At 43.6% G+C, this 144,179-nt stretch overlaps 5 protein-coding genes across 5 annotated transcripts; 1 reads left to right on the top strand and 4 right to left on the bottom strand.

Moving 5' to 3' along the window:
* Positions 1 to 24,317: 24,317 nt before the first annotated feature.
* GABPA (GA binding protein transcription factor subunit alpha) lies at positions 24,318 to 36,911 on the bottom strand. The gene is made up of 10 exons (XM_072138594.1): positions 36,693 to 36,911; positions 33,760 to 33,861; positions 33,490 to 33,634; positions 33,035 to 33,119; positions 32,445 to 32,687; positions 31,716 to 31,910; positions 29,575 to 29,628; positions 28,855 to 28,998; positions 26,159 to 26,351; positions 24,318 to 24,692 (listed from the first exon to the last, which is right to left on the bottom strand). The coding sequence occupies exons 2-10, from the start codon at positions 33,834 to 33,836 to the stop codon at positions 24,467 to 24,469; spliced, it is 1,362 nt and encodes a 453-aa protein (XP_071994695.1). The 5' UTR covers positions 33,837 to 33,861; positions 36,693 to 36,911; the 3' UTR covers positions 24,318 to 24,466.
* Positions 36,912 to 39,209: 2,298 nt separating this feature from the next.
* Positions 39,210 to 45,009, bottom strand: RDH14 (retinol dehydrogenase 14). The gene is made up of 2 exons (XM_072138595.1): positions 44,569 to 45,009; positions 39,210 to 42,800 (listed from the first exon to the last, which is right to left on the bottom strand). The coding sequence occupies exons 1-2, from the start codon at positions 44,992 to 44,994 to the stop codon at positions 42,183 to 42,185; spliced, it is 1,044 nt and encodes a 347-aa protein (XP_071994696.1). The 5' UTR covers positions 44,995 to 45,009; the 3' UTR covers positions 39,210 to 42,182.
* A 4,250-nt stretch (positions 45,010 to 49,259) lies between these two features.
* On the top strand, positions 49,260 to 53,830 carry ATP5PF (ATP synthase peripheral stalk subunit F6). Its single transcript, XM_072138593.1, has 4 exons — positions 49,260 to 49,388; positions 50,230 to 50,412; positions 51,620 to 51,744; positions 53,739 to 53,830. The coding sequence occupies exons 2-4, from the start codon at positions 50,243 to 50,245 to the stop codon at positions 53,765 to 53,767; spliced, it is 324 nt and encodes a 107-aa protein (XP_071994694.1). The 5' UTR covers positions 49,260 to 49,388; positions 50,230 to 50,242; the 3' UTR covers positions 53,768 to 53,830.
* A 6,937-nt stretch (positions 53,831 to 60,767) lies between these two features.
* JAM2 (junctional adhesion molecule 2) lies at positions 60,768 to 131,992 on the bottom strand. Its single transcript, XM_072138591.1, has 10 exons — positions 131,792 to 131,992; positions 91,978 to 92,043; positions 89,933 to 90,049; positions 88,798 to 88,947; positions 80,342 to 80,532; positions 77,631 to 77,733; positions 76,505 to 76,612; positions 65,839 to 65,851; positions 64,994 to 65,027; positions 60,768 to 64,347 (listed from the first exon to the last, which is right to left on the bottom strand). The coding sequence occupies exons 1-10, from the start codon at positions 131,841 to 131,843 to the stop codon at positions 64,315 to 64,317; spliced, it is 867 nt and encodes a 288-aa protein (XP_071994692.1). The 5' UTR covers positions 131,844 to 131,992; the 3' UTR covers positions 60,768 to 64,314.
* Positions 70,493 to 73,544, bottom strand: LOC140119498 (uncharacterized). Its single transcript, XM_072138590.1, has 2 exons — positions 72,584 to 73,544; positions 70,493 to 71,764 (listed from the first exon to the last, which is right to left on the bottom strand). The coding sequence occupies exons 1-2, from the start codon at positions 73,542 to 73,544 to the stop codon at positions 70,677 to 70,679; spliced, it is 2,049 nt and encodes a 682-aa protein (XP_071994691.1). The 3' UTR covers positions 70,493 to 70,676.
* Positions 131,993 to 144,179: the final 12,187 nt, after the last annotated feature.

Below are 144,179 nucleotides of genomic sequence, written 5' to 3'. Positions count from 1 at the left end.
CTACAAAGCTGGACCTAATACTTAAAATTAGTGTCTCTTCGCACCTCATGTCAGCATCGAGAACCCACCTACTAAGAAAACTTACCTGACATATTTTTTATTAGATGCGGCAAAGTATGCTGCCATCTATAGTTTCCCGCAGGAAACAGAAAATGTAGCTACACCTCTCCATAAAAGATAAAGCTCTGGTTCATCAAGTACAGTATAACCTATAATCCTTTCATGGGTTTTCCAGAATTCTAGGCAGGGGCAGGGGCAAAAAAAGACAGCATAATTACCCTGCTGCAACTCTTAGTTCCTGCATTGCTTGGGTACTACCACTTTTTGGCACTTCCACTGTGCCAGTCTGGAAATTCACAGGGGTCATGGGACCAACTTCATCTAATGAGTAGCTTCCTCGAACCTAATTTCGACAAAGAAAGTGACCGACCATGACCCAAACCATGCCCGGCCCCGTAGCTGTGGGACTACAGATCCCAGTAAACCCTTCAAGGTGTTGGTCCAGAGGAAGTAAAAAAAAATATAAGGCCGTGTGTGTTTCAGCAGCCATGTACTACTATTCCAGCACCGGAGTATTTTGGGGGCATTAGAGTGATTGCGCCTCCAAGTGATGGATTTTGATGATTGTATTTGCCTCTTGTGTCTCCTACGTTGTGTTTTTTTCCGTAATATTTATATGACCTTTCTATATCACAAAATACAGTTGGATACGTCAGTGCCGAGAGACTGAATCACCCGAAACCTTGTGCAAACCTCCCGAAGAGTGATAAAAATCGGAAAATATTCATATTCAATATTCTTACCCCACAAAGTATAATGCCTCCCCCCTTTGCTGGCCCCCAAACTATATAATGGCATTGTATAATACCCACTTCCTGTGTCCCTTATACTGTATAATGTCCCATTTTTTGTAATCCCCTCCTTAATTATGCCCGTTTCCTGTTGGATTCCATTTAAAATACCCTCTTCCCTAGCCTCCAAACTTATAATTACCCCCTTTGTGTATCCCCTTGATTTATGACCCTATCCTGCAGCACCATCATCTGTAATGGCTCCATTTTTGGAGCCCTCATGTTCATGATATGCTGCTTTTCTGTTAAACCACCCAACCCTAACCGACAAGACACTCACCTATCCACACTCCCTCAAAGCCGCTCTCCTTTGTTGCCTTCTCTTCCATGGCTGTCCTCATCTCCGAAGCCAGCTGTAGCGGTGGTGGCTTCATGCCATGTCTGCCACACACAGCAGCGACTCAATGGTGATGCAGGGAGCTGATGGCTTCCTACTTTACCATTGCATTCAACTTTCTATCTGCACCTGGAGGACGCCGGTAGATTTGTAGGCAGAACTGTGGGGCAGACCTGAATATGTGCAATGGTCCAACTCAATCCAGAGCAGATGGGAGCCATGCTGGTGTACCCAGTGGTGCATTGCCTGACTACCACCTCTTGACTGCTGGACCATGCATAAGCCTCCACTGGCAGGAATAACCCACTAGTCACAGAGTGACTAGTACCCACAGTACCAGAGCCTGACAGATGACCACCACTGAAGGACCTATTTTTCCTGGTCCTCTGTTTTTCATATACTGTATACAGCTACATATTAGTGTTCCCATTGTAAGAGAGGCTTTCTCCTTAAACGACATCTACCACCAGATTGTGATATATATATAGGATCCCTCTATTGACTTGTTCACAACCTGCCCCATAGGGGAAATTTCTGGCAAGCAGGTTTCAGTAAAATGACATCTACCACCAGGATGAAGGATTGTAAACTAAGTACACTGACATACAGGTGTGTGGCCCCTCTGGCAGGATCCGCTCTTCTTTTAGCTTCTTATGCCCTGGTGTTTACAAAAAAAATGCTTTTAAAATTATGCAAATGAGCCTGAGGGGCCCAAGGCTCCATAGGTGTTAATAGAACCTCAGGCTCATTTGCATATTTTTTTTACTTTTTTCCCTTTAAAACAAGGGCTTAATAAGTTTAAATAAGAGCAAATCTTGCCAGAGGGGACACACACCAGTATGTCAGTGTGCTTGGTTTACAATCCGTCATCCTGGTGGTAGAAGTCCTTTAAAATGTTGACGCTATGCAGGGAATAAGTTGGTAAATAAAACGGTAATGTCCAGTTATCAATTTCCTTAGAGATATTCTAGGAAGTGATTCTGGCAATTCGCTTTTCATTGGGAATACAAGTATTTGTTAAAAGACACACCGCAGGAGGGATGAGGATGCCCCATTTAATTGGAAAACCGAAGATGCCCTATAATTATAATGGGCGGCCCACCTACAGATCCCCCTCCTGAGGAAGATCCACTAAGACCTAGCAGCACGTTAATAAGCAATGCAGTTCCTTCTCTCCGCCTCGCAGATGGTATATTAAAAGTCAACTTTTTATGACATATTTTAGTTAATGAGAAGCGCATCTGATGCAAAGTACATGGCGAGGTGCCAGGGAGATTGGTGAAACGTTCGGATGTGCGGGGAAGGTAAATGTGCTCAGCAATTATGTCCTGAGTTATGTTACCTACATCCCGCAGCGGCCGGGCGCTGATTGTACGGAAATGTTTACGGCTGTGAATATTTACAGTAGGAGCCGCTGGTCTTCAGACATCATGGTGTAATTGTATTCATACATGCACTCCCATCCTATTGTTCTGCAGACGCAGGAATATTTGTGCCATCCAGAAATAAAAGGGGAATCTGGGAACTCAAAGATCCGACGGAAGACTCTTCATTTCTTCTTTCCTGTCAAAGTGAGGAAAATCGCTGACATCTTGTAGGGATTGCGGGCGCCGTGTGATCGGTGAGTCAGTGTCTGCTACGTGATTAGTTCTGAACATAGAGGACGCTCCACTGGAGATGAAATTTTAAAATCCTTTGGAAAAAAAATCCTTTCGTTGTCTTGATTGCTAAAAATGGGTTCTTGTGTGGGTGCGGGGATTCTGAGATCCCAATTACTGTGACATGTGGTGCTGTTCCACAAGTCTTCAGGCTTGATGGTTTCTATTGTGCCTAAAGTTGGCATCTTATATTTCTTACATTTCAACAACCTTACAATTTGGAAATAATGCACAGTGCAGCTCAATTTTTCTTGTTGCCTGTTTAAAGGGAATTTATCACCAGGGACCTCATTTTCACTAAAGACTGGTTACAGAAGCCCATCACAACTGCAGTGCAAAAATGCCTCTCTGCCTTTTCTAAGTATTTGCATTACAGTATAATTGTGTGTTATAACTTACCTTGCACCCTGACATAACCTGTGTAGTCCCAGGGGTTGGGCTTTGGTTTGGATGCATTTAAAAAAAAACATGTGACTTGTCTGTGTTACTCACTCCTTAGCTCTCAGCCCCCACATTTGTGCTCCTATACAGCTCCACCTCCTGCTCCTTCAAAGAGTTCACAGCCGGGTCATCTGACATCAGTGGGGGAAAGAGGAGCTGTACAAGAGCACAAAGTTGGGGGCTGAGAGCTGAGGATTGAGTAACACAGACAAGTCACATGTTGTTTTTTGAAATGCATTCAAAATAAAGCCCAACCCCTGTGACTACCCCAAGATTTTGTCAGGGTGCAAGAGTAAGTTATAACACACAATTATATTGTAATGCAAATACTTAGAAAAGGCAGAGAGGCATTTTTGCACTGCAGGTGTGTTGGGATACTGTAACCTGTCTTTAGTGAAAATGAGGTTCCCTTTACCCACAAAGATGTTTGTACTACAGGTAACAGGAGAAAGTATAATGTATCCCGTCCCCCGGGTTGTGAAGGGAGTGAATGGTCTTTGTTAAGGAAAAAGACACAGTCACCACTGTATATGATGAAGAGTTGGTCTTTGCAATGAAGAAGATTTAAGGGGGGTCGCCCCCTATATACCCACTTGATACCCCGTTTCCCTGATGCAGTATGCACCAAATTTCTGATGAGCCGGGACTGTGATGATTTTAGTGAGCAATTTTTGGGAAAAGTGGCGAGAATGGAAATAAAATCTTCAAAATCTTTTGCACAAATGCAGGTGATAAAGACACTAAATTGTACTTTACCCCCTTTTCTACTTTATAAATCTAATAACACTTGCCCCCCATTCTCCTAACAAGGGATTAGAGGACATTTTCAGGTTCTGTTCGGGTTAAGGTACCAGTACAGTAACATCCAGCACCAATGGTGGTGGTGCATTTAAGCCGCCATTTTCCCTAGGATCGTCAACAGGGAACAATGACCCGAGAATAAATTGTGCTGGGTATGTATAGTTAGCAAGAGTTAAAGGGGTTTTCCCAGGAAACAAGTAGGGCCTAAATGGCTGATCAGTGGGGAGAACCCACAGATCACATGAACGGGGGGTCTGATGTAGTCCAAGGTACATCTGTCGAACTACTCGTCACTTCCATGGATGAGCGGAGCAGATGGCCGCACATGTCCGTGCTCCTCCATTCATCTCTATGGAGCTGATGGAGATTGCCGAGCGTCTAACTTGTTTGGTGGGAATGGTCGGGTTCGGGGGCACGGACCTGCAATGTTACACTGCAGTTTGGGTCTACTCATCATCACTACTCCTAACCAATGAATGGCAAATATACGACCCCCCCTTCCTATTAGGAAATAAAGGTCTTTCCCAACTCTTTGAAAAAACGTTTATGCAGACAATCGGATATTTTAACCAAATGAGAAGATATTCCTGGTCAGTTCCATCCACACAGACAGTCGCCTCTTATCTCCTCTCATAGTGCAATAACATTTTAACAAAATACCATTCAGCCTTAACTGCATCCTCAGCGCCATTAAACCTGCGGATTATAATGTCAGACTGATTGTTAAAAGTAGAGTCTGGATTGAGAATAAGCCGTGACTGATGGAAAGGTTACAAATTGTATGCGGCGGCCCCGGAGATTCTGTATCCACATGATCCATGAGCAGATACATCGTGTCCTTCCTCAGTTTTATTGATCAGCTTTTGCTGTTTGTTAACATTTCTTCCATAAGGTATTGATTCATCAGCTGCTACACAGAAGCCTTCTCTTCTGTGACCTTTGACCTGTAGATCTCCCCAGGTCACGTATCGAGCTATCTCCTTCTAAGTTAATGCATCATCTTTCCTGATCAACTTGTCAATTAGCCGTTATTTGTTATAATCAGAATATGTCATGTGCTGCTGCAGGTCTGTAAGAATTTATGGAGATTTCAGATGCTATTTGTATCACTAGAAGGTGCATTATCTTAATGTATAAAAACATGCTAAATGTGCTCAGCTCCTCCTGCTCTACAACATGCTGCCTGCAGATAGGATACTGTGTACAATCTGCTAAGCTCCTCCTGCTCTATAACATTCTGCCTGCAGATAGGATACTGTGTACAATCTGCTCAGCTCCTCCTGCTCTATAACATGCTGCCTGCAGATAGGATACTGTGTACAATCTGCTAAGCTCCCCCTGCTCTATAACATTCTGCCTGCAGATAGGACACTATGTACAGTCTGCTCAGCTCCTCCTGCTCTATAACATGCTGCCTGCAGATAGGAAACTATGTACAATCTGCTCAGCTCCTCCTGTTCTATAACAAGCTGCCTGCAGATAGGAAACTATATACAATCTGCTTAGCTCCTCCTGCTCTATAACATGCTGCCTGCAGATAGGACACTATGTACAATCTGCTCTGCTCCTCCTGCTCTATAACATGCTGCCTGCAGATAGGACACTATGTACAATCTGCTCAGCACCTCCTGTTCTATAACATGCTGCCTGCAGATAGGAAACTATATACAATCTGCTCAGCTCCTCCTGCTCTATATCATGCTGCCTGCAGATAGGACACTATGTACAATGTGATCAGCTCCTCCTGCTCTATAACATGCTGCCTGCAGATAGGACACTATGTACAATCTGCTATGCTCCTCCTGCTCTATAACATGCTGCCTGCAGATAGGACACTATGTACAAACTGCTCAGCTCCTCCTGCTCTATAACAAGCTGCCTGCAGATAGTACACTATGTAAGATCTGTAAAGATCCTCTTGCTCTATAACAAGTGGGGAGTTAGTTCCATATTATAGGACAATTGATCCTCTTTATTCTGTCCTCCACAAATCAACTGCAAATCTTGTAGCTGTTGTGGCCGGATCAGCCAGTCACTGGTTCTTACTGAACAGCAGAGCCCCCTGTGCGCGGCAAATCTCAGCAATGATCCACATTTGGGCGCTGCGCCCTATATAAGCCTCGCACCACCGTACGAAGGTAAAACAGTGAGAAGCGTTTTTATTGATTGGGGCAATTATCATATCCATATAAAATTGTATCTGCTGAAATAAAGACGCGTCGCCCCTCTGCTGGGTGCACTCCGCTGTCTCCACAACCACACGCCAATTCCTAAGATATGATACAATGTTCGTTTCTGAGCCATTATAACAGCAAAATAGGCAATAAATTCAGATTTTACGGATTTACGGGAGCTGCACTATAGCTGTTCATTTGATTGAGGCAAAGGTAAAAAAAAAATAAGAATAAAAACTCTGCCTTTATTAACCCACCGCTGCCAGGGGGGGTGGTAATAACACTGGCGCCACCTGCTGTTCATGTACCTACCTCTCCTATTGCTTTTCATTGAAATTGATAAATTATAAAATAATATAGGTGCATCCTGCACCCACGGTTTGGGGTTTTTTCCCATTTCAATGAAAATGAAAAACTTTATTGTAAAAACAACAGTGAACAAGATGAGTGTAGAGTGACTATTGTATTAATAGCGATAGGTGTGTTCAGCTTTTTTAACAATGGGCCAGTCTGAGCCTGACTACGACTACGTAAAGCTAGTGACACCTTTGTCATAGCTTCAATCTTAATTCCTTTATTCATTTTTGTTTAGAACCTCTCCCAATCACATAATATGTAACCTGCTCCTAGATTATTAATTTTTTCCCACTTTCAATAAAAGAAGCTGGATGTAAGATTTAGGACAGATTTATCAGAAGTGTCTGAGGTAAAAATGTTCTTGTTTCCCATGGTAACCAATCAGAGCTCAGCTTTCATTTTCTAAACAGCTGTGGGAAAATGAAAGCTGAGCTCTGATTGGTTGCCATGGACAACTAGAACAGTTCTGTACTTAGACTCTTCTGATAAATCTCCCCGTGTGTCCATGATGCTGCAGCCCCCACTAGTTCTAGGGATCGTAGTCTAGTGAAGTGCTACGTCAGATTTTGACTTTCAAGCACATTCCTGCAGATGTTTGATAAAAAAACAGTAGACCTCCACTTTCTATCAAATCAGTCACAGATGCCCCCATAACTATAAACAGCAATATAAGCAACGGGACTAAGAAAACAGGAGGGGTGTTACTTGTGTCAGGAAGGGTGCATCGTGACAATGTAAAATTAGGGGAGTTCTAATTTTTTTTGCCAAGTCCCTTTACATGTCATAGTCAAAATTGACCAGAGCATCTTAGGGGTTGTTAGTAGTTCCCCCCTTTATTGTTTCCACCGGTGCTGCAATATTTGTTGCACTTTTGAAGGCAGGACCTTATATACATAGAGTTACGTACCCTAGTGATATTGGAAAAAAAAAAGTTCCTTTTTTTTTTTTTTTTAAAAGGAAGATGTCTAATTAAAAACACAAACAGAAATTCTTTCCTGTGTCCATTTGAACCGTTTCCTGACCAGACAGATTTTCCTATTCATTAGTCCATGTGGTTTATAAAAAAAAAAGGTTCAATCCAAAAAAAAATGTTAAAAAAAGTACATCTGTCGTCCTGTGGTTACTTATCCCCCCTAGGATCTGATGGATCAGCTGTCAGGTGCCGATGACAGGGGCGGATAAGACTGTCACGGGCCCTGGTCTGTATGAATATTACAGCCCCTATAAGTCTGGAATCACCTCCTACATCTACCGTAATACTAGTATTAGCTTCTTGGGGAATGGAGGACCTGTCCTTTCTGCCTACTTTTAAACTGCGGTTTCAGGACCTTTAGGAACTTCTAAGGTCCTGAAATGGCTCTTGTGTAATAATTATTATTATTTTAATTATATAGCACATACAGATTACACAGCGATGCACAGAACTTGCCAAGCTGGTCCCTGTCCCTAATGGGGCTCACAATCTAATCAACCTACCAGTATGTTTTGGAGTGTGGGAGGAAACCGAAGGACCTGTGTACATGTGTATTGGGAGGAGGAACAGATGTACAATGATTTCTGTCCTCAGTATAAAATTTGCTGGGTGGTCTGGGTGGCCATGGGCCCTTAAAAGGTTTGGGCCCCAGGCTACCACCCAAACTGCATATATTATAATGCGCTACTGTGTGACAAGGGCAGGGATTCTATTATTGGTTGGCAAGTGCTTGGTTTTCATTTACCCATCACCCTAAGGCCCCCCTCCTCCGGACACAGTCAGCACCCCCATGTCCCCTCCTCATCACACAACACCATGCACTCCTCTCCTAAGATAGCCAGCACCCCATGACATCACTCCTTATCCTCCTCCCCCCACTAGCACCTCATATCCTTCTACCTCCTGTACCCCAATGTCCTCCTTATCCCACAGCAAGAACTTGCAAGTCCTCCTCCTCTTTACAGGTCCCTATCTTAAGCTTGCAGGTCACTGAATTATTTCCCAGGACCTGTTATGACATCATTGCTGGTCCTACAACCTGGGCGGAGGAAGCAAATGGATATCAATATAGAAATAAATTAGCAATTTCCTTTGAGATGGCAGGACCTGCTACAATGTCATTACAGATACCTGATGATAATTTTCTGGGCTGGCTGACCACATTTTATCATTTTTTGCTATGAATCACAAGAAAAAAACGTGCCCCCATTTATTTTAGTGCCCGAGGAGGGCTCTACCTTCTCCTGTCTACCTGACTACTCGAGATCCTTGAACTGTCACTGTCATTTCTTTGGTCCTGCAGCAAAAGGATTTCCAATGATTTTGTTTAGTATCACAAGGTATGTAACCACTCACAAAGTAATAGCCTCAAGACACAAAAAATTAGGAATTTAAAAGTGATGGGTAGACATCAAAATTACGGCTCATCCCACAAAAAACATCTTCAACATGACAACACAAACTCCTCCTGCTCTATAATATGCTCCCTGTAGAGAGGACACTATGTACAATCTGCTCAGTTCCTCCTGCTCTATAACATGCTGCCTGCAGATAGGACACTATGTACAATCTGCTCAGCTCCTCCTGCTCTATAATATGCTGCCTGCAGATAGGACACTATGTACAATCTGCTCAGCTCCTCCTGCTCTATAACATGCTGCCTGCAGATAGGACACTATGTACAATCTGCTTAGCTCCTCCTGCTCTATATCATGCTGCCTGCAGATAGAACACTATGTACAATCTTCTGAGCTCCTGCTCTATAACATGCCGCCTGCAGATAGGACACTATGTACAATCTGCTCAGCTCCTCCTGCTCTATATCATGCTGCCTGCAGATAGGACACTCTGTACAATCTGTTTAGCTCCTCCTGCTCTATAATATGCTGCCTGCAGATAGGACACTATGTACAATCTGCTCAGCTCCTCCTGGTCTATAACATGCTGCCTGCAGATAGGACACTATGTACAATCTGTATAGCTCCTCCTGCTCTATAATATGCTGCCTGCAGATAGGACACTATGTACAATCTGCTCAGCTCCTCCTGCTCTATATCATGCTGCCTGCAGATAGGACACTATGTAGAATCTGCTCAGCTCCTCCTGCTCCATAATATGCTGCCTGCAGATAGGACACTATGTACAATCTGCTCAGCTCCTCCTGGTCTATAACATGCTGCCTGCAGATAGGACACTATGTACAATCTGTATAGCTCCTCCTGCTCTATAATATGCTGCCTGCAGATAGGACACTATGTACAATCTGCTCAGCTCCTCCTGCTCTATATCATGCTGCCTGCAGATAGGACACTATGTACAATCTGCCCAGCTCCTCCTGCTCTATAACATGCTGCCTGCAGATAGGACACTATGTACAATAAAAGTGATGGGTAGACATCAAAATTACGGCTCATCCCACAAAAACGATCTTCAACATGACAACACAAACACAAATGTAACAAAAAGTGATCTTGAGCTAATAAAAAATGAAGACCATCCCGTAAAAGAGAAACCTTAACCAAAAACGAATAAAGTTTTGGCTCTCTGGGAATGTTAACATAAATACTCAGGGTGCGGGAGTAAATTTTAGTTTCTGGAGTAAAAGATAACTCTACCCTATACTGAACAGGATCTCTTTAAATATTACCATTGAATTTCATGTATCCGCTGTATCAAGAAATAATGTGAAACATGTTAATTCCTCAATGACTGAGATAATTAAAGAACATTTCGGAGGTGAAGGTGTCTTTAATAAAGTCAAAGAAAAATATAATAGAAGTTAATGTAAAAATGTTATTCACAATTAAAGCTAATTGAACCATTTATCAGAGACGTGATCTTAGTTCTGATTAGAGGAAGGAATTCTCTTCCAGCTGTCAAGTGTGTCTTTAAGGTTAGTCATTGTTATTAAAGGGGAACCCTACCAGGAGAATCTTAGAGCAGAACTGTGATGAAAGCAGACAAAGGTTGTTATAGAGCACTAGTAGTGGTGATGTTGGGTATAAACCATGGTAGGAGGTCTGGCCAATACCCTGTAGAGTGCTATGCTCTCCATTCAGATGGTTGGCCCAACCCTCGTTCTGATCAGCGGTGGTCCAAACAGTTGGTGTCATGTGGACAACCTAGCATCTGGGGCCTTTACCTGCTAATATCAAATTTTTGTAGTAGATTGGACGGGTGCAACAGCTCCATCCATAGCGTCCTATGACTGGGTCATTGGAAACTTCCTTTACTATACTTTTAAATTGACCCTACATTCTATTCTCTAATTCTGTAACGCTACAACACTGAGGGGCTCTGGTAATGCCCCCATGAGCCCTTCTGACTCATTAGCATAATATTATTATGGAAGCCATGGGTAACAAATATAAGAAGATTACCACAGTCACGGTGCGTGGATCTATGAGTATATGAGTAAGTGTGCCTGATTTATCATGTGGATTTTGATGGTAGATTTCCTTTAAATTACAGTAACACCACACAACAGATTCCACAATGTTATTTAGACGTAAAATCCATATCTGAAACATTAAGCACCCCCTTAGGAACTAAGTGGTTGGTGTTAATCAAATGCCCTGAATGTATTGATCATCAGTAAGTGTGACCACGTCTATAAAAGCAGAAGTTTTGTCCGATTGCTGATTTGAAGCATTCAGGAGATTCTCAAAAGTAAAAAAAAAAACTAAAAAGTAACATAAGTTGGCTAAATGTGTTCATTAATGTATGCTACACATTATATTCACTGACTATCAGGCCAACATTCATTAATGGAGACGTGGCACTATATTTTGTAAGTAATGTATCACAGGTAATGGTTGTCTATGGAATCAATGTATCTTTGTATCACTTCTCAGTGGGTTCCACTGCTGTTGCCTCATCTAATCTGCCCTAATTGCATGTAAGTGCATGGAATATGAGACTCCTATAAAATCCTATTTCTTTCTCTGTGCTCAGATGGGACGTCGCTCACTGCTGATTCAGCGCTTTCCCTCACTGCTGCGTCAAGATCCGTGACAATATTCAGGTCACAGCCGGGGTGTTATTTCAGGAAAATGCCAGATTCGCTGGATTTTCTGTTGAGATAAAGTAGGTTAACAGGAACCTTAGATATGTACGCAGAACAGAGGAGGAGGAGGCAGGGCTGGATATGTTTTACGTATTCCCAGTGATCGTCTCTGACTCTCTTCTATGCATTTGGGTCATGAGAAGGGTCTGCAGCAGGGGGTGACATTTTTATGTTAGCTCAGTAGCCGTATAGTTGTGGTTAGGATAAGGTATTATGCACACAGCTGTATATACCACATATAGTCTCATATGGTGCCATGCGTTTTGTATGACATTTTAAATACTGAGGTTTCTAAAAGATCCAAATGTATATGTAACAATGGCACATTCTTGGTATTTATTTAAAATTTTATTGGGTTACAAATGTTATTAATTGTCCACATCTAAATTGAAACATTTAAAATATAAATTTTGTGTATGTGCAGTCACCACTAGAGGGAGCAGGTGAGCTTGCTGTGTACGTTGAACTCAATAATAAAACAATATGCATCCAGCTCCTGAGCTCCCTCTAGTGGCAGCTAAAGGCAGTAAGTGTTTCGTTAATTACCTATGACTAAGTTACAGGAAGCAGCGTATTCAGAGAGTGAGGCCATTATAAAAATAAATGAATGAGCACAGAACATTGGATATTAAAATAATATGGTACAAAAGGGAATCTGTCAGAAGCTGGGGCTATGGAAGACTGCAGCCAATGTTAAGTATTTACTGTTAAAATTGCATTTATTCTTCAGGACTGTAATTTTTCCAACTGGACTCGGGATGTCTTCTTACACTGATGTGTTCTTAGCTCTCTGCAATGAGCTGCTCCTCCCCTATGCTCTGAGTAAAAGCTATAACAAGCTTCTAATACAAAAGTCAGAGGTAATGACCTGTGGAGCAGCTTAAAGGGGTTTTCTCATGAACAAAAGTTAGGTCCTATCCACGGGATAGGGGCCTAACTTGGTGATCATTGGGGGTCTCATTGATGAGACCCCCAAAGATCGCGAAAACAAGGGGTCAGTTGGACCCTCGTCGCTCCGTCAGACTAATGGACTGTTCTGCTCCATTAATCTCTATGGAGCTGACGGAGATCGTCAAACACGGTCCGACGGAGGTACGAGGGACCCAATCAGACCCCTCGTTTTCGTGATCTGTGGGGGTCTCAGCACTGACAACCCCACTGATCAGCGAGTTAGGCCATATCCCGATGATAGGGTCTGACTTTTGTTTGTGGAAAAACCCCTTTAATGCAGAGAGCTAATAGCACAGCAGTGTGAAGGCATGTGCCCCGTGCATTTGGAGAATTCTGGAATACAAATCTATTCCTACAGTTCTGCTTCTACTAACACACACAAAGGTTTGATCACACAGGTCTCCGGGGTCAAAACCTAACAACTAGCTGAAAACTTTTAAACACTGAACATATTTCCAAAATGTGATATTCTTTCTGCAGCAGCCAACACTAGGGGGAGCCTCAGAGCTTGTTGCATACTATGTGTGATTATTGATCTATATATAGCATGGAGCTTCCATGACCCCCTAATGGTGAACACTGGAGATTTGGACCTTGGTTTCAGAAAGAAAAGACAAAGATGTTAAGAAATAACTTGGCACAGAGATGTAAACCCCAAAAACACAATGATATTCGGGAGTTAATCTGTCCTACAAGGCTGATGGCATAATATACTGATAGAGTCATATTCAGTAACATCACGACGGCTCAGAGATGGCACAAGAAATCCATAGCGTGGAAGAGACATAAAATTCAGATTTTTTTTTGTGTTTTTATTATTTTGACCAGCAGCCATTGCAGCAATATGGTCCCTGTTATTTCTGGAGGCTGAGTCATGTTTCTACAGCTGCAGTCTGATCCTGAAACGCTGAACCCCATTTATATATTTAGACTTTGTTCTGTTTCTCGAAACACATCAGTCGCTGTGTAATTAATGACGTGGACCGTCCCTTTAACAGGGACTTATTATGGGCTTTATCATCTCTTTTGATACTTGGCATCAGATTCTCATGAGTCCATTCACATGAGAGGAAAGTCACCTGCTCACAGGACCGTAGGGGCAGGATAATGTATATCCTCCGCTTCTGGGGGAGAGAGGTGCTGCCCCCTACAGGAGAGACACAGTAAGGAGGAAATAGGGGAGCAGCTAAAGACTTATGGACCTTGATGTAAATGTTTAGCTTGGGTCCCTCACAAATTTCTCAAATGCGCAGAAGCCATAGCTCATCCATCAGGAACATCACCTCTAGATACCTCTATAATAACAGCTTAGATACAGCATATCTCTTCTATGTAAGGTAGACACCTCTATAATAACAGCTTAGATACAGCATCTCTCCGCTGTGTAAGGTAGACACCTCTATAATAGCAGCTTAGATACAGCAGCTCTCCTCTATGTAAGGTAGGTACCTCTATAATAACAGCTTAGATACAGCATCTCTCCGCTGTGTAAGGTAGACACCTCTATAATAGCAGCTTAGATACAGCAGCTCTCCTCTATGTAAGGTAGGTACCTCTATAATAACAGCTTAGATACAGCATCTCTCTTCTATGTAAGGTAGGTACCTCTATAATAACTGCTTAGATACACAAGCTCGGCCCATGTATGGTAGATACCTCTATAATATAACTGCAGCTTAGATACAGTATATCGGTTCAGCGTATGGTAGATTTCTCCATAATATGGATTAGATACCAGTGGTACACATTGTAAGGTGAGTGCGCCCCAATGACATCTATGGCTGCTACCCCCATAATTTTAAAAGCCTTTTTTTTATGAAACCAAGGAATAAGAAGCTACGAGAAGAGCAGATCCTGCCAGAGGGAGCACACACCAGTATGTCAGTGCTGGGTTTACAATCCCTCATCCTGGTGGTAGATGTCCTATAAGCTAAGAAAGAGGGGAACCGGCACGATGTACAGCGGGTCACTAGTAGTGATTCAACAAGAGTATTTTTCTATATCTAACAGAGGAGAACAGTTCACTGTAAAAGCCCCTCGATGTAAAGATATGTACATGTCAATGTATTTTTAACTGTCTTTATTGCAGACAATGGGGCAGATTTACTTACCCGGTCCAGTCGCGATCCAGCGGCGCGTTCTCTGCTCTGCATTCGGGTCCGGCCGGGATTTATGAATGTAGTTCTTCCGCCGTCCACCAGGTGGCGCTGCTGCGCTGAAAGTCATCTCATCGCGCCGGAATTCACCACCTCGGACCAAGTGAAGGTAAGCGCTCCCCAAGCGACACTTTTTCGGTTTTTAAATGCGGCGGTTTTTCCGAATACGTCGGGTTTTCGTTCGGCCACGCCCCCCGATTTCCGTCGCGCGCATGCCGGCGCCGATGCGCCACAATCCGATCGCGTGCGCCACAATCCCGGGGCAATTCAGGTACAATCGGCGCAAATCGGAAATATTCGCGTAACACGTCGGGAAAACGCGAATCGGGCCTTTAGTAAATGACCCCCAATAAGCGCAACCCTGATGTGATCTGAAAGACGAATTTCTTATCTTTGATATGACACCATATTTCTAAGTCCTATAGAACTGAAGATAGTGGGATCTGAAGCCACTGTCACTCAACAGCCTCAAAACCTGACTCAACTCATGCAAAATATGACTCTTCTCTGTTCATTTTCAAATGACTATTTGAGGTGATTTTTTTTTATAGGTAAACAGGTGAGATCTCACATACAAGAGGGAATTCTAGAAAGGACATTTCATCTCCTACTTGAGGGGGGTTGGTAGCATGATGGGGTAGTCTGCAGAGGTAAGTACAAACCTAAAAACTATCAAAAGTTCTACCAGCAGTGTACATGTACAATGTTTTGTAAGAGATGAGATATTCCCCATCATCTAGTAGTGATTCTGATATCTACGACTTGCTGACTCACTGTCATTTCGGCGCGGTGTCTGGCGCAGCAGGGAGCGAGGACATCGATCGGCCATGAGAGGCGGCGATGTCACAAAATGCCATAAAATGCAGCGACAGGACTGGAAGAGCAGATGATAATTGAGCTGCTGTAAAGTTTTAAAAGTTTGATGGACTCATAATCTCCATTGATTTCAGGGGCCGCTCTGTGGGAGATGCGGAGCTGTTACTTTCTCACTTAGTAACTCGCATTAAAGGGAACCTACCACCACAAATCTACCTATAAAGGTAGATTGGGTGGTAGGTGGATCATTGGGACGTGAGGATAGCCCTTTTAAGGGCTAATCCTCACGTCCCTGCACTTTTTTGAGAACTTTAATTTGATATTTATTCAAATGTACTTATGTGGCTACCGGGGCGTGGAGTAGCCGCTTATGAGATTACACGAGGCGGCTACTCCACGCCCCGGTAGCCACTTTACTCCTCCTACTCACCCATCTTCGGCGCGCAGCTCCGCGTAGCTGCGCGCCCTCGTCCGGCGAGCCTGCCGTCTGCGCATGCGCAGAAGAGCAGGCCCGCGCCTGCGCGGTCACAACTCCGAAACAGGCGCGGGCCTGCTCTTCTGCGCATGCGCAGACGGCAGGCTCGCCGGACGAGGGCGCGCAGCTACGCGGAGCTGCGCGCCGAAGATGGGTGAGTAGGAGGAGTAAAGTGGCTACCGGGGCGTGGAGTAGCCGCCTCGTGTAATCTCATAAGCGGCTACTCCACGCCCCGGTAGCCACATAAGTACATTTGAATAAATATCAAATTAAAGTTCTCAAAAAAGTGCAGGGACGTGAGGATTAGCCCTTAAAAGGGCTATCCTCACGTCCCAATGATCCACCTACCACCCAATCTACCTTTATAGGTAGATTTGTGGTGGTAGGTGCCCTTTAAAGGCGCAAGGAGTATATTCTACATGTCTCCTATATACTGGTCATCCAAGTATATATCAAGGGGAAGGACACTGTTTGTGCTTTCATTTGTATCTTCTGTGGTTTAACACAACACAAAGGGGCTTATTTACTAAGGGGCTGCGCTGCACTTTCGTCTGACTTTAAGACGTTTTTTGGATTTGTGCGGCTTTGACAGGTATTTAACAGGTGTCTGCACTGGGATTGTGCGCATGCAATCTGTAGCTACTTTCATGTAACAAAAATCAGGGGGAACGAACCGACTGATTCGGACTGAGCGCGGGATTTAACTTTCAAATTGTGTCGCAATTTACATGCACCAGGAAGAAGAGGGTGAACTCCGGTGGACCTGAGCGGGGAAGTGACACATGCAGGATATCGGGCGCACAATCTTAATGAATCGCGGCACAGTGCATTATACACGGACAATGCACTTTCGGGGAACTCGCTGGACTGGGTAAGTAAATGTGCCACAATGACCAGGGATGTTCCCTGTGATGCACAGCTATGTGACGCATTGGGGGTCATTTACTAAAGGCCCGATTCGCGTTTTCCCGACGTGTTACGCGAATATTTCCGATTTGCGCCGACTGTACCTGAATTGCCCCGGGATTGTGGCGCACGCGATCGGATTGTGGCGCATCGGCGCCGGCATGCGCGCGACGGAAATCGGGGGGCGTGGCCGAACGAAAACCCGACGTATTCGGAAAAACCGCCGCATTTAAAAACCGAAAAAGTGTCGCTTGGGGAGCGCTTACCTTCACTTGGTCCGAGGTGGTGAATTCCGACGCGATGAGATGACTTTCAGCGCAGCAGCGCCACCTGGTGGACGGCGGAAGAACTACATTCATAAATCCCGGCCGGACCCGAATGCAGAGCAGAGAACGCGCCGCTGGATCGCGACTGGACCGGGTAAGTAAATGTGCCCCATTGTCCGTGGTACTGAACACAGAGTGGAAGGTGCATGAGAATCTATGGAGAATCTTTGATAACTTTTGAACCACAAGAAGTATTGCAGATCCAAGACTTTTCTGGTGTTTGATCACTACTAGTGATCGGACCAGAACTGTAGTTTGGATCCATACTGAACTATGTCAGTTCAGATCCAGGTTCTGCTGTCGGTGCTGTCATCGTTAGCGTCTGTTAACTATTCCAATGCATTGAAATGGCTGCGGGCGGGTGTAAGCGCTGTCCTGCTGGCTCTGCCAATTGTCACTATTTTGGGGAGGATCAGTCCTCACCGTTGCTCCCAGAAGAGCTGTTGGCATGTTAGTACCAGTGTGCAGTGTCGGATTAAGTGCCCCATGGGCTGTTTACATGACTAGCCCCTTTCCCCCCAAGAATCCAAACCCACCTTGTGCCAAATCTCCTCCACCCAACAACACCACCGCAGCCCGTACTGGACCCTCCTTTAATGAAACGTCCACTGCAGAGCCCCCTTTATAAACATGTCCACAGCAGAGCCCCCTTTATAAATAAAAGGCCACAGCAGAGTCCCCCCCCCCCCTTTAATAATCATAATTCCTTCATTTATATATCACTGCACAGATCTTGCCAAATCAGTTCCTGTCCCCAATGGGGCATGCGTTTTTTGGACGGACTGCTTAAAAACGGACCAAAAACCGATTCAAAACGCCATGTGTGGCATCACCCTTATTGAGTTTACATTACGTTTCCCCTGATTTACGCTTTGCCTATAAAGTAAAGTAAATCAGAGGAAACATAATCAAGGTATAAAACTGCCATGTAGAAACCTTGGAAGCGCAGTAGTTGCCATGGTAACCTGGACGTATGTCATGCTATAATTTATCCTTAGTTATAACCATATAATGTAATAATCTCTTCCCATAAGGCATCTGCACATATGTAATAGCGCAGATCTCTAGCAATGGAGTCATGTGACATGTACATATAGATACAGGGACACTTCCTATAAGATGTGCCATGTCATTAGGAATTGATGACAAATCTGTAATGTAACTGCAAGTATGTAAAGAAATCCAACATGACTAATGATCGGTGGGATTATCCAAGTAGGGGAGATTTCCTTCAGTTCCTCTAGGGGGAGCTGGCTGCATATAATGTAATGCTATGTTATATGTATGCAGTGAGCTCCCCCTAGTGGCAGATGTGTGCAGTTTTTTTTTTTCATTGCAGGATTGAAGGAAGTTTTCTATCATTTAGGTCTGGATTACACATTGATTTGAGATTCCTTATATTTCATATACACATGGAACAGATAAGATTTAGTCCGAAACTGAGCTTTGCGGCTGATTTTACAACTCACCGCATGTCGATAAAAAAATGTCATAATAATAAAAAAATTTCATACTAAAACCATATGAATGTATTATTGGTAGAGTTTCATGCAGCTTTTGGCATGGATTTTAAGGAACCCTAAGATGCATCATTGGGTCTTGGTGGTGGGTGGACGGTAACATCAAATCTCCACCAAATTTTTTCCTACTTAAAGGAAATCCACCATCAAAATCCATCATGATAAACCAGGGACATTACTCATAGACCCAAACACCATGACTGTAGTATCTTCTTATATTTCCTTCCTTCTAAAATCAGCTTTTAAAATTATGCTAATTCGACAGAAAGGTTATGGGCGTGTTAATAGAGCCCCTCTGAAGGAGCACTTCCCCCCTTCCACTGTGCGCTCACTGATGCTGAGATCTCAGGAAGTGCAAGAGGAGGATGATACTGTGATGTTCTGCTGCTGCTGCTGCAGTGTAACAGCCAGTGAATCCAGGGCACTGAAGGCTTCAGTAACATTCCGACAACCTTTTTGCCTCATTACCATAATTATAAATATTGATATTACAAGGAAGGAGGCCATAGATAACATATATAAGAAGATCACAGTCCCGGTGCCTGGATCTATGAGTAATGTCCCTGGTTTATCAGGATGGATTTTGATTTCCTTTAAAATGATTGTATCATTAATAAAATGTATCGCCTATTACAGGATCTTGGCTGTCGGACCCCTCCCCTACCATCATGTGTTTACTTATGTTTTGTAAGACAGAATCCCTTTAATGATTGGGGAGATCACTAATAAACACTCTGCCTGATCATTGAGAGAACTGTGGAGCGGAGAGTCGATCTGTTCTAGAATAGTATCCTGCTCTCTGATGTTCTGAATAGGAAGTTTGTGTGCATAGAGTGTGGCACTGCATGGGGCGTAAGACGAGTGGGCGAGGGTGTAACATCCTCTATACCAATCTCCTGGCTCTGTGCAATAAGCCCGGGATATAATATACATATCCCATCATTACTCTGCAGCAGCCCTGGCTCAGCTCCTCCCTAGATCCATGCATTTCTCTATTTCCACACATTTTCTCCTGATCCGCTATGGGCTACAAGAGAGACACCTAGTGGAGAGAAGGGTAACAGCAGAATATTGATTGTGCATATACAGATGCTTAATCACCTGCTTATATAGGACCGACATATAATGTGCATAGATGTTATTTAATGTGCACAGGTTACTCCCCCTTTGCTGGCACTGTCCAAACCCAAACCCTGGGATCACCTTCTTTTTTGGTATCCTTGTAACAAAAATGCACAAACCGAGGTGGAAAAATCCCTTTAAAGAAAATCAATCAATCTATCTAATCAAAATACATCATGATAAACCAGGGACACTTACCTGTAGATCCAGGCACCGGGATTGTGGTAATATTTTTATATTTGTTATCCATGGCCTCCTTTCTTCTAAAATCAACTTTTACAATTATGTTAATGAGCAAGAAGGGCCTCTGTGTTGTAGATTCACCGGTTGTTACACTGCACAGCAGTGCTGAGGGAGCAGCAGGAAGAGACAATGTAACAGCCTATGAAGCTGCATCACATAGGGGCTTCTTACCCTTTTCATTTTATCACTGTTTGAATATGTATTGTATGTATATTGTTTAAAAAAAAAAATTTTAAATCATTTTCTGACAATTATTGTAATGTCTGCACTGCACATTTGTGTATTAAATCTTTAAAACTTAATAAGCCTCTACTAGTAGCTTTAAAGGAACTGAAGTTTCGGAGGAATAACACTATTAGTACTAATTTTAAGGAATCTTTTATATAATTGGTGAATCTCTATTATGTGTTATTCAATTGTTGAGGAATGTATGTAGATAGGCCCCTAATGCCTTCCTAGTAAGAAAAAGTATACGAAAAGCCTAGGTAGTGGCAGCTCAATTTTGCAAAGGTTCGATGAGGTGATCTAGGAAAGTAGAATTTAGCATAAATACACCATCTTGGATAGGTGGGCTTTTATGTAGTAAATTGTGTGTCTCCCTAGTGTAGGTACCCCAGTTACATGACCCGAGAGTCGGGGATTGTCACAGATGTCATCACTGTCTTATAAAGTGTTTTTTCGGGGAAGAGGAGTGACGTATAGTCAATAGCTTCCTACCAAGCACACTGCCATCTTTACTGCAGTGGCTACACACAGTATTGCAGCTCCGCCCTATTTTCTTACCTACGACTGATCTGCAAACGTAATGAATTTAAGTAACGTCAGTGGCTTGGGAAACAATTGTCACGAGTTCTAAGTGTCCGACCAATCTCAAGTAACGGTAGGTGAGCAATTCTTAAAACATAGACAACCCCTTTAAATACAGAAGTTAACTACAATCCTCAATGTAGTAGGCACAGGGGCTTATTCAGACGGCTGAATGAGTCACAACTGCAAATCAGCTCGATTGGACCATGTGAATAAGCCCTAAAATCACCGTCTGGTCTTATGTAAAGTAGAAGTGAATCAGCCAGCATTGTGTTCACCCAGTGACTAGATAACATCCCACGGTGTAGAGACGCCAGCAGCGACACAACCTCCCGCCTGTTCCCAATTATACTGTGATTTAATACCGCGTCAGATGAGCGATAGGGACATTTACCTATAATTAGGGACGCGGAGCCATCACACAAATGACTAATGACTGAATACAGCGGAAATATAGAACTGTAACTATTCAAATAATTATCTGAACGTCTCATCAGGGGGAACGCAACTGTAACGTACGGGAACACGTTGTGCCAGGACGGTGAATGACGAGGAATAATGGAGCGGGAAGTAGAGGAGACCCTGTCATAATACATAGTGTGATACCTTCTGGGATGATAAAGTTTAAGGGATTCCTCCACAAAGACATAACATCACTAGACAGGTGTAAAAGTATGATTGTAGTTTGTGGAATAACTAGTTCTATGTCATGTGACTTTGGGATGGGTGAAGCCTGCATCCCGCTGCAACAAACGGGAAACTACAAATTTTGTGATCAACAGAAACAATATTCCTCACTCAGTCACACCCCTCCTACATCACATTGGATAGCTCAGTGTAAGGGAAAACTGAGCTGAATGCTGTGAGAAAAAAGGGGGCAGGACTGAGTGAGGGATTAATATATCTTACACTGAGCTTGTTGGCTGTGAGATGGAAGCGGTGCAAATTAGGGAGTAATTTTTTTTTTTCTTATACTGAGCTATCTGCTGTAAAATGGTAATGGGTGTGGACTGAGGGATTATTATATACTGAGCTGTCTGCTGTGAGACTAAGGGGGCATGACCGTGTGAGGGATTGGTTATTCTTACACTGAGCTGTCTGCTGTAAGATGGTGAGGGGCGTGACTGTGTGAGGGATTGGTTATTATATACTGAGCTGTCTGCTGTGAGACTAAGGGGGCGTGACTGTGTGAGGGATTGGTTATTATATACTGAGCTGTCTGCTGTGAAGCTAAGGGGCCGTGACTGTGTGATGGATTGGTTATTATATACTGAGCCATCTGCTGTAAAATGGTAATGGGTGTGGACTGAGGGAGTATTATATACTGAGCTGTCTGCTGTAAGATGGTGAGGGGCGTGACTGTGTGAGGGATTGGTTATTATATACTGAGCTGTCTGCTGTGAGACTAAGGGGGCATGACTGTGTGAGGGATTGGTTATTGTTACACTGAGCTGTCTGCTGTAAGATGGTGAGGGGCGTGACTGTGTGAGGGATTGGTTATTATATAATGAGCTGTCTGCTGTGAGACTAAGGGGGCGTGACCGTGTGAGGGATTGGTTATTCTTACACTGAGCTGTCTGCTGTAAGATGGTAAGGGGCGTTACTGTGTGAGGGATTGGTTATTATATACTGAGCTATCTGCTGTGAGACTAAGGGGGCGTGGCCGTGTGAGGGATTGGTTATTCTTACACTGAGATGTCTGCTGTAAGGACTGTGTAATGAATTGGTTATTACATACGGAGCTGTATGCTGTGAGATGGTTAAGGGGAGTGACTGAGTTGCCTAGCTGCTGAATCCTGTAGCTCAGCCAAATTTTAGTGACAGATGAGCAGTAGAGCAGGACCTGTGCTCAGCCATCCATGCAAATTCCCTGGCGTATATATCCTCATTAGTAAAATGATTTTAGCATTGTTATAACTACAATAGACAGAAAAGAAAGGTATGCAAATGCATTAATCATCCCTTGCTGTGTGATGTAAATATTTTTATTTTCTACTGATTTCCAATGACAGTTACCACTGTAAGAACTAATTCTCTTCAGTGTTTAGTACATTATGCCAGGCCCTGTTACCAGGTGAAGGGGTAGTATAATGGGGCATCCAGCTTCAGCAACACTTTTTCTCTGGAGGTAAATTTATGCCTGGGCAGATCGCACCAGACTGCTAACGGCACACAGAAATGATCTATGTAAAAATACCCTAAAAAAATACATACCATTGGCTCTAGTACAAGAGGTGGACTCCATTTTTGTCGTATATAGATATTGACTAAATTTATATAAATCAATCACTCAGTCACACCCCTTACATCTCACAGCGGACAGCTCAGTGTAACAGAAATCAATCACCATCTCTTTATGAATATACCAAGCTGTGGTGGTTCACAGTACTTCCAGGTCTTGTACTCTGCCCTGCCACGTCTAGGCAGAGGGTGTGTAATACAAATAATGGATAAAAGGGGGATTTTTTTTTTCTAAGCATTTGCATTACAGTATAATTGTGTATTATAACTTACCTTGCACCCTGACAAAATCCTGGGGTAGTCACAGGGGTTGGGCTTTGGTTTGGATGCATTTCAAAAAAACAACATTGTCTGAGTTACTCACTCCTCAGATCTTAGCCCCCACCTTTAAGCTCCTGTACGGCTCCTCCCACCTGCTTCTTCTCAGAGGTCACAGCCTGGTGAGATGACATCAGTGGGGGAGGGACCAGCTGTACAGGAGCACAAAGATGGAAGCAGCCTGCAGCTCAGACAAGTCACATGTTTTTTTTTAAATGCATCCAAACCAAAGCCCAACCCTTGTGACTACCCCAGGATTTTGTCAGGATGCAAGAGTAAGTTATAACACACAATTATATTGTAATGCAAATGCTTAGAAAAGGCAGAGAGGCAGGTGTCCTGCAGGTGTCATGGGCTTTTACAATCTGTCTTTAGTGAAAATGAGGTCCCTGGTGACAGGTTCCCTTTAAGCAGCAGGAAAGGTTATACACATTTCTTCAGGAGCTTCATACATGGAGCTCGACAGAAAACTATACAGTACAGCGTCAACAAATCAGAAAACAAAACACAAAAGTCGAGATCGTCCACATAGCGAAGATCGGCAGATTAATTTATATATATATATAAAAAATATAGACAAAAATAATAATAATAAACCCGAGGACTGGTTCAGGTCCCATCTAACTGAAATGATGGATGAATAACAGAGCCTCCGGCGAGGGAACAGGAATCTTACTAAAAAGTGTAAATTATCGCTTCATATTCAAAATATATAAAATATATCGTCATGCTCCCCCTTCCGTGAGGGCTCTGGCAAAGAAACTTGTAATACCAAAAATAACAAGTTCCAAAATTTATTAAAGTCCTCTGTAGAAAATCATGCCAAACACTGTACAGTCCGAAAATAAAAGCGCCTGGGGCTCTAGGAGTCGGGGAACTTGTGTGGTGGTAGAAGGCCGTGTGTGCAGTCTCTGTGTGGCCCGGGGCCTAGTCTTTGTCTGACTGCAGCGAGGCTGTGGCCAGGGTGACGGCTGTGACCGGCTGTCCGATGCCGTGGAGCTGCAGCTTCGCCATCTTCTTCTGCTCACATTCGGACACGAGGCGGCTCAGCTCGGCCGCGCTGTATCCGATTAAAGTCTTCAGGTCGCAAACAAACTTGTAGACAAATCTTTTGCCTTGAACTTTGCAGATCATGTCTCCATCGTAATAGTATCTAGACGTAGAGAACAAAAGCTGTTAATACACAGCTGGACCCCTACCCCCTGCTGTGGGTTTTATAGGAACACTCCAGGCATAACTAATTTGTTGAATAATACAGGGTGCAGGGCCTGAGGGGAGGAGCAGGACTCATTATCATGGTAGAGTCCTGCTCCTCCCTTCAGGCCCTGCACAAGGCATAATTCAATGCATTCCTTTAAATACCATGTTTTACTTCCCCGCCCTTCAAGTCCTATAACCCCCTGCTTTTCTATTTAAAGGGGTTTCCAGACCTATCCTAAAGATGAATCAAGACCATTAGATCAATAGGGGTCCAGCTCCTCCTATCGACAGTATCAGAATGTTTTGACATAGTAACAATGTATAGTTTCAATTTTTTTTTTTTTACAATCTAAGGGCTCATTCAGACGAGACGTTTTTGAGCTCCGTATGCTATGTGCACACAGCGAGAAAAATAAATAAAAAAGTAATATATATATATATATATATATATATATAATCCACAGCAGCACAATGTCAGGAAGACCCCTCAGCAGTCCTGGTAGGAGACTCACATGCATATGGTTATAAGCATCGAAACGTCGCTGGTTTTGGAATAAACACTTCCTTTTTTTCCCATCTTTGATTTTGGAGTGCTGCCTCAATTTTTAACAAAAATTGATATATATTTATGCATGTGCCATTACATGCAGACCATGGACCTTCATAGAAATCAATGGATCCACAAAATTAAAAACAGACAGCACACGGATGACATCAGTATGCGGTCCGTTCTTCCCCAAATGTTGCTAGGCAACCAACTGGGCAGGGCAAAAAGTAGATTAGATAATCATCCATTATTATTTTTTTTTTGTGCATGTGAAAAAGTAACGCAAGGCAAGTATAAATGTCAGACCTGATGGGTTACAACATTAGTAATCCTTTATTGTTGCAGCAGGAGCTGGGATCGCACTCTGATACCAACTGGTGTAAAGGAAATCCACCATCAAAACCCATCATGATAAACCAGGGACATTACTCATAGATCCAGACACCATGATATTTATTTTCATGTTTTACATGTCTGCTAAGGAGTCAGAAGGGCTCTGGGGTAGGGGGGGGTTACCAGGGCCCCTCCATGCTGTAGCTTCACAGGCTGTTCACTATGCAGCCTGTGGAGTAGTACCTTTATTTTAGAAGGAAGGAGGACATGGATAACAAATAAGAAGGATGTTACCACAATCACGGAGTAAGTGTCCCTGGTTTATCATAATGGATTTTGATCCATTATGATTTCCTTTAAAACCTTTGGAATACTATCTGGAGTCCCCTTTCTACAGTCCCTGCACTCACACGATATACATTTATGGACCAACAAGGGAATAGACCAAAAATATATTGAACGGTCCCTCACCACAGAGCAATGATGGTAACATTGTATCCCCCCTCTTCCCCCGCACACTAGACTGTCGCCTCTCTTACCGAAGTGCCCGACTAAGTTTCTCGTAGTTCATGGTGGGTTTATTCTTACGCTGTCCCCATTTCTGAGCCACGAGCTCCGGCTGGTTTAACTTAAACTCTCCTTCATCTCCGACCCAAGATATGCAGTCCCGGGCGTCTTTGTCTGTGAGCAGCTCCAAGAGGAACTGCCAGAGCTGGATCTGTCCATTGTTACCTGCAACAGGAAGAGGGTAGAATTATTTGTGACATTGTTTTTAAAAAGAGAAGCTTCACCCGCAGCACAACCAAGAGACAGGACTGAACAATCTCCCAAAGCAGCAGAAATCTGGGGAAACAAAGATCAAGCTGTTGGATTTCTGTATTTCCCTTCATTCTTACAGTAAGATTCCACCAGGAGCTCCAGCCAGAAGTTTACACCCATCTCCCCCACTAATCCTCTAATAACTTGGCCCATTTTTGTGTTTCAATTTTTCACTCCCCACGCTACATTCCATTATGCGGTTCAACACCAGGAATTACTTATTTTTTTTGAAAGATCTGGACTTTTGGGATAAGGAGATACCTTACATGTTTAAGATTTTATATTACAGGCAGTCCCCGGGTTACATACAAGATAGGGTCTGTAGGTTTGTTCTTAAGTTGAATTTGTATGTAAGTCGGAACTGTATACTTTATCATTGTTATCCCAGCCAGAACTTTTTTGGTCTCTGTGACAATTGGATTTTAAAAATGTTGGGTTGTCATAAGAACCAGGAGTAACACTAAAGCTTCATTACAGACACCTGTGATAACTGTTACAGCTGATTATTGTAGCCTAATCCATCCAGAGGTCCGTTTGTAACTAGGGGTCGTATGTAAGTCGAGTGTTCTTAAGTAGGGGACTGCCTGTAGTTCTAGGGAAAGGGAAATATTTAAATATATTTTAGATTGTTAGATTAGAGTCTGTTTGTGCCTACCATATACTTTAACACCTTGCCGACCGAGGACGAACTATATCGTCCTCGCACGGCAAGGGGTGTATGGAGAGAGCTCTCGAGCTGAGCTCTCTCCATACACAGCGGGTAACGGCTGTATAAAACAGCCAACACCTGCCTGTCACTGCCGCGGTCGGTGCTGGCACCGATCGCAGCAGTTAACCTGTTAAGTGCTGCGGTCGAACCCGACCGCGGCACCTAACCTACCTTTACATGGGCGCCGCCATCTTGGATGCCCGATCGCCGCCCCCTGGAACGTCATCGGAGGGCGGCGATTGGTTGCTATGGCAGCCTAGAGTCCCATTGAGACTCATAGGCTTGCCAGGTGCAATGATTTTTAATAGCCACCAGAGGGCAGGCTATTAAAAATCATTGTAAAATAGCTATATACTGCAATACAGTAGTATTGCAGTATATAGTATTAGCAATCGGACCCTGCAGGGTTAAATTACCCTGGAGGATCTAAAATAATGGTAACATTTTTTAGAAAAAATAGTAAAAGTAAAAGTTTAAATCACCCCCCTTTCCCTAGAACTGATCTAAATATAAATAAACAGTAAAAATCATAAACACATTAGGTATCATCGTGTCCCAAAATGTCCGATCTATCAAAATATATTAGCGATTTTTCCCAGCCTTTAACCCTGTAGCGGAAATTGGCGCCCAAAGTCGAAAATGCCACTTTTTTGCCATTTTGAAAAATATAAAAAATTCTATAAAAAGTGATCAAAAGCCCATACAGTCCTAAAAATGAAAGCATTGAAAACGTCATCAAAAGGCGCAAAAAATGACACCACTCACAGCTCCGTGCACTGAAGTATGAAAAAGTTATTAGTGCCAGAACATGGAAAAATGAATTTTTTTTTTGTACAGGAGGTTTTCATTTTTTTAAATGTATGAAAATATTATAAAACCTGTACAAATTTGGTATCCTTGTGATCGTACCGAACCAAAGAATAAAATAGACGTGATTTGGGGCGCTCAGTGAAAGCTGTAAAATCCAAGCCCACAAGAAAACGGCGCAAATGCGTTTTTTCATCATTTTCACTGCATTCTGAATTTTTTTCCCACTTCCCAGTACACGGCATGGAATAATAAATACCATCACTATGAAGTGCAATTTGTTACGCACAAAACAAGCCCAAACAGAGTTCTTTACATGGAAAAATAAAAAAGTTACAGATTTTTGAAGGTGGGGAGTGAAAAATGAAAATGCAAAAACGAAAAAGGGCCACGTCCCTAAGGGGTTAATACTACTTTACGTCAGTATATGGAAAATTTGTTTGCCGGGGGCACACCGCTACAGATGTCCAGTGACAGGTCGTGTAGCCTGTATCATGTAGGGATAAAAACCCCAGGCACAGCAGAGGATCGTCTGTCCAAAACGACGTCAGGGGGTGCAACAATCAAAGCCAATATAGCAGCAGTGAAAAAATTAGTATCGGCACCGATCGCACGTGTTACTGGCGAGTGCTTTCTGCATATGTATAACGGAGCACAAGATGTTGACAGCAATCCAAAAGGGAGAAAATTCAGGCAACCCAGCTTATATCAACAGATCATCCAAAAAGACTGAATGCATCCGTCCATAATTTACTCCAATGGAAAGGTTTTGTCCTTATTACTTACTGCTTTGCTCCGGTAGTGGAACAATGGAAACCAAGGAGTGGTGTGAAGTGGGGAGACTCCTGGTTGTCTCCCCCAGAACACTGCATGCAGCGCTGGATATGCAGGGACACTTACCTGTTCTGTTTCCTGGAGAACTTCTGTCTTCTCCAGATATACGAGGCGCCCGCTGGACTTTTGCTACTTTGGTTTGAGTGTTTATAACTTTGATGGTTGTTGTGGGAGTTGTATTCGCCAGTGATGCAGGGATTATCTGCACAGCTGCAAGGAAGCAATAAGATTTTATCTTCAGACCTCACACAGAATCCATGATGCACGTGTTAAATTGTAAGCAGGTTTTTCTAGTTCAAAATAAGAGACTTCCATTTTTTGCATATATCCTATTAATAAAGGGTCAATAGTGTGTCATCGGAGTGTGAGGTTCGCTCATGGCAGGAATAGGACCTGCTCAGAGTTTTGAGGCTCACACACGGGGCGGTAGAAACCATGTCATGTCTATGAACCCGTAGAAATTCATTTGTCTGTGTGGTATCTATGGATCGACAGATTGGACATGGACAATGTGCATTACGGCTTACGCTTCTCAGGCCTGCAATGTCACATCCATTGGTCACATGGTCTGTTCAGTGCCATCAAGAAAATGGTGCAGAGATTCAATGCCAGCCCCATGTGTGATCGGATACATACGCGTGTGCCTGGTGAGCAGGGACTAGACTACTGAGACTTCTTCATACAGCAGGTAACTTGTGTGAAACCTTTTTTTTTTCCAGGTTTTTTAATTTACCTGTACGATGTGGTTATATTTCATATAAGAATTCAAATATATAAAAGACTTACGCTGATCAATGGTCACTGTTGCAATTTCTCCGTGTTCTTGGCTTGCCAGCACATCTGGAGGGTAAAAACCAGCAGGATTAGGGCAACAATGGCACAAGGCATGTCAGTCAGGTAATTCAAGGGCATCCAGATCTGCAGTAAGTAGTGCGCGACACATGTCCAGCCCTGACAGCTCCAAGTATATCCAGAGGTCACACTACATTTATTCTACCATTCCACCAAATGGATTACACAGAAACAAGCAGCGTTTCTGCATTCAAGTGCACAGCAGTCAATAGGAGCACAGTATTTTGGGGGGGGTGGGGGAGTTGCTGTGACAAAATGTGACAGCCTGATCCTGCCAACGGCAGTGTGTGAAGAAGGGCCAAGGGCCATCAAATAGACCATGTAATGGGCTGCAGGTACAGGCTGCATAATTTACATAGTGTGAGTGGTAAGGAGTTAAATGCTACAGCTTCTTCACACCTGCAGCTCACGTCCCAATCACTGTCCACCAATATAAGGGACCATGTGACCCGACCATTGAAGACCTTGCTGATGCCTATATCCTGCAATGATTGGGCAGAAAGCTGCAGTAATAAAGAAGCAGCAGCAGTTAAAGGAACACTCCAGTTACAGCTGATTTACCACATATATTCATGGATAGGCTGACCTGAGTATAAGCCGAGACAACAAAACTGAGAAACTCATTGACTTGAGTTTCACCCGTGAGTTAGGGTGGGAAATGTAGCCGCTTCTCTTTAATAAAACAGCGAGCAGAGAGCCGGAACAAATAAAAGCGGCCAGCAGAGAGCCGGAACAAATAAAAGCGGGCAGCAGCGCCCCCGGAACAAATAAAAGCGGCCAGCAGAGAGCCGGAACAAATAAAAGCGGCCAGCAGAGAGCCGGAACAAATAAAAGCGGGCAGCAGCGCCCCCGGAACAAATAAAAGCGGGCAGCAGAGAGCCGGAACAAATAAAAGCGGCCAGCAGAGAGCCGGAACAAATAAAAGCGGGCAGCAGAGAGCCGGAACAAATAAAAGCGGGCAGCAGAGAGCCGGAACAAATAAAAGCGGCCTGCAGAGAGCCGGAACAAATAAAAGCGGCCAGCAGAGAGCCGGAACAAATAAAAGCGGCCAGCAGAGAGCCGGAACAAATAAAAGCGGCCAGCAGAGAGCCGGAACAAATAAAAGCGGCCAGCAGAGAGCCGGAACAAATAAAAGCGGGCAGCAGCGCCCCCGGAACAAATAAAAGCGGGCAGCAGAGAGCCGGAACAAATAAAAGCGGGCAGCAGAGAGCCGGAACAAATAAAAGCGGCCAGCAGAGAGCCGGAACAAATAAAAGCGGCCAGCAGAGAGCCGGAACAAATAAAAGCGGGCAGCAGCGCCCCCGGAACAAATAAAAGCGGCCAGCAGCGCCCCCGGAACAAATAAAAGCGGCCAGCAGCGCCCCCGGAACAAATAAAAGCGGCCAGCAGCGCCCCCGGAACAAATAAAAGCGGCCAGCAGCGCCCCCGGAACAAATAAAAGCGGCCAGCAGCGCCCCCGGAACAAATAAAAGCGGCCAGCAGCGTCCCCGGAACAAATAAAAGCGGGCAGCAGCGCCCCCGGAACAAATAAAAGCGGCCCGCATCGCATCTTCTGGGCTTCAGGTTCCCAGCAGTGTGGTCAGAAGAACGTCTATGTGCTGTGCTCGTGCACACACTAAGATGTCACCAGGCAGGGACACCACCACATCATAGTGTGTGCATGCGGGCAGATGACAGACGTGCCTCTGCCACGCTGCCGGGAACCTGAAGACCAGAAGAGGAGATGCGGAGAAGAGGATGACGGATGTGAGCGCTGGAGGGGAAGTAATAAGTTTTATTTTTTTTATGTACTTGTGTATAAGTCGAACAACGTATAAACAAGTATGTAGAGAATACCTTGTGCAGGGCCAGGAGGAGCATGACTCTAGGTCCTAGCAAGGTTCTAGGAATACAATGAAAATGACTCCTGCTCCTTTCTTCAGGCCCTGCACAATGTCTTATTTAAAGAAATAACTGACTTTTTATGTGACCTACCAGGAAAAACAGATGAACAATTAAAAATTTTGGCATCATACATAAATCACGAAAATCATTGTCCAGTGCCGACAAATGTAAATCCATAAACTAGTTCTTACATTTCCTGAGCAGCTCTAGATGACTCCATAAAATCTCTCCTCTGGGGACTCTCTGGAAGAAATCTTCTTGACTGATCTGACAAAGCTCTCTGCCGGGGATACCGAGGGCGTTCACATTGATGTCCGTCATGCCAAACTCCTTCATTACCCATAACACCCAATGTAGCACTTGGTCTGTGGACCACTGGAGGGGATCTGGAGAAGAAGAGAGAGGGGTCTTATAACAAGAGGTGAAGATTGGGCGGCATCATTTACACAACCTGCTTTCATTATCAAATAAGCAGAACAAAGATCCTTGTTCAGACAAGACACCATCACACAATAACAGTGCGTTTTTCATAATTGGTGAATGCGGGTAATTTTTCAAGTCCCCACTTGCATCTGACTCACACCAGACCTTCACTATCTTACATATTGTTCTGGTGCTGTATCATTAACATTTTGTATCTGCCTTACTGGGGTATTTTATGCCTGTATATGGGTTTGACTTTTTTGTCTTTTGGTTTTGATGTCATTTTTCAATATGATCTTAGCTATTTTAAATACATTTTAGAATATTTGTTTCTATATTTTAGAATCATATTTCCCACATTTATCATAATTATATAAAAAAAAACAAACAAACACACTTCCATCATTCTGCAGAAAAATGACACAAAAGAGTATAAAAACGCACCTGCATCAATATGTGCAATATGTTTTGGGATTAAAACAAGTACAATGACTCACCATAGGGTATTCCCAAGCGCTCCTGCTCCTTCCTATAGCCTTCTAACGCTGCCGCCCACCGGGTGACTTGTTCTGAGGTTTCATCGGAGATGGTGACATGTTTGGTGTCGTCTAGAGTTATCACCTGGGCCTCCTCCACGAGCTGGGCTTCCACTGCTCCATGGTGAGCATCGGGATCAATCACCACTTCGACAGTCTCTACAGGTTTCACTATCTCAAGAATGTTTAGCTTCGGCTCCAGACCTGACATAGAAACCAGACTAAGTTTAGATCACATATCACAGCGTATACCCCGAATGTATCCATAGATTGCAGGTGGAGGCCTCCTTTCTGCATCTGTCTTCTCACTATATGTAAGTATATGTGGCAGGTTGCTCTATATCATCCCGCTTCCTGCTATAGAGAGATCTACATTCAGCAGGGGGTCATTAGTAGCTATTGAGGACAGCATCCATCCATGGCCTGAACAGCGTGTCATGTATAAACAAGAGGTAATATATCATATGATCAGTTATGGGAACAGACCACTATTATAAACAAAAACTGAACTGGTTACATAATTGTAAAATCACTTGGTGTGCACTACTAACCTTGCTGGGAAATAACCTGCACACTCAGCTGTACTGATCCATCTGTTTTAACTCCTTGGTCGAATAAACTTCTTTCTGGATCAAGCTGTGTGAGAAAAAGATGCAAAACGTGTAACATATTCTGTACACTACTGCACAAAGATGGACTGCCTGGGACAGCTAACTCTACTTTCACCAGAGGTATGTGAGAATCATTGTGATATGATGCAAGGAGTCGCTTCTTCCCAACAAAACAGCAGCACCTAACTGTGGTATCATATGTGCTTCTGATTTCGCTTGCACAAAGGTGTCCACAGCCTATACACATGGGAATTGGCGTCCCTGGCTATCGGACCTACACTGAACAGATATGTGTCTTCTAATAAGACTTGTTGGGTGCCCCTATTAAATGGGATTATAAAACGTCAAAAAGGACAGTTATAGGCTGTGGTCAAGTCACACAACCACACACATACCTGAATGTCCTGCAAACAGATCTCATGGGCTTCCAGTGAGCACTGAAGTCTGGGCTCTAGCAGCTTCTTAAGATTTCCAATCGGCTCATTTATATCAATAGACTGGCTGACAAACTCCGCTGTGGTATATGTCTGCTCTATGATGCTGCAATGTAAACACATGAGATAAAGACACATAAGGATTTGTTATACTGGAGGTTTAACACATCTGCGTATGGAAATCAGACTGTTTATTGCTCCACCTTTCAGATGTAACTTCACGATACAAACCTTTCTTCTGTACATTCTGGCTTTTCTGTTCCATCGATTTCTATCTCTATCAGTTCCTCTGCCTCCCTCTTTGTCATGACTGGACTTGTGTCAGACGCAAACCTATGAGACCAGAGGAAGAGAAAACTTTAAACATGTAATAATCGACGCTTCAAATAATAGGTTCTTAAAGGGGTTACCGAGTCTATGAAGATCACCCTGCATTTTCCACAACTTATTTAGAGAAAAACTAGAAGGAAAATCTACTATTAAAATCCATCATGATAAACCTGGGAAATTTACTCATAGATCCAATCACCGTGACTAATAAATGTTCTATAATTATCATAAAATAATAACGTAGAAGATTTCCATAATACATTTTTTTTTTTACTGATGTGGAACATGAACATCATCCTCTGATAAAAAGCAGACAGTGTGAATAAAGACTGAAGAAAGTACAAACACACAATAACCAATTGTAGCAAATACATAATGCCAAAGACGTATCAAATGTAATGTCTGTCAGAGTACAGTCTGCCTCAGGAGCGTGCAGGATGCAGCAGAATATTACTGGCACACGTTCTTCATTAAATTGACGCCCCCTGCGCGGTTTGGGAAGTGTGCACCAACTGTTTTTAGGTGCACCTTTAACATACACCACGCGACACAATTTTGTTGAATCGCTGTAATAAATGTGGCACAAACTACGACTAAGCAGTAACTCGCCCCTTTATGTGCATATTTTTCTGTCTTCTCGGACACAACGCAGCCACGACACAAACACATAATAAATACGCTTGCAAGCTCCAAAGACTTTCTTTTCAGCGAAAGTTAGACCGGTACAGCCAAAATAACAGATTGGGGCCATAATGTGCCAATTGTAAATTACGCTGGATGAAGCTAAAACAGGAAGAGGAAAGTAACGCTGCTCAGGAAACAGATAACGCAGAGGAAACCGTCTCTGGAGAACATGAGGCGACAGAACCTAGAATATTACAAGGGGCCTTCATTGCTGAAGCTTTTTCCGTACTTCAATCAGAGATTGACACAATGGTGATGGGTCCCTTCAGTGAGACGATAGTTCGGGTTTAAAGTGTAGTGACTCACTGGCCTATGATATATTTAATAGGTAGCCATTCAGGAGTCAGAAGAGCCGGCTCTCCTTAGTGAGCGAAGCCTGATGTTCCAGCTCACTAAGAGCCGGACTTCCCATCACTATGGCAATACTTTCATTGCATTGGCTACAATTGTGAAAATGTATACAGTGGGAAGTTGTCAGCATATAGGAGTCTAAAGTATTTTGAAGACACTATCAGGAGGATTTGGGAAACTAAACCACCAACAGGATCTTATGGATTGGTAATCACCTCTTCACTTGCCCATCCTGACATGAGTTTTACATGCAGGACCTTGAAGCGATGTCAGGAGCGCGTGACTGATCACATTATTCCTGCAAAGTCCTTTGGCAGCTCTATAGGACTACATAGGGATCAGAAACCGGGTCTCTGCACCGGACACCTGTCGGGTGACCCTACACTTGGATCTACCTATTTTTGTACTCCCCAAGGGACACTGTTATACTTAAGTGGTCCCTGAATTTGAGATTTTAGCATTTTTACCACTGTCCCTCTTATGAATCCGATGGAGCAGGTAATGTGTCTAGCATAGGGCATGCAATTTGGTACTGCCCCTGTAAGGGCGGTAGCTCTTGTTTTCAGGTGATGGGGTCAGTGTCAGGTGTTTTTCATACCCTTACCTGTTATAGGACAGGATGTATGTCCCCCATTACCTTCATACTGTGTGAGCTCCCACCCGAATACGTACTGAGCATCAAGAATATAAGTATAACCACAGGATTGTCATCATAACGGGTAGCTCACATCAGAACCGGTGAGACTGTTTGATTACCTGCCGGTTAGACGACTATACATATGACGACACTTGCCTCCGGCTGAGCTGCGTGGTACGTTTTTTATTCCCTTGTTGGTGTCATAGATATACCTAGATGTGGCACCTAATATAGATGTTTGTGTGTTCATATATATCCCGGGTTGGTTTTAAGTATCTCACTACCATGCTGGTAGATTCAAAGTCCTTCGCCACTTTCATGTTACCAGCAATAATGCAGGACGGTGACGGTGCCAGACAAGAATTTGCAGCTGTGACTGTGTATGAAGAGCTGTGTGTGTGGGGTGTGATGTAGCAGTGCTGAATGTGTTCATGCGAGTGAATTTAGAGAATGAAGGCAGCAGAGCTGTGCGAGAATGAATATCATCACATCACCCTACAGTTCCCCAGATGGGGTCAAAGGGATCCACTGCAGCAATACAACACTGATTAACAGCAGCGAGTCCGATAACACTTCCTCACCTTGGGAGGAGAGCCAAAGATGACTGATGCGCTGCCATCCAGACATTGCCAAATATTACAGGGACCCCAAGATTCCAGATCCATCCCACCTAATGTATCATTCATAGCAATAACATTCTGTGTTACTATGGATGATGAGCATCAGTTACATGACATGATGACATGACTATCCATGGGGGGTATGTAGGTAGCTGGCAGCAGGGTGAGGGGGGTAGCAGTAGATCTGCACCAAAACTAGTTATATTTATTCCATGTTTGTTTTAAGCTTGTGTTCACACATCACGACAGGAAACGCCATTCAAGCACATGATGCCATATTTAGTCCCAAGATGTACTGAGGACGCGGTGCGGAGAGAAGCGCCGGGATATAGACATAACAATGTAAGGTATATGTGTCTGCAGTGGAGGACTACAACTCCCAGCAATCCCTGGAGCAGGCGGTGCTGGGACATGTAGTGCACATAACACGCCCCCGTGTGGCCGGAGCAGCACACACTTCACACATTTAGGCTGGGTAGCTACTCCCGGCAGTGACAGGGTTACTAGCAGGCCGCGCCTCGTACAGCCCCGTTCTCACTCACCCGCTTCTTTCTCCTGCGCTTTATTTTTTTTTTCTTTTTCTGCTTTCCCGGCTTTTCCCACTTCCCGGTGACGGAAATGAACCGTGGCGTCAACACGCAGCGCGGCCAACGGAAACAAAACACAGCCCGGGCGGAAAAGGCGAGGGACTGGCTCCACACTGCCGGAAGTTTGATGACGCACTTCCGCTCGACCTCAGAGATGGGCGGGGACAGCCGAGAGCGGGAATGCCAAGGGTGGGCGGGGTTTCAACTTGCCATTAGAGGAGGCGGGTACTCAACTTGCCAGTGATGGAGGGGCGGGGTCTCAAATGACAGCGCTGCGTTATCTGTGTGCGCTACCGCACTGTGGTATCAGAAGAGGTAAAACTGTTCTAGTTGTCCATGGAAACCAATCAGAGCTCAGCTTTCATTTTATAAACAGCTATGGGAAAACGAAAGCTAAACTCTGATTGGTTAACATGGGCAATTAGAAAAGTTCTGCTCTCAGACACTTCTGATAAATCTCCCTGTACTGAGTGACTGTGTGAGATGTACAATCCTCATATATAAGGAGAAGGGCATCTCCACCCCATGTATGGACTCGCTTTAGTGCCCTCCAAGACAGTATAATGCCCCCTGGTGGCCACACTGACCACTACTGCTGAGACCCTGATGTATAATGTCCTCTGTGTCCTATTACAGGGGGAGTACAAGTCCCAGGACGCCTTGTATTTCAGGAACAAAGGAGAAAATGACAGCGAGTACTGGGTGAGGGGATCTATCTTTAATGTCCTAACGTGGCCGCCATCTTGGATGAGACTTTTTCTAATGGGAAAATCATTGCACTACACATCAAAGACCAGAGTTGTCTCAGATTGCTGCAATCAGATCTGGAATATCACACAAAGTTTCCCTGTGATGCACAGCGATGTGTCGTGTTGTCCCTGGTGCTGATCACAGAGGTGAAGCCGCTGGATTCTGGTAACTTCTAGCATCGGAGAACTACAGCGCGGGTCCAGGCGGAGTCTTTAGTCCATGGATAACATTTTATAACCAGCCGGCTGTGATATGGGGATATTAGCGCGCACTATGGGCCGCCGTCACCAGGAGGCAAGGAGAAAGCCCACGGGAGGTGTGAGTAATACAAAACACGGCGAGCTGATTTGCGTACTTTTTTTTTCCATAAAAACAAGGGCACCGGAAACTACAGTAAGAACGGAAGTTGAATGAAGAAAATTTTGGTAACGAGCCAGAAGGGCATTACCAGAGCCCCTCTGTGCTGCAGATTTAATGTGCGTTTTTGCATTGGTTTTGCATATTGGCTTTTTAAATGGGTTTTCGGATAAAGTGTCTTTAGTTTGCCTTTTCTCCCTTGCGGTTTTTGAAGACGCATGCGTTTGTAAACTGCTTTTTGAAACAGCAGGGAGAACAGGCTCACTGTGTTTTTCCGAATTCCAAGAGACACCGATGTATTTAATTAAAAACGCAAACGCACCTGAACAATAAGAAAAAGCAAGTTTTTGAAAACCCAACAAAAATACCACATGTCACCAGCCTTACAGATAGTTGTTAAATTTGGAAGGAGCACTTCCTCCTTTCCACTGCTACTGAGATTACAGGAAATGTGGGGGGAGAAGGAGACCGAGACTTGCTCCTGCACAGTGTAACAACCCATGAAGCTACAGTGCAGGGGGCTTCTGTAACACACCCAGAGCCTTTCTGAAACATTGGCATAATTATAAAAGTAGATTTTAGAAGGAAGGAGGCCATGGATAACACATATCAGAAGATACCACAGTCCCGGTGCCTGGATCTATGAGTAATGTCCCTGGTTTATCAGGATGGATTCTGATGGTAGATTTTTTCTAAGGGTGCGTTCACACGAGGCAGTAATCAGAACGGCCGGGGATATTTGCCCCATTACATTAACAAACACAATGTTATCAATGTAATCCGGCAAATCTCTTCCTCTCAGCCGTTCTGATGTTTGTCACATATGAACGCACCCTGAAAGGAGTTCTCCAAAAAGATCTTACCTACAGGAGCTCTGACACCATCACCCCCCCCATTAACTGAAGGGCCATAAGTGCTGCATCCCCTTCACTGTTGATCAGACATGGCTCCGTCTTCTCTGGCTGTTATACTGGGCCTCGCTGCTCAACCAAAACTGCAGAGCAGTTCCTGGTATATGTTAGAGGGTATGCTGCACTCACCGGACTGTCACATCCACTTTAATAAGCTAATTGAAAGAGGTACCAAGAATTAGACCCCCATACACATCAGATCCCCATGAACATCTTAAAGGGGTCGTCCGCAGGTAAAAAAAAAAAAACAGAGCCAAACCTGGCCATGGCCTGTGCTGGTATTGCAGCTCAGCCGTATAGAGAACAGAACGTAGTTGCAGTACCACACACTGCCCATGGTCAGGAGAAAGCAGCCTCAACCTCCAGACAACCCCTTTAAGAATATTATATGGGAAACCTACATACAGTCGATTGCAGACAGACATCCACTTTCCCACTGACCGGACACTTCTAGTAGATTGTGATTGTTTAATGACCCGTTTAATAAAAGTTGTACAGTGTTTTACATACAGCAGCCTGATGGAAGCACATGACAGTACAGTATCATTCACATTATGCAGATGTCACCAGGATATTCCAGTGTAAGAACCTCCTACAATCATCTCATCACCTTAATGTCCAGGGTGTGAACAGCGCCACTCCCGAGCATGGCAGTGTCTGGTATTACAGGATTACAATGCCAGACACAAGCAATAGGCAAGAAAGGCGCCATTTCTGACATCCTTGTGGGACAGGATAATGAAGAAACAATCCCCCCCCCCCCCCTTGATGTGTATCATAACTACATGAGTCGGGGCTTTGATTTTTCTACACCAATTATTTCCAAAATGATTGAGTGCTCCCACGCTTTTGGTACGGCTTACAAATTTTAAAGACTGGATACACAAATCACATCAATGAATGGGTCAAATGATCAGTAATCGCAGTCTCCACCTGTGTCTATGATATGTCACAGCATCATTTTCATTGCACTTCCCCTTTAATACTGAATATAATATAGAGCCGCCCCCACCAAAAAATTAAATCACCAGCGTCAAAAAAGATCACCTCTCTGTAAGGTTGTTAAAATTTCCTTCCATTCATTTCATCCATTGAACACGATTCATGTCCTTTACCGACATCTAAATGGAAAATTCCCATTATGCAGCATCCTGGTACATTTTCTGGTTCCTCTGTTATTCCTCCAGGAAAGGGCAGCGACAAATTACTGTGCTGGGCCTGCGGATCGCTGACTGCGGCATGGACGGATTTCACACTATACCAGGGATGTGACTCCACACTTTGCGTAATGTAATGCGGAAAATATGTGCGGTTTTTACGTGGACTACATGCGAATTTGTCTATTTAGTATTGTGGTTTTTGTGCAGTTTTTTAATGCAAATTTTTTTCATGTTTTAATTTTCTTAAGCTGAGTGAATTCTACATGAAGATCGTACATTGATGCAGATTGTAAAGAAAAAGCCCATGCAAAAATAAGTGAGGACGCACAAGTATAGTAACGATGATTACTGTTTGATTTTCAGCATCGAAAAAAAAAAAAAAAATCGCCTGTGTTATTTTTTCCAAATCACGTTCACTATAATGCTGCTGTATTACACTGCAGATTTTTCACGGCAAAATCTGCGTATAACGTCCGCACGAAATCCGCCACCTGTGCAGATCGCCCTAAAGATATATGTACCATGCAATGTCCCATCCTCCGCACTGTGCTCCTTGGTTCCTGGAAGGACCACGGGGGTGCGCTGCCTGCCCAACTGGTGATACCCTGTTGTACATTTTCTCGAAAATATCTGGGAGGAATAACAGAGCAAAAGTCTGAGTGATAAGAGAAGATAATCCTGGATATTATATGGGGTCCCTTTTTTTTTTATATAACCTATTCTGCCATATTAATTTACTGTATAAGGCTATATTCACACTAACGTGTGCCCACCGTACCGTAGCGCCTCTATGGGGGACGTATATACAGTATATGTCCCCCATACCACAGTGTGAATATAGGCTTAGGCTGTATTTACACGAACGTATGTCCTCCGGGCAGTAGCCTGGTGGACATACGTCCGGCGCCATGGAGAGGAGGAGGGTTGACCCCTCACCTCTCCATAGAGATACAGGGCGAGGTAACACGGGAACAAAATAGGACATGTCCTTTTATTTCCCCGTGTGCTGCACCGTACTACTCTGTGCGCCCATTGTCCATTCACACGCTGTGCACTGTTTTTGCGGATGTCACAATGAGACATGATGGGCCACAGTTATCAGAACTTGTACGCCTGATAATTGTATGATTGATGTGCCTTATAGACCTGGGACCAGTGGTGCAGCAGACCGCCGCGATTCTGGGCTATGCCCATTCAGGTGCAACTGTACGGCAAGTCAGACCAACCATAGATGTGCTGCTGCCAACAACGATTTGTCAGGACCCGCTGGTGCACAACAACTGTGCGCCATTATAATTCCACATGCATGGTCTTTGCAGATCGCTGTGGGCGCTGTATACAACTCCAACCAAGTCCTAGTCCTGCCCGTGTCTGCCGCCTGGACCTGCCCATATAAGTGTTTGTGAACATACAAAATACAACAATAATATGTTGTCCCTGTGCCGTCCATATTTGGAGATCATTTTATAGGTTATAGAGTCACAGGACCCTTCGAGGCTTTGGGACAAGCTAGTGACATCACTCACCAGCCTTCCATTTTTTTGTTCTCTTTGGATGCGCATAAACGGGTGACCCGCTGACTGTTTTTGCAGACATGGGTCAGGAACAGCTTACACCTGGACCACAAATCCCTTATTCGTAGCCCGAGAACTGCGCACGTTCACGTAAAAAAATTAAGGTTTTTTTGTATTTACATTAAAGCTTTTTAATTTCATAGTAGTTTTTTTATGTGTGATCCTCAGGTCATATAATACTCTGCAGTGCTACCGTACTGCTATGTATTATGTCACCTCCTGCCGTACCATGGAGAAATAAGGGAGCCCCTTCCCCCTATATAACCATGTAGCGGCAATGGGAACTCGGCCATCAGACACGTGTGCCCCATTACAAAGCAGAAGACAGGGGGTACATGGTTATAAGGGATGAACCTCTAAGTCCATATGTGGTTAGTATGCAGCACATCGGCAGGATATGAACAATCCCCATCCGATGTACAGGATCTGTAGGGATTGGAGACATCCCTAATGCTTGCGGGTTATGCGGCGGATCCTTGCAGGAAAATGGAACCACTTTCTGAAGATTGTTAATACGAGTTTCTGCTATTTGCAGCCCCAAGTGCTAAGGAATACCATAATCTTACCCAAATCACATAGCACTCATGGAATTGTTAACAACCTGACAGTAGGGGGCGACACAAAGGAATAACAAGAGGCAGAAACACCTTATCCCTGATTAGATGGAAGATGACGTCTTGGGAGACCCGAATCTTATCTAATAAGTCCCACCATAACTTCACTTATATCCCAGAGCTTCCTGCCAACCAAATCATCCATAGCTTTAGGTAAAAGTTCTTCCTCTTTGCAGTCCCCAAAATATTTCCCGGACACCCCTTCCACTTCCGGAGAGGAGGCCAAGTAGACGGACGTCTGCGCCCCTTCTGCGGGGGATTTGAAGAAGGCCCAGGACACCACATTGAAGAGCGGTTTCACCAGGACGGGAATATTAATGTGTCTCCCGAGATTGGTTCGGACTATTCCAGGATGAAGGACGTTGACGGTGACTCCGGTCCCCTCCAGGCGCCGCGCCAGCTCCCTTGTGAACAGGATATTGGCCAGCTTACTGCGGCTGTAGGCAGAACTCCGGCTGTAGCTTTTTTCGCTGTTTAAGTCGTCAAAATTGATCTCTCCGTATTTGTAAAGTTTGGAGGAGACGACCACGATCCTGCTGGGGGCAGAACTTTTCAGGAGGCCGAGGAGCAGGTGAGTGAGGAGGAAGTGGCCCAGGTGGTTCACCCCAAACTGCATCTCAAAGCCGTCCTCCGTCTTGGTGTAGGGGCACTGGAAGACCCCCGCGTTGTTGATGAGGACGTCAAGTTTGGGTTCCTCCTAGAAAAGCGAATTGTGAAGAGAAATATTAAAATGCGTTCTCTGAATCTGGAGTCATCGCTATAGAACCAGAGATCAGTCAGAATCCAGCACATCACTAATATGAAATTATAGATTAATGACTTTTGATGTAATAGTACAGTTAAATGGTAACACAAAGGAAATCTACCATGAAAATCCACCATGGGACAACTACTCATAGACCCAGGCACCGTGACTGTGGGAATCTTCTTATTTTTGTTATTCATGGACCCTCCGTGTGGTAGCTTCACAGGGTGTTACACTGTACAGGCGAACTCCAGCCTCCCTCTGAGTGAGATTACATCAGGCAGAAGGAGGGTGAAAGTTCAGTGTAACAGCCTGTGAAGCTACATCATGGAGGGGCTCTGGTAACACCCCCAGACTTATTAGCACAATTATAATAGTTGATTTTAGAAGGAGGGAGGCCATGCATAACATATATAAGAAGATTACCACAGTCACAGTCCCTGGTTTAGCATGATGAATTTTGGTGTTAGATTTCCTTTAAAAATACACATTTTGTTGCATTTCGGTGCCTTATGAAGGGCAAGAACCTCAACTTTCAGATGACATCAGGCTTGTGATTCCATGATCTACAGAAACAGAAATATACACTTTATATGACAATATACTACATAGAGCCCCGAACACTGTATATGACATAACAGCACAGTATATATAGAGCCCTGTACACTGTATATGACATAACAGCACAGTATATATAGAGCCCTGTACACTGTATATAACCTAACAGCACAGTATATATAGAGCCCTGTACACTGTATATAACCTAACAGCACAGTATATATAGAGCCCTGTACACTGTATATAACCTAACAGCACAGTATATATAGAGCCCTGTACACTGTATATAACCTAACAGCACAGTATATAGAGCCCTGTACACTGTATATAACCTAACAGCACAGTATATATAGAGCCCTGTACACTGTATATAACCTAACAGCACAGTATATATAGAGCCCTGTACACTGTATATAACCTAACAGCACAGTATATATAGAGCCCTGTACACTGTATATAACCTAACAGCACAGTATATAGAGCCCTGTACACTGTATATAACCTAACAGCACAGTATATAGAGCCCTGTACACTGTATATAACCTAACAGCACAGTATATAGATCCCTGTACACTGTATATAACCTAACAGCACAGTATATAGATCCCTGTACACTGTATATAACCTAACAGCACAGTATATAGAGCCCTGTACACTGTATATGACATTACAGCACAGTATATATAGAGCCCTGTACACTGTATATGACATTACAGCACAGTATATAGAGCCCTGTACACTGTATATAACATAACAGCACAGTATATATAGAGCCCTGTACACTGTATATAACCTAACAGCACAGTATATAGAGCCCTGTACACTGTATATAACCTAACAGCACAGTATATATAGAGCCCTGTACATTGTATATAACATTACAGCACAGTATATAGAGCCCTGTACACTGTATATAACATAACAGCACAGTATATAGAGCCCTGTACATTGTATATAACATTACAGCACAGTATATAGAGCCCTGTACATTGTATATAACATTACAGCACAGTATATAGAGCCTTGTACACTGTATATGCCATAACACTACATAGAGCCCCGTACACTGCATATGACATAACACAACATAACATAACAGAGCCCTGATAGGACATTATGCCGCACTACATGTTAGCTCCCTGTTCACACTGATGCCGCGTACCCGGACCACCTCCTGGCAGAAGCGGCGCACGGACTGCAGGGAGCTCAGGTCCAGTTGCTTGACCACGATGTCCCCGCTGCCCCCGGTCTCCTCCCGCAGCTCTCTCGCCGCTTCCTCCGCCCTCTCGGGGTCCCTGCACGCCAGGATGACCCGGGCCTGGAGCCGGAGCAGCTCCGCAGCAGTGGCCCGGCCTATGCCGCAGTTGGCCCCGGTGATGATCACCGTCTTTCCCCGCATCAGGGCGGAGGCCGCGGTACGGGCACTGCTGCTGCTCATGAGTCTACGAGCCACCAGGATGAGCCCGCCGCCCAACGCCACGGCCGCCGCCACCATCAGCGCCGAGGAGCCGCCCGCCATGATGGATGAGGGCAGAGCACTGGCAGCGATGTACTGACACCGGGAATGTCCCCCCGAGCAGCCAATCATAGCGCAGCTCTCAATACTGGAGCTGGCGGGAGGACACGAGATAATGCATCTGATTGGCTACCAAGGGCAGCGACAGCATTTTCAATTAGTGCAAATCTTAAAACTCTTTTGGGATATCAAAAATGATCAAAAATACTTATGTGATGTCATCACTGTGCACCTGTAACTGTTATGACATCACTTCTTTACTGTATACCTCCCAATTTGTTTTTCAGAATAGTATCCCCACACAGTATATGACTTCTATCACTAGGGACCCCGGCGTAGCCTACGTTTGGCTGGAGAGGTGGAGGGCTGAGCGCTCCTCACCCCTCCCCAGTATGTAGCGCTCCATACCCCTCCCCTCTACGTAGCGCTCCTCACCCCTCCCCAGTATGTAGCGCTCCATACCCCTCCCCTCTACGTAGCGCTCCTCACCCCTCCCCAGTATGTAGCGCTCCATACCCCTCCCCTCTATGTAGCGCTCCTCACCCCTCCCCAGTATGTAGCGCTCCTCACCCCTCCACTGTACGTAGCGCTCCTCACCCCTCCCCAGTATGTAGCGCTCCATACCCCTCCCCTCTACGTAGCGCTCCTCACCCCTCCCTTCTACGTAGCGCTCCTCACCCCTCCCTTCTACGTAGCGCTCCTCACCCCTCCCTTCTACGTAGCACTCCTCACCCCTCCCCTCTATGTAGTGCTCCTCACCCCTCCCCTCTACGTAGCGCTCCTCACCCCTCCCCTGTACGTAGCGCTCCTCACCCCGCCCCAGTATGTAGCGCTCCTCACCCCTCCCCTGTATGTAGCGCTCCTCACCCCTCCCCTGTATCTAGCGCTCCTCACCCCTTCCTTCTACGTAGCGCTCCTCACCCCTCCCCTGTACGTAGCGCTCCTCACCCCTCCCCAGTATGTAGCGCTCCTCACCCCTCCCCTCTATGTAGCGCTCCTCACCCCTCCCCTGTATGTAGCGCTCCTCACCCCTCCCCTCTATGTAGCGCTCCTCACCCCTCCCCAGTATGTAGCGCTCCTCACCCCTCCACTGTAGGTAATGCTCCTCACCCCTCCCCAGTATGTAGCGCTCCTCACCCCTCCCCAGTATGTAGCGCTCCATACCCCTCCCCTCTACGTAGCGCTCCTCACCCCTCCCTTCTACGTAGCGCTCCTCACCCCTCCCCTGTACGTAGCGCTCCTCACCCCTCCCCAGTATGTAGCGCTCCTCACCCCTCCCCTCTATGTAGCGCTCCTCACCCCTCCCCTGTATGTAGCGCTCCTCACCCCTCCCCTCTATGTAGCGCTCCTCACCCCTCCCCAGTATGTAGCGCTCCTCACCCCTCCACTGTACGTAGCGCTCCTCACCCCTCCCCAGTATGTAGCGCTCCTCACCCCTCCCCTCTATGTAGCGCTCCTCACCCCTCCCCAGTATGTAGCGCTCCTCACCCCTCCACTGTACGTAGCGCTCCTCACCCCTCCCCAGTATGTAGCGCTCCATACCCCTCCCCTCTACGTAGCGCTCCTCACCCCTCCCTTCTACGTAGCGCTCCTCACCCCTCCCTCCTACGTAGCGCTCCTCACCCCTCCCTTCTACGTAGCGCTCCTCACCCCTCCCCTCTACGTAGCACTCCTCACCCCTCCCCTCTATGTAGTGCTCCTCACCCCTCCCCTCTACGTAGCGCTCCTCACCCCTCCCCTGTACGTAGCGCTCCTCACCCCTCCCCAGTATGTAGCGCTCCATACCCCTCCCCTCTACGTAGCGCTCCTCACCCCTCCCTTCTACGTAGCGCTCCTCACCCCTCCCCTCTACGTAGCGCGCTCCTCACCCCTCCCCTGTACGTAGCGCTCCTCAGCCCTCCCCTGTACGTAGCGCTCCTCACCCCTCCCCTGTACGTAGCGCTCCTCACTCCTCCCCTGTACGTAGCGCTCCTCACTCCTCCCCTGTACGTAGCGCTCCTCACTCCTCCCCTGTACATAGTGCTCCTCACCCCTCCCCTCTATGTAGCGCTCCTCACCCCTCCCCTCTATGTAGCGCTCCTCACCCCTCCCCAGTACGTAGCGCTCCTCACCCCTCCCCTGTACGTAGCGCTCCTCACCCCTCCCCAGTACGTAGCGCTCCTCACCCCTCCCCTGTACGTAGCGCTCCTCACCCCTCCCCTGTACATAGTGCTCCTCACCCCTCCCCTCTATGTAGCGCTCCTCACCCCTCCCCTCTATGTAGCGCTCCTCACCCCTCCCCAGTACGTAGCGCTCCTCACCCCTCCCCTGTACGTAGCGCTCCTCACCCCTCCCCAGTACGTAGCGCTCCTCACCCCTCCCCTGTACGTAGCGCTCCTCACCCCTCCCCTGTACATAGTGCTCCTCACCCCTCCCCTCTACGTAGCGTTCCTCACCCCTCCTCTCTACGTAGCGCTCCTCACCCCTCCCCTGTACGTAGCGCTTCTCACCCCTCCCCTGTACGTAGCGCTCCTCACCCCTCCCCTGTACGTAGCGCTCCTCACCCCTCCCCTGTAGGTAGCGCTCCTCACCCATCCCCTGTACATAGCGCTCCTCACCCCTCCCCTCTACGTAGCGTTCCTCACCCCTCCTCTCTACGTAGCGCTCCTCACCCCTCCCCTGTACGTAGCGCTCCTCACCCCTCCTCTCTATGTAGCGCTCCTCACCCCTCCCCTGTACGTAGCGCTCCTCACCCCTCCCCTGTAGGTAGCGCTCCTCACCCCTCCCCTGTACATAGCGCTCCTCACCCCTCCCCTGTAGGTAGCGCTCCTCACCCCTCCCCTGTACATAGCGCTCCTCACCCCTCCCCTGTAGGTAGCGCTCCTCACCCCTCCCCTGTAGGTAGCGCTCCTCACCCCTCCCCTGTAGGTAGCGCTCCTCACCCCTCCCCTGTACGTAGCGCTCCTCACCCCTCCCCAGTATGTAGCGCTCCTCACCCCTCCCCTGTACGTAGCGCTCCTCACCCCTCCCCTGTACGTAGCGCTCCTCACCCCTCCCCTGTAGGTAGCGCTCCTCACCCCTCCCCTGTAGGTAGCGCTCCTCACCCCTCCCCTGTAGGTAGCGCTCCTCACCCCTCCCCTGTACGTAGCGCTCCTCACCCCTCCCCTGTAGGTAGCGCTCCTCACCCCTCCCCTCTATGTAGTGCTCCTCACCCCTCCCCTGTAGGTAGCGCTCCTCACCCCTCCCCTGTACATAGCGAAATGCCCACTTTTTTTCAGTAATGGCGGTGTACTTTGACACAATTCACTTATATGGTGGACGTATACGGCGCTGGTGTTTGTACGGCTGGCATACGCCCCCTATAAACGTTGTGTGAGGGGGGCTAATACTGAGACTGTGTTCACAGAAATACAGGCTACATTCACATGGACACGTGCACGCCGTAACGTAGCACAGCGCACAAGGGAGAGGAGGAGGGAGCGACCCCGGCCACTCTCCATTACGGGGAAAGACGTGACAAAAACGTAACGTGTGAACGCACCCTGACTCATAGTTTCAGACACAATGAGTGTGGTAATCTATGTGGTAATATGTTTGTTATCCATGGCCTCTATCTTTCTAAAAATAAACTTTTAAAATTATGCTAATGAGCCTGAATGCTACTGGGCGGTTAACAGAGCCGATCTGTGCTTTGATTTACAGGCTGTTACACTGTCTTACACAGCCGTAACACAGCTCTTTAAGTGTAATAATAAAAATATATAGATTTTTGAAGGTGGGGATTAAAAAATGAAAAAACAAAAAAGGGCCAGGTTGTTAAGGGGTTAACATTGTCCTTGGATGACAATCAGGCTGCAAACACAGTCCACAGGGACCATTGTCTGTGGCCTACGTACTGCACCCGCTCCTGTGCAGAAGAGCTTACTATCAGTAGTAGATTGTAAGCTCTTGTGAGCAGGGCCTCACTCCTATGGCTTCAGCTATGTTATCACTCTGCAATGTCTTATCTTGTTGGCATATGTGCCCTATGATCTGTACAGCCCTACAGAATATGATGGCGCTATATTCACCTATTAGGGACATAACCCAGCTTTTCCAGACTCCTGAACAGCAACACTTGTAGTGGTGCAATAATAGGATCCTGCTTTCCCTATAGAGATACATACATATTTAAAGTGCGTCTCATTTTTTTTTATTTTCTCCTTATGTCAAAAGTCAATCATTTATCCTGTCACAAAAGCTTGCATATAACAGCAGGTCACTTGTGCGCAGGCTCGCCGCACTATGGGGCGCGCAGACTTTTGGGACTTGTAGGAGACAAGGGTAAGTAGCGTACACCGCACATGCGCATTACACGTCATTCGTCCTCTGGTACGTCACTGCAAAGGGCGGGGTTTTTATGCAGCGTGCTCTACGTCTTACGTCATCAGGGTGCTGCGCACGGTGATAGGACAGCAAGGTGACCGCTCGTCTGTGCTCCGGGAGAGGTGAGCGGGGGATCTCCGTGTGGTGCGGGCTGTGCTCGGGTTATATATGTGTACACGGTGCGCTCTTATCGGACAGATCCTGTACGGTGCCGCTGGTTACTTCCCCCTATACCTAGGCCTGTTGTACTGCCCCAGCACTCGCTGTCATGTAAATGTATGATGGACTATACCATTATTTTGGATGCGGAGGGATGAACCTACAGTGCCCGCATGCACAGGCCTGTTTCTTTGCCCCGGCACTGGCTGTCGTGAAATTGTGTGATGGACTATAACATTATTTGGAATAAAGGGGGAGGGGGGCACTTATTGCACCCTCATGCTACTTTGCAATTTTATGTGATGGTTCTGTGAGGCTAGAGCTGTCACTTACTGTCAGTCATTAATGAGGGGGCAGAGAGCATTTTGTATAAGTGTACACTAGGGGGCATAACTCATCTGTCCTTTGTAGAGGGCAGTGTTAAAGGGGAGCTCTTATAAGGGCTTTGAATTACAAGGACATACCATCTCTATACAAAGGGGGTTTTGACCTCTGGGGCCACATCGTTATGTCCAGTCACCCGGTGTCCTGAGCTCTGCAGCCGTCACATTGACTTGTATGATGTCTCTAGAGAGTGGTGAGCGTCACCCTTCATTCTGGGGGGTGGGTGGTGTTCCTAGAGGTCAGGCCGTCCTCGGCTAGTTATAGTGATACATATAGTGTTATTTTATCACATGGTTTGGGGGTTGCTATACGGAGGAATCGCCCCTTACTCTCAAGATGTTGTATATTTCTGTAAGAATCTCCCGCTTGTCCCATCCATCAGACTGTGATATCATTAATGGTCGTCTTCTCTCCCTGTAGGTAACGTGACATCATGGTGCTCCAGCATCTTTTCCGCTTCTCCTCTATTTTCCGCTCCTCCATCTCTGTCCACTTGAGAAGGAATATCGGGCTGACCGCCATCGCCTTTAACAAGACCAAGGAGCTGGACCCCATCCAGAAGCTTTTTGTTGACAAAATCCGTGACTACAGAACAAAGAGCCAGTAAGTGTTTGTAGGATGTGAAGCTCAGTCCCCTATGATGAACACCAAGAAAATAATTAAAGGAAATTTACCATGGAAATGTACGATGGTAAACCAGGGACATTACTCTTAGGTCCGGGCACTGTGACTGTGGTAATCTTCTTATGTGTTATCCATGGCCTCCTAACATTTTGCTAATGAGCCTGAGGGGTTACCCTGTGATGTAGCCTTAGGGCTAGAAGCACATGTGCTGAGGCAGCAGGAAGGGGGAGGTGAGACAGTGTAAGAGTCTGTAAAGCCACATCACAGTGGGCTAGGGTGTTAAGATTTTGGAGGAAGGAAGCCATAGATGAAATATTAGAAGATTACCGTATTCGCAGTGCTTGGATCTATGAGTACATTTCCTTTTAAAGGGGTTGTGAACCTCTGACTATTCCCCACTTGTTAGGCCAGGGGCACACAAGCCAGATGGCCCAGTGAGTTACGGACCGTGCACTGGCTAGAATTCAATGACCACAGGACTAGTGTTAGGACTCAGTGCATCATAATGATGTGATACAAGGAGTCCCTGCTTCATGTGGAACAGCCGCACCGAATAATTAGGCCGTGCACTTCAGGTGGATCTCTTGATAATAAGCAGTGCCCCTACAGGAGAAATGGAGCTCTGCACATTGCCCATTCACATGCGTCTGCTGTGTAATTCAGGACAGGGCTTCTAGATCGCTCTACTATCTGCCCGGGAATTTATTTTATGTGCAAGATCCCACAAGGAAAACATTAAAACAAATCCTATTACTTGTGCCCACTATTGAAAAGATATGCAGATCCTATTTTTGGGATCTCCGCCTATGCACAGTACAGGTTACTCACCAGCCTACATGTTCAAGGTCTCCATACATAGTCTTGCACAAGCTATACTATTACAATATGAAGAAGCCTCGGACTATTGGAGTCCATGGCTACTAATGGTGCAGACTCTTGTACATTTGGAAGGGCAGTTTTGTCTTTGTTTATTCATGCGCCTTACAGGAACACTCCAGTCAATGCAAAGTCACTGAATAATATAAGGTGCAGGGTCTGAAGGCAGGAGCATGACTACTTAGTGTATTCATAGAACATGGTCCTGCTCCTCCCTTCTGGTCCTGCACCAGGTCTAATTTACTGAATCCACTTTTACTGGACTGTTCCATTAAACTCCAGTTAAAATGTATCATCTACCATTTTACAGGAAATCCGGCGGCGCAGTTGATGCTGGTGCAGAATATGAGAAGGATCTCAATGAAGACATCAGCAAATTGCAGAGGTTGTACGGAGTGGGCAACCTGGAGAAATTTCCCGAATTTAAATTTGAAGGTTAGTGGTGACTTCTATTACTATACTGTATGGTGCGGACATGTCTTGCACTACGCCGCGTAGTTTATGGGTTCCAGTCGGTAGCTCCGGCTCCTTCTTCTTGCAAACTATACAAAAGTTAGTTACACATAATGGCCCAGATGTATGTTTCTGGTTGTGCTTGTTTTCTGTCTGACTTTGCACTGAGAAAAACATCTTTGGAGCTTGCACGTGGTTTTAAGAAGTGTCTGCACCAGTTTTGTGTTGTGGCTGCGCCGTGTCCGACAAGACAGAAAAATGTGCACCTAAAGCGCCGAGATATTTCTTAGTCGGAGTCTGCGACATATTCAATACAGCGACTTGACATAATTGTGTTGCACGTTGTATCTTAAAGTTGCATAGAAAAAAAGCTGGTGCACACTTCCCGAGCAGTGCAGGGGGCGCCAGATTCATGAAGTCCGGGCACCAGTATTCAATAATCTGCCAAACACTGCGGATTAGTGAGCCAAACTGCACTTGGTCCAGCTATATATGACACTGTGTATGCGTTCTATAATGCCATCTATGTATTTCTCCTTTTTCTTTACATGTTGATGATGCTTATTGCAAGTAGAAGGGTGTAGGTCACACTTGCAATGTCCAGGCTCAGCTCTCCAGGCATCTGGGAATACTTAATTATTCTCACTGTGGTTATAGAGATACAGTAACTGTAGGGTGCTGCATGTGCAGCTCTTTCTGTTCATTTTTAAGGGATTTCCAAGAGCCAAGCCTCACTTTTAAAGGGGTTGTCAGTCACTATTACAGATCTTTACCAGGGTTAGTATATGACCCTCGTGGGGTCCCCCTTATAGTGCTTGTCCTGGTAAAGTCTCTTTACAGCTGTTGGGAATTCCTGTGATGCCCCATGACTTGCTGGTTTCCAGCGGGTGGGGGAGGCTGTGCACACATTATGTATCTGTAATGCGGATGTCCGTGGCACACCCCTCTGATCAACGCTATGGTAGTGGGTGTGATGGAGGAGGCGTGCACACAATAATGGCGGCACACCACTCCGACCACCACTATGGGAGTGGGTGTGATGGAGGAGGTGTGCGCACAGTAATGATGGCACAGTCTTCTCCATCCACTGGAAGGCAAAAAGACATGGGACGTCGCAGGAAGCCCTGCTACTTCAGGGTCTCGTGACCAGCCGGCTCGGGAGGGTTTTAGGAGTGTCAACAGGGTAAGTTCTATATGGATGACCCTATTAGAGCCTTGTATTTACCATTGTGATCGTGGTAATGCCTTAAAGGGGTTGTCCGAGTTTTGAAAAAAAAAATATGTGGCCGGGAGCGGGCTGCTTAAAACAGTAAAGCTGTACTTGCCTTCCGGTGCCCTCCGGTATCCAGAGCTGCTGTCGCTTCGGTCCGGGCGCCATGTAAACAAACATGGCCGCCGGAGCAGCGCTGCATTCAGCTTCTGGCCGGACCTGACAACCTTCCGGCCTGCATTCACAATGCTGTGTATAGGGACGGATAGGCGTACCCGGCCACGGCCGGCCGGAAGCTGAATGTAGCGCTGCTCCGGCGGCCATGTTTGTTTACATGGCGCCCGGACCGGAGTGACAGCAGCGCTGGATACCGGAGGGCACCGGAAGGTAAGTACAGCTTTATTGTTTTAGGCAGCCCGCTCCCAGCCACCTATAATATTTTTTTTTTTTTTTTTTTTTAAACTCGGACAACCCCTTTAAAGCTATTCACAGAAGTCCTACAGCAGTTCTCTTCAAGTATTGTATGTGCGCCCACCTCCCCTCTCACTTCAGATGTGAGATTGGGGGCTGTAGTAAGACCCCATTTAGATGATGGATGCAGATCCACCTCCGGGATCCATCTATATCCTGTAAATATTCCACAAGTATGAGATGGGTTATAGCTTCTCTATTGCCCCATCCTGAGGATTGTGCACCCGGGTTCTGTGGACTCTGAGCTTGGGGCTTGTATTGCGATGACTGATCATTTATTATCTTTGTATTTCAGAACCAAACCTGGAGGAAGTTCAGAAGTGATCGGAGCCTTGGACCTGTCTCATCTGTGTTTCTTGTAAATTAATAAAACCACTTTAGTGAGGACTTTGTGGTCGTCTGTTTTCTTTCCTGCACTGAATCAGTTACTTGTATCTAACCACTGGCGCGGATCTCACTTTCCCCAAGTCCTCATAAACCAACATTCAGATAGCATTAAATCTGAATATATCAATGTCCCCTGGTCCAGAATCCAGGAACCATTGTCTGGGTTAGGGAGGAGATGGTCAGATGTGCAGCAACTTATCACCTCCTCCAAACTGTGAAGAACATGGAGTAAAATTACATTGTCACTTTTCTGGGGTCTGCACAGGGGTGGAGTCGATGGTGACTTCCTGTCCTGCTGTCACTTTCATCTTCTCTCCTGAATGCCTTTGGCTCAGGCTTAGAAAGTAGAAATAAAAAAAATCTAATCAGAAGCTAAAAAATTGAATAAAATGTATTTTTTAAAATGTTTTATGTTGTAGAATTTTAGGATATCCACTCGTTTTAGTTGTGGAGATGTACTGACAGGTTTGGCCAGCAGGTGGCGCCCTCTACTTGCAGTATTTATACTTGTGTTTGAAGGTTTTTTTTATGACTTTCCCTCTTCTCCATGAACTATATTGAGGTCTCTGCAGGTTTATGTTGCTAGGAAGCTGTTCTGTGTTACTTGGCTGCTATAACCTAAGCTTGTGCCCCTGACTGTGTGTCCTTACCTGTAAGGTGGATTCATAAATTGCAGATTTTTATGGCTTTCTCATTTCTCTAAATAGAGCTGAAATAAATCCACATGTTTAAAGGATCAGATAACCTGAGGGTAGGTGTTTATACTCCCCGTCCCATCCCGAACGGCAACAAGCGTCTTTTGTCATATTTTAGAATGTTTGTTTTTTGTGGCAATAGGCTCATTTGCATATGTTATAAAGCTAACGAGCACCTCATTGCTCCGCCGATTAATTTAATTAATGCATGTCCCTTGCCGATTGACGCACCAACGCTATGCTCAGAGAGCCGGTGACGTCACCAGCTCTCCCTCTGCTATCCCCGTGCTGTGTGCGAGCAGTCATCGGCTCTCTTAGCCTAGTGTCGGTGTGTCAATCGGTTGGGAAGGGGGGGTGTTATAAATTATCGGCTGAGCCATGAGGCTCATTTGCATGTTATAAAGCTATATCTCTACGCAACCCGGGCATACTACAACATGAAAAGGGAGCTTCTTGCTGTTTGGTACAGGGAGCTGAGTATAAACCTCTATCCTCATGATAGTAGATGGCCTTTAATGCCAAAACTGCGCCATGTGAATAAAACCTTAGTTTTAAGTAACATAATTTTAATTTTTTTTCCTTCGGTCTACTGCATGTGAATTAATCCTCCAGGGCGGTCTTACATGACGGTGTATATAGACCATCAGTAACCTTGCATCCATGTTTAGTCGCACTTATTCATTGGTGAATACATCTTATAGTGGGAGAAGGTCCTGGAAGTCCGGTGGTGCCATTTTTGGGGTTCTGGGAAGATCCCTGCGAGGCATGTATGGTGCGGTATGTGTCACCTCAGCGTTGTATGGGCAGCATCGTGTCGGCTCGCCAAATATCTCTCGGCTCGGGAGGATTCTTTTGACAAATTTACCTCAGGAACGGGTGGAGGGCGCAGCTCTGTCAGCGCTGCGGTGAATTTATTGTGGGCCATTTGTAATGGACAATTTATAGTTTCCCCTGATGGGAAGAGCGAGACAGTAATAAACTATATCGCTTCATCCTTCTAAACTGGGCCGAGTTATTTCCATAGATCTTGTATAACGGCTATACTCCCCTGTCATCAGGGTCCCGATAAGACGTGCGAATTTCTCCCGATTCTCAGCTGTCACAAGAGCCGCCCTCTTGGCCCGGATACAGCTGAGGGGGCCATTTATGAAAGGGGTTCTCCACAAGTCAAATATCGATAGGCTATCCTTAGAGTAGGTCGTCATTATTGATCAGTAATAGTTCCCACTGCCCAGGTCTGTGATGTTGCTTTCGTCAGTCTCATGACTTATTTACATTTAAGTCCTATTAAAGTGATTGGGGCTCAGCTGCAATACCAGGCACAGTCACTATACTATGTACGGCGCTGTGGAAGGTGAAGAGACTCCAGAGCTCATTGTAACGCAGTACAATCTGGTTAAAAGGCGAGAATGTTGACCCTCAGGCCTTGACTGATCTGATATTGATGATCTATCCAAATGATATGGCACCACTAGAAGCAGTAGCCTTATTTATATGAATAAACTATATATGAAACTTAGCGTACACATCAGTATGTCAGTGTGCTTGGTGTACAATCCTTCATCCTGGTGGGAGATGTCCTGGGCAGCAGATGATGTGGCCTGGGGTCCTGTAACTGTGTTTTCCGGACAGAGATAGGAGTTGATGGAAATAGTGAAGCAGAAAGCTGTGGACTCCCAGCTCCACCATGATTGCTTTTGCTGGTGCTCTGTACGGCCAAGGCCAGCAGGCGCTATGTGATGGTGTCATCATGCCTGCTGGCTTCAAAGTGGAGATGACTACTCTGCGTAAGTGCTATCACACACAAGTAATCAGGAGAGGATACAAGTCATGTGAGGGGTTATATACAGGAGAGGACACAAGCCATGTGAGGGGGTTATATACAGGAGAGGACACAAGCCATGTGAGGGGGTTATATACAGGAGAGGACACAAGCCATGTGAGGGGGTTATATACAGGAGAGGACACAAGCCATGTGAGGGGGGTTATATACAGGAGAGGACACAAGCCATGTGAGGGGGTTATATACAGGAGAGGACACAAGCCATGTGAGGGGGTTATATACAGGAGAGGACACAAGCCATGTGAGGGGGTTATATACAGGAGAGGACACAAGCCATGTGAGGGGGTTATATACAGGAGAGGATACAAGCCATGTGAGGGGTTATATACAGGAGAGGATACAAGCCATGTGAGGGGGTTATATACAGGAGAGGATACAAGCCATGTGAGGGGGTTATATACAGGAGAGGATACAAGCCATGTGAGGGGGTTATATACAGGAGAGGATACAAGCCATGTGAGGGGGTTATATACAGGAGAGAATACAAGCCATGTGAGGGGGTTATATACAGGAGAGGACACAAGCCATGTAAGGAGGTTATATACAGGAGAGGATACAAGCCATGTGAGGGGGCTATATACAGGAGAGGATACAAGCCATGTGAGGGGTTATATACAGGAGAGGACACAAGCCATGTGAGGGGTTATATATATAGGAGAGGACACAAGCCATGTGAGGGGGTTATATACAGGAGAGGACACAAGCCATGTGAGGGGGTTATATACAGGAGAGGATACAAGCCATGTGAGGGGGTTATATACAGGAGAGGATACAAGCCATGTGAGGGGGTTATATACAGGAGTGGATACAAGCCATGTGAGGTGTTATATACAGGACAGGATACAAGCCATGTGAGGGGTTATATACAGGAGGGGATACAAGGCATGTGAGGGGTTATATACAGGAGAGGATACAAGCCATGTGAGGGGGTTATATACAGGAGGGGATACAAGCCATGTGAGGGGTTATATATAGGAGAGGATACAAGCCATGTGAGGGGTTATATACAGGAGAGGATAAAAACCATGCGAGGGGTTATATACAGGAGAGAATACAAGCCATGTGAGGGGTTATATACAGGAGAGGATACAAGCCATGTGAGGGATTATATACAGGAGAGGACACAAGACATGTGAGGGGTTATATACAGGAGAGGATACAAGCCATGTGAGGGGTTATATATAGGAGAGGACACAAGCAATGTGAGGGGGTTATATACAGGAGAGGATACAAGCCATGTGAGGGGTTATATACAGGAGAGGATACAAGCCATGTGAGGGGGTTTTATACAGGAGAGAACAAAAGCGATGTGAGGGGGTTATATACAGGAGAGGACACAAGCCATGTGAGGGGTTATATACAGGAGAGGATACAAGCCATGTGAGGGGCTATATACAGGAGAGGATACAAGCCATGTGGGGGGTTATATACAGGAGAGGATACAAGCCATGTGAGGGGGTATATACAGGAGAGGATACAAGCCATGTGAGGGGGTTATATACAGGAGAGGACACAAGCCATGTAAGGAGGTTATATACAGGAGAGGATACAAGCCATGTGAGGGGTTATATACAGGAGAGGATACAAGCCATGTGAGGGGTTATATACAGGAGAGGACACAAGCCATGTGAGGGGGTATATACAGGAGAGGACACAAGCCATGTGAGGGGTTATATACAGGAGAGGATACAAGCCATGTGAGGGGCTATATACAGGAGAGGATACAAGCCATGTGGGGGGTTATATACAGGAGAGGATACAAGCCATGTGAGGGGGTATATACAGGAGAGGATACAAGCCATGTGAGGGGGTTATATACAGGAGAGGACACAAGCCATGTAAGGAGGTTATATACAGGAGAGGATACAAGCCATGTGAGGGGTTATATACAGGAGAGGATACAAGCCATGTGAGGGGTTATATACAGGAGAGGATACAAGCCATGTGAGGGGGTTATATACAGGAGAGGATACAAGCCATGTGAGGGGGTTATATACAGGAGAGAATACAAGCCATGTGAGGGGGTTGTATACAGGAGAGGACACAAGCCATGTAAGGAGGTTATATACAGGAGAGGATACAAGCCATGTGAGGGGGCTATATACAGGAGAGGATACAAGCCATGTGAGGGGTTATATACAGGAGAGGACACAAGCCATGTGAGGGGTTATATATATAGGAGAGGACACAAGCCATGTGAGGGGGTTATATACAGGAGAGGACACAAGCCATGTGAGGGGGTTATATACAGGAGAGGATACAAGCCATGTGAGGGATTATATACAGGAGAGGACACAAGACATGTGAGGGGTTATATACAGGAGAGGATACAAGCCATGTGAGGGGTTATATAAGGAGAGGACACAAGCAATGTGAGGGGGTTATATACAGGAGAGGATACAAGCCATGTGAGGGGTTATATACAGGAGAGGATACAAGCCATGTGAGGGGGTTTTATACAGGAGAGAACAAAAGCGATGTGAGGGGGTTATATACAGGAGGGGGTACAAGCCATGTGAGGAGGTTATATACAGGAGAGGACACAAGCCATGTGAGGGGTTATATACAGGACAGGCTACAAGCCATGTGAGGGGTTATATACAGGAGAGGACACAAGCCATGTGAGGGGGTTATATACAGGAGAGGATACAAGCCATGAGAGGGGTTTTATACAGGAGAGGATACAAGCCATGTGAGGGGGTTTTATACAGGAGTGGATACAAGCCATGTGAGGGGGTTATATACAGGAGAGGATACAAGCCATGTGAGGGGTTATATACAGGAGTGGATACAAGCCATGTGAGGGGGTTATATACAGGAGAGGATACAAGCCATGTGAGGGGTTATATACAGGAGAGGACACAAGCCATGTGAGGGGTTATATATATAGGAGAGGACACAAGCCATGTGAGGGGGTTATATACAGGAGAGGACACAAGCCATGTGAGGGGGTTATATACAGGAGAGGATACAAGCCATGTGAGGGGGTTATATACAGGAGAGGACACAAGCCATGTGAGGGGTTATATACAGGAGAGGATACAAGCCATGTGAGGGGTTATATACAGGAGAGGATACAAGCCATGTGAGGGGTTATATACAGGAGAGGATACAAGCCATGTGAGGGGTTATATACTGGAGAGGATACAAGCCACGTGAGGGGGTTATATACAGGAGAGGACACAAGCCATGTGAGGGGGTATATACAGGAGAGGATACAAGCCATGTGAGGGGGTATGTACAGGAGAGGACACAAGCCATGTGAGGGGGTTATATACAGGAGAGGACACTACTGTTAATTTGGGATTTAACGTTGCATTTTTAATGCATTTTGAAACCTATTACAACAACTGAGGAGGTGATTTTCCTAATTACATTACTGTTAACATTTGATTTTACAAAGCGCATAGTAAACGCGATGTTAACACATGCGGTAATTTGTTTATATTGTGTTTTGTAAACACAAATGTTAACAGTAATGAAATAAGGCAAATCACCTCCTCAACTGTTGTAATATGTTTTAAAATGCATTAAAAACACAATTAAACCGCTACGTGTGACCTCACCCTAACCTATAAATATAAAAAAATGTAAATGCAAAAATTTCTGAATTTTCACAATAGAGATTACTGTGCAAAATTTTAAACATTTAAAGCATGTGGAATAATTCCAATTTACATGTTAAAATAGGGTCCATGATAAAAATCCTTCCTTTGCACCTGCCCTGGATCAGGTGCAGATTTGCGGCAAAAAAGTTGCAAAAGTGGCGCTAAAAAGTGAAACCTAAGTGAAAAGTTGCACGGAACATCTGTAAAACAATGATACATATGGCACAAGGTGCAGACCAAGGCGTACTTGCAAAACGACAGTTAAAAGTTGCAAAAATGGCGCAAAAATGGCAAAAGTCGCTAAAAATAGACAATATGCCTAGCTGAAATAACAATACATGACCCCCAGTGATATCCAACATGTTTATGATTTTTTCAAAATTATTATTTTTGTGCCACTTCTAGAGAAAGAATTAGAATTTTTCAGTTTTTTACATTTCTTTTTTATTTAATTTTTCTTGTAGACCCCCAATCAGGGTACTTTAACCCTAGGAGGTCTGATCATTTCTACCATATACAGCTGTAATCACAATTTTACTGATGACCTGTTACAGTGTGTCACCGCCACACTGTAACAGTTCTCCAGAAATGACGAGCCCTGAAGTCTCACATTGATTCTTTGATGACAGGTGACAGATCGTCGTCCCCTCTCCCCTCCCCCCCCCCAATGACGTCATAGGTGGTCAGGAACCCTACCTAGTATGTCACGTGTCATTAAGGTAGCTCTCCAAGGTAGCCCTGCCCCTTCTGAAAGTCACATCATCAATAAATGGTGCACACAAAAACTATACCAAAAAGAAAAAAAAAACACTTTATTTCTGACAGTATTCTACATCACGTTATACATCTTAAAATCTTCAAAAAGTGCGACGCTATCTCTATCATCGTCTTACGGCTGCACAAAGGAAGAAGAATCTGCTGTAACAGATATAGTTATAGTGCAATCCAGAGCAGAAGCAAACAAACGCATAGCAAACTATACAGGCGGAAAACTAGATATAGGCAGTAAAAAAAAAAAATGTATACATTCTCATCTGAACGTTAAATTAAGGCACATTTATTATTCTTAAACAAAAATAAAATTTCAAAGAAAAATAAGTTTTTTTTTTTTGATTAGCAAGTTGGAATCATTTTCAATGACATAAGGGTTGTACACGCCAATACCAGTGACTGGGCTGGGTAAGATTTGGACACAAGGGGGCAACAATTTCATTTTGATTAATTATATAAATAATTTTTTTTGTATGTAATTTTTGTTAGTTTTTTTACTATGGATTTGCCAGATTTTTTGTCTGCTGGGTAAAAATTCGAGGATGCATTCTCAGATTAAAAATAATAAAAAAAATATTGACTTAAAGGAACTTTCCAGGTCTAAAAATATGAAAGCCCTGTGTCAAAAAGAGCAGTTACATTTGGTTTTATGTCAGTGAAGTTTAGCTGCTATATAATACATCCACGGACAGGTGGGGGGGGGCGCTGTTCTGTGAAGAGAGCCGGCATGGTCTCCTTAATCCTGACTATTTCCCATAGGAAACACAGGACCCGTGATAAATTAATGTTGGGTGGAAGGTAGGGAGGGGTTGTAACTGTTGGGACCCAGACCGGTCACAAGCATTGGGGAACCTATGTCCACTGTTACCACTGTCCAATGGTGGTCACGGACATGTTATGCCATTCTGTTCCAGCTCTATGGAACTAATGGACCTTCAACCAAGTACAGGACCCGTGATAAATTAATGTTGAGAGGAAGGTAGGGAGGGGTTGTAACTGTTGGGACCCAGACCGGTCACAAGCATTGGGGGCCCTATGTCCACTGTTACAATATAATGGTGGTCACGCACATGTTATGCCATTCCATTCAAGCTCTATGGAACTAATGGACCATCAACCAAGTAGTGTGACTTCCAGTACCTCCAATTCTCATGACCGGTGGTGGGCCTAGCAGACAGACCATACAATTATCAATTATCTTGTGAACAGGTGATACCTGGTTTTCGTATTTTGACCCCTTTCACTGCCTGTCCTAAGAATGGTGGCTATGTAGACCATCCCATGAGATATCACTGGTAGTGGAGTGCACAAGCCTTAACACTTTAAATAAATACAACAAAAATTAAAGGACTGCACCATCAAAACGGCTTACATTTCTTATTGACTGACACCATTTTGCAGTAGGCTCTGGTTTTGGGTCATGAAGAGAACAGTCTATGCTTAGTAGATACCTGGTTGCCTTATGTAGAAACCATTTCTTCTCTAGTATAATCTGATGTAGATTCATGTCGTGAAAACTTCTCAAGTCCTTGGTGTGACATCTATAATTTCTTAGCTAGTTTTGACTACATGGTCAGCATAGACCAGTAGAGGTCCAGAATATACAATGACGGGCTTTGGTTCTGAGATGATAACGGTCTCAGCATAAAGTCTGTATAGGACAACCAATCAGATCTTGGCAGTAGATCAGTTCTAAATTTCACTGATGGGCCCAAAGTATCCAAGTCTCAACGGCAACACCTTAATGTTCTGGAGGAGAACGTTGGTTCCTCTGCTCCAATCATAATCTACCCTATTCACGCTTGGCGAGATATTGAACTTTGGAAGTAAGAAGACACATTACATCCAATAAGATCTGAAGGCATCAGGCACGGAGAACCTAAAAATGCCTGGGTAAGTAGAACCTTGAAGGAAGAGGAATCAATCCAAATTTTCAAATGTTCTAACATTCTATGTAGCTTAGAAAATATTTTCACATTTTTAGTGTGTATGGATACTACGATATCAAGATCTACTCAGACAACTATGATATAGGCCTCACTGATATAAAACCATCTAAGGCTCAAGGTCATATTGTGACTGTACCCCTAGTTTTAGATGGAGGCACATGGAGATTTATAGATATTTATCCATACTGTACAAATCCTGACGTGTCCTGAAGATGTGAATTAGGCCAAACTTTCCTCAAGGCGCACCTTGAAAAGTTTATTACAACATATGAAGGATAAGATCTATTGGAAGAAAAATAAATAGAACTCATATACAGGCCGTCCCCTACTTAAGAACACCTGACTTACAGACAACCCCTAGTTACAAAGGGATCTCTGGATGTTGGGAATTTACTGTACTTAGTCTTAGGCTACTATAAAAACAGTTATAACAGTTATGAAATGTGTCTGTAATGAAGCTTTAGTGTTAATCCTGGTTCTTATGACAATCCAACATTTTTAAAATCCAATTGCAACAAAGAACAAATAAAATTTTGACTCGGGTTACAATTATAAAACATACAGTTCCGACTTACATACAAATTCAACTTAAAGAACCTATCTTGTACGTAACCCGGGGACTGCCTGTATTATCAAAAATTCTAAAATCTGGAACAGAAATGAAATTGTTCTCCAGAACCATGATGGTTCAATCAGTCTATGATAGATAGTTATTGGAGAAACTGGTCTCATTGCGGATCACAACCAATCAGATCTCAGCTTTCTTTTATGCAACTGCTTCGTAAAGGTGAAATCTAATCTCTGACTGGATCGCTATGAACGGCAAGGCCCATTTCGATCTAAAGGGGGGCAGAGGCAGCCATTACACTTAGGCCCTGCCAGAAACCCAAAAGCCCCTGCACCACATAAGAAAACACCAGCATTAGAAATGGAACATTGTGGTTAAAGACCCTATCACAAATTTTGTCTCGAGGGCCCAGGAACTCCAAATTTGGGCTCCAAAGCCAGAATCCGATAGGTCGTTACTAGCATTCCCCTCATATTTAATACCTACCTGCACTTTTTACTACTTTACAGCTGTTTTAAGGCATATATATGTATAGATTATATAGAACTAATGAAAAATATGGTCTTCTATTTCTAGTCAGTTGCCTATTGCAATAACTTTATCGCTTGTAAGGGTTAACATTACGACACCTCGGACGCCGCGTCTGTTCTATGTTAGGCCACACAATATGATATAGCAATAAATTGCTTTATATACACGTACGACAGTTCCTTTAACATGCATGCACTGTTTAGCCTGTGTAAAAATAGCTACTAGTACAACGCGAGCTGCAATGTCTTTCCCGGCAGAGAAGTTTCCAAGAGACGACTGATCTCCTTCACCGTCACAATGTCATCGTCCTCAGTGGGAAGATACCCAGCAAGTCACAGCTCAACTACTTCCCCCGATCCAGATTAAAGCACAAAAATCCTGTTTTCTCCTCAAAATAGGGTTGATTACATTTCTTCCATGTAAAAATAGATATTTTTCAAGTCATATAGTATCCGCAATGGAGTATCTGCCATCCAGGTAAGCCAGGAGCTAAAATGGCCGCCATCGCAAAATGTCTTCTCAAATCACAAAGGACTTTGTGTGCTTGAAATCCTGAAAAAAAAAGGAAAGAGACCATTTTTAATTGAGATTTTATGCAGTTCCTCCTACATCTTATGCCTTTTCCTGTTGCTTTCAGAGCCCCCACAAGCCTTGGTGCACCGGTCCTCCTATGATGAGGTCACGTCAATCCACATGACCTTTGCAGCCAATCAGTGGCCTAAGAAGTCTTGTGTCCTAACAAGGAAATGAATGGCCGCAGGGGTCACAGGGATGTGTGGTAGGTCATTGATGAAGCAAATTACGGTGAATAATAAAGAATATGCTAAAAAAAATAAATGAATACTCAGCTGCTAAAGCCGGTTATCTTTATAGTAAAGATAACTGGCTCTAGCAGGTGAGTATCAACCATATTTTCTAAGGTTCCCACTGTTCTTATATATTTTTTCCCCCACAGAAACTGTAGCTGCTTAAAACGGACATGGACCCCCACTGATCTAATTTTGATAGGTTATCCCAAGGATAGGTAAGAGGCAGATTCCCCTTCTGTATTCAGGCCAACATCTTTTTTACCGGGCTACTTGATCCTAAAAATACAGAGCCACCCAGTTGAAATATTGAATAAGGACATAGAGTGACGTATAGGACATGTGCACCCCATAAGCATCAGATCTTCCCACGTTTAGATGATGTTACTTACATTTTCGGCCTGCGTTGCTGCATTGGGTTCTTTCCTGTAGACAGGAAAAAAAACATATTTGAGATACTAAAACCTAAATGCAAACATTTGCAATGTATATAATATATCTATAACACAGATACATATACTCCTACATGTTAGCACTGCGGAACTATATACACACCACAAACATGGCAGCTGATGTATAGTCATCAAAGACCCTCGCCACCGGGACATCACATCTAAGCCCACACATAACCACCACACTGAAGGAGTCACCGCTCTCATCCCCTCCAATCCAAGACGATATTTTAGAAATACATAAATGACATTTTTATGTCCAAAACGTCTATACAAAGCTTCATTTTCCATGGTTACAGACTACACGCAAGTCCTGTGTAGTCAGACCCCGTATCTACCTCTACTTCCATCTACCTTCTCTTTACTCTTTGTCAGCGATGTCTTGAATGAAAGAGACAGATTATACTACAGAGGATGTGTTTGTAGTCTGTTGCCATGGAGACACATCTGCACAGCAGCAAGACCGTATTACTTTTTGTCCATTTTTTTAAAAAATTATATGCGGAACAGCTATTGATCCACTAATGATCTGCCACATGGATCAGCTACAATGTAAATTCCTAATATACCGTAGAAGGAACTATTTCCTTTAAACAGTTGATGTATATACTGTGTACTAAACCATCTTTCTTATTAAATGTATGTCTAATTTAATAATTTCTAATATTTTCTGATATTGTTGTCCTGGCGTCATGCATTCACCATCCACAGCTATTATATTCCACAGTTAAAACATCAATTCAGGTAAAAATTTGATGTAAAAAAAGTAAAAAAAAATTACTTACTTTGATTTTCTACCTGTAAGGAAACAAACAAAAAGGAGTTAAAGGGATCATGTGACGCAACTCATCACCAACCATACATAGAACTTACAATCAACTAATATATAATACTAATAAAGAACTAGTAAGTAATGAAACAATTATAGACCACTTAAGAAATAACAAATATAGGCAGTCCCCGGGTTACATAGAGGATAGGGTCAGAGGCGTAACTACAGTGGTAGCAGCCATAGTAGCCGCTATGGGGCCCGCAGTGTCAGGGGGCCCCGTCATCCGACCTGACACAATAAAGAATGGAGAATGTGCACCATTATATCTATATTGTACTGCACATGTCCAGCATAATATGTATATAACATATACTGTGATGTATATATGCAGTATCTGTGATATGTGTATATGGTGTCTGTATACACTGTATGTGAGTATGTTGCATATGGCACTGTATGGATGTGTTTATCCGCATGTGTGACTATACTAATATGTATATTTTTTAAGTGGGAAGGGGGGCCCCATGCAGTAGCCTGCCTGGGGGCCCGGTCTCTACGAGTTACGCCACTGGATAGGGTCCATAGGTTTGTTCTTAAGTCGAATTTGTATGCAAGTTGAAACTGTATATTTTATCATTGTAGCGCCAGACAAAACATTTTTTTGCCCAGTGACAGTTGGAGTTTCAAAATTTCTTGCTGTAATTGGACCAAGGATTATCAATAAAGCTTCATTACAGACACCTTACAGCTGATCATTACAATCTGGGACCATAGTAACATCCAGAGAGGTCTCCAGAGGTCACAGGGGTCTGTCTGTAACTAGGGGTCGTATGTAAGTCAGGTGTTCTTAAGTAGGGGACCGCCTGTAATTGTGTATAGTTGTGTATTTATGCACTATATATCGGTACAGTTTAGACACTATGGGGCAGATTTGTCAAGCTGTCTGAAAGTCAGAATATTTCTAGTTGCCCATGGCAACCAATCACAGCTCCCCTTTAAAATATTCATGAGCACTAGTAAAATGAAAGCTCAGCTGTGAGTGGTTGTCATGGGCAACTAGAAATATTCTGACTTTCAGACAGCTTGACAAATCTGCCCCTATGTGATGTCATTTTGGTGGAATTTTTTTTTTTTGCAACATTTTTTTCCCCCCAAAGCAGGACATGACACGTTGTGCTGCCTCCAGCAGGGGGCGCCAGTCACTAATGTAACACAAAGCGGAACAGAACAAGCAGATTCCAAAACAGAAGGATTGGCTAATGACACCTCTGGAGGACGGAAATCTTGGAGTTCCTGTCAAGTTTTTTGTACCAAGATATTTTCGCAGAATAGAACAAACCGCAAAGTAAATAAACACGGCGGTCCCAAGCGGCACACAGCTACACCGCAAGGAGATGTGCATTGTGGGACATGGGGATAAGACGTCATATTGTGACCAATATGGGGAGGGTCTCATGACCCTACAAGAGCCATGTCATAGGTAACCCGCACCAGATTATCATTATTATTGCAGGATTATTCCAGATGATCAATGTATGATTGTGGGGACCACTGATCAGTAGATGGGGGTCAATCGCGACCACCTTAGCCAGAGATATATTTATGGACACTTTGGTAGAAACCAAGCTTTCCCAAATCCATCATTTACACACAAAGGAGTTATTGTATATACAATATTTATAATAAGTATAATACGTGAAATGCTGTAAAAGATAGATAGATAGATAGATAGATAGATAGATATGAGATAGATAGATATGAGATAGATAGATATGAGATAGATAGATATGAGATAGATAGATAGATAGGAGATAGATAGATAGATAGATAGATAGATAGATAGATAGATATGAGATAGATAGATAGATAGATAGATAGGAGATAGATAGATAGATAGATAGATATGAGATAGATAGATAGATAGATAGATAGATAGATAGGAGATAGATAGATAGATGGGAGATAGATAGATAGATAGATATGAGATAGATAGATAGATAGATAGATAGGAGATAGATAGATAGATGGGAGATAGATAGATAGATAGATGATAGATAGATATGAGATAGATAGATAGATAGATAGATAGATGTGAGATAGATAGATATGAGATAGATAGATGATAGATAGATAGATAGATAGATAGATAGATGTGAGATAGATAGATTTGAGATAGATAGATAGATGTGAGATAGATATATAAATAGATAGATAGATAGATAGATGTGAGATAGATATATAGATATAGATAGATAGATAGATAGATAGATAGATAGATAGATAGATACATATAGATAGAAAGATAGATAAATAGATAGATATAGATGTGTGCCCCCCTCGTACATAACGGGGAACTACATAATGAAAACATAAATTAAGCACAAAGCGTTGACGCCCTGAGATACAGATGTGATGCCAAACTACACACAAAGGCAGGAAACGGGCAGCGGAGCCGTCAATGAGCGTCCACTCGGCAGGGGAGATCCGAGTGTAAGGCTGTGATGTATTCTGGGAGACCTTAAAGCAGGAATGCTAGGAAACAGGAGGAAGGGTCTGCCCTGTACACTGTACATGGTGACAGGGGGAGAAGATGTTTTAGTTTAATGTCTTCAGAGAAAGCATCTGATGGAGTTTTACTGCTCGGGTTCAGTAACTCAGCACAGTCCTGCTACTGCTCAGTGTATGGATATGACGTCTGCAGTGACTACTGACACCCAACGCTCTGACAATACTGTTTTGATCATAGAAAGCTGTGGCCTGTGTTAGGTACATTCCCTGGAGAGCTGTGAATGTTGTAAGTAGTGACAGGACTGTGAAAAGTGAAGTTATAATCCAGAACTTCAGCAGCTCAGGGCGGCTCTATCACCCTGAAGAGCTTTCTGCTTTTTGAAATCAACTGTTCCACAGCTCCTCCCATCTGCACTGAATGACTGCTGTAAGTATCCAACCAAAATCCTGAGGGGAGGGGCCGTGGAACAGTTTATTCCAAAGAGCAGAAAGCTCTTCAGGCTGCAAGACCCACCCATAGCACCTGCAGGAGCTGCAAACCTGGATTAAAAATGCACTTTTCACAGCCCTGCTGCTACTTGCTACACACAAAGATATAATTACACAGATCTCCACATCTGCAGTATATCTTCACTTTAACTTGGAGCACGGCAGTGCTAGACATAGCTCCATGTGCTGTGCAGTGGCCTGAAATGGTACTGCAGGTTTCTCAAATTCACTTTGAAAGATGGAGAGAGCTCATTTTGGACCACTGGATTCTACAAATTCTGCCACCTGACTTGCTTGTTCAGGATGCCAGGTATTTAGAGCCCCCCTGATCCGATAGCCTAACCCTTTAGGTTGTGATGCTGGACTGGCTATGGGTGCTGGATCTGGATGGACCACAGCTTACATATGTGCTAAAGAACAAATCCTCTATAGAACAATTCCGAAAATTCTGAAAATCAGTTGCTGCTGATAAGTTGGTGACTCTAAGGGTGGAGTAAGAACGACTGATGGCCCATCACCTCGGTTCTGCTCCTCTCCAGGGAACGTAACAGATCTGGCAAGTAGAACCGGACTCCTAATTGTTATCTACAGATTCTCCCCCATCCTCAGAGTTTCCGGTTTCTTGAGCATTTGCCCAGAAAGTCAACGCTCCCATCCAAGTGACCTGCCATGCCCTTCCAAGGCGGGAGGGAAAACGCTTACTCAGCAGTCCTGACAGCGCATCCCTATGATGGAGCTTCTCAGGGCTTGCACTATGTATTACCAATGACACAAGCTGATTTAAAGGAAACCTCCGCCAATTCATTACCGGGCATCCAGTCAGCTTTTCTATGTCCGGCAATAAGCCAATTGTGAAATGATGATTAATGAGCATTTTATAGAAATGAGATCCACATCCCGCAGAACAATGAGCTGGAGGGATGTATGACACAGCCACAAACCCTGAGCACAATGTATAGGAAGCAGGCAGGGAGTCATGTCCATAGACTATCTGCTCTGCGGTTTTATTGTCTTCATCAGATACAGGGGCTTAACTACAGTGGTAGCAGCCATAGCAGCTGCTATGGGGCCCACAGTATCATGGGGGCCCCCGCATCTGGGATATATGCTGTGAATATGCTGTATGTGTGTATTTTTGATGTGTATATGCTCTAAATGTGAATGTGTATGTGATGTGTATTTGCTGTATGTCTGTGTATATGGTGTTTATACACTGTATATTTTTTACGAGGTATGTGGCTCCCATTCAGAAGTTCGCTATAGGGCCCTACCTCTCCTAGTTACGCCCTGTAAAAGTTTTACTTTTACATTAAAACTTTCTGTTAACATCAAGTCAATAGGTTTCCCAGATTTATATTACTATTGGAGGAAAGTATCATTAAAAAATCAGACTACACACAGTCGTTGTCTGTTACCATGGAGACACATCGCCCTGCAACATAATAACAAACAGACAAGAGAATAGAAGCCTCCAGTTCTGGCCTCGCCATCAAACTCAGGAGAAACCCTGATGGAACCTAAAATATGGAATTAGACTTACCGGTAATTCGGTTTCCACTAGTGACCATGACGGCCCCCACCTGGAGGATGCTCCTATATCCTGTAGGGACAGGAAGCGCAAGAGATTAAAAGCTCCTCCCTAGCACCCAACACCAGTGTCTACCAAAGTACCACCCGGAAGGATGCAAGTGCAAGGAATTTCACATAGAACCATCTCCAAGAAGGAAGAAAGGGAGGGAAATAATGGGGGGCCGTCATGGTCACTAGTGGAAACCGAATTACCGGTAAGTCTAATTCCATATTTCCACCACGTTCCATGACGGCCCCCACCTGGAGACTTACCAGATTACCCCATTATTTGGGAGGGACCACCGCCTGCAGGATTTTCCTGCCGAATGCCAGGTCCTCCTGGGAGGCAATATCCAACCGATAGTGCTTTGCAAATGTCGAGGAACTTGACCACGTTGCTGCTCGGCATATTTGGTCCAGAGATGCACCCCTTTTTTCGGCCCAGGATGTCGCCATGGCCCTAGTGGAATGGGCTTTAATATCCCCCGGAAGGGAAGTGTTTGTGGTCTTGTAGCAGAGAGATATAGTGGATTTTATCCATCTGGCTAAGGTTGCCTTTGAGGCTTTCAACCCTCTATTCTTTCCCCCAAAGTTAACTAGTAAACTGGAATCTTTACACCACTCTTTTGTTGCTTCTAAGTAAAAGAGAACACATCTCCTAACATCTAAGGTTTGCCACTTCCTTTCCCGTTCAGATTTAGGATTAGCACAGAAGGAGGGAAGAATAATTTCCTGTTTACGGTGGAATTCAGACACAACTTTAGGGAGGAAGAGGGGATCTAGTTTGAGAATTATTTTGTCATCTAAGATATTTAAAAAGGGTTCTCTGCGAGAGAGGGCCTGGATTTCACCCAATCTGCGTGCTGTGGTAATTGCTATCAGGAAGATAGTTTTAAATGTGAGGATTTTTATGTTTGCAGAATCCAGAGGCTCAAAGGGGGGCTCTGTGAGAATATTCAGGACCAGAGAGAGATCCCAAGAAGGGACTGGGTTGTGTATACGTGGTTTAATACGGGAACAGCCCTTAATGAATCTCCTGATCCATCTGTGATCTGCTAAGGGAAGGTCAAAATATATACTTAAAGCCGAAATCTGGACCTTAAGGGTGCTTGGTTTAAGACCTAGAGAAAACCCAGCCTGTAAGAAATCTAAAATTTGGCCTAAATTTGGATTTTCTGGAGAAGGAGGATAATCCCCACACCAAGTACAGAATTTTTTCCAGATCTTGGCATAAATAGCGTTAGTCACTGGTTTCCTGCTTGCTTGAATAGTGTCGATCACTCCGGTAGAAAGGCCTTTGGTCATTAGGTATGCCCTCTCAGGATCCAGGCCGTAAGCTTTAGATGTCGCACGTCCTGATGAAACAGTGGACCCTGTAGAAGAAGATCCTGACGATAAGGAAGATGAACAGGATTATCTATAGCTAGTTCCTGAATAACCGGGAACCAACTTCTTTTTGGCCAGAATGGAGCAATAAGGATTAATAATGCCCGTTCTGATCTTAGTTTCTGCAAGATTTTGGGAATTAGAGGTATGGGAGGGAAGGCATAGACTAACCCCGACCCCCATGTATGACTGAAGGCATCTAACCCCGTAGGAGAGCCCCTATGATCTAAAGAAAAGTATTTAGGGGATTTATTATTTAGATAGGTTGCGAAAAGATCTAAGGTTGGGGTCCCCCAGATCTGACAGATTTCCCCGAAAGTTTGTGGGTTTAAAGACCATTCATGAGGATCTAATGTAACCCGGCTTAAGAAGTCTGCTTCTATATTTTCTGTACCTTTGAGATGGATAGCTGAGAGGGATAGAAAGTGTGTTTCTGCCCACCTAAAAATTTGATGTGATAACTCAGACAAAGATTTAGACTTTGTGCCCCCTTGCCTGCGCAAATAAGCTACTGTAGTAGTGTTATCAGAGAGGATTCTTATGTGTTGATTTTTTATATGCAAGTGGCCCTTTTTGAATGTTTCTAGGACTGCCTTTAACTCCCGAAAGTTTGAGGACCTAGAACAAGTCTGGCTGTCCCACTGACCCTGAAAATAGTGGCCTGCCAACGCAGCCCCCCAACCTGACAGGCTTGCGTCTGTTTGGATTGTTAAGATTGGGTTTGGATTCCACCAAACTCCCTTCTTTAAGTTTATGGGATTCTTCCACCAGGAAAGTGAATGTTTGACTAAAAGGGGAATCTTTACCTTGTGGTCTAGATGTAGAGGGTTTTTGTCCCACACCCGGATAGTCCAAGCCTGCATAGTCCTTGTGTGGTTTTGAGCCCAAGACACGCACTGGATACAGGACGTCAGAAGGCCCAGAAGACTCAGAGCTGCTCGAATGCTGCACGACTCTTTCCTCTGGAAGAGACTTATGTTTTCCTTTATTTTTTGGATCTTTTCTAACGGTAGGAAAGAACTCTGCTTCACGGAATCTAGTTTTACCCCTAGAAATTTTTTCACCATCTCTGGTTTTAAATCTGATTTTTTCCTGTTTATAACCCAACCTAAGTCCTGGAGGAGACCTATGACTAACTGAAGGTGGGTCTTTAGGTCTGATTTGGTCTTTGCAACTAGAAGAAGGTCGTCTAGGTAGGGAACTATAATTATGCCCTTCAATCTTAGGTGGGCCACTACCTCTGCCATAATTTTTGTAAAAATACGGGGTGCCGAAGAGATCCCGAATGGTAGGGCTTTGAACTGAAAATGAAGTATTTTTCCCCCCGGGGAACGAACTGTGAATCTTAGGTATTTTTGGTGATCCTGGCAAATAGGGACGTGATAGTACGCGTCTTTTAGATCGATCGTACAAAGAAAATAATTTTTTCCTATCAAGGGGGTCGCTGACTTTATCGACTCCATCTTGAAGTGTTTGTACTTTATAAATTTGTTTAGTTTTTTTAGATTTATAATTAGACGGTAAGACCCATTGGGTTTTTTTATCAAAAAGAGAGGGGAATAAAATCCTTCCCCTTTTTCTATCTCCTGGACTGGAACAATCACATCCATCCGAAGCAATTGTTGGATGTTGGTCCAGAGATGGAGAGTTTGACTTTCTGGCAGATTTGGGTTCTGAAAATGTTGTGGGGGAATATGGAGAAACTCTACCCTGTAACCTGACTGGATGGTCTGGAGAATCCAAGGGTTTTGGCAGATTTTTTCCCATTCGGGCCTGAAATGGGAAAGTCTCCCCCCCACCTGTACGTCATTGTTTCCTCTGCTTGTGGTCGGGGTTAGAGAAAAACCCTCGACCTGCGCCTCCTTTTGTGTAGCTCCATCTACCTGTCTTTCCTTTGCCCCTAAAGGGAGGTTTCTCTTCCCTGGAGGAACGAAAGGGAAAGGGAAAGGGAGGTTTTTTAGGGGGAATTCTATTAATCGGAAACCCCTTTTTTCTGTCTGCAGCATTTTCTAGTATAGAGTCTAATTCGCTGCCAAACAAAAATTCACCTTGGAATGGGATACCGCAGAGCATAGACTTAGATTTCGTATCCCCACCCCACTGTTTTAGCCAGAGAGATCTCCGGACAGAATTGGTCAAGGCCGCCTCTTTGGCCGAAAACCTTAAAGCTTCAGCAGAAGCATCTGCTAAAAAGGCTGTGGCAGATTTGAGGAGGGGTAAAGACTCTATAATGGAATCCCTAGAGGTTTTATTTACCAGGTGTGATTCCAATTCTGACAACCAAAAATATAAAGTCCTGGCGACAGAAGTGGAGGCAATGTTGGTTTTAATATTTAAAGAAGACGTCTCCCAAGCCCTTTTAAGTAAGGCATCAGATTTACGGTCAAGGGGGTCTTTTAATTGGGCACTATCTTCAAATGGGAGATCCGTCTTTTTTACTACTTTAGCCACTTGAATGTCGACTTTAGGTATTTCCTCCCATAAAGTATTGTCCTCAAATTGTAATCTATTTCGGAATTCTTTGGGGATAGAAATTCTTTTTTCTGGCTCCTTCCATTCTGATAACACTAAGTCTTTTAGTGTGTCAATTACAGGAAAGAAACTTTTCTTTCTGTATTTGAGTCCCCCAAAGAGATCACTCTGTACAGAGGTTGGTTCAGACACATCCTCTATTTCTAGTGTGTTTCTCAAGGCTTTTAATAAGCTGTCTAGATCCTCGGACGCAAACAAATACTTTGTGTGCCCCTGATCTTTTGAATGTCCCCCCTCTAGACTTTCTTCCGGTCTATCATCTAAAGAACAGGAAGGGAAATCTGAGTCTTGATCAGAAGAGGAAGACTGAACGTATCTAGGTTTTTTCCTAGGTGGTTCGGGTAAATGAGCAGCAATAGAGGAGGAAACTTCTTCCTTTATTGCGGACCTTATTTCGTCCATTAATGACGACCTTTCCTCTTTTAAAATTTTGGTCAGACAATCTGAACACAGGCTTTTCCTATAGTCCTCAGGTAATTTAGAACTACATAAGCCACATCTTTTAGAGGGTTTTTTAAGGGGTTTATCTCTCTCTCTCTGTTCTTTCTCTTTAGGTTCTTTCTGCTCTTTTCCCTAAGAGAAGCATACATGATAACAGTTAATAACAGGTATGAAATGTATGGTGAGAGAGAAGAGGACAGCCCAGGGCTTGTACTTACGGGTACCAGGACCTGGAACAGGTTGGATGCGTCATCAGCCATTTTGCTGGAAGCACCAGAGCCACCGACTAGGTTTTCCTTCCAGGAACGCTTAAATTTGATTTTCTCCCGCGTTCTGGAGAGGCTCGTCCCTCCTCCCCCTTCCGGTTCAAACCGGAAGCGATCGGGCTCCTGGACTGCGCATGCGTCCACGGAGCCGGCTTTCGGGTCCGCCCCCAATGACGCGACCCTGTCGCTCTGACGTGTATACCGGAAGTCGCATCTGCGGCCGACTTCCGGTACGCGGCCATCCCGGACCACGCACACAAGCAGCACGTGCGCGCGCGCACGTAATCTTACTGGAGCCGGAACTCCTCACCGCCGAGGACAGATGCCCCTCACACACCGGTCCTCCAGCAGAGAAAGGGCCCCAGCACAGGTACCGCTGCATGTCCCCCCGCAACCACCCAGCATTGGTCTCCCGGGACCGTTGGTTGGGCTGGCAGAACGGGGGGCGGGGAGGAGGTACATTTGGTGTTCCCCCCACTTGGTTGTGAGGCGGAACCCATTAAAGTAAAAAGTAAAAAAGTAAAAAAGTAAAAAGTAAAAGAAATCTCGTGTCTCCCTAGGGAGACTCTCTTGCATCCTATATCCCGAAGGGACAGGAAGACACTGGTGTTGGGTGCTAGGGAGGAGCTTTTAATCTCTTGCGCTTCCTGTCCCTACAGGATATAGGAGCATCCTCCAGGTGGGGGCCGTCATGGAACGTGGTGGAAAGTCAAGATTTTACAAAAACCAACAACAAATATTTCCGTTGACAAGTCCTCTAAACCAATAGTCACAAAGTGTCCCCAAACAATCCTGACCCTGGAACATGACAATGCACAATGCAAGTCACAAGGAAACCTCCATCCATGCCTTTTATTCTCCAATACTATTAATACAAGCGGCCGCACCCCATTCCCAGGGTAATGCTATCTGCAACTAATTATAACCCTGGAACATTGTGCGGCACCGCTCCCTCCATGCAGGAACATCACACTGCACCTTTACTCAGAAATAGTGGAACTAATACATATAGACCGGACATGGGGGGAAGAATCTACCTACATATCTATATGTATCTGCATAACTCTACATACATCTACCATATGTATCTCATATTATATATATATATATATATATATATATATATATATATATATATCCCATATATACTCGAGTATAAGCCTAGTTTTTCAGCACAAAAAAATGTGCTGAAAACCCAAACTCGTCTTATACTCGAGTTAAAAAAAATATAGGTTTTTAGGTTTTTGTAGTAAAATTAGGGGCCTCGGCTTATACTTGGGCAGGCTTACACTCGAGTGTATACGGTATATCTATGTATCTTCCTACCTACCTGAATGCAAAGCCGTAGATCGCAGGGCAAAAGGGTCACATTAGTAAATCCAATTTCTGGATGTGTATTATAAGAGGAACCAAGGATTCATAGATAAAAACAGATTTATATTGTAGGGGGGCAGCTGGACTTACTAATACTCTAGTACAGCCACTTACCTGAGAAATATCCCCTCCTCTGTGCATAGCAGATCCCACAGCTACAGAAGACAATAACCATAGAGACGATCACCACCGCCGCTATGATTCCTGCTAAATTCAAGTCATCTGCAAGACAGGAAACAAATGCTCAGTGCGAGTCCCCTGATATCTAAATGTGGGGCAGAGAGAGAAATCTGTCAGTGGCCCCCAGGCTGTTCTCTGGCAGTGGCAGAATATGGCAGCCGGTGGTCTCAGGACAGATTTGCATGGATGCTACACAGGATTACAAATACTCGTAGCCCGGGGTGACATTATGTACATTCAATAACTGCATCATAGCTTCATGGGTGTGGATATGTTTGCAAAAATTTTCTCCAAAATGAGGCAGCCTATATTTAAATATTTTTATGGCCTTTACAGCGATTGGTCTGTATGGTAACAGACTACAGACATACTACTGTGTGTAGTCTGATCCTTTCATCTGTCCCAAGTTTTTGCCCCATGCAGCGGGAGAAGCGGCAGTGAAGTGATACACGATTACAGGGCCAGATTACACACAGGATTACAGGGCCAGAATACACACAGGATTACAGGGCCAGATTACACACAGTATTACAGGGCCAGGTTACACACAGTATTACAGGGCCAGGTTACACACAGTATTACAGGGCCAGGTTACACACAGTATTACAGGGCCAGGTTACACACAGGTCTACAGGGCCAGATTACACACAGGTCTACAGGGCCAGATTACACACAGGTCTACAGGGCCAGATTACACACAGGTCTACAGGGCCAGATTACACACAGGTCTACAGGGCCAGATTACACACAGGTCTACAGGGCCAGATTACACACAGGATTTGTTCCTATAATACTTACAATAAGAAAAAAAAACAACAACCGTAAATAGGAACATGAATAAAAATTGTTGAAAAAAGCCTAATAAATAATCTGGTGTAAAAGGTAATTTTCGGATGACACATTCCCTTTAAGTATATAAATTCCTTTATCCTTGCATCTGTGGGTTGGTAATAATCATAAAAAAGTATAAAAACTATCACTTGTAAGGCAAATCAAGAATTCGGAATGTTAGAAATTCTATCATTGCCATAGAAACCATCTGCCGCTGGCGGCTACTTACCGACTTGCATTCTCTTTGCCGGACACCTCTGCGGTTTTCCGATCTTATTATTGGCCTCGCAGTAATATTCGCCCGTATCCTCCTTTGTTACTGTATTAAAGTGCTGCAAGAAGAGACAGATTGTGATTTACACAGATCAATAGTCCCTGCTGCTAATTAATATGGTGACATGTCAATTCCAGGCCGTGGAGTAATGCGGCTACTGCTGACCGCGACAATGATCAGATACATTCCGCATTATAAGGAATCTACGCTACGGAGACTTTAATGGGGTCTCAGACATCACCATATGGTCAGGTCCCAGCAGGGTGATGGTGGATGTGCGGAGGTAAAATTCTTGTTTTATAACTAAGACATCAAGACCAACTTAGCAAACTTTCAAAATAGTTCAAGACTCCCATTAGAAATAAAAGCTGAGCTGTGATTGGTTGCCTTGAGCAACAGGCACTATTTTGTTTTTGCCGGATTCATACATGTCCACCAGGTGTTATCCCACCAATATAATTCATTCCCTATCCTGTGGATCCCGGAGGTGAGATTCCCCAGAAGTTGGGCAACAGAGGATCGAAAGTCTTCCCCGATGAATGGAGCTCCGATAACCGCAGTCGTAACACGATCTCCATTTAAGTCTATGGGTCTGCCAAGGTGGAGATACAACACAGTAGCATTCTCCTGCTCGTTGGATAGGAAATGAGTTACATTGGTAGGAGAACCTCTTAAGGTTGATAGTTGATCCTCAATATTGCACTCCTGGCACAGCAGCTCAGGCCTATTCACTTAAATAGGGATAAGCTGAAATACAAGACAAATCTCATGGGCAGGTTAATCTCATAAGTATTAGTCCTTTTAGGAATTAAGAACAACTGATCTCTGAGCATGGGGCCCCTAAGGTTGTAGACAGCCGTAGACTTCCACTGTAGTGGCCACTGCTGGGGAAATGTAGTATTACACGACCACCGTTCAAGTGAATGGTCATGTCTGTAGTGCAAGGGTGGGTCATGTCCTGCTTATAGGGAGCTGCTGGTACAAAGAAAGTCTCAATTGTAACTCAAGTCTTGATGGGAGCATTTATAATGTCTATATACTGTAACAAGGCATGGAGTAAGTTTCAGTAAGAGAACTCTTTAAATTCTAAACTGATCACTGACATATAGTCTTTGTGACTAGATCCAATTAATAAAACATAAGTACAAGCAGTCCCCGGGTTACGTACAAGATAGGGTCCATAGGTTTGTTCTTAAGTCGAATTTGTATGTAAGTCAAAACTGTATATTTTATCATTGTAGATCCACATTTTTTTTTGTCCCAGTGACAATCGGAGTTTCAAATTTTTTTGCTGTATTTGGACCAAGGATTAGACACCTTACAGCTGATCATAGCAGTCTGGGACTATAGTAACATCCAGAGAGCTTCACCAGGGATCACAGGGGGCAGAGGGGTCCGTCTGTAACTAGGGGTCATCTGTAAGTCAGGTGTCCTTAAGTAGGGGACCGCCTGAATATAAGTAAAGTTCATAAGGCAAAGTCACTTGAGGACCAATTCACCAAATATATACATCACATAGGCTGACATAAGGAAGACCTCTGCTCAGGCGTTTGGCCACAGAGGATAAGAAGCGGATCACAGTTCCAGCACCTTGCAAGCAATGTGATAAATATATCGAGTTATGCGAGTTGCTCAGGATATGTTCTCTTTAGGTTTGCTCTTTTATTTAGTTCTTGCCAGTTGCCTTGTATGTTCTGCCGCACCCGTCGAGCCTGGTGAAGCCGGGGGTGAAGGTCAAAAATAAACTCTTAGAATGTCTGATGTATAACATTTAGAGCAATAGACTTGGTCAGCAAAAGCCATATGGATCTGTAATTTGTATAGCTGGTGACCATTTTGTATGCCGTGGTATCCACCATAAAGCGGGATATCCCACAAAATGTAGGTGATGCCACTAATAAGGTACATCCACCAATGTGAAATATGCCAATGTGTGGAGAAGTTGGGTTGACCTCTTCATTAGGTACATCCTGGACATTTATGGCAGCTTCATAGTGTGGCCTTGGTGGTTCTCTATTCACATACAAAGTCAGTAGTGAGAGCCTTCTATGTCTGGCCACCACTCCATACATGGAGGCCATGAGAAAGAGATATACATCTACTGGAAATATAAAAATGTTCCATGATGCCCTATAGAAGTACCTATCAAGGAGACCTCATGAAGACTTCAAAGTTTTTAAACACATCTACCAAAATGTGTCTTCAATTAAACCACACGTCTGTAGGAGGGACGGTCTTCAAAAGCTTTTTAAGGCATAGGGACCCCAAAAGGAAGGGCCTTATTTGGACCCTCATCTATGGGCAAGAGCAAGAGCCAGCTACGCATGTGGAAAGGCCACCAAGCCAGGACAGGTTTAGGTTGAAAAAATCTGATATGTGTTGAGGGTGACAACATCTTAACCCACCACAAATAGGGGTGTCTTTATCAGGTAGGGGGTCACTGGGTGCGAGAGTTCACAAAATGGAGGTGGATAGGTGGAAAGTTCTCTCCATGACCTCTGATCAGTAATCGGGAGGACTTTTATTGTAACTGAATAAGAAGTACATTACAAATGTAATTAATCAACAATGTTCCTCCACGCTGAGCTTCCAGCTCCACCTTTAGTCCACCAACATGGAGGTAATCATAGACGGCAATGACAGACACATACACACAACATACTTACCAGCGTTCCCGTGGTTTTATCCACTTTATACGATGCATTGACTGCCTTGGCGCTCAGTTCTATGGCGAGGCCATTCTTGAACCACTTGTACTCGGAAGCCGGATTTCCTTCTTTCTCCCGACATTTTAGCTCCACCGCGCTGCCGCTCATGGCCGAGCTGGGAATATCACACGCTGGGATGCTAGGCGCAACTGTTTATCAAGGAAATACTAATTAATGGTTTGTAAAATATGAAATAATCTATTTCCATGATAGTTCTGTGACTAGACGGTTCCCCATTCTTTTCCAACCAATGGGAATCCTGCTGTTTGGACCAGCATTCATCTAAGATGATGAGTGAAAAATTGAAATTCGGTGGAAAGGAGTGGTCTTTTAGACAATCTATTTTCATTGGATGCTTAACAACCCCACCACCACCGATAACCAAACCCGGTTTCCCTCCACTTGGACCCTCAGCCTTATTCTGTGAAGGAGCCTGACACTACTGCCTATACTGGAGAGAATCACAAAGAGTTCTAAAGAACCTGCACTAGAAAGGGTCGCTGGGAGATGTGTGAGCTTTGAGAGAAAAGGCAAAAAGTTTGGAAAACTGTAGGAAAATAACACTGACGGCAACAACGTTACTGAAATATATTGTATAAAATATTGTATGTAACTACAATCTTAAGAACGGCGCCCAAACATAAACCTTCGCTCCGAGGTACAAAGCTGCACTAGATGCCACCACCCTCCACCGAGACCGTTTCCCATCATACAGCCATTGTTGTTTTAGCCCAGGATGCTCTGAACAAAAATATTTGCTCATCTGAAAATAACATTTATAAAAGACCTAGAAGATAAATGAAGCTTGGCCCTGTGATGTCTCGGCAGGCTCCCAATGAAAAATGGCGGCGCATTCATAAGCTTGGTATGTTTATATTTTTAATAAAATACCCCTCCCCCTTGTATTTTTAGAGAATGGTTTCCTCTGCAGCTCATGAAAGAGCAGCAGGCAACATAAATATTTATTTTAGGAGGGATATAGTCAGAATCAAAGTCAAGTTACTCTGAGCTTTTTGTCTGTAAACCGTCAGGGGGAAGACAACAGATAAAAGTATTACATCCTGTAGTAGTAGAACAAAAACTGCAGAGCCCGTATGTTATGACATCACAGCGGGTCCCATTACGTAACAGGCCCTTCCCACTCCAAATATAATGCGTCACTCTTGTCATATGAGACAGAGAAACTTTTCAAATCTGAAGTAGTATACAAGCTAGAGAGAAGCTGAGCTCTGTAGTATATACAGGATTATAGGGTTAGAAGCTGGATTTCTGTTTACAAGGAGTAAATCCTAAAAGAACTCCTAGGAGAGGCAGCGAGAGTCCTGATTATACCAGGATTGTGGGTGGAGAAATCAAGATTCGCAATGTCAATCACTGTGTGTGGGCGGAATAATCAGGGCATTGACTGTCAACCACAGTGTATGGGAGGAGTAATTGGGATTTGTCCCATCAATCATTGTTTATGGGAGGAGTAATCAGGACTCTCATTTTCAATCACTGCATGTGGGCAGGGTATTCAGGAATATTTAAAGGTGGGGTAATCAGGGGTTTCCTCCTCAACCACTATGTGTGGGAGGAGTAATTTGGACTTTTCCCATCAATCACTGTGTGTGGGAGTGGTAATCAAGACTCTCACTGTCAATCACTGTGTGTGGGTGGAGTAATCAGGACTCACTGTCAATCACTGTGTGTGGGTGGAGTAATCAGGACTCTCACTGTCAATCACTGTGTGTGGGTGGGGTAATCAGGACTCTCACTGTCAATCACTGTGTGTGGGTGGAGTAATCAGGACTCTCACTGTCAAATCACTGTGTGTGGGAGTGGTAATCAGGACTCTCACTGTCAATCACTGTGTGTGGGTGGAGTAATCAGGACTCTCACTGTCAATCACTGTGTGTGGGTGGAGTAATCAGGACTCTCATTATATGCGAGTAGAGTCATCAGGACTATCACTGTTTCTAGATGTCCTAACAGGATTTACTCTACTTTTTACTGTGGAATCCTGCACCAAATCATATAAATGTATATAGTTAAGGTCTTCCCCTTCTTATAATCCTGCTTTCAAATCATACAAAAAAGTTTCACAGACTGCATACTGTTTCAGTCTTATTTGGCTATAATGATGACAGGTACATCTGTGCATCCTCATAAATACTGCTGTATCTCACCATATGCTGGAGTTGGGGGGTGAGTGCCCTTTAAATCTTTACCAGCTTGTATCACTCAGACATATAAGACTGTTTTGTTCAATTCATCTTGTTTTTTTCACTTCCAAGGCAGAATGATAGGTGATTTCCTTTCTGCATGAACTGCCAGCATTTCCATTATGTGATGAAGTGCTCTTCGGGGTGATGTGTTTTTGGAAGGGGTCTCTGTACATGAAGCAGACTGGTGGTTGACAACTCTAATTGAATTTCACATCATCAGGCAGATACTAGGATCCCATCTGAGTGTAAATGATACTTTAATGTTCACCTTTAGGCACCACCTGACACTTTACATATAGTAATAATCTACCTATAAAAGTGCACTATCTATGTAAATGTGCAATGTTGTTGATATTATGATTCTAAGCTAAAGCCTGAATGCTCCAGAGCTGAAATCATAATTCTGTTAATAAGTAGACAGATCTCTGCAGAACTACCTGTATGCAATGGGACGGTGAGTTTTTGTAGTGACTGTGTAGACTTTGCAGAGCAGAAATTGTTATTCTATTGCAGACACTGAACCAGCAAGGGGTGCAGGAGTGGTATGATTATGATATGGATGAAATAGCTGTATCAAATCATAGACCAGTGTATTTCTTAGTGTCCTTCATGTGTTTTGATCAAATCACATTGGGGCACATTTACTAAGGGTCAGCAGCCGCAAATCCGTCGGGTTTTTCCCGAATATTTCCACATTGCGCTGTATTTCACGAGATTGTGGCGCACGCGATCGATTTTTGGCGCAATCGCGGCGACTTTCTCGCGACAGAAATCGGGAGGCGTGGCCACCGGACAACCCGAAGGATTCGGAAAAACCGCAGAATTTAAAAAGCCATTTGTGTCGCAAGATCAAGCACTCACATACACCAGAAAAAAGCAGGTGAACTCCAGCGGACCTCGGCGCAGCAGCGACACCTGGTGAATATCGGCGCACGGACCTTAGTGAATCCCAGCAGAACCCAAATCAGCGTCGGAGAACCCGCCGCTGGATCGCGACTGGACCGGGTAAGTAAATGTGCCCCATTGTGTTACATTATGTGAGTTCAAATTCACATCAGTTTAACAAAAATTTTGCACAAAGGACCAATCAAAAAATGACACAGTTTCACTGCCACATGTGAACTACATCCTTAAAGGGATCTGTCCACAGGTTTGACCATGCTTTAGACAGTGTTCGATGCTATCCCTGTGTAACATAGCTTTGTGTGTATTGTTAGTAGCAGCAGGAGTGTGAAAATGCATTTGTGTTCCAGGATTGCAGCTTTTCCAAGGTCAGTGTCCTCACACTTCTGTACTCTTAGATCTTTCCACGGATATGCCCCAGAGTGTCTCTCCTCTTCTCTGTGCAAAACTGTAGCAGGCTTCTGGTTGGATATTACAGCAGTCATGCAGAAGATGAGAGGGGATGTTCAATGCTGAGAGCTAAGAGCACAGCAGTATGAGGAAACGGTTCCAGAGCACTTAGAGAACCTAAAACTCTGTTTTGCATGGTTCCTTTAATGGGCATCTACCACCAGAATGAAGGACTGTATGCAAATGAGCCTGAGGGGCTCCAAGCTTCATAGGCATTGATGGAGCCTGGAGCCCCTTAGGGCTTATTTGCATACAGTCTGGTGGTAGATGTCCTTTAAGCTCCATTGATACCACAGCTCCCAGTATTCTCCACTAGATGACAGGAGTTGTAGTCCTCTCCACAGATAAAACACAACTGCAGGAAAACATTTGCCAGGACGATTGTATCTTTCTGTCCAACAAGTTAGAAGGGAGATTAACAGAAAAAAAAGGAACAAATAAAAAAAATATATATTTTCCTGGATAAAAAACAAAAAGGAAAACTGCCAACCCAGAGACTAAAACCAGATTAGATTTCACGTATTTGAAGACGGAGAAAAAGCTTTAAAAGATTTGCGCCTGACGTTTTATTGCCGGAGGAGCACAATGGTATTCGGTCATGTAAAAAGATACCATAAACAAAGGTTGTAATGGTGAACGCGCTGTACTCTGATCCTTCATTGGAAACGTCTGCTCGCATTCAAACAGAACACAGATGTAGCATTTGAGATCTGACATCTGGTTGAAAAACCAAATAACGTCCCATTCACACCACTGCAATGGGGCCGTAATCACCCATAGATTTCAATGGCTCCAGGTCACACTGCGGTGCTTCTGCCTATGGAGGGAGGAGGGTTAAAGAGCGCTTACTCCTCCCCCCTCCTCCTCCTGGCCCTGTGCTTGCTGGGGGTCCGGGCATGCACACGGCTGTTTGAATGAGCCCTAAAAAGACGTCTTCAGAGGAGGTCATTTGCAGCTGGAAAAGTCTACTGCAGAATTTACTATCAGTTGTAACAGTAGGTCGCCAACTACTTGTAAATTGTGGCCACACTTAAAGCGTAACAAAATACTTGAAGCTATTTTTTCATTTCAGAAATGAACACAGTAAGTGATCGTAGTAAACTTTGTGATATACTACAAAAAGGGAAAAAAAGCTTCTTTGTCACTTGTTTTGCTACTTTCTTCTCCTGTAGTGAGCAGTGCATTTGTAATCCTTCTTGAAGGCACTCTGTCACTTAAATGTAGAAAGAGACCCTTTTATCTGAAAAGTTGTCAAGGGTGCTCATGGGTCGCGGGCTCACCTGTGCTCCTCCATGTGTCCCTGCGCCCTGCAGTTCCGATTCACTTGTCCCCGCTACCGTTTCCAATCCGGTGGCTATGCGCTCACGTCCCCGACACGTGAGCGTGTGCCCGTTTTGGAAAATTTAAAGGGCCAGCGCACCGTTAATTGGCGCTGGACATACCCAGAATCCTTTATATACCAGCCTCTTCCTCCCGTTGTGACCCTGGACCTGTTCCTCTTTACACTCCTCCGCTGCCAGCCCTGACCTTCTGTTCTGCCTCTGACACAGAACCTTTGCCGCCTGTCTTGACCTCCTGCCTGCCCCCGACTACGAACCTGCCTTGCGTTTCTGTACCTCGCCTTGGCAGCCAACGCTGTGGAACAACCTGATGGTACCGCGCAGCAGCAAGTCTGACCCGTTTTGCGGCGGGCTCTGGTGAAAACCGGGTGCTACTTAGACTCCGGTCCCAGGTGTCGGCTTACGTCATCGTCTGAGGTGGTCCAGTGGGTCCAATACCCCTGGTGCCTGACACAAGCTAAACGAAGCAGATATTAATCAGGTACCGTGCTGCTCTATGCAAAGTCTGCGGCACTGCTGAAAATAGCCGAGCACAACAGCTGGAGTCTGTTTTGTTTCCTTGAAAGTGTGCCACTAGTGTTCTGGTCTGGTATTGCAGCTTATTTCAATTCAAGTGAATAAGATTAAAGGGCACCTGTCATCAGGTCTGTGTCACTAGTCCTGTCACCTCTACCTGTTGGAGCAGCTCACAAGGATCCCATCCCAGCCTTTATCTAGTTATTTCATACATTATTCATTATAAAATCATCTATTCTTTATCATGTAAATGAGGCTGGTCACATGGTCAGAGGCAGTGATGTCCCCCTGTTACTCCTCCCCTCTCCTCCCCCTGCTCATGTCTGTGTGTAATGTATAGTAAAGCATGGCTAGTGTGTGTGCTGCATCTGCTGACATGCTGCATCCTCCTAATACACAGAGACACAGACATCAGCTACCTGACATGTCCTGCTGTAACATGGCTGCAGGGGGCGTGGCCACCAGCAAGCACATGGAGCAGCCATCACATCATTATACAGCCTCACATCATTATACAGGCTGTCAGTCATGCACTGGGGGTGTGGCTGTGCCTCCCACTCAGTTTGAATATGCTAATGCTTCATTGGACATCTCACAGGTCATTTGCATGCAGCTTTAGGACCTCATTGCTTAGGTTTGCAGGCATGTAGAGGGACAATGAAGGGATAGAGACAATGCTCTCTAATGGCAGTTTATGAAAATATATTTAGTTTAGGGGGGTTATTTTGCATGACGGGTTCTCTTTAAGGCCCATTCCAAGGACTGGAATGGAACCACAAGTGCACTATATACTAGGCATCTGTTCAGGAATCCCGGAAAGCTGGGTGATAACCTGAAGTTAATAATTGCACCCCTTCATGCGGTTGTAGATATTACAAGCCCGAGGAGCAGCAGTTCCATCCACTGATCATTTTCTGCAGCTGTTTGAGGAATTTTGGCCACACTTTTCCTCACCGGAATGATTCACGTCAGAGTTATTTGAGGACATTCATCTTTTTTACCAGTGTTTCCATCACAGAATCTTCAAGGGAGTTGAGATGTGGATAAGATTTTGCTTATACCGTATATATATATGAGGTGCAAATAATAAAGTCTCAAGCTAAAAAAACTCCTTACTGAGGATGATATTATGTTTAGGGTTTATACATATACCTCTAGTATTATGTATGATGGATCGGGCCACTAGGGGGCATAGTTTGGCATGTCTTTTGATGGTTATAATGCCCGGGCCCCTGATTGGTGGGAGTGATTTTATAAGCTGTGCGGTGGGTTACTATGGCACTACCCGTCTGTTCCATGGAATGCCGGGCAGAGAATGCCGAGGTTACTGCAGTCACAACACAAAGCAGCTGGAGACCTACAACGAACGGGCAGCTCCGACCTGGGCCGGGGGAATATACCGATATACTACATGAGCAATCACACCCCAAATACAACTGCAAAACCTCCTACACCATTGTTGAAATCAGTGCTGGCATCTCTGGGGGTTTTAGGGCCCCTACAAATTGTCCCTAGCCTTCGGGAAGTCTTGGCTGAGCTGATGCTCTCGTACACTATTTTCATCATTTCCATAGAGGTGAAGAAGCTTTGTAAAGGGAGTCAGCAGTTTTTCGTAGGGAGTGGGGAGAACCCCTGAAAAGGGGGGCAGCAATTTTGATAGGGGATGAGGAGAACCCATGTAAAGGGAGTCAACATTTTTGATAAGGGGTAAGTATAACCCTTTTAAAAGGGGGTCAGCAGCTTTCATAAGGGGTGGAGAGAACCTTTGTAAAGGAAGTCAGCAGTTTTTCGGTAATGTAGGACCTTTGTTAAGTGATACAGCAGTTTTTATGGGGGCGAGGAGAAAATTTGTAAAGGGAGTCTGCTGTTTATTGGTAGTGTAGAACCTCTGATAAGGAATACAGGAGTTTTATTAGGGGTGGGAAACATTTGTTAAGAGAGTCAGCAGTTTTGACAGGGGATGGGGAGAACCTTTGTAAAGGGATTCCGCGGTTTTGATACTGGGTGGGGAAACTTTGTAAAGGGAGTCATCAGCTTTGATAGATGATGGGAGAACCCTTGTAAAGGGAGTTAGCAGTTTTCATAGGGAGTGGGAGAACCCTTGTAAAGGGAGTCAGCAGTTTTGATAGGGGATGGGGGAACTTTTGTAAAGAGATTCAGCAGTTTTGATAAGGGAGGCTCTGTAAGAGGAGTCACAAGTTTGGGTAAGGATAGGGATAACCCTTTTAAAGGGAGTTAGCAGTTTTGATAAGGGGTAAGGATGACCCTGTTAAAGGGAGTCAGCAGTTTTGATAGGGGGTTAGAGAGCCCCTCTAAAGGGAGTCAGCAATTTTGATGTGGGTGGGATTGACCCTTATAAAGCATTTAGTAGTTCTTATACAGGGTGGGGAACCCTGTTAAAGGGTGTCAGCAGTTTGGATTAGGGAGTGGGTTGGATTGAGTTTTGAGAAATATTCTGTAGTAAATCCACATGTAATTATCTTTTTTTTCTTTTTTCCCAACAAAAAAAAAAAAGTAAAAACTGCAGTTCATAATAAAAAAAACACTGTTTACATCATAACATTGAATAGGGTAATTATCATTTACAAATTTATGTAAAAATCATGTGCAGGGAGCTGCAATCACAAGTCCCCGAGAGGCGGTCTCTTCATGGACAGCGGCCTGAGCTCACTGCATTGCATGTTCTTCAACCCCTCTCTTCTCCTCCGAATGGAAAGTCTTCTGATTGGACTCTAGAGCCATCAATCAGAGCAGAGGGGATGTACTAGTAAGTGTTCAGTGCAGTAGGTGCAGAGCACTTTACACGAAAGGGCCGCCTCCAAAGCACTGAGGGCAATAGAACATGGATTTCTTGGTTGTACTCCCTACACAAGCATAACCAACCCCAAAATATATGTTGTGACTTCTCTCCACATCTCGTAGATTACCAGTATTGAAGGGTCAGAACTTGTAACGGATTCTCTCTAGGGTTACTCTACACATTACAGATATCACTCACCTAATACGGCTAAATTAATGATGATTTCTTGGAAATTCTTTCTGTCTAGAGGAGCGCTGACTTCACAGCGATACTGTCCAGAGTCTCCTCTGCTCAGATTCCTGAACCAGATACTGGAGCCCATCATCTCCGCTCGCTTCTGCAAATCAGCTGTTGGCACATAATAATAATTGATAAAATTATTTTTTTTTGGACATTTCGCCAACCAAAATTATTTCCATTAAAAAAAATTATCAAGAAAAAAAAACAAACACAATTCTAGGAAAAACTAAATTTGCACCATTTACTTGTGGACACATTTTTACTGCTTTCATTGTGCACTCTGTGGGTCTGCAAAATCACTGGGATGCTAAACTTAAATAGGCTTTAATATATTTCATTATTAATGATACTTTTGATATAGTATAATAGAATTTAAAAAAATTTTTTTTTACTTATTCGCTAATAACTTTTTCATACTTCAGTGTGCAATGCTGTGTTAGGTGTCATTTTTTGGCGTCGCAAGGTGACATTTTAATTGCGACTGTCAAGGCAAACCTAGCTGATAGATCAAAACCTGTCATTTCTACTTGTCTTATTTTCTTAAAAGCATTGTAACAGAGAATACATTTTAAGATGGCACTGGCATTGTGGACTATAACCAAAACATCAAGGCTAAAGAATTTAAAAAATGCATCATCCTGATGTCAATGTGCGACAGCAGGAAGTTCTCCAATCAAGAGACTTCATAAGCTGGGAACTCTCCTCCCTCTTCTGTTTCTCTCTTGTTTTTCTATACAGTTTTGCGAAAACCAAATAAACCTGCGCAGTGCTGATTTTTGCCCTGGGCAACAGCATTAGCAAATCTTACATCAGCAATTTGTTGGAGTCATTCTTTGCACAGCCAACGCACACTAAAAGAGGATATCTTAAATCCTACCCCCAACACTACCATTTTGAGGACTGTAGGACCTCAGGCTCATTTGCATAATTTTAAAACCCTTTTATTCTTAAAAAACAAGGCATAAGAAGCTAAAAGAAGAGCGGATCCTGACAGAGGGGGCATACACCAGTATGTCAGTGTGCTTGGTTTACAATACTTGATCCTGGTGGTAGATGTCCTTTAAGAAACTTGTATGAGAAGTCAGCTCTTTACCTGCCAGGGAGTTATTAAAGAAGACAAAGGAGACTTCTCCGTTGAGATCCACTTTCTTCCATTCCAACCGCGCGGCCTGATTTTTTTCTAGCTGGTATTTGCAGGTGAGGATCGCCTCTGCGAAGAATCAAGGATAAGACAATGAGGAAAGACGATACATGAGGTCATCGGTACAACAGATGGTGCGGCCATGTTACTGTAATGTCCCTGTACAAGTGTGAGGTGTTGGCTTGTCTGTGCTGGCTCAGAGGTTGCCCAGCAGAGAAGAATAACTATGGGGATGGGTGGGCACCAGTAATGGCAGTCAATGCCACAGTGTAGGGTGGTGGCCCTTGCCAGATTTTGCTTTGTGGTCCAGGAAGGACGAGATAAGTCTTAGCAAATAATTATATCCACAGTGATAAATACTTCACAGCTTGCTCTATCATCATGTGACCAGGTCCCTGAAGTACAGACCTGTCTACCCAGGGTTACGCAGCAGAATTGGGTCATGTGGAGTCTCTGCAGAAGGCGGCCTGACCTTGTCGTTGTATCACCGCTGACAAAGAGGAATTGTACTGCAAGGAGACAACCAAAATAGGCTGAAGGTTTCCTGAAGTTTAACTATGAATTAATAAGTCAGGACTCCGGTGAAGTGACTGAGGATTGTTGCTGTTTTTATAGCACGGGTAAGCAGACCACGTCTATCCGACTTTTTAAAGGGCCAGGTGCGGTAATATTACTGTCATAGGTAAGCCATGAAAAGGGACTACTGGGTAGAAAAATACTATAAAAGGTGTAGTGATGACAGCGCATAATAAGGAGCATCAACCATACCTCCCGACCCAGGGCGCCAACCAACATCACAGTCATCTCCACTTTTCGCAAAACAAAAGTTGGAATATTTCTCAGTTACTTTTGTTTTTGGGAAAGATGGACAACAACCAATATAGTCCCAAATACGACTTGCATGGAGATGGGGGGGTGGGGGGGTGGGGGCGGTAGGGTGGTAATCCAGCAACAAGCCTGTGAAGCTAATTTTTGTACGGACAATTGAAGGACTTAAGGCCAGCCTGGTAACAATAACTAGGAAGCCCTGATGAAATACAATTAATATTGATTACCTAGTGTCTGATTTACGTAGCATAATAAATTTTGCGGAATACTGTAATGTCAATACAGGTACATCATATAAATTGGTTGTCAATTGGTTTTACCTTGGCTAGTTGTTTACTATGTTTTTTAGTGTCAGTTTGTAGCATTAAGGATCTGATGTAGTATTAAAGGAAACCTACCACTTGTAGTGGCAGGTTTCAGAAGATAACACCGAGCACCAGCTCAGGCTGAGCTGGTGCCGGTGCTTATTTTTGTTAGTGTTTTAAACCGCGGTATCGCGGTTTAAAACACTTTTTAAACTTTATAGCCGGCGCAGGCAGGTACGCGCTCGGCGCTTACCATGTGCGCGGCTCTCCTTCACTTCCTATGTAGCCGCGCGCACGGTAAGCGCCGAGCGCGTACCTCCCTGCGCCGGCTATAAAGTTTAAAAAGTGTTTTAAACCGCGATACCGCGGTTTAAAACACTAACAAAAATAAGCACCGGCACCAGCTCAGCCTGAGCTGGTGCTCGGTGTTTTCTTCTGAAACCTGCCACTTCAAGTGGTAGGTTTCCTTTAAGTTGAGATTGGGCCCTATTCCAAGTTCCATAAAAAAAAGTGCAATTTCCCTCTCTTTCTCAAGCTTTTACTAACCATCTGGGTCAGAAGGCCTTTCATGGTTTTGGGATCAATTGCCTTGTTAAGTTTAGAAAGAACCGTCCTTCTCCCGGCCACGGAAGTTTCCACCAAGGAGTCGTAGCCCCTCAGAAGAGGGAGGTCATATCTGGAAGAGAATGAGGAACCTACTGGCCACACACCCCTAAGACTTCTTCTCAGAACTGTACCAAACCTTGAATAGTCCTTATGACAAATGGTATGAGCTCTACAGTCCCAGCCCGGACATCTAGCTGGGTCGAATGATGAAAGACCTCTAATTACAGACAAGACATAGTTTCAAGTCATTTTAGGTACCTCTGAATTCAAGCGCTTCCACATTGTAGTTCTCCGACTCCACGACCACGGCAGATACACCCCAAACTGTAAAATATAAGACAAATGCTTATAGGTCATTTTTTTATATATCAAGGACCCAACTTTATTTGCAACAATTCTCAGACTGTAATCCATGCATCCAGCCAGTGACGTGCCCATTTACAGGGAGTGCGAAGTATTGTTATATGTTCCAAGAGGTCTGGATTTGGTTAGCTGAGGTGGATATGCTACAAGTTGGAAATACATATAAAAATCATAGGAGACAGTAACCATTAAATCCTTTATATCTGAATAACTACCGTATATCTATTCATTCAACCATGACCAACCCCTAATAGTCCTCAAAAATTTAAGGCCACGTGAACTTTATGTACTAGTTTTCATCATTTGGGAATGTTCGTGAGTTGACCTGTTGGCGCTGTTGCTCCTATATCAGAATCTCTTGTCAGAACATGACTCCAGTAAAGCTGTCAGCACTTGGTGCTATTCTGGTTGGTCAAAACTCAAATGCAAAAATACAGAAATTCCTCTCCCCCACAATAATAAACATGTCAGCGGCCTATACCGGGAACAGCCCCACAACATGTCCTTCCTTCATACTTGACATTGTAAGGCATCGCAACACCCAGATTTCCCATGGTTCAGTTGACAGCGAGGCATCAAAATGCAACCCGAGAAAAAAGACTGGACAATAAAAGGTCAATCATTGTGGAGAATGTTACACATTAAAATATGAATATCCAATGACTCAAGAGTTTTACTATGCCCACCATTTGGAGAAGTGAACCATAACTCTACAAGACACACAACGCTCCACACATTAAAAGATCTACCAAACTATCATAAGCGCATCAGAATGTTTTTGAGACCTTTCATATGTTCAGGAGATCAAGAAAACCTAAAAATATTCCGTAGAATGTTCATGAGATCCATCAAACTTTTAAAGGATTCATTGATTGTTCATGAAACCCACCATGCTACCTATGGTAAAAAGAGACACCAAATGTTTTATAGGTCCTCTAAAAGTTCTTGAGATCCACCATACTCAACCTCAAGAGAGTATTATGCTTAGTAAAGCCAATATATATTCTTGATTCCATCATAAGCTCAAGATCCCATTCCACCGATTGTTCATAAAGCCCTCCAAACATTTCATCGTGCCCAAACATGAGCCAATAATAAGCTAGAGTTTTTAAACCTTTATGTAACGATGTGCTTCACTAAAGTATATTCTACTGCTGTGGCCCATCAAAAGATCAAGTTATCCCACATGTGTTTTTAAGGTCCAGATTGGTCATTCGTCATTTTATAAAAATTCACAGAATTTTCACAAGATCCAAGATGCTCTGGTGATCCACCAAACCCATGACCCAGGGAATATTCATTTAATCTACCTTACAACAAGTGAATGTTTTTGAGACCCATCATATGTTCATGAGATACAGCATACGTTCTAAAAGCTGCGGTGGATCTTTAGTAGATCCTCCAAATATGCCATTGAATGTTTATGACCAAACAAAATTTTTTGAAAGTCCACTAATTGCCCAGGAAGCCCTCCAAATGTTTTATTGTGCCCATAGATGAGCCTATCGTAAGCTAGAGTTTTTAAACCCTCCATGTAACAATGAGCTCCACCTAATGTTCTATCTACTGCTGTGACCCATCAAAAGCTCAAGATATCCACCATATGTTTACGGAAGTCCCCGTGTAAATCATGGTCATCTAAACATTTGGATACAAATCTAATATGATCCTAGCTCTGGATATGTATGTATGAGCACTGCAGAATAATATAGAGCATCTCGTTAGGAGTTGCTTCTATTGCAGAGATGTGGATGGGGCACCTAGAGCAGTGCGGATACATAGATGGATGTAAACAAGCCGTTCCTCCCCCTCCTCCAGCAATCACTGCCCTCAGTATCTGCGGAACAGACTAAATTAGAACAGACAGTGTGCGAGACAAGAGCACTTCTTCAGCTTGTGTCACATATACTATTGCTGCTTCAGAGTTTAATGTAGTTGTTATTTTGCCCAGTGAACCGTTCTTCTAACACATTTTAGCTTATCAATGCAATAGAAATGAGCAACATCACCTGTCTCATAGCCGGCGCCAGCACAGGACATACCTGGGCAAGTGCTGGGGCCCAGAGCTGCTGGGGGGGGCCCACATAAGACTGTACATAAGGAATCCATAGGGGGTGAGGGGGACTTTATGTTTTAGCTTCTGAATTTTTAATGCTGCCAAGTGAGTTCACTGCAAAGGGGCCTACTGTGGCTCTGTTACCCAGGGGCCTACTGATACCTGGAGCCAATCCGGACTATTCTGTGCCATATGCATTGTATATGGAGACGGATATGATGCTTCCGTCAAAAATGTGCATGTAAAACACATTATATATAAGCATGGGATTCAGCAGATCTTCATCAGGAAGCCAGGATGGGATGATAGCACCTTATACCACACAAAAACATGACTCTCGGGCTCTTGGCTCCCTTTGTCTAACAAAACATTTGGCCTCCTTTTCTTTGTACTAGAAAAAGTAGTACAAAATAATCTCGGACATTTATTCACAAAAGTTCACAAGTAAATTAATTAGGCACAGATAGTACTACATTCCATCTCTTTCTATGAATCAGTGCTCCCTTTCGTATATAATGTAGATTTAGAGCTCCCTACCAGTCTCTTAGTAAACCAGATAACCACAGCTTGCACTGCCTCCTAGTCTCTTTCTTTAAATAATGTAATCACGACTGCCTTCCAGTTCTTACTTTTACGAATATACAGATAGTACTGCCTCCCTGTCACTTCTGGGAAATGCTGTAGGCACAGATACTACTGTGACAGTAACAACTTATAAATGTTGTAGGCGCTGTTACTAAGGTAAGCACAGATAGTACTGCCTCCTTGTTATTACTTGTAAAAGATGTCAGCACAAGCGAATCTCACTCCCTGTTGTAACCTATAAATGGCGATACTGAAATCCTGTCTCCAATATCTAAATGATGTTGGCACAGATAGTACCGTCTCCCTTTCTCTATATAAATTATATTGAAATAATGCTAACCCATCTCTCCTATGTATTTAGTCATTCTTATGATTCTAATACAGGCAGTCCCCGGGTTACGTACAAGATAGGTTCTGTAGGTTTGTTCTTAAGTTGAATTTGTATGTAAGTCTGAACTGTATATTTTATTTACAAGCAGATTTTTTTTGGTCTCTGTGACAATTGAATTTTAAAAATGTTGGATTGTCATTAGAACCAGGTTTAACAATAAAGTTAAGTTACAAACACCTGTAATAACTGTTACAGCTGATTATTGTAGCCTAGGGCTAAAGTAGAGTAAATTACCAACATTCAGAGGTCCGTTTGTAACTAGGGGTCATCTGTAAGTCGAGTGTTCTTAAGTAGGGGACCGCCTGTACTTCTACTTTTCATTCATCCAGCATTAAGAAATCAGGCGACCTTTCTAATAGCGGAGTAATACAGAAAAAACAAGGTCGGCATAATAACATGTAACATATCTGACAGGATTATGGGGTAACCTGAGGTTTTCTTTTCTCATTTTCGCTTCTTTTTTTTACATGTGAGAACATCCGTCTGCCATCCATGCTCTAATAGAGAGATTTGTGTTAGTTCAGTAGCCGGATACATAGCCCCCGGGCCAAAGTAAATATCTTACTCAATGACCCTAAAGTATGAGGGGGACACTGCTGGCTGTTACTTCACCCCCCGTACAATTGGAGTAGAATCAGCCAGACTTTTAATTAAAATGTTCATGCAATTATCGTACAGGGATTAGGCCCGGAATGCCGGGGCGAGGACGGTGAGAGGACTCGGCATTTTGGCTCTGAATCTCCATGGTAAAATTTGCAGAGATGTAGATAATTGATTCGAGAGGGACACCAAATAAAACGTTCATGCTTCATAAGCTCTCAAGCAAGCATGTGATCAAATTAAATAGACCCGTCTTTGACAAAATCCGCTGTGAAAACTACTTGATATATACAGGAGCTGTGAGTTATGTAAAGAGTCTCTAACTCTAACACCTTGTAAAGATGGTGCTCACAGGTAGTGCAGTTCCACAGAGATGGCTTAAGGGACCCCTGTCCTAAGTCTCTAAACCTAAACGCGACCAATCCTTAACTTGGGTGGGTTTTGGGTTATCCCTTGGATGACCACTAAGCAGCCATGTCTACTCAACCCAATGAGAACAAGTCATACACCTACTCATGACTGGCGTACCACAAATTAAAGGGGTTCTCCTGAGGTTGAAAAATATGGCTGCTTTCTTTTAAAAACAGCGCCACCCCTGACCATGGTGAGTGCCGGTATTGCATCTCAGCTGTATAGAAATGAGTGGAGCCGAGTTGCAATACCCCACACTACCCATGGTCAGGTGTGGCGCTGTTTTTGGAAGAAAACAGCCATGTTTTTTAACATTAGGAGAACCTCTTTAAGTCCAACCTCATTTCAGTCCTGCACTCCTAATACATTTTAGGAATTATAATGGCCTTCTTTAAAGAGTAACTGAATCTTTGAGCCATTATTTTAAAGGACATCTACCACCAGGATGAAGGTTTGTAAACCAAGCACACGAATATACTGGTGTTCTATTAGCTTCTTATGCCAATTTTTTTAAAGAAAAAAGGTTTTAAAATTATGCAAATGAGCATGAGGAGCTCCAGACTCCAATAACACCTGTGGAGCCCAGAGCCTCTCAGGATCTTTTACATAATTTTACGGCATAAGAAGCTAAAAGAAGAGAGGATCCTGTCAGAGGGGGCACACACCAGTATGTCAGTGTGCTTGGTGTACAATCCTTCATCCCGGTGGTAGATGTCCAATAAATTTCAGAAATGTATAGAGAAGGTTATAAAATAGTATAATCAATAATATACTTCATTAAGATGAAAAAAAATCTCCCCTATCCATTTTTTCTGCTCCTTCTTTCTCCTACGGTGAGCAGAGTTTTCTGAAAGCCTTCTCAAGCCCAAACACAACAGATATTTAATAATAGAGGAAAATGTTACTCCCTACATACAAATAGAATATTTCACTTGAGTATTAATCTCTCTAAAAGTGAAAAGACTATCCAGTCGCTGTCTGTAAGGAGTCAAGTAATTAGTTGTTTTATCAGCTGCTCCTTATCTCTCAATTTTACATACTGCTAAAAGCAGGAAAAAAGGGAGGAAAAAACAGCTCACATTGTTCTTTCACAGAGTAAATTACAATGTATATTATTATCATCTGTATTATTGATTTGTGCAGTTACCACATGAGAATTATACTGTAAGACTTATACTGTAAGACTAATTACTGGCACTGACCTTCTGTTGTTAAAAAGGAGCGTGTAAGGGGGCTTATCATAGGCAAAAATAATAGTTTCTACTGAGGAGGTCCTCTACTTAAGAACACCTTTACAACAACCAATTTTGGTTGGAGCTACAATTATAAAATACACAGTTTCGACTTACATACAAACTCAACTTAAGAACAAACCTACAGAACCTATCTTGTACATAACCCGGGGACTTTTTGCTGCTATAGCAGGGGTCAACATTCAGGTCAAGGACCATTAGTGATTACTAGGGATAATTCAGAGTAGATTAAAAGAGAAAGGGGAAATTTCTATACATGTTGGAGATGGGGAAATGGAAGAAATGCACAGAGGTAGTCAGTGAGAGTGGCCCTCCTATGGCTAAGGAGCATTGCAGGAATAGTAAAGGGGCCCTATGGTAAGTTATTACACTACTGAATCTATGTATATGACTTGACTAAGTAGAAGTAATAGCAGTATTCATCAATTCCCCTGAAATATTTATGGAAACTCTTTCTCGTCTATTTCTTAATTCTCGAGAACTTTCTTCCGTCTCCCCACAGAAGCTTTATCTACCGACTTCCCTTCATGTAGCTCTCCAATGACTCACGGATGAATTACAATGTCACCACGTTACGCTTTTACATGTAAACATAAAGTCTCCGGAGCAGATGTGACATTTGTTGGCAATGGATCAGGGTGGTGGAAGGATTATGTGTGGAGAACCATCCTGGCATTGAGCGCAACGTGTTTTTCCAATGTGCTCTGCGTATGATGTTCTCTCGGTATAAATCTTGTCTGAGGTCGTCTCATTTTTTTCAGGAGCGCAGTAAATAAATTGGTACAGCGCACGTGAGAGGACGGGGATCACATAGACAGGGAATATATATATCAAGAAGAATCTTTCCATATATAGAAACCAAAGCAGGTTCCACAAACTGTACATCCTCAACAACATCCAGGAGATTAGGTCCCTCTACATAGATACGATAACCAGGCACCCGTGTTGATACAGATGAAGCACAGCGAAGGTTAACATTGTACACACAACTAGATGTGTCATTGGATTTCACATGGAAACCTACCATATTAATAATAATAATTCCTTTATTTATATAGTGCACACAGATTACGCAGCGCTACACAGAGTTACAGTATAAATAATAAAATGCTAAAGAAAAAGTTGGACCCTCCCCTAGGAGGATGTGATATCCAGGCAGTACATCATTTCAAACTATTTATATGAATCCCTCCCCAAAGCCAGCAGTGGAATTATGGTATTGGTATTAAAGACATGATAAGAATAGGCCATCCTGCAAAAAACAAGCCCTCCCACATTCAGCTATGAAAAAAAATAAAAAAGTAGGTCAAATATTTTCATTTTAAACTACACAATATGAGAAATTCTATAGAATTTTGGAGTTCATAATTTGGAGTCATAATCTTACAGTGGGTCACATTTTAATAAGTGGGTCACATTTAATAAAGGTCCATCGGGTTTTCCTGAATATTTCCATTTGTGCCGTTTTGCCCTGAATTGCCCCGGGTTTTTGGCACACACAATCGGATTGTGGCGCATCGGCTTGCATGCAACAGAAAACGGGGGGGGGGGGGGGGCGTGGCCGTTGGACAGCCTGACGGATTCAGACAAACCGCGGAATTTAAAAAAACTAAATGTGTCGCAACATGACGCGCGTACATGCACCAGGAAGAAGAAGGTGAACCCCGGCGGACCTGGCGCGGCAGCGACACCTGCAGGAAATTGGACGCACAACCTAAGTGAATCGCGCCGGACTCGAATCCTCGTCAGACAACGCACTGCTGGATCGCAACAGGACCGGGTAAGTAAATGTGCCCCAGTATGTCACAGTTACCCCACTCTGTAAAAATGACACCGAAAAAACTAAAATGTTGTAATTGCAATTGAAATTTTTGTTTTTTCATCCATTCCACACCTCAAATATTTTTTTTTCAGCTGATCAATACCTGGGGAAAAAAACCCAACAACAACAAATATCAAATTGTCCTGCAAAAAACAAGCCTTATTATTAAGAAGTTTACCTATGAGGAAGTGCTATCCTAGCAATACATAATAAAAAACAATTTATATAAATTCCTTTCTAATATCAGCCGTGGAATTATGCCATTGGTTTATAGTCATTATACGAATAGGTCAGTCTGCAAAAATCAAGCCCCCCACATTCACCTATAAAAAAAAAAGGCTGGGTCAAATAATTTCATTTGGGCTGCAAAAACAGGATAAAAACTATGGAACAATTTTAGATCAATACCTTACAAGGAAGTATAAATGCTGAAATTAAGAAAAACAACAAATATCAACTCATCCTGCAAAAAACAAGCCTTAATATGGGTATGATGATATAAAAATGTTTTACAAACTTATAGCTCTTGAAAGGGAGGGGAAAAATTACTCCAATGGGGTTTAAAGAATGGTTCATAAAGGTTAGTATCGTGCACACCTCCCCATCGACCACAGGATGACTTTAGGAAACTGCTATGTCCTTTCTATCAAGGTTTCCCGTTGATGGCGGCGTGGCATTCATGGAACACTTGGTTTGACAGCCAACAGCAGCCAGTGACGTATGTCATACTCTAAACCTAGAGCCAGGTGGCATCTCTAGTGACGCTGGCCCAAAATGTATCCTTGGACTTCGAGGAATGCGTCAAGATGCTGCTACCGGCTCATCACAACTATGTGGTATGTGGAGAAGCCCAGGAATGCCAGCCACAGGAGGCATCCCAGCAATCTGGCCCTCCGAAATATGAAATCACTATGAAATATTACACTAAGGAAGAAAAGAACATTCAGCCCGAGTCCTGGAAGATTGTGCTTCTCCTCTGTGTACACGACACCTCTAGCTCCGGATCACAACATTCCTCGTTTTACCTCGCTTTCTGTTTCCTAGACAGAGGAATGTAACAGCTGGTCCCGGCCTTGTCCAATGGGACAATTTTCTTTTGTTTTGTGTTTATATTTAGTCCCCGTGTTATCACTTAGTGTGACTGCATGACAGTCCGACCCAAATAGCCCAGCGAGGTATGAAGACAATGTTAATGGCAAGGGGCCTTGAAATAAAAAAAGTCACATTCATGGGAATTTAGAATCTATAGGTGACCAATTGTACAACCACATCCAAATCAATTATCAACAGAGGAAAAAAAAATAAAAATATATATATATATAATACAAGATAATAATATAATACAATAATGTATGTATATATACACACACACATACATAGTATAGTATATTATATATATATATATATATATATATATATATATATATATATATATATATATATATATATACACACTATTACTTGTAAATACAAAACAAAATTACAATAATGGGGAAAACTCACTAGTCAATAAAATGCATCTTTATTAATTATTTAAAAAAATACATAATAAAATTCATATAAAAATATTGGGAAAAATAAGACCACTATGGGACGTAGACCAAAATTTGCCAGGTCTTAGCACCCATGCAAACACTTTTGACATAATATTAATATTAGTATATAAGCATGTACTAATATCAATATTATTAAACCAAAATTCATTATATAATAGTTTATGGGTCACACCTAGACATACCAAATTTTGGTAAAATTTTCCAATATTTTTCTATGAATTTTATGATGTAATTTTTTGAATTACCGTATACACTCGAGTATAAGCCGACCCAAGTATAAGCCGAGGCCTCTAATTTTACTACAAAAACCTGGGAAAACCTATGGACTTGAATATAAGCTGAGGGTGGGAAATGCATTGGTCACAGCCTCCCAGTTTGTAGCCTGCCGGACACTGCCCCATAGTATATAGCCAGCACATGCATATGGTAACAAAAATGCATTTAATTTACTAGTGAGTTTTCCCTTCGTCATTGCATTTTTGGTTTGTATTTACAAGAAACAGTATAATATATATATATATATACACACACACACACACAGTCATACAAAAAATATACAAAATATACAGGGATGAAGCGGCAATCGGCACTCTAACTTTGCATCTACTAGTAAAATTAGAGTCCTGAAAGTAGATTTCCTTTAAACAAACCAGACATATTGTAATTAATTGTCGAAAGTCCAATTCACAGAGTGACTTGTTCGCTTGAGAATTGTAAAAAAAAAAAAAATCTGACAAAAATGGGAACGGAATCCAGAATTATATTATTCCCATACAATAAAATCATACGTGATACGCCAAAAATAAGCACTTTTCAAGAAAGGCCTCACCAAACTATGTAAAGAGGATAAAATATATATAATCTCTGAAACAAATTGGAACTACAGTACATGAAGATTTAGAGAAGAATCTCTAAATCTCTGTATTGTTAGATTTCATCTGTGGAGTGTAATATCCCCGAGCTGAAGGTTATAGAAGAAGGTGTTTAGGTGGTAAAATGCTTTGTCTCATTTTCTCCTTTTGGGGAAGCTTTTATCTCTGTTATGAAATCAGTCCGAACGCCAGAGAACACGATGTAACGATGACTGCGATGATGTTCCGTGGAGAAAGAAAAGCTGAACAGAATTTGTAGAGAACATCCAACAAAATGTTCATTCTTCTTCTTTTCTAAATAACCAAACATTATGCAAAATACATGAGAAAGAATTCACAAAGACTGGAGCTCCACCTACGACGACTTACCTACTACCGGTTACCAACAACAGGTCACATTTATGAGAAGACATCTGCTGCTTAGAATTTGGTGCATAATTTTGTATGGTGAAATTGACGGATTGTCGGATTGATTAGGTCTCGGTTTGAAACCATGTTTCAAACAGTGCTCCAGGGTGGGGGAGGGGATACTATCATGGTCTTAGATGTTGATGTCTCCCTTAAAATATCCTCAATAAATGATTGACTGACTGGGGATCTACGACCATTTTTTGTGCGTTAGTGAAGTGGAGACACCGACAAAAACTGAACCAAAGCTACATGAGAAGAGGTAAGTGGTTATTAATGCCTCCATCTTGTCTTTATATGAATCGGCAACCAAATAAAACTGATTGAGGCTGTGTTCACCAGAACAAGTGGTGGGTAAAAATATACACCATCAATCCCATGCTACTTCCAATCCAATGCTTACTTCCTGGTCTCTCCTGACACACAGGAAGTAACAGCTCTACCAATCACTGGATCCACTGTTGACCCACCTCAGCCAGTGATTGGCCCAGCTGCATATTCTGTGCGTTAAGGAGGATCAGAAGTGGGGGTAGGAGACTAGTTTTACTTTGTTATGGAATTACAGTTTTATTTTTTAAATGATGAATCCAGAAACCCCTTCAAAAGAAGAATGCAGCTCCGTTCTCTGTGCAGTGGACAGACGAGGTGACTGCAGACAAGTTTGCATTGAGTCGAAAGGGAGCTTATCTTCATCACAGAGGACAGAGCCATCACCTGCTTGTTTTATTCTGAGTACGGCTGATCCGTGGGAGTACTGGGTATTGGACCCCCACCAAACTGATATTAATGGCTGATAATATGGATATTTTTCCAATAATTTAAACTGGAAAATCCTTTCACTCAATGCATAAAAGCATTTCAGGGCTCAAGATGGTAGTTTGAGGGCAGTGGTACATGGACTGCTGAAATGCAACTTATTGGTCTTATTTTTCATTTCAATCTCTAGATAAAGATCCTCCGAGAAAAAGTTCCCTAGAAGGACAGGAAATGAACAGATGATATGAACGGGGAAAGTTACTATCTCCAAATATGTCTCACAGAACATTACATACAAGACAGACATCGTAAGTGTGAGAGAAAACATGGATGGTCTGAAATGTGTTGAAATTTTCTTGATGTCACTTCCAAGTGGATTTCACCAGTAGAGGACTTTATATCACAAGAACAATAACAGGAGTAAGTTATGCGCGACTTCAGATGATAGTAATAATAACGCAGAGGTATAAGTCGTGTGTAGTTCAACCACAATGTAAAAGATTCCTCCTTCATGGTGTACCTAATGGTGGACCTTACAAAGTCGGAGTTTGTTCTACAAACTTCTTAAGGTCCTCTGATGAAGGTTTGACTGATTTGCTACAACATGAAGAAGGAGAAAGTGCCAGGACACCACTTATCTCTCTTAAAGGGACATTTCCGATCTATTAAGTTATACCTGTCCACCAGATAGAGAACTTCTTGCTGATCTTTTGGAAACCAATTGCTGAGAACTTCAACATTCGTGAGAAAGTGAGTCCCTTGTACCATGAAACATGGAATGGATGATTGTGTATGTTCTGCAGCTCCATTGACTGCTATAAGATAGTTGGAGATAGCCAAGTACCGTGCTTGTCCACCTCTGGTAGCCTCATAGAGAATGAAGGTAGAGTGGAAGCAGTTGCATCTCCATTGGTTTGGAGGTATAATGATGATCGGTGGAGGTCACAATGAATGGACACCAACACAGCTCAGCAATTTTATCGGCTTTGGGTAGAGGATAAGTTTATGTTATTAAAATATCCCTCACGACTTGTTGAAATTCAACTAACAAATTACTCTCGACTTTTTCCCTCATGGGAACGGCCCCTGAAACATAAGACCATTCTGATCATATTGTAGGTTTCCGCTAATCTATACGAACGTATACGAGCAATATCATCTATGGAGGATAAAAGGAAGCCATAGTGTCAGCCCTCTCGGCACAAGACAGAACATACTTAAAAGAGAAACCTAATTTCATATAATCAGAAGAACTGCTTACTCAGCAAAAATTTAAATTACTTGACGCAAATTAAAACACATGATATAAAACGGTAGTAAAGCTTGCCAAGTTCTTTCAATATGCATAACCCTTCATGATCTTTGAGCTCAGGCATAAAAATACTGTCAAATTATCTAAAGAAGTAAAAAAATATAAACGTAAACAAGTCAAAGACCTGGAAAGGCTCCAAGAACTGAGCTTTCCGCCCTTACATGTAAGTAAACTGGGCTCAAACCTACAGCAAGGCAGATCCAGGCTCTTATGAGCACCATTGATTCACATTTTACAAGCCAAAGCACAACTTTTTCCCACAGATTGGAACAGATCGAAATAAGTCTCAGCACGAAATCACCAACCTTTACCATAGATAGAGTCCTTGTAATAGGACAAATTACAGATACCCTATAAAGGCCTAGACTAGACTGTTCCTTAGGGATGAGCAGACCTGAACCCTCAATGTTGAGACCCGTGCCAATAGCGTCCTGCCGGTAACTCCCAAGCATCATTGCTCCCTGATGATGGTGGCATTTTAAGGGTAGCACCATGATTGTGGGTGTTACCAGTGGGGATATCCGAAAAGAACTTTCCGCTGTTCTTGCTGAACCTGAATGGGTCCACTGTTTTTTTTGCAGCCATTACACTTTAGACCTTATTACTTTTGCTAGGTTAGGGTCAGAATTCCCGATGACAGGTTTCAAAGTTAAGAAGGATCATCCTCATCAACTAAACTCCCCCGTCTCCCCCTTCACCTCCGTGTACTGCCCTACCTGGGCTCTTTGGAGCGTCAGTAAACGGAGATTAATATCTATACAATTTCAATCTTCCACTAACATCTCCAGGACTTCTCCAGAGCTGCACCAATTCTCTGGAATGCACTTCCTTAGACTAATACCCGACTACCAAAGTTCTAAACGTGCTCTAAAAATCTATTTTTCAATCTTTAGGCAGGAATATCAAATTCCCAAAACTGTAAACTGTAAATGTAACTTTTCACTTTTAACCAACACTGTGTACTTCATCTGTTTATGGAGTCCTTCAAGTTTTGATACAATTATGCAGTTTCTCTTCACCTTCTATCTGTACACTTACATAGCATTTGGTGACAGCTCCTGCAGCATTATTTATGGTGATACCTTATGAAGAATGACCGGAACATTGTACAAGTCACCTCTCGTGTCTCCATTTCTTTCTCATAGACTTTAGATGAGTAGGATCCTCAATCCTAACATTTTGTCTGACCACCTTATTGCTCTAAGAGGTTTTAAGCGCCGAGAAATATGATGGCGCTATAGAAATCAAGATGTATTATTATTATTTTCATGGTGGAGTCCATAGAGAGAGATTGTAAATGCTATGTCAATAGTCCCTACGTGCAATATAGGTTGTCTAGACAAGCCCTTTAAGTAACCTCATCCCATTTCCATTCTCGGACATTTATGATATGTCAATCAGACCGACAAGATTCACGAATCCCAAAAAAGAACTGGAATCCCAAGGGTCAATCTACTTGACCATGAATGACAGATACAGAAGACTAGCATGGAGCTCACATGATAGACGTGTTACACACGTGTTTATGGGGCAACCACCATAGAATCTCCAGAAAGTTCATGGTTCGCCTTTCCAACTCGTCTTTGCAATTGTTTCGAAGGTTTTTGATTAAGATACTAATAATGACATTATTCCAATTTACAGTTTCCTAAATATCATTTAAATTCCAAATGAACCAACATTGGACAGGACATGAGCTCCAGATGGAGCGTGATCCAGATGAGATTATTCAATATACGCGAGGGGTTAAACGGGAAGATGGAATTTCCATTACCGCGTTCATTAATCAAGCAGAGCGATTTATGCCACGTGTTTCGGATATACCGTGTATTAAGGATCACATGTCAAACATCTCTAAGTTTGTTATGACAAGCGGGTGTAAGTGTTTACTCTGCGAGTGTCTCTATGCATTGCGGCCATAGACTGTGCACCGCGCTCCCAGAAGAGGCCGTAATAGTTATGAGCGGGCAGTCTGGGAAATTTGATTGTCTCCACTTAAGATTGGGCTTATAAAGGAACATGCAAATGAGTTTCCAAGGAAGACACAAACCTTCATTGTGGAGACTCGCTGCAACACAATTGGGTGACACCAAATGTGTCAATGTAGATTACCAATTTAATGATCTTATCTACCGGTGGCTTGTTATGGAGCAGAAAGGGTTGAGCCTTATACCTACAGATAGGACAAGATGTACAGATTGTTATAGAGCAGGAGCCGTTGAGCAGGATGTACATAGTGTCCCATCACCAGGCAGCATGTTATAGAGCAGGAGGAGCTGAGCAGATTGTACATAGTGTCATATATGGAGACAGCATCTTATAGAGCAGGAGGCGCTGGAGAAATTGAACATAGTGTATATGTAACTCTGTTCTCCTTCTCTTTAAAATAGTGAATGCAAATAGGACATGTACAATCTGCTCAGCTGCTCCTGCTCTATAACATGCTGCCTGCAGATAGGACACTATGTACAATCTGCTCAGCTGCTCCTGCTCTATAACATGCTGCCTGCAGATAGGACACTATGTATAATCTGCTCAGCTCCTCCTGCTCTATAACTTGCTGCCTGCAGATAGGACACTATGTATAATCTGCTCAGCTCCTCCTGCTCTATAACATGCTGCCTGCAGAAACAGCACTATGTATAATCTGCTCAGCTCCTCCTGCTCTATAACATGCTGCCTGCAGAAACAGCACTATGTACAATCTACTCAGCTCCTTCTGCTCTATAACATGTTGCCTGCAGATAGGACACCATATACAATCTGCTCAGCTCCTACTGCTCTATAACATGCTGCCTGCAAATAGGACACTATGTACAATAGTGATGTGTTGTTCACGAACTAGCCGGCTCTAAGGGCCGGCTCTTGTTTGTGAACGACGTGAGCCGGCTCGCATCAGTGAGCCGATGGCTCACTTAACCCCGCCTAATGAGCCAGCTCACTAAGTAGAGCAATGCACTTACAAGCACCGGGAGGAAGAAGGTGAACCCTGGCGGACCTCGGTGGGGAAGCGACACATGCAGGATCTTGGGCGCACGAGCTTCATGAATCACACCGGACTTAATCTTCGCCGGACCGTCCGGATCGGGAACCGCGACAGGACCGGGTAAGTAAATGTGCCCCAATGTACAATCTGCTCAGCTCCTCCTGCTCAATAACATGCTGCCTACAGATAGGACACTATGTACAATCTGCTTAGCCCCTCCTTCTCTATAACATGCTGCCTGCAGATAGGACACTATGTATAATCTGCTCAGCTCTCCCTGCTCTATAACATGCTGCCTGCAAATAGGACACTATGTACAATCTGCTCAGCTCCTCCTGCTCTATAGCACACTGCTGATAAACATCACAGATATATTTAGCTTTTTCATGGTGATCGGTTTCCTTTAAACTGTGCACTCATTCAATACTGGAAAATAAAAGATAAAAATATTCTATAGCGGGGGTTTCCGGGAGTATTTTTTTTTTAAAAATTACATGTACAACACTACACATCTGTTATATTGTTGGCCAGGAAAAGGATATGAGCAGCGTCCCTCAGGTTTCCTCCATGTCACAGCAGGCACAGGAACAGCTCCACATTGTGAGGGGCTCCACGTATCCTAATCCTCCTGAATCCATACATCTGCGACTTTACACATCAGAGGTCCGGAATGGATGGCAATGATCAGACCTCCTGTCCGGAAGTGGTCACAAGTCTCCTGACAGGTTCCCTTTAAATCATTCAGATCCCGTAACTTCGAGAATATAAGTGGAGTATATATAGGAATGGGACATGGGTCTTCTCCCTCGCAGTGTCTGCTCTATATATCCATACAACAAATGGAAGGTGACATGGGAGAGACCTTCTCTAGTCTGATATTTTTCCTAAACTTTTTTCAGACAGGGTTCAGCATTGTCCTGAGTTTTTCACCAGGCTTTAGAGGAAGAAAAAAAAAAAGAGATAAAGTAAAGTGTTTGACGTGGAGCCAGTACATGAGTCACTCACTTTACTGCAGCGATTAAAGGGGCCACGCTCTTCCCTCTCCGGCCGGGGAGCAGGGATGGTGCGTGGAGCCTTTGAAATGCGGTTATGAAAGCAGAGCGCTCCCCTTGAGGTCCGGCATTGTTCCCTTAGGTTGACTGGGTTTTGTTTTCTCAATAGACAAAGCCCAACTTGTAGAATCATCGAAACAGCCAGAAGCAGCGACCACATTGAGCAACCACAACCCCCCATGTAGTATAAAGACTAGGATTATCCATGACTTTGCTGAGACGGGAGTTCTCCTTTAAGTTTGAAACGTTAAAGGGGGTTGGACTATGTTTTATTGTTGATTTCCCCTATCCCAGGGACGTAACTTGAGAGGGTGCAGAGGTTGCGGCCGCACCCGGGCCCAAGAGGTTTAGGGGGCCCTTATGGTGTCACTTTCCCATATGAGAAGACTATTACTATAAACCATACATTATAGTCGGGGGCCTGGCACAGACTTTACACATCAGCTTCTAGTTACACCACTGCCCCATCCACAGGATAATAATCTGATTGGTGGAGATCAAGATGACCACCAGCGATCACAAGATCAGGAATCACCACTGTCACCAATGGATGGGGCACCAGGTGGAGCCTGTGTCCCTTCGCAACATTCAATACTATAGGAGCGCTGAAAAATACAGCTCACAGCATGTGATATGTAGGGCACATTTACAGTCTATAAGGGCGCCCGACATACCCCAGCCCGGTGTCTGCCAATTTCCCATCCTCCATTAGTGTAATATGGATCAGCAGGACTCACGTAAAGCCTGCTGCTCCCATAATCAGGATGACACTCCTGTTCTCATGATAGATGGAGGTCCCAGTAGTCGGATTGCTATCCCTTATTCAGTGGATGGGGATTATTATTTTATTATTATTTATTAATAGAGCACCATTAATTCCATGGTGCTATACAATCAGTAAGGGGTTAACATACATTACATTACATGCAGATAACAATCAAACTTATTACAACCTGTCATACACTATAAATGACTTATCCAAATGGTCAGAGCCAGGAGTCACATTGGAGTGGCTTAGTGTAGTCTACTTCTAGCTCCATCCATAGGGGCTTATTTACAAAGGGTCGCGGATCGCACTTTCGTCGGAGTGTCCGCCGTTTTCAGGGATTACACGGCTGTGACAGGTATTTGACCGGGGTTTGCGCTGGGATTGTGTCACACGGGAGTGGATTGTGGTGCAGCTGCGCAGATTTAATGCGGAAGAAATCGGGGGGGGGCGTCCTGTCGGACGATCCGAGTCATTCGGACTGAGCGCGGGATTTAAGATTCAAATTGTGCCCCAAGTCAATGCACTTACATGCACTAGGAAGGAGAAGGTGAAGTCCATCGGACCTGAGCAGGGAAGCGACACATACAGGATATCGGGCGCACGATCTTAGTGAATTGCGGCACAGGGTAGTATCATTGGGCAATGCATTTTCTGGGAACTCCAAGGAACAGGTAAGTTAAGTAAATGTGCCCCATTGTGTCAAGCAGCTGATTGGTGGAGGGGGCACCAGATATTGCACCCCTACCAATAAGTCTATCCATAGGATAGAACATTGATAGGTTATTAAAGGACATCCACCACCAGGATGAAGGATTGTAAACCAAGCACTGACAAACTGGTGTTTCCCCACTGCCAGGATCTGCTCTTCTTTTAGCTTCTTATGCCCTGTGTTTTTACAAACAAAATGCTTAGATCAGCAAAATCAGCAGCATAGATCCTGCCTGTAATACACAGGAATCATGCTACAGATGTGAACACAGCCTAAGGCTGAGGATAATAGACTGTATTCATTGTTATTTCTTCTGTTCCTCATTACATTCCCTCCTCTGATCCGCTTGTGGGCACAACCTGGTCATCCACATACGTCCCCCCCGGAGCTGAGCCGCTCCCTGTGCCTCCCCTGTTGTGCGTCTCCAGTCCCAGCAATGTCTACATCAATGTTGTCATTTCGGGATTTGTCAGCAGCACGGAAAACCTGGAAAATGTTTTTTTAGGAGCAGTGACATGAATCACAGCCTCACGGACGGGCTGATCACTGACCCGGGTACATTTCCGAATGGTTGCATTTATATCCAAAATATAAGGATTTGTGGTCAAAAATGAAAAAAATGGAACCAGTTAAGATTTGCATTCGTAGACAGTTTTTCGAGGATTGTGGTTTTTGCTACAGGACCACCAGGGGCACTAGGGGGTAGTGTCAGATCACCCCTGTCATAATTCTGCCATACTGACCAATATATAGGTGCAGAGGGGACAACTGCCCAAACTGGCTCTGGAATATGTGATCAGAAAAGAGATTCCGGAGAGGAGATACATTATACATCCAATCAAGTCATCCAAAATCAGATTCCGTACAGCAAATAGTTCTACGTTACCTCAATAGTATTAAGGTTAACCCCATAATCACCCTCAGACCCGTAATAAAAATCCCTTAAAGAGGTCAAAAGAATAACTGTATAATCCCTGAAACAACAGTGTATAGTTCTGTTACTCCTTGAGGAAATATGTGAATAAATAGACAAGTGGGCGTTTCTATTTACCTTGTGTATAGATGTACACATTTACAGGGGCTGTACCTAGTTAATTACAGGATAAGGGATAACTTTATGATGGTTGGGGGTCTGACTGCTGAGACCCAGGACAGTCACCCCCAACAGGGGTCTCCTCTCACATATTGATGGAGCTGCAGGTTGGGCAACTGTCCTGGCACTCAATTCATCAAGATAGGACTGCTGGAAACTGCTGAGCACAGCGCTCTCATTGGCAGCAAATGTTAGTTCAGGAGGCAATTTCTGTCAATCCCTTAGGATACACACACGACCTATCACTCCCATCACTATCATTAAGAATGGGACCACCAGTCTCTTGATCGATGGGGGCAGGAGTGGGTCAGAATATAGGCGGTTTGGGCAGTAGCCCGGGGCCCAAGTCTTCTAGGGGGCGCATGGCCACCCAAACTACCCACCAGAAGGACCTTAATCCATTAAATCCTTGCTCATCTGTTCCTGCTCTCAATGCACATATACACAAGAGCCATTTCAGGACCTTTCAAGGTCTTACAAGGGTCCTGAAATTGCAGATTAAAAGCAAAAGGGACACATCCTCCATTCCCCAAGAAGCTTTATTCTAGTACCAGATGTAGGAAGTGACTCCAGACTTGTAGGGCTATAATATTCATACAGCCCAGGGCCTATTGCGGTCTTAATCCACCCCAGAAAGGGGTCCCAGTGGTCACTTTTTACCCCTTATACTATGAATAGGAGATAACAATCCAGCTTGGTACAACCCCTTTAAATAAGGATTGGAATCTATTAAGGAATACTTTACTATAGCAAAGCTTCAGGTCATTATAACCTTTGTTTTACGTCTAGCCATGTCGCAGTGAGTGCGTTCCCATCCGCACAGGTATCATGTAAAATACATTATGGAAATCACATTACACACAAGCTAAAAATAAACAGCCCCTCTCTCAATGTCATTGTAATCTGCATATTTAGCACTATTACGGTCAGAAAACAAGGATGAGACGCAGCATCAGGGCGCCAATCACCATCCTGAAGACTATTTGTTCATAATAACATGTAAATTACTTTAAAAACCTGAAATTAAGTCAATAAAAAAACACCAGATTTATTTATTTCGGCATTTGTGACATTGGGAGAGGAAGTGAAGATACAATTTGTTCATTAATACAGGATGTAAGTCAGGTGTCCTTGAGTCAGGGGCTGCTCAGAATTCTCCCAAAAGATCAGACCACCAGAAATAAACCCAAACAAGTGGAATATTAGGAAACTTTTCAAGTCTCTTATATATTCGATTGAATTCAGTAAACTTCATAAGGAATTCTCCAAAAGGGGTGGATTGGTAGCTACAACATCCTACAAAAAGGAGGTCCTCCATTCCTGACATCATTTTTTGAGTTAGACCTATAGTCAGACCAAGCAGATCTCTTCTTTGGGGGCGCTAAATTCTTCTTCGCTTGGCCTCATATCATTGAGCCCAATCAGTATTATTTTAGTGAAGTTTCAAATTATGATAGGGTTGTCCTACTTGGATGGATTGTCCTCCACTTTGAACCATAAAAATGTCTATAAAACATATGTTGATGTGACATACTATAATCTTTCCACCCTGAAAAGAAGACCTTAAAAAGTTTCTAAAATAGATACAGGCAGTCCCCTACTTAAGAACACCCGACTTACAGACGACCCATAGTTACAGACGGACCCCTCTGCCCACTGTGAACTCTGGTGAAGCTCTCTGGATGTTACTATAGTCCCAGGCTGCAACGATCAGCTGAAAAGTGTCTGTAATAAAGTTTTATTGATAATCCTTGGTCCCATTACAGCAAAAATTTTGAAACACCAATTGTCACCGGGGCAAAAAAAATAAAAAATTTGTCTAGAACTTCAATTATAAAATATACAGTTTCGACTTACATACAAATTCAACTTAAGAACAAAACTATAGACCCTATCTTGTATGTAACCTGGGGACTGCATGTATTCCAGACCATCAACTAGAGGAACGAAGATCATAGTAGTTAGAGGACGTCAAATTGCCCAAGAACGTGATCTCTTTGCGTAATTGCTACATAGTAGAGGACAAGAAGAGATCTTGATTTACATAATGGTTAACAAAAAATGGTAGCTAGTGTACCACTATATGTTAACAAAAGTTGTTCTGTTTGCTGAAGGTCAACAAATTAAGGCTGTGTTCAGCTCAGCATCTTGTAGGTCCATTCGACTCCCTGATATGCGTGGAGCCCTTCCAACCCAACTCGAGTATAATGTTAGGGTAGAAGAGGATAAGAGTTGGATTTAAAGAATATCCACTCCTCAATATCTCAAGAAATGTTGCCCTCAGAGGTGTCTAGCAGTTACTTAATCCACTCATCTCATTCAGAGGTAATGCATACTTGGCCAGGCTGAGCGTGCGGGGAGCTCAGGAGAGACAACTGTTGACCAAACAAGTGTTTGTCCACCAGCTATGACCAGCTATGTGAAGTGTATGGAAATTCTTGGTCTATTACCATTATAGACTACCATGAACTTTATAAAACGAGGCCAATTGATAACTAGAAAATCTCTGGTGGGCCCATCTTCTGATACAATAAGTGCCACCGATCCCAGTAGAAGACAATCCCATTTAGATATCCTTAAGTCGTCATAAATTGGGGTTACCCGAGCACTAGAACACTTTGGTAGCCATTGGCTCATTGCAAAGGTTGTGCCACAAGTATGTAGGCAGCACATTGGACTCGTAGGATAATCTAGTCCCTTCCATTTCAGTATCAAATGATAAGACACTTCTCACGTTCTTCATCCTTGATCTTTCTTGGCTGTCAGATGGATACTGGGAAGATCTCAATTTCATAAACTATTCTTTCGGAATATAATTTTCAAGTTGGCAGAAATTTAAAGACCGCCCTCAAAGTGACTGGAGCACATTTAGCACCACACCCGTTCCTTACTGCACCCCCCCCCCTACTCTATCGTCTTAGAAGTACAAGACCCATCTTCTGATACAATAAGTGCCACCGATCCCAGTAGAAGACAATCCCATTTAGATATCCTTAAGTCGTCATAAATTGGGGTTAACCGAGCACTAGAACACTTTGGTAACCATTGGCTCATTGCTAAGGTTGTGCCACAAGTATGTAGGCAGCACATTGGACTCGTAGGATAATCTAGTCCCTTCCATTTCAGTATCAAATGATAAGAAACTTCTCACGTTCTTCATCCTTGATCTTTCTTGGCTGTCAGATGGATACCGGGAAGGAGATAGTTTAAGATCTCAATTTCGTAAGCGATTCTTTCTGAAAATAATTTTCAAGTTGGCAGAAATTTCAAGACCGCCCTCAAAGTGACGGGAGCACATTTAGCACCACACCTTTGAAGTACAAGAAAAGCCACCAAGACTTATTTCGATACATGATCACAACTCCTATATATGAAAGATACATCCAAGGGTCAAGAAAGGAAGAGAATGATGCGCGGCATGTTCAGAGTTAATCAGCTGTCGTGCCGCTTTACAAGACATAAGTGTGACCCTACATGGACACATCATAAGGGTCCAGGGGAGGCAAATGTAGTACAGCTGTCTTAGGAGACCTCAGGACATCCCAAGGAGGCAGTACAAACAAAATGCTTAAGAAAGACTAGGCTTTTTTATGAATTCCATGAATTCTAATGATTTACTGGGACGCAGGACAATGTGCACACTTGGCTAAGATAACAGATAACCAATCACTTCCAGTTTTATTAATTAAAACCCAGAAACCAAGTAAATTCTGGATTTGCTGACTGAGAGGAACCGCATAATAAAGCGTCGTTGATTGAATGATTGCCACTCTTCCTAATTACTGCAGGATTTTTCTTTGCGCTGTATATTAAGTATATCTCCAGACCAGGAGGTAACATGAACCGGTCAGATCACTGCGTTAATTTGCAAATTGACACAAATGACCATAAAGACTGTGACAAGATTTATTTAAAGCTTATGGTAACCAATTAACACATATAGAATTGTTTTTTTAATATATTACATTATTTATCCTGACTTACATCTTATATTATACTCCAGAGCTGCACTCACTATTCTGCTGGTGGTGCAGTCACTGTGTACATACATGACATTACTTATCCTGTACTGATCCTGAGTTACATCCTGTATTATACTCCAGAGCTGCACTCACTATTGTGCTGCTGGTGCAGTCACTGTGTACATACATGACATTACTTCACCTGTTCTGATCGTATAACTCCCTACTAATCGATTTTTCACTCACTAAACGCTCTCCTCCACCAGGCTAGTCTCTCAGTCCAAACGCTGCACAAATGCCTCCAGTCTGTGTAAATCACTGCTCTGGTTGCCCGTTTCCTTCCACATCCAGTTTAAAATAATCACCCTCATCCACAAAGCTCTGCACAGTGCAGCACCTCTTTACATTTCCGCTTCCATCTCAGTCTATCGCCCCCAACCCATGCTCTTCAATCTGCCAGCGATATTCAATTGATCTCTACCTTAATTTGAACCTCTCCCTCACATCTGCAGGACTTCTCCCGAGCTGCACCAATTCTCTGGAATGCCCTACCCCAGACTAATACCCGACCTCCAAAGATTCAAACCTATGCATGCATGAAATTTTAACACGCTTTACCAACCTATCCTGTATCCTCCTCCCACATGTTATTCAGCAAACACCAGATACCAAGCTCCTGGCTCTTCTGCAGTCACACTGACCTTGTATATAAGATGATGGCTGATGTCAGGTGCAAGCAGCAGAATTTTTATTTATTTTATTATTTTATTTTGTTCCCTTATGAAGAATGGCTGGATCATTATACAAGCTCTTAAACCTCTTGTGTCACCCCCTCATCCTCATAGACTGTAAGCTCTTGTGTCACCCCCTTATCCTCATAGACTGTAAGCTCTTGTGTCACCCCCTCATCCTCATAGACTGTAAGCTCTTGTGTCACCCCCTCATCCTCATAGACTGTAAGCTCGTGTCACCCCTTCATCCTCATAGATTGTAAGCTCTTGTATCACCCCCTCATCCTCATAGACTGTAAGCTCTTGTGTCACCCCCTCATCCTCATAGACTGTAAGCTCTTGTGTCACCACCTCATCCTCACAGACTGTAAGCTCTTGTGTCACCCCCTCATCCTCATAGACTGTAAGCTCTTGTGTCCCCCTCATCCTCATAGACTGTAAGATCTTGTGTCACCTCCTCATCCTCATAGACTGTAAGCTCTTGTGTCACCCCCTCATCCTCATAGACTGTAAGCTCTTGTGTCACCCCTCATCCTCATAGACTGTAAGCTCTTGTGTCACCCCCTCATCCTCATAGACTGTAAGCTCTTGCGAGCAGCCCCTCATCCTCATAGACTGTAAGCTCTTGTGTCACCTCCTCATCCTCATAGACTGTAAGCTCTTGTGTCACCCCCTCATCCTCATAGACTGTAAGCTCTTGTGTCACCCCCTCATCCTCATAGACTGTAATCTCTTGTGTCACCCCCTCATCCTCATAGACTGTAAGCTCTTGTGTCACCCCTCATCCTCATAGACTGTAAGCTCTTGTGTCACCCCCTCATCCTCATAGACTGTAAGCTCTTGTGTCACCACCTCATCCTCACAGACTGTAAGCTCTTGTGTCACCCCCTCATCCTCATAGACTGTAAGCTCTTGCGAGCAGCCCCTCATCCTCATAGACTGTAAGCTCTTGCGAGCAGGGCCCTCACTCCTATTGTTTCATATGACTGTTTTGTACTGTTTTGTAATGTCTTATTTTATTTATATATGTCCCATATGAATTTTATAGGTCTGTGGAATATGATGGCGCTATATAAATAAAGATAATTATTCTTCAAAATGGCCTCTTGTCATCTGTAATACTTATATGGATCGGTTTACGGTAAACGGGCCACACTTTGATAAGACTTTGAAACTCTTACTGATTTATGAGACTGTTGGCCAATCCTACTCCCAACCCTATATCCATTGATCGAGCCTTGTATGGATTTGGGGCGAGGCAATGCCATAAAAGTGGTTGAGTTGTGTAAGTGACTCTAATAAAACTGCACTTCCAATTATCTCTACGTGTCTGCTCCATGTTCTTAAATGACTATAGCTGACAGCTTGTCCTGATGCCTTCGGGAAGGCTCCCCCGCCACCCTCCAACCATGTGAGCACACTGCATTTTTCAGATGTTTCCCCATCCCAAGGAAGCTTTTTGGAAAATCCTAAAAGGTTATATATACCCTTCATATATATAGACACGACTGTGGGTATGGGTAGAAGTGGGACTATATATAAATGTCAGTATATCAGCATGAGAGCAGCGTGGCATTTGGCGTTCTGACATGCCTGGCGAGGACGGGATGCCACAGTACACAAGTGATATTCTATAATGATATCCAATATGTACTAAACCCAGAGGAACCAGGAACGCGATTACTGGAGATGGGATTCTCACTTGTGGTTGGAAAATAATAAAAAATAAGTTTACGCTAAGAAAAGATGGAGCTTTTATAAGAAAGAATAAATCCTTTCATTTACGTGTGACCCGGATAGTATCGGCGTTGGTAAAGCGGCCATACTGTCCATCTTATCCAAGGTATGGATCCCTCTCTATTCATAAATCCACCTGATATTTATCAATCCATCTATGTAACATCTACAGCGGATGCTCCAATAGGAGTCTTTGAAACAAATCCCTACTTTTCAACCCCAGAAACGGAAAAACAGTCCCTTTTATAGCCCGTGGGGTTAACTGGGTTCTGTTTCCAACATATAATGGTTCTGTCCCCGGTTTGCTTTCCATTTTTGTGTTCTGACCAAGATATTAACTAAGGCTACATTCACACTGCCGTTGCCCACCCGTACCGTACCGGGGAGAGGAGGAGGAGGTGAGCACAGCTCACCCCCGCCCCTCTCCATAGGGATACATGGCGCACGGTGCCGTATTACGGGTAAAGATAGGACAGGTCCTATCTTTTTCCCGGGTGCAGAGCACGTGTGCTGCACCGTACCGCTCCCGTAGGGCGCCGTGCGCCCATTGCCGTCTGTGGAGGACGTATATCGGCCGTATATACGTCCTCCATACGGTAGTGTGAATGTAGCCTAAGATGTTCTTGAACGGGTCTACATCAGATACAACATTGCTTGCCGAAAATCTGACACAACTCGAATGACGCTAAAGCGGTGCAAAACAACGCAAATACGGATGGTCGGAGAACACTAGGACCAAAAACATATGAAAATCTTACAATTTCCACTGATCAAGCACATCTGATTTTACATGTATTTATAGACAACTCCTCTAAGACTAATCAATACCAAGTTCTTAGTTAGTAGCGGTTTATATCATATCTGTTCACTTCATATCCATCTATCTTTCATCTCTCTGTCATATGTTTTACTCTCATCTCTCAGTCATATCTATCTATGTCATATCCATCTCTCCCAGAGGTCTGTTGTATCCCCATTGCACCAGAAAAGACCACAGCTGCCAGTCACGCATGCGCTGGCTGCTTGGTTCATCTTTATGGTGGTGACGGAGATAGCTCCATAGAGATGAACGTAGCATGCGGAACTGACTACTTCGGTCATTTTGGGTGCAATGGGGGGTGTACAACGAACCCCTGTTCTCATGATCACTGAGACCCCCACCGTTTAGTGATAGCCCTATGGATAGGGCCTAACTTGCTAGACAACCCCATTAAGTTTTTTTGACTTATTACTCATTGCAATATAATATATATACACACACACACACAAACTTTTTATTATTTTTTTTAGCATTTTTATATATAATAAAATTAGAATTCTTATCCCACAGTTGAGCGCCAAATGGTATTTTTTGAGTGAATCTACACTCGAGACATTTCGGCAAATGGGGTCACCAGCGGTTGCCCCGAGGAAAACCTCACAAAGCAAAAGTAATTGATTGTGGCCAACACCACCACACAAGACGAGCAGCCACCTATAACTATCTATTAAATATAATTATAACAATACCACACTATGGGGGTCATTTACTAAGGGCCCGATTCGTGTTTTCCCGACGTGTTACCCGAATATTTCCGATTTGTGCCGATTTTCCCTGAATTGCCCCGGGATTTTGGAGCACACGATCGGATTGTGGCGCATGGCGCAACGGAAATCGGGGGGCGTGGCCGAACGAAAACCCGACATATTCGGAAAAACCGCCGCATTTAAAAACCGAAAATGTGTCGCTTTGGAAGCTCTTACCTTCACCTGGTCCAGCTCGGTGTATTCCGGCGCGTTCAGATGATTTTCAGCGCAGCAGCGCCACCTGGTGGACGGCGGAGGAACTACCTTCATAAATCCCGTCCGGACCCGAATCCTGTGCAGAGAAGGCGCCGCTGGATCGCGAATGGGCCGGGTAAGTAAATCTGCCCCTATATCTGCACTATTCCTCTCTACATACATTTTTGCTTCTATGACTCTATACATCATAAAACTAAAAGTGATGATATCTGAAGCAAAACAGAAACTGAAAAATATTTCCATTCCGCCAATAAACACATTTTTACACATTTATATTGAGCTGTATTGCACTTTACTGTATTACATTATCTTCCTCTGTTATTTTTTTTAATTCTAGCAATAAAATAATAAATTACCGGTACTTGTATCTTAAAAGCCACAAAAAAAATGAAAGCAAAAATGTCTGTGACAATATACTGAGGACTATTAATTAAGTTTATTCAAAATGACTCAACCGGATGATAACTACTTGTGCACCCATAATGATCATCTAGTTCAATGTTTTTGTACTTGTTTTTGAAATTTTTTTTGGAAAGCCCCACTTTGTATATGGAATAAATAAATAGAAGAATAATTTGATCAGCACTTGATTAGTTCTGCCTCTACATATACAGGCGGTCCCCTACTTAAGGACACCAGACTTAAAGATGACCCATAGTTACAGACGGACCCCTCTGCCCCCTGTTACCTCTGGTGAAGTCTCTGGATGTTACTATAGTCCCAGACTGCAATGATCAGCTGTAAGGTGTCTGTAATGAAGCTTTATGGATAATCATTGGTCTAATTACAGCAAAAAATTTGAAACTCCAATTGTCACTGGGGTAAAAAAATTTTTGCCTGGATCTACAATTATAAAATATACAGTTTCGACTTGCATACAAATTCAACTTAAGAACAAACCTATGGACCCTATCTTGTACGTAACCCGGGGACTGCCTGTAATGTTACAGTAGATGTTATAAAGTACACCAATACTGTAACATTCTCTTCTCACCGCTCAAATCCTGAGCGAGAGGACAGGACCTTCCCAGCCGGGGATCAGTGAGAAAACACGAAATGTCATAGACATGTTCTATAGTGTCCAAGGAAACACACAGTCCCATTGAGTGCCCTAAAAAGAGACAATACAAAGCACCGGCCCAATCATTCATTCATCCTCTTGTTCAGAGGCTCAACCAGGGGGAAGGATTCTGGGAATTGTGAGCAAACACCACTAAACATAAGCGACAAGCCTCACAATGACTTCCCTGAGACCTTTCCAGGGCCAAAAGATTAACGAGAACTAAAAAGCAGAGCAGGAAATGTATATATCATCCCCTCCGAAAGTTTTAATTTAACCTCGCTGTAATTTAACTCATTGAAAATGTATTTGTGATCATGTAAAACCAGAAAAAAATAATAAAAAATAAAAAAATTTTAAAACTAATGAGAATCCCAAAACTTAATATCACATCAGAAAATGATATTTATTGTAATCATTTATTGTTTAATTATATAAAATGTAAAACCATAAAAAATAATAAAATACATTTTTTTTTAAAGCCAATTTAAGTCCCAAAACTTAATATCACATCAGAAAGAGATATTACATTTATGTATTTTTTTTAAAAATTCAACTTTGATTTAATTTAAAATGATTTCAAATGTATTTCTTATAATTTATTGTTTAATTACGGTATATAAAACTAAAAAGCCAACAGAAAAAGCAAAAAAAAAAAAAAAAATCTTTCAAAAAACTAAAGAAGGTCCTTCAACTTCTCATCCTCTCAGAATATGATAAAACATTTCTGTATTTTTATTTTAAATTAAAACTTTGTTGGAATTTTAATTAGTTAAAAAGCAATAAATGATCACAAATGCAGAACTATACGAATATAAAACCAATGGAAGTCCAATATATAAAGGAAAATGGAAAAAAAAAAATTCAACTAATGCTAGTCCCAAAATTTCATATTTTTGTTATTTTAAATGTGATTTTTAGTTTCCTTTTACTTTGTGATTGCTTTTCTATTAATGTTTAAAATTTCAGGGTGGATTGGGAAGGAATGGGGGGGGGGGATAGGAGGAGGGGTAAACTAATTGTAATTAATGAAGATAATATGTGAAAATTTAAGAATCTGAAAACTTTTTATTTTTGAAAAAAAAATTTGTAATGGTATGGATTATTAATATATGCATTTTCAATAAAATACAAATGTTTAAAATCTATGTGACAATACAAATAATTATTGAACAATATTCTCTTAAAATAAATAAGAGTATAAATTGATAATATAACACATACAGGCAGTACACGAGTTACGTACAAGATAGGGTCCGGAGGTTTGTTCTTAAGTTGAATTTGTATGTAAGTCGAAACTGTATATTTTATAATTGTAGATCCAGACAAAAAAAATTTTTGGTCCCAGTGACAATTGGAGTTTAAACATTTTCTGCTGTAATGGGACCAAGGATTATCAATAAAACTTCATTACAGACACCTTACAGCTGATCATTGCAGCCTGGGACTATAGTAACATCCAGAGAGGTCACCAGAGGACAGAGGGGTCTGTCTGTAACTATGGGTTGTCTGTAAGTCGGATGTCCTTAAGTAGGGGACCGCCTGTAATTACCATAAGTAGTATATATTTTTTATAATGATCTCTAATATAAAATATTAATCAAACCAAATATTTCAGCAACTTTTGATTTTTTTTAAAATAACTTTCTTACTTTAGATTTTTATTGCTTTTAAAATTTTTATATGACTTTTCTATTAGTGGGTTAAATCTAGATTTTAATTTTTTTTTTTTAATATGATTTTTTTTTTCTTTTTTTTTTTTTTAACAAATATTCATGTAACTATTAAAGCCATCACATGAGTACAGTATGGGGTGGGGAGGGGTCGGGGAGGGTGTGGACATCACAAAAATGTTGTAATTAACATAATAAAATGTGCAACTACTACAGAAAGGCAGCAGGACATAATGAGGATGACAGGAGTTTTTGAATGGGATGACAGACAGGGAATCCTGGAAAATCCCTGCCCCCATGATCAGCAGTAACTTCTGAGATCTCCAATTAGAAGAAGCTCCAGAAACTTTTTACATACGGTGAGGGACGCGAGCAGCTGCTCTCATGTGCTAAACTTTTATAACCTGCAGAATTTTGGCTGAGTGGCAGGTGGGAAACCAGAGAAATTTCAAGAATTTCTTTTTATATACATTTTCACATGGAAAAAAAAACCTTTTTTTAACACAAAAACATTGTTACCTTGGCAAGCTGATTTATAAAAACTTTTTAAAAAGTTGCAACCAATTTTGTTTTTTTTTAATCTCACTCCAGTAAGGAGGGAATTACATTGAGCAAAAGACTGGTGTGTGAATAAGACCTTAAAGAGGTTTTTCCACCCGGATAGGGCCTAACTTGCTGATCGGTGGGGGTCTCAGTGATGAGACACCCACATATTACGAGAATGGGGGGTCCTACGGGGTCCAAAGCACCTCCATTAGACCCCACTTCACTGATGCCAACGCATGTCCGTTCTGCTCCAGTCTTCTCAGTAAGCGACGAGGCTTCCGACGGATGTACATCAGACCCCCAGTTGTCGTGATCTGTGGGGGTCCCAGCACGGAGACCCCTGCCGATCAGCAAGTTAGGCCCTATCCTGTGCGTCATTGTCCAAATCCACCGTAGCACTTGCAGCTCATAAATATATTTTTTAAACATCATTTTTAGGAAAAGGAGACCATAAAAACTATTACAAGGCCAGATCCTGCATAATGAGTGATACTGCTTTATAACGTATGAATCATACAGTAGTTTCCTTTAAGGGGAGGGATATGTGTGATTTCCAACATACCCCTTATCCAATATTCCCCATCTTTATCATTTATTTCCATTACCTTATTTCTGAGATATTCCTATTTTAATCTGTATGCTAATGAGGTATTGGTGCACCTTGGGTGTGACCTCAGCACCCAGATCACTGCTTGTCCCGACTGAATCACATCCCCCGTCACCCAGTGCTTCACACAAGATAAATCTGCTGCTTATTGCACCGAGAGGGTGGTGGTCTAGATAGGTGTTCTGGGCGCTAAGGAAACACCCGGGTTCACCAACTGCTTAATTAGCATATGAATTAAAATGGGAATTTCTTGTAAATGGTATTTTTTTTTAATTAATCAGAGTGAATTTCTCAACAACATGCCGCCAGAAGATCACAATACTTGGGGGGTGGTGCTAGACCTCCTTTAAGTGTCTATATTTGCAACACAACAGAGATCTATGAAGAGTCTGTTGTCTGTTTATAATGAATAACATAAGAGGGGGTCTCTCAGAGAGTACTTAAAATGAGGAATGTCAGGAGTATGAGTAAAAAGTGTTTTTAAGGCACATTTAAAACTGGGAATGCTGGGAATCAACCTGTTTGCCGGGGGTAGCACATTCCGGAGAACAGGTGCAGCTGGAGAAGCCTCTTCCAGACTGAGATTGAAGTTTTACATTATAGAGGATATTAAACTTAGATCATTAGCAGAAAGGAATTTTCTCTCCAAGTGACAGGCATCCAGTGTGGTGGTGGGACAGAAACTCAGAAGAGACTGGAGTTTAGTAAAAATTATTTGTGATAAGTTACAATAATAACCATCAGGATGAATCAGAGGAACAGAGAATTTTTGCTGTTCCCACAATAACAAGAGGGCACATTCCTGAGATGTTTTGGAGGAGCAGGTGGCAGAGTGTGCAAGTGATTACACATAATCCCGGGTCCGGGGGGCTGTGACTACTAACTTACTTGTGTATAAGGGAATAACTGGGTGGTACAGTTACAGTTTGGGGAGTTTTGTGGCAAACCCATCGCCTGACACTTAAATATCAAATCACACGTAATGACAGGTGAATGGCGCAGACGGAGGAATAATGGCGGCCAGACAGGTTTCTATTCCCAACGAAAATGCGGGGGGTCTTATAGTTTATCTATACGTCTGCTGTGGGTGTAACTCCAAGAAATATCCCTCTTATTGGTCCACATATAACATAACATCAATTACACTTTACATAAATGTGAATATGGACGGAGCTGCAGCTTGTGTGAAACTTAATATTGTGTGGCCTTTGATACATTGGAGCTCATTTGCTAAGGGTCCGCTGTCCGTACTATTGTCGGAATACCCGACGATTTTTGATGTGCGCCGCATTTAGACGGGGTTTTTGGCGCACATGATCGGATTTTGGTGCATTGGCGCCATCTTTCATGTGACACAAATTGGGGAACGGATTCGGACAACGAGCAGGATTTAACATTTAAATAGTGTTGCAATACCAAGCACTTTCATACACCGGGAAGAAGAAGGTGAACTCCGGCGGACCTGAGCGGGGAAGCGACAGATGCAGGAAATCGTGCGCACGAGCTTCGTGAATTGAGCCACAACGCAAGATCATCGGACAGTCCGTATCGGGAATAGCGCGCAGGATGGGTAAGTAAATGTGCCCCACTGTGTGAGGTTTAAATTTCCGTTTATCTGTGTTTTTCTCTGATGTTTTCATTTCTACCATTGTTGGGAGTGTATTAGGAGTGTGTTATCAATCACTTTTTAATCAGATTTATTTGTGTTGTGAAATGTGGAAAAAGTGGCGATTTGGTCACATGGGCGCAATTTTCTGTAACAGGGTTAACGGCTGGGAATAACCGTTTTACATTATGACATAGCGGGCATTTTTGGATGCGGAGATACCTGACATGTTCATGTTTGTTTAGAATAATTACTTTATTTATATAGAGCACACGTATTACGCAGCGCTGCACAGATCTCTCCAAATCAGTCATTGTCCCTATGGGGCTCCCAATATAATCAACCTACCAGTATGTTTTAGAGTGTGAGAGGAAACCGGAGGACCCAATGGAAGCCCACAGAAACACAAAGAAAACATACAAACTGGTCCCCAGCGCCACAAGGCTATAGTGCTAACCACTGAGCCACCGTGCTGCTCCAACTTTTATTTGTGTTCTTGAGTAAAGGGGCTGATTTGAACTTTTATTTATGTTGTTAAGATGTTAAAGATGGGAATTATAGCCACTTCATCACTTCGCTATATTAAAAGTTGTATTTACCATGTCCGTAGGTTGACATGCAATGTAAATGTACGTGGGTTCCATTGGAACACATGCGATCAGAGGGTGTCGTTACAATGTACCAGGATGTGTTAGGAAACATCTAGAATGGTATCTTACCAGTTATTAATTTACATACATTATACAGGCGGATAACAAGAGAACTTCTACATCACACAGATATCAGTTCTAAGCCTGGAGAGGTTCTATGTGGATGGAGGAGAAGATTTTGTTACAATGTAACTTCCTCCTTAGGTATCTCAGTTATTATCATGTTGGTGTGTGCCCCCCTCTGTACATGGGAACAGGGATGAATGTGGAGCTCCAGGGGCAGCCACCTGTCCCCCACCAGTGTCGGGCTCCTTTCTTAGCCAGGGTCTGACAGCCCCCGACAAGACATCTGTTTGCAAATAGTAGCTATAAAAACACCAGCGCCCCCCTACTATCCCCAAAAATGTCTAACTAATTCAAAGGAATTTAAACCATCTCAAACTCCGGGCATCTGAGGAGGAACAGGATAACCGAGTGACTGGGGCGGCCACAGGAGAAAATCTCATGTCTGATTTTGGCTTCCTGTTCAAATAATTTATTTTTGCCCAAATGTTGATAGGATTCTAATTCCTCGCACTTAGTTCATAGCATGAAAGTACAGGATATGTGTCCCCTATATACACAGATGTAGCAGAGCTCACCTTGTACCACTATGTCTGACTGCAGGTCCCTTGCTCCAGACACCAAGTGATCGCTATCCCCAGTGGGGGATGTAAATGATGTTGATTAGCCTCTCCATGCTGCAGCTTCACAGGCTGTTACACTGTGCAGGAGCACTTCCCCCTTCCATGTTGTGCTAAAACCTCCGACTGCCATAAAATTTAGAAGAAAAAGTAGTTGGAGGAGCAGAAGTGCTCTGAGTGACTGCTGCAGTGTTCAAACAGCATCTTGCTACAACTTTTACTCAGAGGGGAGAGGCTATACAGAAGCTCAATGCAGAGAGCACAGCAGTGTTAGGACACAGCAGTTCCTTAAACTTTTACATGGTCATAAGAAATGAAAGATCCCTAGAGAGGAGAATGGCAGCACTATGTTAGTTGGACATAAACACTTGTAAGTACCATATATTTTAATAGAACAGGGGTCTAGAAATGGTGACTAGGGTTTCTGTTTTAATTGTTGTACCTGACAAAGGGTAGTTAAGGATAGTGCGGCATAATAGTGCGGCCTATAGTGCGGCCTACAGTATGGCATACGATTCCGATGCCCCTTATATAAAGGTATAATAGAAGATTCCTATATCCTCAGACCTTCCCGTCTGACCTGGTTTGTCACTGATCCATAGACTACCGCTGCTTATAAACAAATGGCGTTACTCCGGGGTCTCCGCAGCGCGCACCCTCCCCTGTCACATACTTACCTCCAGTGTCGTAGCAGACAAACCACATGTGAGACGCTCGGCATTCCACATTCCTCAAATGATTAACATAGGAAAGGTGACAATGGGACAATGGCAGGGGCCGCAGTTGTTCTGCCACGGCTGTATGTTCGGGGTATGACATGTGTGGTGTCTGCGACAACCTGCGGATAATTACTGGGATCTGGATCATTCCACACATTGGAATCTTGCAGACGGCGTTAAGCTGGGGACGAGGGGGAGGGGGGGACGGGGTCACATTTCCAAACAGCATATTTAGGATCACACATAACAGAGTGATAAAACTGCAGCCAACTGTATGGAGAGATGATAGGAGAGATCGCTGCTGCTTCGCGGGGTTGATTATGCATTAATACAGAGAGCTTTAGCTGTGTTTACAATCTGAAAAGAGTTTGTATGTTCTCTCTGTGTGTGAATGGGTTTCCTCCGGGTCCTCCGGTTTCCTCCCACACTCCAAAACATACTGGTAGGATGATTAGATTGTGAGCCCCATTGGGGACAGGGACTGATGTGACAAGTTCTGTGCAGCGCTGCGTAATCTGTGTGCACTATATAAATAAAGGAATTATTATTATTATGGCGTTTACGTAAACGCAGCCTGCGTGTAAGGCTACATGGACACAAAGGTTTCCGTACACATGATTTCCGCTTTATTAAATGATGGCAAACTGACTCATTTCAATGGGGCCCTTTGCAGGAACATGTATTACACGGATCTGCATGGAGGTTGTAGGAAACCAAAAACGGGTCCTTTTCCTGTCTGTATTTGAGTCTGATGCCTTCCAAAAAAAAAATTCTTTGGGCACATGATAAATACGACACCATAGGGTTTTCACACTGACCGGCAAAAGAACGCACATTCTCTAAGGCCGCGTTCACACACTGTGCTTGCATTGCACTTAGGATGCGTTTTAACATTGTGTTAACATACGGTTTGCGTTTATCTTAAATCGCATTTACAAAGACACAAAGGTAACCCAATGCAAATGCAATGTAAACTGAACATTAACACATTGTAAAAACCCCAGCATTGTGTTTACATTGTGTTAACAACAAGTTAACAAATGCAACATGTGAACAGCACCTTAGGGCACGTACACTCTTGGCGTTTCAGTCCCGTTTCTATCATGTTTTGAAACTCATTGGGAAAAACGCATCAGTTTTGGAGAAAACATGTGATTTTATAGGATGTTTTTTCCCTTTCATGCTTTTTGAATGCATTTTAAAATGCTAAAAAAAAAAAACGCCAAGTGTTAACGTGGCCTAGGAAATGCAGTTCAGACCTGTGGTTGGAGGAGCTATTCCTGGACACAGATGCATTCAGACCAAAAGGCTTGCATTCAAGAACATGCAATATGTCTTTAGCCAGCTAAGACAAAGAATTATCCTATCTTACGGCCCTTTCACGCTGTCGCGGTGGATTCGTGAATCACAGACTTTGCAGTGCCCTGTTTTGGGCTGTGGTCTCATGCAGCGTTTGAATTGGATTTATGCTAAACTCAATGATAACGTGATGTAAACGCAATGTTAAGATATAGTAAATGCAGGCCTCAAATTCGGACCACAGTGCAGGGGATGGGAGTCATTGCATCATTCTTTGCCACTTAGAGGGAACCTGTCATCAGCAATTGGCCTAATAAACTATTACCAGTATGTTGTTAACCAGCTGAACACCTTCTCGATCAGGTTTCTTTCAAGGCCCAGATTGATGACCTCACCCAGAAAATCAACTTTGAAGTCAGATATTAACGGATTGTATAAAGTCATGGAGGTGGATACATTAACACTAAAGTCAAGCTCTTCCCACATCTGAACACTTCCTTCTCACATCATTCTCCAGGACTATTAATTACAGTGAAGGGGTTATTCTGAGGTAGGGAGAGCTTGACTTCAGTGTTAAACTCTCCGCCTCCTTGACTTCATAAAAGCTATTTACACCTCACTTCAAAGATGATTTGCTTGATGACGCCACCACTCTTGGCCATGAAAGAAACATGGTTTAGAAGCTGCTCAGCTGCTTGACAACATACTGGTAGCGGTTTATTTGACCAGTTTCTGATAACTGGTTCCCTTTAACTCACCATAACATTTTGGTGCTACTGTTCTGTGGGGAAGCAGGGACTCCTTATAACATATATAATGATGAGTCTCATCCTGGACACTATGGTCAGGCTGTGAAACAGTACACTGACTCCTGAACTGTCCATCGCAGTGTGAAACTGCACTTATGCAATAGAAAAGCCGAGTCGTTGCCATGCAGAAACTGATGTCACTTTGGCAAAAAAGGAAAATCATCATTACATGATATCAGCAAGTGCACAGCGATAATTCTGTAAGAAATATTAATAATTCTCCCCAAATTGGGTCCATAAGTTTGCATGGCATTGTCTGTGTCTGGATAGCAGACAAGTGCAGTATTGTGTCATTGTATGAGGCTTGTTTCCTGTGACGTCGATCATTTCGTTACAATGTATCGGGCTGTGACCATGTGAGTCGGCTTAAGGTTTATCGCTAGTCCCAGGGGAGGGAGGGGGCAACTGTGGAAAAAGTGAGTTTACTGGAAGAGCACTAAATATCCGGAGCTACAGACAAATGTGTGATGCTGCAGCAGCTTGGCATAAAGAGATGTGCCAAGCTAAGCTGACGCTGGCGGCTCTGGGCAGCGTTCCCTACAAAGACTCTTGGAGACTGCAATTCTACAGAAATAACAGAGTTTCAGGAGCCCATCGCAATAGAATCTAATTCACCCGATGCTAAAACCAAGACGGAGCTTTATCACCCAAGTAATAAATCAGGACAAGCGTCAATAAAGAAGCCAGCACTTAATATAATGGACAGTCGGGGCATTTAACCCCTTCTCTGCTGTTTGCTATATCTCCTATATCGGCCTCCGGGTGAGCCCGGACGTCCTGTGAATTATAGATATGAAATGGTGAACCACAGAGTCAGGGATGGGACTCCAAGCATCATAGTGATATATGATACCAGGAGTCCCTGCTTCCCTGCTATAATCAGGACATACAGTGCTACATACTGGAAACAGGGACTTCTTGTATCATATATCACCATACACATCACATCACCAGTTCTCTGCACTCTGGTCAGTCCAGCAAAAAGGACACTGCCCATGATTCAAGGACCACGGACGTCTGTTTTAGCTATATGATCCCGGAGTAATCACGCTCTAAAATAAGTACCAAATGATGGCCACATTACCCTGACCTAGGCTGGCTGAAGACATCTGTGTAAGTTAGTCCGATTCCACTTACTAAACATATATCACAGCATAGGAGTCCTTGCATCATACAGAAATATGATGCATGGACTCCTTACCTTCAGGCCAAACTGCGGCTCTGAAGCTGTATTAACTTTTACAGGCACTGCAGTTCAGCCAGCAGACAGGGAGTCCTTGCATCATATTTCCATATGATCCAAAGACTCTCGTCCTGTACAATATGTGTAGTCCGTGACATTGGACCAACATACCGGGTGTTCAGTTTGTTAGATGCAGTTTTTGATGTATAAACCAGGAGTGGAGTAAAAATAAGAGTAGTAAAAGCTTCTCTCAAAGATATGTAGTTACCCAGAATTATCCAGCCCTGCTTTTGGCTTAAAAAAGCGGCATCTGAAAACCTGAATGTGTGAACGTATTCTTAACTTGCATTGTTGAAGAATCTGCAGTGACAACTTCTGCTAGTGGCAATGAGGCCATCAACAACTTCAATCTCAGGAAGATACAATACATATTTGATATCCTACATGATACCACTAGGCAGCCTCCCTTTCACAACGCCACAGGGCAGCCTCCCTTTCACAACGCCACCGGGCAGCCTCTACTATACAATGCCACCGGGCAGCCTCTACTATACAATGCCACCGGGCAGCCTCTACTATACAATGCCACCGGGCAGCCTCTACTATACAATGCCACCGGGCAGCCTCTACTATACAATGCCACCGGGCAGCCTCTACTATACAATGCCACGGGGCAGCCTCCCTTACACAATGCCACCGGGCAGCCTCTCCTATACAATGCCACCAGGCAGCCTCCCTTACACAATGCCACCAGGCAGCCTCTACTATACAATGCCACCGGGCAGCCTCTACTATACAATGCCACCGGGCAGCCTCTACTATACAATGCCACCGGGCAGCCTCTACTATACAATGCCACCGGGCAGCCTCTACTATACAATGCCACCGGGCAGCCTCTACTATACAATGCCACCGGGCAGCCTCTACTATACAATGCCACCGGGCAGCCTCTCCTATACAATGCCACCGGGCAGCCTCTCCTATACAATGCCACCGGGCAGCCTCTCCTATACAATGCCACCGGGCAGCCTCTCCTATACAATGCCACCGGGCAGCCTCTCCTATACAATGCCACCGGGCAGCCTCTCCTATACAATGCCACCGGGCAGCCTCTCCTACAGGATCACTTTTGCCAGATTTGTTGCAGAAACTATTTATCTGAATCCAAGCACCTACTGCACAAATCCTCCCACACCGATGTATAGAACTGCATTTCATTGGCAGCAAATCTGTAATATAGTAATATACAAGCAGCAGGTACATAGTGACTGCAGATTATTCCACTGTAACAACACATCATCATTCCTAACCATAAGAACCACAAACTACTGTGACTCTTACAGTAAATGACTTACACCCAACTATCACACCCTGGCACCTAGTAATGGGACGGGGCTTACTTTTAACCCTATACTGGATTTACAATATCTACAACACCTGATCTTATAAGATAACTGGGCACAGAAGAGCTGGACAAACACAAATATACAGTGTGAGTTTCCCCACAGTCTGGAGCAATGTCCCCATCCTGCCATCCTCTGCCGGTCACTAAAAAATTGGTTTATATTTTCACTTATTGAATGAACAAGAAGAATGAACAAGTTTATAATAAAAATACTTTATAACATATTAATTCCCCCCTGTTCGGTAATACAATGTACATTTGTCTATATTGTACCGGGTGCAAAACTCCAAATAATCTTAAGTCAACTGCAATGATAATAAAACTGCACGTATTATTAACCCCTGCCCTGCCGGCCATGTATACTGACACCACACAAGGACACTTGTGGACAAGTCAGCAGAATACAATAGGATGGAGGATTGTGATGATACAATGTTTCCATATTCCAAGGTGATACAATGTTGCAAACAGCAAACCACGTGATCCTTGGATTTTTGGAGGTCCCTAGCAGCAGCCTCCCAGCTAGGACAAAGCTAGAAACACAAAGACCAGAGACCCCCAGACAACTCAGGAGCACAAAGTGAAAGAGACCCTGCAAAAGAGAGAGGGAAACCCCAGAAACTTACTGCAAAGAGCAACAAAGTGTCCCAGAAATATCAGCCAGAGCGGGAGCCACATCCTGCAGAGAGGAACAAGTGAGGAGCCGAGGGCTGAGATCCGGAGAGCAGACACCACTGAGAGGCAATGACACCCTCACACTGCTGCTGCGGCTTCTAACGGGAGCTCTGAGCATCTGCACACACTGCGGCTCCGCAGCGCCCCCTACAGCCCGCCGTGCGCATGTGCGCAGCACTCACAGCGAGAGGAGTGGACAAGCTCCGACTCCAGCTCTGCACAAGATTTCATTTATTTTCCTTCTCACTCGAATTTGAAGAATTCATTTGACAGATTTCAGATTCATTAATCCCCACAATGCAATATGAGAATTAACCCCTTAAGTACGCAGGGTATTTTTGCTAATTTCTCGCTCTCCACCTTCAAAAATTCATAACTTTTTCATTTTTACGTGTACAGAGCTGTGTGAGGGCTTACTTTGTGCATAACACATTTTACTTCTCTGTCACATTATTTATTATTCCATGCCGTGTATTGGGAAGCTGGAAAAAAATTCCAAATGTGGCAAAATGTGGAAAAATCACATTCACGTCACGTTCTTGTGGGCTCAGTTTTTACGCCTTTCACTGTGCGCTCCAAATAACACTTCTACTTTATTCTTTGGTTCGGTGCGATCGCAGTGATACCAAATTTATACAGGTTTTATTGCGTTTTAATGCATTTTCAAAAATTAAACGAATGTGTACAAAAAGAACATTTTTTGCCATCTTCTGACGCTAATAACTTTTTCATACTTTGGCGCATGGAGCTGTGTGAGGTGTCATTTTTTGCGAAATGAGCCGACGTTTTCATTGCTATCATTTTGAGGACTGTGCAACATTTTGGTCACTTTTTATTCCATTTTTTATGTGAAGTAAAATAGTGTAAAAGTCGCATTTCGGCCATTTTCCGTTATGGGGTTTGCCGCTGGCAATAACCGTTTTTCCATTTTGATAGATCGGGCATTTTGGGACGCGGCGATACCTAATGTGTCTGTGACTTTTACTGTTTATTACGTTTTATGTCAGTTCTATTCGAACTATTAGGTTTTTAACATTTTGTTTTTATTTTTAAAACTTTTTTGAAACTTTTTTTTTACAGTTTTTTAGAACCTCTAGGGTACATTAACTCTAGATGGTCTGATCATTCCTATCATACACTGCAATACTACAGTATTGCAGTATATGGCATTTCTGAACAGTATACGTTACAATGAGCAACTTCAGAAACCATGCAGCCTCAGGTCTGATGACAATCAGATCCAAGATGGCGGAGCCCACGTGCCGCCGTCTTTTAAATTCCACCGGCAGCTTTGTCGGCTGCATCGGAGGAGTTAATAGCCGCGATCGGTGCAAGCACTGACCGCGGTTATTAGCAGTGGGGGTTGTTGCAATATGCAACAACCCCCACCTGTGTATGAAGAGGACTCAGTCTGTGAGCCTTCTTCATGCACCCCTGGCACCTTAAGGGGTTAACCCCTTAACGCTCTGCGCCGTAGCTCTACGGCGCAGAGGTATAAGGAGTGTATGAAGAGGGCTCACGGGCTGAGTCCTCTTATACAAGGGTGGGGGTTGTTGCATATTGCAGAAAACCCCCACTGCTAATAACCGCGGTCGGTGTTTGCACCGATCGCGGCTATTAACCCTTTCATTGCCGCTGGCAAAGTCGCCAGCGGCGTTTAAAAGACAGCGGCGTGCAGGCGCCGCCATCTTTATTACGATCGCCGCGCCCCCGAACGTCATCGGGGGGGCGTCGATCGGTTACCATGGTAGCCTCGGGTCTTCGTTTGACCCGAGACTATCTGGCATCTGCAGATTCGTTACAATGAGCCAGTGGCTCATAGTAATGAATGTGCTGCAAAAATGCCATATATTGCAATACAGAAGTATTGCAGTATATGGTAGGAGCGATCTGACCATCTAGGGTTAATGTACCCTAGATGATCTAAGAAATAGTGGGGAAAAAAAAGAAAAAAAAAAGTTTAAAAAATAAAAAAAATTAATAAAATATAAAAAATTCAAATCACCCCCCTTTCCCTAGAACTGATATAAAACATAATAAACAGTAAAAATCACAAACATATTAGGTATCGCCGCGTCCCAAAATGCCCGATCTATCAAAATATAAAAACATTTACAGCCGGCGGTGACCTCCGAGACGGGAAATGGCGCCCAAATGTCCGAAATGCGACTTTTACACCTTTTAAAATCACATAAAAAATGAAATAAAAAATGATCAAAATGTCGCACAGACCTCAGAATGGTAGCAATGAAAACGTCGCCTCATTTCGGAAAAAATGACTCCTCACACATTTCTGTGCACCAAAGTATGAAAAAGTTATTAGCGTCAGAAGATGGCAAAATTCTTTTTTCTTTTTTGTACACATTCGTTTAATTTTTGAAAATGTATTAAAACACAATAAAACCTATATAAATTTGGTATCACCGCGATCGCACCGAACCAAAGAATAAAGCTGAGGTGTTATTTTGAGTGCACAGTCAAAGTTGAAAAAACTGAGCCCACGTGCGTTTTTTTTTAAATTTTTCCACATTTGGAATTTTTTTTGGCATGTTAAAATAAATAACATTACGGTAAAGTAAAATTTGTTACGCACAAAATAAGCCCTCACACAGTTCTGTACACGTAAAAATGAAAAAGTTATGGATTTTTGAAGTTGGAGGGCGAGAAATGAGCGGAAAAACCCTGCGTCCTTAAGGGTTTAAAGGGGCTGTCTGAGAAATTGGAGAAGCTGGGCTTGGGCCGGGGCCTGGTGTGAGACCAAGTGCACACGTAGCGCTTTGATTGCGTTTTAAATTGAAAGCTCCATCTTATTTACACATGTGCGTTTCCTGAACGCATAGGCGGCGTTCACACGTGGCGTTTGCATTGCATTTTAAAACACATTGCAGAGACTCCTCCTGCGATCACCTATTAAAGGGGCTGTCCGAGACTTTTTTAAAGCTTCAATGTGACCATAAGGAGGCTGCTTAAAGGGCATCTACCACCAGGATGAAAAACTGTATGCAAATGAGCCACCTGAGGGGCTCCAGGCTCCATAGGTATTAATGGAGGTTAGAGCCCCTTAGGCTCATTTGCATTTGTTATAGTGACTTAGGGTGATGGCACACGTTCAGTTTTTCAGATACAGTTTTTGAAGCCAAAAGCAGGTGTGGGTCATAATGGGTGAGACAAATAATTGAAAGGTGCTGCTCCTCCTCCTACTTTTACTCCATTCCTGGACATCAAAAACTGCATCTGAAAAACTGAACGTGTGACAACACCCTTACCCTGCTGACAGTTTACCCACCACACACGAAAACTTTATGTTATCGGTGCTACAAATATCCCAAAACGATGCATATTTCTAGGAGTGACACACCATCCGAGTTAAGCTTGTTTTGTTTTACAAAGTTTGACACAACCAGCTCGAAAAGTTGGCCACCACAGGGATAGTATGTGACGTAGTTGACCACTAAAGCAACTTTCATCACAGCATTTTATCCCATTGTGGTGCCTAACGAGGTTAATGCAGTTTTCCACTTTCTAAATTTTACAGGTTAAACACGTATAACTCGATCCTGACCTCCCACTGTCATTTGACATTGCTGCAATTTCTCCTGCTCCTGCGCTGATGTCTGGATGTTATACAAAGCAGGAGACCCTAAGGGTGAAGACACACGTGGCGTTTTTAGGCCGTTTTTGGGCCGTTTTTTAGTTAGTGCGTTTTCAGATTGTTAAAAACGCATGCGTTTTTGACAGGTTTGAGCAATTATCTTAATTCAAACTGGTCAAAAACGCATGCGTTTTTAACGATCTGAAAACGCACTAACTAAAAACGGCCCAAAAACGGCCTAAAAACGCCACGTGTGTCTTCACCCTGAGGGTGAAGACACACGTGGCGTTTTTAGGCCGTTTTTAGGTAGTGCGTTTTCAGATCGTTAAAAAATGCATGCGTTTTTGTCCGTTTTAAATTGTGCAAATTCGGAAAAACTGACAAAAACGCATGCATTTTCAAAAAACGGATGCGTTTTTTAACGATCTGAAAACTAAAAACGGCCCAAAAACGCCACATGTGTCTTCACCCTGAGGGAGCGTTCACACATTCCGCTATCGTCGCGTTCATAACGCAGCGCTAGTGGAACGTGTGAACGCTCCCCGAGGAGAAGGTTTACTACAGTCTCTGCCTTCTACTTTCTTCAATGCCTAGCGCTATGCAGTGAATGAGGGAGACAGCCCTACCGCCGGCTCTATAGACCCAGTGGTCACATGATCACCACCTCTGAAATAGTTAAGAAGAGCTGCTGGGTCTAATTAGAACTGCCACAGACATTTACCCCCACAGGGGGTGATTTTTCCCTGTAACCGGGACTCCTATAGATGAGACTAGATGAGCTAGATCTCCACCTACCATAGACAGCTCCAGAGAGGAGAACTACCAGAGATGAAGGTTACAAGTCATATGGTAGATAGAACAGATTTATTCCTTATGCACACATCCTTAACAAATACTTTATTCAAAGTTTTTAAAAGGTTTTTATTTAGTTTTGTAAGGCATGTAGTTATGGGTTTATGTACAGTGGGTACAGAAAGTATTCAGACCCCTATATTATATATTTTTTTGCACTCTGTCCCCATTATGACAGAACCCCCTCCCCAGAAATGTAGATATGTTTGCTAATTTATCAAATATAACTGAAATATCACATGGTCAAAAGAATTCAGACTCTGTGACACTCATATTTAACTCACATTCTGTCCATTTTCTTCTGATCCTCCTTGAGATGGTTCTTCGCCTTTATGGGAGTCCAGTTGTATTTAATTAAACTGATCGGACTTGATTAGAAAAGGCACACACCTCACAGCTCACGGTGCATGTCAGAGCACATGAGAATCAAAAGGTCTCAGGAACTGCCCAAGGAGCTCAGAGACAGAACTGTGCCAAGGAACAGATTTGGCCAAGATTACAAAAGAATTTCTGCAGCACTCAAGGTTCCTAAGAGCACAATGGCCTCCATAATCCTTACATTGAAGAGGTTTGGGAAAACCAAAACTCTTCCTCAACCTGGCTGTCCAGCCAAACTAAGCAATCATAGGAGAAGACCCTCTGGGAGAGAGGTAAAGAAGCTGAGCTCCAGAGATATAGTAGGGAGATGGGAGATAGTATCACTGCAGCCCTCCACCAGTTGGGGCTTTATGGCAATGAAAGCTTCTATACAGTGTGCAAAAACACATGAGTCATGAGGGACTCCCAGACTATGAGAAATAAGATTCTCTGATCTGATGAGATGAAGATTGAACTTTTTTGTGTAAATTCTAAGCGTTATGTGTGGAGGAAACCAGACACTGCTCATCACCTGCCAAATACAATCCCAGCAGTGACACATGGTGGGGGCAGCATCATGCTAAGGGGGCAGGACCACTGGGTGTAATGGAAGGAAAGATGAATGCGGCCAAGTACAGATGCTCTGGACCACAGACTGGGCCGAAAGTTCAGCTTCCAACAATGCAAGTACCCTACATACACAGCTAAAATAACACAGCAGAGGCTTCAGAACAGCTTTGGGACCATTCCAGACTGGCCCAGCCAGAGCCCGGACCTAAACCCAATGGAGCATCTGTGGAGAGACATGAAAATGGCTTCCACCAACATTCACCATCCAACCTGAGGGAACTGGAGAGGATCTGCAAGGAAGAGGCAGATGATCCCCAAATCCAGGGGTCAAAAACTTGTAGCAGCTTCTACTCGAATACTGCGAATACTTATCACCAGGCGTCGAATACTTGTGATATTTCAGTTTTTCTTCTTTAATAAATTAGCAAAAATATCTACATTTCAGTTTTTCTCGGTCATGATGGGGGCAGAGTGCACATAACCGAGCAAAAAGAAGAACTTTTTGGATCTTACCAATTGGCTGCAATAAAACAAAGAGTGAAAAATTTAAAAGGGTCTAAATACTTTCCGTGCCCAGCGTAGGTTATTCTGTTTACTTCATGCATGGGATTTCATCCTTTATGGATGCTTATGGGTAAAATTACAGTATTCCAGATGTGGTACTCAATTTGGAGACTGAAATACAATGTAAAGAATGTTCAAAACTTTAGAAATGATTGTTCTTGTAAACCTCGCAGCCTTCAAACGTCCCACGGTCCAGATTTATTAGCCAAAGACAAGCGCCATTTCTAGACCCTGTACATATAAATCAGTTGGTTTTACAAGGACAGAAACTTGGCATCTCCCCGGTGATCCCGGCATGTGGCGGTACATTCAGAGATTTGGGGCTATCCTACATTTTCCCATGAAATGTCAATTCTGTCTATAATAAGGACAGTGGTGATTTGGATTATGGTTTAAACCGTTATCACACAAGTCCATCACATGATGATATTAAGTATTTTATCATTATTTTTTTTACCCGTGTCTTTTTCAGATTTTGTTTTCTTACAAGTAGAGATGAGTGAATTGCAAATATTTTGATTTGGCAATTTGTGGTAAGAAAGTGCGAAAGCGGTAGGGACTATAAGCTATGTGTCAGGGCTCGGGGTCAGTGGACCCCCTGGACGACTGCGGCAGATGGTACTAGCGCGACACCTGGGACCGGAATCTATGTGGCACCTGGTCTTCACCAGAGCCCGACTCAAAGCAGTATGGTCTTGCTGCAGCGGGGTACCACCAGGTCGTTCCACTAGCCCCCGGTGGTAGCCAAGGTCGAGGTACCAATACAGGAGACAGTCTCATAGTCAGGTTCAGAACAAAGAACAAACGCCGGGAACACGGGAATCACAGAGGAAGCTTTCTCTAAGGCTGGTAGCTCAAAGATCCGGCCGGGAATGATGGGAACAGCCAGCCTTTATGGAAAACCCGGAAGTGCCAGCGCCAATCAGCGGCACACTGGTCCTTTAAATCTTCGAGAGCCGACACGTGCGCGCCCTATGGAACGGGGACATTTGTGGACATTTGAATATTTCCTCTATGCAAACTCAGCACTTCTTACTTTATTCTACATCAAGGGTTAACTTGCATGGTTAGGAAGGTTACAATTTGTATACATTTACTGTAAATAATGTTTAACCCTTGGAATACAGACAGTCGTACAAACATATGCATTTCTGTTGCGTGCAAGCCGGCACCGATGTGCCAAAATCCGATCACGTTCGCCAAAATCCTGGGGCAATTCGGCGCAAAACGGAAATCGTCTGGAAACCCGGTGAAAATGCTTCCGACGGACCCTTAGTAAATGAGCCCCATTGTATCCTTATATGATGGATCTCTTCATATGGGAAAGAGGCAGATTATGGGCCTATAAGGTTCCAAGGCCAAAGTGGGTGCAGGATCGGCAACTCCACAAGTCTAAACCATGTGAAAAAGAAAATGATCCATAGTAAAGGGCTGTGGTCTAGAGTGGTAAATGGTCTAAGGACCTAAGGGGTCTTGTGTGTAACAAGGGCCTAGGGTAACATTGTGTGATTCCCAGCTGCAGTACAGTAACATACGGCTTCAATGTTCCATGCAGCCGTCATTATGGTACATTTCAGCATGCAGTAAATCTCCGGAGCCTTCCCCGAGTCCATTTAATGTTCCGTTCAGCCGAGCCCTTTTGATGTCTTCTACTTTTTCCTATAACAAATCAGCGCAAGTTGTAAATCATCAGTAAACCTAAGCAAAAAAGAAAAACCTGCATCATTTATCAGGGGGAATGGCACAGTTTACTTGGCCGGACCGTGTTAGTGCAGGATGGATTGAGACCTGAGACGTTTACTTTTACAGCGAAGACGTCTTGTAAGGAGCAGGAATGAGCAGCTCCAGATATACTATAGCTTCATAAAGCAAAGCAGGGATTATGGATTATAGTCACTCAGCAGATACTTGCTCTGCTCTACATGCACCGTGTCAGTGTTGTCATAGGAACTGAGAGAGGACGAACAAACAACCCAACCGAGAGAAGATTACAAGAAGATGTCATCCTCAAAAAGTTGAGGAACTTTGTTAATTAATTGTATCTTACCCTGTGGTGTTCATGAGTTACCTCCTGTATTATACTCCAGAGCTGCACTCACTATTCTGCTGCTGGTGCAGTCACTGTGTACATACATGACATTACTTATCCTGTACTGATCCTGAGTTACATCCTGTATTATACTCCAGAGCTGCACTCACTATTCTGCTGCTGGCGCAGTCACTGTGTACATACATGACATTACTTATCCTGTACTGATCCTGAGTTACATCCTGTATTATACTCCAGAGCTGCACTCACTATTCTGCTGCTGGTGCAGTCACTGTGTACATACATGACATTACTTATCCCGTACTGATCCTGAGTTACTTCCTGTATTATACCCCAGAGCTGCACTCACTATTCTGCTGCTGGTGCAGTCACTGTGTACATACATGACATTACTTATCCTGTACTGATCCTGAGTTACATCCTGTATTATACTCCAGAGCTGCACTCACTATTCTGCTGCTGGCGCAGTCACTGTGTACATACATGACATTACTTATCCTGTACTGATCCTGAGTTACATCCTGTATTATACTCCAGAGCTGCACTCACTATTCTGCTGCTGGTGCAGTCACTGTGTACATACATGACATTACTTATCCCGTACTGATCCTGAGTTACTTCCTGTATTATACCCCAGAGCTGCACTCACTATTCTGCTGCTGGTGCAGTCACTGTGTACATACATGACATTACTTATCCTGTACTGATCCTGAGTTACATCCTGTATTATACTCCAGAGCTGCACTCACTATTCTGCTGCTGGCGCAGTCACTGTGTACATACATGACATTACTTATCCTGTACTGATCCTGAGTTACATCCTGTATTATACTCCAGAGCTGCACTCACTATTCTGCTGCTGGTGCAGTCACTGTGTACATACATGACATTACTTATCCCGTACTGATCCTGAGTTACTTCCTGTATTATACCCCAGAGCTGCACTCACTATTCTGCTGCTGGTGAAGTCACTGTGTACATACATGACATTACTTATCCCGTACTGATCCTGAGTTACATCCTGTATTATACCCCTGAGCTGCACTCACTATTCTGCTGCTGGTGCAGTCACTGTGTACATACATGGCATTACTTATCCCGTACTGATCCTGAGTTACATCCTGTATTATACTCCAGAGCTGCACTCACTATTCTGCTGCTGGTAAAGTCACTGTGTACATACATGACATTACTTATCCTGTACTGATCCTGAGTTACATCCTGTATTATACTCCAGAGCTGCACTCACTATTCTGCTGCTGGTGCAGTCACTGTGTACATACATGACATTACTTATCCTGTACTGATCCTGAGTTACATCCTGTATAATACTCCAGGGCTGCACTCACTATTCTGCTGCTGGTGCAGTCACTGTGTACATACATGACATTACTTATCCTGTACTGATCCAGAGTTACATCCTGTATTATACTCCAGAGCTGCACTCACTATTCTGCTGCTGGTGCAGTCACTGTGTACATACATGACATTACTTATGCTGTACTGATCCTGAGTTACATCCTGTATTATACCCCAGAGCTGCACTCACTATTCTGCTGCCGGTGCAGTCACTGTGTACATACATGACATTACTTATCCTGTACTGATCCTGAGTTACATCCTGTATAATACTCCAGGGCTGCACTCACTATTCTGTTGGTGCAGTCACTTTGTACATACCAGTATTTTCCAGCACTGTCTTAGTGGGCTCCATAAAGTCAAGTTGCACGTGGAGAGGCCTGGCCCAATCATACACGCATTTCCACTGAAACGGTACATGTAGCAAATGCCAAACACCGGGTGCTGATTCCCAATTACGTGGGTTTCAGTTGAAGCACATATGTGATCGGCCAAGTCCCTCCCCATTGCAATTGAAAATGCAATTAAAGTGCCATGTGAGAATGTGTCCTTGATGACTTATCTATCAGCCGGAGATGTGGCGTTTTTGAGAGCGGGGAGAAAAGCGCAACACAGTGAGTAGGAGGATGGATTTGTATTATAATATACCGTATACATATAAAACAAAAAAGAAGCGGCAGCACTCACTGAGAATCTGAGATGATTAGGTGCACAGCCAAGGATCTGGACTAGTGATCCCTCCAATTATCCAAAATATCAAAAAAGCAGCACTCCGAAGTAACTTGTGTGAAAAAAAGTACTGATTTATTCCAACATGTGCCAAGCTACGTTTCGGCTCCTATGGCGCGGAGCCTTCCTCAAGCAATGGTGTATACAGAGGTGAAATTTATACAAAATACAAAGGAAGTGACATCACTTCAAAATCCATACAGTTCTGTGACATCATCAATTTATATAACATCGTGAGAAATTCAATAATATAATACAGCACAAATCCAAATACAGCAATAGTGATCATATATAAAGTGTACAAGTGTTTATATACAGTTAATGGATCAAACGCTCACCTAAGGATCAGCAGATATGTATCGGCGTGCGCATGTGCGCAGTCACCTGACTCGAACACTGCATTGAATATTGGGTAAAACAAAGATCACGTGACTGTGACGTCAGCCGCGCCCAACTACAAGGACAATTGTATAGTAGAACACCAATCAGTTGCTGCTGTTTCCCTATACAAATTCCCTTTACCCCAGTTATATTGAAGCCCCTTCCACTGGTTGAAACAACTGTCCCGAATGTTGAGCTCCCGGAACTGAAGTGACAACTGAGAGTGTGATGCGAATTGGAAGCATCACACCGCCCGTGTGTAAGGGGTCATATTGGAAGGGATTGGCCACTTTACATCACGTTTTCCTAACCGTCCATGACCAATCTGCCCTCCAGGACCTTAGGATAGTATTCATGAATTCAGTCCTAAGGTCCCGGAGGGTAGCTTGTTAATGGACAGGTAGAGATCACATGACCCTCCATCCGCTGCCAGGAATGTCTGGCTGATGAGGTAAAAGACGTTTCTGAACCAGGGGGTAAACTTTACATTGTTAGAAAGCAATGGAGAACTTTTAATTTGTATATTCATAAACTACCTAATATCCTGCCCCCCCCCCCCCACTTTACAGAAAACCGGATGTAAAGTGTATGTAAAACCAGATGTAATGTGGTGTTGCATACTCTGACTGATACAATGCAATCTCTTTGAGGGTGCATTCACATGTTCACATATTTTCTTTTTCAAATGCAGTTTTTGATGACCAGACCCAGGGCCGGCACCAGCACTGGGCATACCCGGGAGCCCCCTGTAGTATTTAGCCTGTTATCCCTTGTAGTATATAGCCTGTCATCCCCTGTAGTATAAAGCCAGCCAGCCCCCTGTAGTATATAGCCAGCCAGCCCCCTGTAGTATATAGCCAGCCAGCCCCCTGTAGTATATAGCCTGCCAACCCCCAGTAGTATACAGCCAGCCTGCCCCCCAGTAGTATACAGCCAGCCCCATGTAGTATATAGCCAGCCAGGCCCCTGTAGCGTGTAGCCAGCCAGCCCCCTGTAGTATGTAGCTTGCCTGCCCCCTGTAGTATATAGCCTGCCAGCCCCCTGTAGTATATAGCCTATGAGCCCCCTGTAGTATATAGCAGACAGCCACCTGTAGTATATAGCTTGCCTGCCCCCTGTAGTATATAGCCTGCCAGCCCCCTGTAGTATATAGCCTGCCAGCCCTCTTTAGTATATAGCCTGCCAGCTCCCTGTAGTATATAGCTTGCCTGCCCCCTGTAGTATATAGCCTGCCAGCCCCCTGTAGTATATAGCCTGCCAGCCCTCTGTAGTATATAGCCTGCCAGCCCCCTGTAGTATATAGCTTGCCTGCCCCCTGTAGTATATAGGCTGCCTGCCTGCCCCCTGGAGTATATAGCCAGCCAGCCCCCTGTAGTATATAGCCTGCTGGCCCCCTGTAGTATATAGCCTGCCTGCCCCCTGTAGTATATAGCCTGCCAGCCCTCTGTAGTATATAGCCTGCCAGCCCCCTGTAGTATATAGCCTGCCAGCCCGCTGCCTGACATCATAGTGTGTGCCGATGCTAACGCACATAGTAGAATATCAGTGAACGGCTGACGTCACAATCCCTGTGACAGACCGTGACATGGAGCCAATACCGGAGCATTGATATATAGAAAAGAACCTGCCAGGGGAGGGGGGGGGCGGCAGTCGGAACATGCGTACACTGTTTGTTTTTTTTCCTTGACTCGAGTATAAGCCGCCACAATTTTTGTGCTGAAAAACTCGACTTATACCTGAGTATATACGGTAAGTCCTTACCCATTATGATTCACACCTGTTTTTGGTTTCAAAAACTGCATTTGCAAAAATGAACGTGTGAACTCGAAAATGAAAATGTTATCCTAACTTCTAAAAAAAACTAGCTTCCTACTTTATAACCAGC

This window comes from Engystomops pustulosus, chromosome 2 (genome assembly GCF_040894005.1).
Source record: "Engystomops pustulosus chromosome 2, aEngPut4.maternal, whole genome shotgun sequence".
Taxonomy (NCBI): domain Eukaryota; kingdom Metazoa; phylum Chordata; class Amphibia; order Anura; family Leptodactylidae; genus Engystomops; species Engystomops pustulosus.
The sequence above is the reverse complement of the archived record's forward strand: the minus strand, read 5'-3'. Positions and strand labels throughout refer to the sequence as shown.

Bases quoted from the DNA above. Each gene is read 5' to 3' on its own strand.
- GABPA (XM_072138594.1), bottom strand. From the start codon at position 33,836: ATGACAAAGAGGGAGGCAGAGGAACTGATAGAGATAGAAATCGATGGA. The intron at 33,635-33,759 runs GTTTGTATCGTG...TTTACATTGCAG, and splicing joins CCAGAATGTACAGAAGAAAG to CATCATAGAGCAGACATATA. The intron at 24,693-26,158 runs GTAAGAGAGGCG...CTCTACGTCTAG, and splicing joins AAACTTAGTCGGGCACTTCG to ATACTATTACGATGGAGACA.
- RDH14 (XM_072138595.1), bottom strand. From the start codon at position 44,994: ATGATTGGCTGCTCGGGGGGACATTCCCGGTGTCAGTACATCGCTGCC. The intron at 42,801-44,568 runs GTACGCGGCATC...TCGCTTTTCTAG, and splicing joins TCTGCCAGGAGGTGGTCCGG to GAGGAACCCAAACTTGACGT.
- ATP5PF (XM_072138593.1), top strand. From the start codon at position 50,243: ATGGTGCTCCAGCATCTTTTCCGCTTCTCCTCTATTTTCCGCTCCTCC. The intron at 50,413-51,619 runs GTAAGTGTTTGT...ACCATTTTACAG, and splicing joins GACTACAGAACAAAGAGCCA to GAAATCCGGCGGCGCAGTTG. The intron at 51,745-53,738 runs GTTAGTGGTGAC...TTTGTATTTCAG, and splicing joins TCCCGAATTTAAATTTGAAG to AACCAAACCTGGAGGAAGTT.
- LOC140119498 (XM_072138590.1), bottom strand. From the start codon at position 73,544: ATGGGAAAAAATCTGCCAAAACCCTTGGATTCTCCAGACCATCCAGTC. The intron at 71,765-72,583 runs GTAAAGATTCCC...CTTCTTCTACAG, and splicing joins CTCTACATCTAGACCACAAG to GGTCCACTGTTTCATCAGGA.
- JAM2 (XM_072138591.1), bottom strand. From the start codon at position 131,843: ATGTGGCTCCCGCTCTGGCTGATATTTCTGGGACACTTTGTTGCTCTT. The intron at 92,044-131,791 runs GTAAGTTTCTGG...TATATTTTACAG, and splicing joins ACACTTTGTTGCTCTTTGCA to TTTGGGGTGTATCTGCCGTG. The intron at 77,734-80,341 runs GTAAGTATGTTG...CTCTTCTTGCAG, and splicing joins ATAAAACCACGGGAACGCTG to CACTTTAATACAGTAACAAA.